General features: G+C 41.1%; 3 protein-coding genes and 1 long non-coding RNA gene across 4 annotated transcripts; 2 read left to right on the top strand and 2 right to left on the bottom strand.

The window, feature by feature from the left end:
• Positions 1–9,670: 9,670 nt before the first annotated feature.
• On the bottom strand, positions 9,671–19,722 carry LOC139642418 (inositol-trisphosphate 3-kinase B-like; the record flags this gene model as incomplete). Its single annotated transcript, XM_071517236.1, has 5 exons — positions 19,167–19,722; positions 13,345–13,522; positions 12,324–12,489; positions 11,501–11,815; positions 9,671–10,657 (listed from the first exon to the last, which is right to left on the bottom strand). Coding segments are annotated over exons 2-5 (1,515 nt in total), but the record flags the coding sequence as incomplete, so codon positions are not given.
• Positions 19,723–29,613: 9,891 nt separating this feature from the next.
• epb41l2 (erythrocyte membrane protein band 4.1 like 2) lies at positions 29,614–88,952 on the top strand. The gene is made up of 22 exons (XM_071517242.1): positions 29,614–29,744; positions 47,965–48,206; positions 50,450–50,650; positions 52,636–52,887; positions 57,448–57,552; positions 57,734–57,776; positions 63,257–63,332; positions 64,176–64,272; positions 64,445–64,569; positions 65,437–65,524; positions 68,979–69,131; positions 69,411–69,508; positions 70,036–70,211; positions 71,196–71,290; positions 76,091–76,141; positions 76,360–76,392; positions 79,811–79,978; positions 83,183–83,251; positions 83,722–84,399; positions 86,243–86,371; positions 87,008–87,106; positions 88,844–88,952. Exons 2-22 carry the CDS (start codon positions 47,979–47,981, stop codon positions 88,946–88,948), a joined length of 3,069 nt encoding a protein of 1,022 aa, XP_071373343.1. The 5' UTR covers positions 29,614–29,744; positions 47,965–47,978; the 3' UTR covers positions 88,949–88,952.
• A 17,710-nt stretch (positions 88,953–106,662) lies between these two features.
• LOC139642414 (uncharacterized) lies at positions 106,663–108,504 on the top strand. The gene is made up of 3 exons (XR_011695045.1): positions 106,663–106,724; positions 107,105–107,193; positions 108,318–108,504. It is a non-coding gene; the product is annotated as an uncharacterized lncRNA (long non-coding RNA).
• A 29,602-nt stretch (positions 108,505–138,106) lies between these two features.
• tmem200a (transmembrane protein 200A) lies at positions 138,107–142,141 on the bottom strand. The gene is made up of 4 exons (XM_071517243.1): positions 142,011–142,141; positions 141,191–141,525; positions 140,215–140,378; positions 138,107–139,234 (listed from the first exon to the last, which is right to left on the bottom strand). Exons 1-4 carry the CDS (start codon positions 142,139–142,141, stop codon positions 138,107–138,109), a joined length of 1,758 nt encoding a protein of 585 aa, XP_071373344.1.
• Between the last annotated feature and the right edge of the window lie 2,038 nt (positions 142,142–144,179).

Below are 144,179 nucleotides of genomic sequence, written 5' to 3'. Positions count from 1 at the left end.
CTAGTCAGAATGATGAATTACCCATAGAACATTTTGACTAGTCAGAACTGAATTGTGACTTGTCAAATTTATTACATTTACAGATTACAAATCTCTACTATTCCACTTTCAATCATCGAAAAAAGGTTGAAACTGACACGTTGAAATGTAATGTCATTTGACTATTGAACTGTAGATTTCTAGTAAACATTTTGACTAGTTAGAAATGAATTGTAGATGTCAGGAAACACCATTTTCACTAGACATAATTTCATTTTTTTTTCCCAATTTCTATTTTTGATTAGAATTACATCTCATCAAAATTACATTATGGATATGTTGATTCCAATTTCTCGCCAGTTCAAAACGAATAATAGATATCTATAATTTTAATTTCCTCAGTTGATTAATGTTAAAACAGCTTGCCATATTAGTCATACTTTTGTGCCAACAGCCATCAGACTGTACAGTGCTTCCTGCCCAAAAGCCTCAGCCAACTAGGAGGGAGCTGAAGCCGGGCGTCACACTGTCTACACAAACTGTCCTGGGCTTCCTTTGCATTCCTCTGCTTGAGTCAGCAAACACTTTTTCTGTACATACGATATCTCCGGCCACAAATTATGTTCCGACAATGACATGTGATAATGACAACAGACATCTAAGAACATATATGTTTCACATTGTCGGTTTTTCTGTACATACGGTAACTCCATCTGGGGTTTAAACATGGATAGCTAGTCATGCACATACCCAAATTTACACATTCTGAACATGTAATTTACATCTGTAAAGTGAATACATTGGAAGGTGTATAGTTTTTTACAATGCATGTCTACATGCCTAGACACATTTTGTATATAATGTATGTATGGCCCTCTGTGGACTTGTTAATGTGATTTTTCATTTTTATATATTTTTTTAATATTTTTTTCTTTTAATTCTCATATCCCTCTCATTTGTTATATATTGAATATATGTTGACACCTAGCAGCATGGTAATTTAAATGTTCTCCCCGTGTTCGTGTGGGGAAACTGGAGAGTGAGTACTCTGGTTTCCTCCCACAGGTGAAAGACATGTAAATCAGGTGAATGGGAGACTCTAACTCACCCATAGGCGTGAATGTGAGCGTGTTTCTCTATCTGTGTTTGTCTGTCTGTGTGTCAGCCTGTGATGGACTGGCAACCTGTATTGGGTCCCTGTCTTTCCCTATCTTCTGCCCAGTGCATGCTGGGATAGGCTCCAGCCCCCACCTTGACCCTGAACAGGCATAGGTGGGCAAAGAGAATGAATGTTGATACTTTTATAATTTTTCTCTTATTTCATACTATACACATTTCACTTTCTTTTGTCTTTTCACTATTTTTTACACCCTCTTAGTGCCATACTTTTTTCATACTTTCATCTGTCAGTTGCCCATTTGCTCTATTCTTAGTACTACTACTAATAATAAAAATAAACTATTTATATAGCCCTTTTCCAAATCACCATTAGAGAGTGCTTGACAAAACAAATAAATTAGATAAGTGAATAATTAAATGAATAAAAAAGTAAACAAGATGAAGGCACAGTATTCTTATTTACATTCTATTTTTCTTTGCTGGATCCTATTGCTATTTGCTGCATCGGCCAATTCCATGAATTTAAGAATAATATCAGTGTTTTTTTATTTAAGTTTGTGCCAATCCTTCTAGGTTGGACATACTCCTACCTTCAGAAGAAGCCATTGCCATTCATTCTTCTGCAGTATGAAAAACAACTTCAAACAGACTTGAAAATTGCCCGAGCTAAATAATCCACCAAAGTATCTGTTTTATTATGTCATTGCGCCTGAGTTGAGTGTTTTCATATCAGTGTCCACATTACGTTACGCTCTGCTTCCTGTCAAACAGCCGACTCCCACAGGGAGAAACACAAGTGTCCTCCAGGATATAATCCCTCAAAAACATGCCGCCTTACAAACTTTATTGTCACAGCCGTGTCCTTTTATCTAGGGTGCCTTTGTAAGCCAGGACAGCAGTTAAACTCAAGCTAGGTTTGACACTGTATTTTAAAAACGCTGAAGTAAATGTTAAAAAACATAATTACATACGGGATGCATTGCAAAATGCATTGGGGGAATGTAAACTAGACATAGACAGTAGCAAATGGCAAAACTCAAAATGACACCGGCATTCTTCTTTAAGTGTGTTTGCCAGGCACGTAGTCTATCACAGTGGGAAAAATAAAACCTGTCTTGACAAATGGGGTCAATAAGAATCACAAGACATCAGCAGCACACCACACTCTCTGTCTCTCCTATCTCTATCCCCAGACCAGCTGGATGACAAGAGGAGAGGAGAAAAAAAAGTAAAGTTTCCACTGAGAGAGACAGCGAAGGAGAGAGAGAGAGAGAGAGAGAGAGAGAGAGAGAGAGGGAGAGAGAGAGAGAGAGAGGGAGAGAGAGAGAGAGAGAGAGAGAGAGAGGAAATGGTAAGCGAAGGAACTTCTTGCAGACAGGAAGTGGGGGGGGGTTGCCGCTTGCCTCAGCGACAGTATTTTCCACATCCGCCGCTGACTACAAACAAAAGACAGAGAGAAAAAAAGGCCTTGCCCTCTGTAAACAACAGAAAGAGCAGAGAGGAAAAAAAATGTTTCTCATTGGTCCACTGATTACAATCTTTAAAAATGTGCATAATCTTAAACACGTTTTCAACACATATACATACGCCTGATGTGTTCATGTAACATACAGCACATGTTGCATCGAATAGTTACAAAGGTTGGGCGTTGTCCCAAACAACATTCATGGATGCATTGAAAAAGATTTTGACAGTTGTTTTTTACTGAACTGAATTTTCACCAGAAGAGGGTGGGTTACACAGTGCAACGAGATACCAGTCACTGCCTACAGGGAGGCGTGAAGAGGAGAGTGGTGAGTGGTGAGAAAAGTGAAAATCTAGGGCTAAGGGTAACCCTGGGTTACGAATGTGCAATGTGAAGAGACTCTAGCAGGGGAAACACTGATGCATTCTGATGTTTTCATCGGAGAAGTACTGAGGAAACAACAGCACTGATATCGCTCACCACAAGGTCCCCTGGCAGAAGCAAATACTGCAACTCTGAGTCTGCAAAGTTTAGACTGAGACACACGCACACACTCACACACACACTGCATGCAGTGATGAAAGCAAACAACACATGCTTGGCAGTTGCATCACAAATCTCTTAGCAACATCATCATGGAGGTCCAACGTACAATTGGCTGTGCACAAAAAATGGCTAAATATACAATAACCAGGCTAGAGAAAGAGAAATACCTGAAAAAGATAGCCATGATGTGGGTGCAGATCAGTTCAGTAATGTTATAAGTAGAAGTATAGTCCAAAAACAGCCCTGCTCCACTACAGCCATCGGGCGACAGGCATTGCCATCAGCCATCGAGGGAATGCTTCCATTGGAATCACTTTCCGCGTTGCGTTCATGTTGCATTCGATGGCAGGGTCCAAGCTCAAGAATCGCCAAGATTAAATTCTCGATGGCTCACGCCCGTGTTCGTCTTAATATAAATCAATGAATTAAAGTTGATACTGGATGTTTTGTGGTGTGTTTTGTGGTGTGTAGATGTTGGGAAGGCCTACATTTTTCAAAGTGACAACCCCCCTCAAAAAGACAGAGAATTATAACCTGTAATTACGAGAGCACGCTCCACTAGCAACACTTGAGTACTTGCAAAAAATACCACAGCTAGGCCTACCGTCATCCTTGAATATGGCACTCGTATCACTGTTGCCCTTTGCTCCCCTCCGCTGTCAAGTCCTAACAACACACTAAAGTTGAACATGCTCTGTGGATCCAGTAGGCAGGAGCGCCACAATGATACGACATCGGTGCCAACGCAACACAACTCAAGTAGTATAGTGGAGCTATAGGGAGATTTCTTTCCAAATTTAGATTACTGTAACAGAGTAAAATGTCTCCCAACACACTCTGAGTTGAGAAATGTTAGCTCAGTTTACCTAAACAAACAGCTGTCTTTTGGCTTTGTTTGCTAGCGAACTAGCCAGCAGGCAAATTTAGGAAATCATGTTCATGTTAAAGCTACACTGAGCAATTTTTTCTGACCACTAGAGGGTGACAGAAAACGCAACACATTTTGTAAGAACACAGCAAAGCTACTGGATGGAAACCCCTTAGGACAAACCGTGCATGAAGGTTAATGGCTAAAATAAACGTACCTATGGAGATATATCGCCGGTTACCAGTCTCACTTTGCCAGATTTTTCTCCCGCTGAAGGTTACATGTCCGACAATGACAAGTGAAGAGGTAGGTAGTAAGTTTACTAGTTGAAAACTTTTACTCGCTCGCTTCATCGATTCGCCATTACTCGGGCCGAATTTGACAACAAGCTTTAGGAAAGAGGTGAAAACAACAACACATCTGGTCCGTGAGTGTGCATGGAGCACACATTAGTTTCAGGATTGGTTACAGGGTCTGAAATCGCTTATTGCAGGTTTAACATGTGACTATTACTTGCCACTACTAATGCTAACGTTAGCTTCTACTAGATATGTCAGCTAGAGCACAAAGAGCACAAAAAAGATATTATTCTATTATTATATAATTTCCCCATCAAAAACAGCACAGAAATTAACCACGTCTATCCAATTTTGTTGAGATGGCCAAGTTGCATGTTTAGATGGGCAATCTGCTGTTCACAGCCACTGTTGCCAAGAGCTGTGGCCCTCCACTATGGCTGCCAGAGGGTGTTACGTCACCTGAAGCCCTCTGCACGCATTGCAAATACCCACATACATGTAGCCTATCACATGCACCAGGGTTTCCCCAATGAATATTTGTTGGTGGTGTGGTGATGTCTCTGAAACAGCTTTTAAACCATGTGACTAGTTCTACACTGAAACCAATACAAATTATATTTTAGGCAAAAAGGTGGGTGGGCCACCCTGACTCTTCCATGGCAGGGAAAACGCTGACATACACATGCATGCATGCTGACATGAGCGCAACCTTACACAGTAACACCAAATAAAGAGTTGACCGGTGTTTCCCTGTAGTATAGGCTGCCTGTAACACACACACACACAAACTCACACACTCTCGCTCTCTCTCACACACACATACAGCTGTGAGAGGGAAACTCAGTTTGACGTCACAGGGTTGCTAGGCAACTGGCCGCCGTGGTAGTGAAGATTTTCCACTGCAGTTCAAACACTTTGTGTGTGCGTGCGTGTGTGTATACTTGTGATGAGCTTGTGAGGACCCACTTCAGTGAGAGTTGTGGGCATAAAAATGACTTTTTGTCCAGTCCGCACTACAAAAATGCTTATTTCTTTGGTGTTACACATAGGATTAGAATCAGGGGTAGGTTTACAGTAAGTGTATAGGACAGGGTCAGTGTGTGAATCTAATGCAGTGGAGTGTCTAATAGCATGAGGATATGCGTCTATAACGTGTTTGTGTGTGTGTGTGTGTGTGTGTGTGTGTGTGTGTGTTGTGTGTGTATGTGTGAAAAATAGATTCTGTGCGTGCGTGCTTGTGTGTGTATGTGTTTATCTGTGTGCCACTAGCAAAAGTTGCAGTGCATTATAGTGTGTAGCCTGCATTCAAAGGGTGTGTCAGCGATAGTGTGTGAGTGGGGGTGTGTGTGTGTTTTACAGTTGAGCAGTTGAGCAGTGCAAATGAGTGGACCAACACAAGTTTTCATTCCAAAACACACCTCTGTTTATGTAATGGATGCATCTTTTCATGGATTTTTACATGAACTTTCAAAAACCCTTGAGAACAGTGCCAGAGATGTATCGCAATGTATCCAAAACTGTAATGCATTATATACAGATAGCGTGAGTAAAACTATCATATCTTCTGCATGCCTTTTATACAATAGGTAATTTCAGTCAAGCAATCTGATTGGTCTAGTCAAAGACGTATCCAACTGTTCTGATAATGTATTTACTGTATACTACTTTGAAGAAAACGTTTCAGACAGTACACATGCATTGGTAACAGTTGTATGAACATGTAACCTTGTTTTGTTCAAGGCTGTCTTTTGCAGAGTTTATACCAAAACTGAGTAAACTTAATCCTCTGGTAGAAATTTGAGCTCCTTCAGTGGTTAGATACTAACGAAGTAATTGGATGTAAAATGACACAATAGTGATGAGGTTTAAGTGCTGACTGTCAGCTTCAATTTGGATGTATTTTCAACCATACTGAATGAGCAGTTAAAGAACTACAGCCTTTTATGTATGATCATCCATATAATATTCAATGAAGTGGTCATTTTGTAGTCAAAAACCCTTATTGTCTTAAAGTCTGCAACTCAAAAAATCCCCAGAGTCTGGACATCTTATTGTGTAATTTACTTTCCAAGTGTCTATGAATCTCTGTGAGGTTTCAGCTGTGACTATGCTTGTCTTGAGATGACTCTGAGTTGACGGTTGAGGTAAATCGCTTCAAGAAAGCAAGGGTCTGAGCTGTCACCTCACCTCTAAGTCAATGTGCCCCTGCTAAAGAGCTTCACCACGAATGGCTAGTTTCTCTCTGTACTGTTTTTACCACAGAGTTCAACAGAAAATTAGTAGAGAAAAAAAAAACTGCAGAATTTTTCTATTATGGGTCCCCTGTTGCTGCCCCTTTGCTATTGCTGAGAAGCCTTGGCTGTGCATATGTGACTATACCTTTAATAGCATCAGCTTGGTGAGATGCCCAACTCTCAAAAGATCAGCTGCAATGACCAAACACTGTCTATATATGGCTCTGTTCAGATCTCAGCTTCTACCAGCTAAGCATGTGCACTCTTCATAAAAAACCGAGTCGATATAACCCAAAAAGTTTACGGCCATAACAACGCAGATGTGTTGGAAATATGTGACGCCTGTGTTTATACAAAAAAGGAAAACTTCTTGCACACTTGGGTGAAGAATACAAAGAAGCATTTATTAATTAAAGCTTGTGCGTTTTGGCAAATGCCTTCATCAGGGTTACAGATTTACAAGACAAAGAGCTCCTTTTACACATTTATACAAAATGTTATTTATACAAATGTTCTGTACAAAAGCAGCTCTTTGTCTTGTAAAGCTGTAATGCTGACGAAGTCATTCGTCAAAACGCACTGGTTTTAATTAATAAATACTTCTTTGTATTCTTCACCCAAGTGGGCGAGAACTTTTCCTTTTTTGTATATTTTTATCTCTCTTAGCACCTTGGTGTTTACAGCAAAGTAGCACCAGTTACATCATTTATAAGCCTGTGTTGATAGCAAATAGCAATACATCTTTCACGTTTGTTATAACATTTTTCAACGCATCTAAATTTGGTTCGTCAGGGACAACAGCGCCTGAATTATTTCAACACATGTATTTTAAGAGTGTAGGGCTGGACTTCCACAGGTACAAACAATGTGATTTCTCATTAAATCAAACGCCATGTGGTTTCTAGTAGCGAAGTAGCTAATATGCAATATACATACAGCCTTTCTTCTCAAGCTCTCCTTCCTTTGTCTCTCTGTCTGTCTTGGTCTCTCACTCGCTTACTTCACTATCTGTTTCTCACTCTCTTTTTCTTCCTCTCTCTCACAGTCTCTGTCTGTCTCTTCTTCTCTCCCACCTCCTCGCCATTTCTCCCTCTCATCTCTCCTGCAGCCTACATACCTCCCACACAGCCAAGCATGCTTTATGTGTTTCTGCATGTCTGCCTACTGCACACATATACAGTATAACCAGCGTTTCTTAAACTACGGGTCAGGACTCATTACGCCCTACGTGTGATACAATAACGTGAAGAACCTTAATGTTTCGCAACACACTACTTTATGATGGGAGAAACCTCATTAACCTCCAGTGAGAGCTTCTGTGTCTTTCTCGGTATGGATAAAGCAAACAAAGATGAAGGAAAATATGCAAACAGCAATACAAACCCCATTCAAATCCATCACCCAAATTCATTTAAACAAATAGTTACTAATCCATGCCGGCAGCTGGGACCTCAGTCCAGAGATGAGTCGGTCAATTAAATATGTAAGAAAAATGTGTGCATCGTTTTACAAAATGTAAACAAATTTGGAGAAATTGGAGACGTTCTCAACATTCAATAGCAATTTTAGAACTGTCACTTGTTAAAAATAATTCATTAATTTGCTTTCTAATACCATCACAACAAGAAAATGTTTTCTGTTATTGCCTTTAATAATAAAAAATTAAAAAATGAAATCTGGAAAATAAGGCTTTAATGATTTCTAGGTTAAAATAGAAATGGCATTCCCATTCAAACCAATATTCTTGAATGGTCATTTGTCTTGTACATTTTCAGGTTGATAAATACTCAATTTTGGAACTCAAATATGATTCATGACACTTCAGTTGATATTAAGTGAACATGAGCAATAATCTCCTAAAGCCAGAAACCCAAGAAAAAAAGAGTCTTGTGATGTGAGGACCAAGAAAACTGGGACATGTTTTGGGTACTGGCACAAACTTTAAGAAACACTGGTAAAAAAAAAAAAACTGTTATACAACTCTGTATTAAATCATATTTCAAAGCAAAAATGAACTGGCTTTTTGAACTAATATCCTAGCTCCAAATACAAACACACCCACCCACCCACCCACACACACACCTGCACACACACACACACAAATACCCAAACAGGCCTCAGCCTCCTCTTTGAACTGTGTCCAAGAGAAGGCAAAGCCTAAGTGTGTGTGACTGGCAATCTCTCTTACTTTTTCTTTCTCTCTCCCCCGCTCTCCCTCTCTCTCTTTCACACACACACACACATACATACATACACACACTAAAACACACTTACATACACACACACAGGTCGGGGCACAGAGCTAGCTTTGTTACTGTGAATGTCAACCGTTACTCAGGGAGAGAGCTCAGGCCAATTTGACACAGGAGCACCGGGCAACACGCACAGAAACATTCACACACACACACACACACTCACACACACACACACACACACACACGCACACTCACACACACACACACACAAAAACAAGCAGTCACACACAAATATACTGACACACACACATATTTTGAGGCAGGACTCGTGTAGAGGCAAAACCTTTCCAAGATTTGGCAATCGCAAGATTCGCTCAGTCGACAGTTCAACAGTTCCTAAAAAGTGAGGTAGATTTTGATACATCACCACACTTTTACCAATGAAAACCCCTCAAATTATTTAAATAAAAAATGTCAGGGAAACAGGGTTCCCACTATCGCCCTAATGTGAAATTCCATGGCTTTTCAAGGACTTTCCATGATTAATCTGAGTGCTTCCATGACGTAAAAACTGTATTCACGTCTGGATTCCACTACAGTTGCGCTTGCTGTGTAGAAGTGACCGTACAATGTATAAAGAAACAGCTGAAAACCACCATCTAATGCTATGAATGTGTGAAACAAGTGGTAAAACACATTCTGGTATATTCCTGTACGGTGATTCACCTGTAAAACCCGGTGATATCCCCTGACTTCCCCAGGGAATTTACCAAAATCTCTGACTATCCCTGTGTGGAATGCACCTCTCAAAATCCCACGATATTCCAGGAATATGGGAACCCTGGGGAATTTGAAAAAATAATTTCCATTTAAAACAAGAAAAGGTCTTTTGAACCACCTATTGACAGGCAGGCCGTTGCACGGTCTACATACAGGCACACACACTCACACATGGGTCTACTCACCGCTTTCTGTTGGGAACTGAGGAGCGCAGGGTTGAGAAGCTGCTCTCCTTTCTCCGTATCGCTGGAAATGTCCTCCTCCGACTCCTCCCAAGACGAGGAGAAACCAGCCGAGGAGGCAGAGGAGGACGACAGCTTCCTGAGGGAGCGGGCGGAGGAGTTTGGCCCAGGTATGGGGCTGGAACTGGGGCTGGGGCTGCAGGAGAGTCCCCGGTCCGAGTTGGGGCCTTCGGAACCTTGAGGCGAGCTTTCCAACCCGTGATCGGTTATTATGACCGAAGGGATGGAGGGAGGGATGGAGGGAGAGTGGTTGGAGGTATGGTCGGTGATCTCCAGCAAACCAGGGGAGCTCTCGCCGCTCTGTGCCCAAGGCGAAGCAGTGTCTTCTGGGTTAACCTCGGACCTAGCCCCTCTTTCTGTCTGGAGCACCATCTCATGGTCTTCTCTCTTACTCCCTTCTCTTTCTTCTCCCAGCATTTTGTTTTCCCTCTCCTCTCTCTCTCTTCCTCCCTCTCTCTCCTCTCTCTTTCTTCCTCCCTCTCTCTCCTCTCTCTCTCTTCCTTCCTCTCTCTTCTCTCTGTCTGTTGCTCCATCTGGCTCTGATGTCTCAAGGGAACCCTGAACGCCGACTGGTCCGTCCAAACAGGAAGACAGTTCTGTTCTCGTTTCTGACTGGCTCCTGTTTTGACCAATCGGCTGCTTGTCCCCTGCATTCATTCCATTAGGGCTTCTGTCCTTCTCGCCCTCTTTCCTTTCTCCTTCCGTCGTTGCTTCCTCCCTTTCTCTCCCATTTTGGAGGATGGAGCAGGCTTTACTCATTTGTGGATGGGGCGTCAGGCTGTCGAGGGCAGTGGTTGGCTGGCAGGGATGGGTGGGGGCGGGGCTAATTGGTCGTCTTGGAGACCGAGGGCTGCGTTGGAGCTCAGTGTTAAGCACCTGGGCGCGAATCCCTGAAATGTGGGCCTCGAACATGCCCACTTTTCCCCTCACCTGGAAGAGAAAGAGAGAATTAGGGTAAGGACACACCTACAGTTTGTTTTCTTTGGTCTGGACCACAGTGCAGAAGTTTACTTTGTTGCATTTTCGGATTTGGTTTGTTTAGGTTCACACTGCACAATTACTAGTGAACCAGGGCTTGTATACAAAAGTCACATGGACTCACAAGAAGCTTGTTTACTGGACAGTTTTGGTGACCTGTCATCCCGTGAGGTTAGAAATTTTACCGCCAAATCTGATTCTAGTCCCTGTAACTTTATCTAAGCATGATGGACTTGTCTGCGCTGTTTGCCATAATTTACCTTCTCTGATGTTCATGCCAGTTAAGAAAACATGAAAAAATAGCTGAATATGAGAATCAGTCCAGACTGCAGTTTGCCCTTGCTTCATTTTGTGGTCATGAATAACTGCTGGCTATCAGATGTCAACATCCGTCTCCTTATACCCATAAAACCTTGCATTTTGGGTGATATCCTGTACTTGGTTCAGATTACGTTCTCACTCCTAACAAACCGGACCGCAGTTCGCTTGGAAGAGGACAGAGACTCGCATTTTCAGGCAGTTTCGACGCGGCGGAGTTCGAACGGCATTGCTGTCGCCTGTCCAAACGAATCCAACTCAAGGAGTAAAAGCTCCGGAGTTTGCATAAACCCTTCCAAACATGCTTGGTGTGAATGCGCGCTTAGCTGGAGAGAGACAGAGAGGCAGAGGTAGTGAGCAAGACGGAGACGAGAAAAGAGGGAGGGAGACGCGGAGAGGGAGAGAGAGATACGGTGATATAGAGAGAGAAACAGGGAGACAGAGAGGGAGAGACAGTACAAGAACACGTAGGATCACCTCTACATTCTGCAGCTCTCTGTGGATTTGCAGCAGCTGTGCTTGGCGTCGCCTCTCCCCTCGCCGCTCTCCTCCTCCCGTCTCTCCTCCCCTCTCCTCCTCCCATCCTCCTCCTCCACCTCCGCCTCCTCTCTCCTCCAAACTGGGAGAGCTCAGCCGTCGAACCCGCTGGCCCACATTGACTCCCAAGAGCTCCGGGTTTCGTGGGGAGGGGGATCGAGCGCGCCGGGTGGGGGTGGGGCTGGGGGAGAGGGAGGGCGAGGGGGGGAAGACAAAGGTTCGGCCCGGGGCTCCCGACACGTGGCTGGGGCTGGTCTAGGAGCAGAAACACAAGGAGGGGACAGGGAATCTTCAGAATTGATTCACTCATACCAAGTGAGGTAAATATAAAGGTGTATACCATATAACCGCAACGTCCTGGGTGCAAATCTGGACCAGGACCTTTGTCGCATGTCATCCCACTCTCTCTCTCTCCTGATCTTTCCTGTCTCTCTTCACTATCAACTGTCTAATAAACACAAAAATATAATCTAAAAAATTTATAATAAAAACAATGATGATCTTTAATCAGTGATAATCATAAGGCAAAAAAAACACCAATATAAACAAAAATCTCTATAATATATGCTTTATTTTCCTTAAAATACCCTATCCTCATACAACTTACATCAGTTTGACACTGCTTACTATGATGTAGAGTATAATATGATTATCTCATAAGGATTTATCTCAAGGTGGTTAAACCGAGTTTAGGTGGGTTCACTCTCCACCACATCCTTGCCCAAAACCATTTCCTGCAATTCTAGCTATAGTTAGAAATTACCCTGGGGCTGGTCGGGCTGTAGAGGCCTCCGCCCAGTGCTCCCCCACCCAGGAGCTGGCAGAAGGTGCTCCGATCTGGGACTGGCAGCACAGGTCGGCCCCCTGAGTTGGCTCTAGCTCTGGAGGTCGTACTGGAGGAGCTGGGCTGGCTCTGACATTTATTACTGCTGTGGAGAAGAGAGGAGAGATATAACACTTCATGGTGTCTTTACAGATAAAAAACCTGTTCACCTGTTGCATCTTAGAAATCAATCTAAGTAAGAGACAGTATCTTGAAACATCATACAGGCTCACACCACAGTACACACAGCCTCATAGAGCATATATTAAAAAACATAAATAATATTAAGAATAGCACATAATATTAATAACAACATGGTGTCACTACTGTTGGCGATGGTGAATGGTCATTTTATATTCCTCTATGCTGTCTTAACATCAGGACTGGAGAGTATTAATCACATGTAACAGAATTAGAATAATCTGATTACAACAAACCAATAACTATAATCCATGGTGAAAAGTTCCAGACGCTCAGATTGCAGATAGTTTGGAAAGAGATGATGGCTTGTTGAATATCTCAGAAACGTTTTAAGTTTGACTAACAAATTAATTAGTTAATATAAAAACTAATTATTGCAATTAAAATTAGAACTAATATAATTTTACACACTTTGAAATGTCAATGTAACTGTCAATATAAATAAAATAATGGGCGACTATTGACTGGAGACAATGATGATAACATTATAAATTATTAATTTAAATTCATTCAAAGTCATTTTTTTGGAGACATTAGAAAAGTAACAGTAAGTAATCAGATTTACCATAATTACATTGTTGACTCTGTTTCAATGGAATACATTACAGATTGTGATCTTATATTGAAGTAATCAGTAATCTTAAATCTTAAAGTAACCGTACCAGCCTGTTTAACAGCTTGTCAGCTATCACATACTCCTGACTAAACAGGCTCCAATCATATCTCTCCTTTAAAAAACATAAAACAACAAACAACTCACCTGTTCATGACTCCAAGGCCGTTGAGGTTCAGGGCAGAGGCTGCCATCCCCGCGGCCAGGCCAGGGGCTTTGATGGCTGGGTACACATCTGACAATCTCCCCTACAGCTGCATGGAGGTCTGGAGAACGGCTCTCAGTGCTTCCTCTGCATTCATTCAGCAGCTGTAGCCCTCCACTGCTGAAAAAATAAAGGCAATTCAAGTTCATTATATCTGACCTTTTAAGTACCAAAAAAGGGTCAAGGGCCCTTTTTTAAAGGGAGGAAGGAAAAAAGAAAATGAGAGAAAGAAACGTATCCCTCATTCAAATAATTGGTCTTTTCTCACTGTACATGTTCCGTAAAAGCTTTGATTGAACGCTCATTTGAATAAAACTGCTGGTCTATTCTAAAGGACATAGTTTGGCCTTTTCAGTGGCAGCCTTGTTGCTCCCTGCCCAACTAAATAACTAGTAACTCTATGCCAGATGATTTTTAAATCTCCAGCATTTTTTTTGCATATTTAACTAACCTGTTCCTGCTCTTGTTACATATTTGCAGCCGACAGTCTTGGTAGTTCTAGAGAAGAAGCAGCAACATGGAGGCGACAGGACAAACCGGCCAAACTCTCCCTGTCTGTGGCTCTGCTCTGTCCTGCGGCACAGAGCCAGTGTTTTGGTTCAAACTGAGGTGGATTTCAGTCTAAAAATACAATAACATTAAGGTAGCATTCCTTCAGAGAGAGAGGGAGGGAGGCACATGGAAAGAGCAAGAGAGAGAGAGAGGGGGAGAAGGAGAGAGACAGATGCAGAGGGAGACAAGCAGAGAGAAGAGACAAAGAGAAGAACAGTGAGACATGCAGGGAGAGAGACAGCAAAGAGAGACAGAGAGTGGCAAAGGGATAAAAGGACACAGAAAGAGGAGAGAGAGAGAGAGAGAGAGAGAGAGTGAGAGAGAGGGAGAGGGAGAGAAAGCTAGAAAGGGGGAAAGAGAGGAAGAAAAAGACTAGAGCTTAGCCACGGGATCTCCTCGTTCTGTGACGCAGATAGAAAGCAGCCGGGACACCCAGAGTTGCTTTTTCATATCACTGAATAAGCACTTCTCTTTACACTGCAAAACATAACAAGCTTACTGTTTTGCAAGATATTCTGAGTCATTATCTTGCTGCACTGGCAATTTTGAAACGTAAAACTTGCTTTTCACATTTCATAAATGTCCTAAAACAGGTTTTAATATCATGAATCAAGACTGATTCAAACCTGGCAGCACCTTAGGGATCATTTGACTTAAATTCTATCTAAATAAACCTGATAAGTCTCAATTCAAGTATAATCGCTTCCTGAGCTTATTTAGTTTTTGCAGTGCCAGGCACTCAGACTCGCTAAAACACACTCATACTCTTGTCAGAAAGCCTGTGACACACTGCAGGAAGGAAAGCCGCTCTGGAATCTCCTTGCTGCAGAGTGATGCAGATAATAATAATAATAATAATAATAATAATAATAATAATAAAATGTATTTGTATAGCGCTTTTCGAAACAAGGTTACAAAGTGCTTTACAATACAGAATAATAGAAATACAGTACAAGGCAGGGTTAAAAGTGCTTTACAGTACCAAATAAGAGATACAGCATAGGCAAGAACCAATTAAACAAAGTAAAAATAAAGAGATCAAAACAATATTGTAAACAGACAAAAGAAAAGAGCAGGGGTAATGGAATAAAACATTATGAAAAGGCCTTAATATAGAGGAATGTTTTAAGCTGTGATTTAAAAGAAGACACAGACTTCACTTGCCTGAGACGCTCAGGCAGTGAGTTCCACAATTTAGGGGCCGGACCGCAAAAGCCCGGTCACCCTTAGTAGCGAAGCGTGTTTTAGGAACGGCGAGAAGGGCCTTATCAGATGATCTTAGGCTGCGCACCGGTTGATAGGGAACTAACATATCAAGAATATAGCTGGGAGCCTGACCATGAAAGGCTTTAAAGGTCAACAGCAGAATCTTAAAATCAATTTAAAAATGCAACAGCAGCCAGTGCAAAGAAGCTAGAATGGGTGTGATGTGATCTCGTCTGTTGGAGTTGGTTAAAAGCCTAGCCGCCGCTTTTTGAACCAACTGGAGGCGGGAGATGTTTTTTTGACTGCGCCCTGAGTACAAGGAGTTGCAGTAGTCTAACCGAGACAAGATAAAAGGCTTAATTTTGGCTATGTCCCTTAGCTGGATGAACCAGGATTGCACAACTCTTGTCACATGGTTGTCGAAGGAGAGGTCAGAATCGAAGATCACACCAAGATTAGGGGCCGCATGCTTGACATAGGGGGACAGGCTGCCAAGTTGGGACTGACAGAAGCTAAGGGAGTTTGGGGGTCCAAATAAGAGGATTTCCGATTTAGCTTCATTAAGGTGAAGGAAGTTCTGAGACATCCAGCACTTAATGTCAGAGAGGCAGGACGCCCAGAAGAGAAGTTTTACACACTGAAAAAGCAATGCTCTTAGATAAAAACAGCAGCTCTAAAGATACGCACAACTCCAGCTTCTTGTGTTTGATTCTGACAGAATAATTAATTATTCAATGTTTGTTGACTTTCATCAGTTTGCTTTGTATTACAGGTTAAATAGACATGAACATGGTGGTCATTATTAGTGTACAGAATTAAGTTTGCCCTACAGGCTAATCAACACATGAATAGCTTTTATTTTACTTTTGTCCCCAGAACATATTTGCTGAAAGGTCATCTAAGAGAAGAGTTTGAAGACAAATAGTAATAAAGGCTTCAAGAATGTGTACAACTCCTTAGGTAAACTGCATGGCAGCCAACAGCAGTGGAAAGTGGCTAATTACAACTGGTCCAACTGCTACACTTCAGTGGAATTGCTGTGTATTATTGTGTAGAAAGGTGTGCTTCTTCCTCCTTGAGTAAAATATTTCAGTACTCTGGTAATCATGGGATCTCTGTTGCTGAGTGACGTGGCTAAACATAGAAAGAAACATTTATTTTTTTTCACACTGTCACTTGTGTCTTGTGGATTGGTAAGAGAAGCTAAACTAAAACAAATCTAAACTACAATCTGCAAAACAAGAGCTTCTCTGACCCTTTTCAGACAAGGACTCAGGCTCATTAGCACATACCAGTATTCATGTCATGTGGGGAAGCACCAGGAACTGCCCTAGGACGTATTTCGATTCCCGATAAGTTAAGACATCGGGTCATGAACTGCGGGGTAAACATGGGATCTCCTTGTTGGCGAGTGACGCAGTTAGAGAGAGGCAGGAAGCAATCTGAATAGTAATGTCTCTCCGGTAGGTTACTAACCACCAGTGTAACTTTTTTTCACACTGAATAAAAACTTCCCTCTGCTAAGCGACTAACATCCACAGTGGCTTTCAGTGAAAACAACACAAGGGCCAACAAGAGAGAGAGAGAGAGAGAAAGAGAGAGAGAGAAACAGCAAGGGAGGGAGGGAGACAGAGGGAGACAGTGACAGAGAGAGGAGAGAGAGAAAGAAAGAAGAGTGAGAGACAAACAGAGACCTTTATAGGCTATTTTAGTTCAGTTTACTTCTCCAAGTCTTGTGTGCAGGCACAGCAAATTGAAATTCTGTGGAACTACTTAAGTCAATTATCCAATGAAGCAGCGGTGGGCTATAGGAACCATTTTCACACTGCATGTTGCACCGGTTTCCTGCATCCTAGAGCCTTTTTTTTATGCTGTTTTGTTTGACATGCTTTAAAGGGAAGCTCCCACTCAAAAGCCTCTGGAATCTTTTCTGTCCATATGACCTAATTTCCCTGCAGGGATCAGTTTCATCAAACCTAATGTTAAAAAACTGCACAAAAAAAATAAAAGTCTGAAAACTTTTTTTTTTTAACCCTTGGCTGACTGAACTCTTGGCCCTGGGCTATCTAGCATTTAACAGTGTTGCATTTTAAAGTGGTCAAACCCTGACTGTAGAGAGCTATGGAGAAGGGTTCAGCCAGACTAGTAGGACTGTCTGAGATTCACTGGAGCACATGAATCATTTCGTGCATCAATGTCCGCCTTTCATTACAGCGCAAACTATCTGCACTACAGTCAGATCGATTCATACCTTTATCATAGTGCAAAGAGTTTGTACTATAATGAAGTTATGAATTGATTTGTGTGCTCCAGTAATCATCCATGTCTATTCATGTCTACTGCCATTAAAAAGGTCATAATCTATGGGCAACATTTTGAGACGTCGTCGATGAGCAACTGTGCCAATACCAACAGCATTTTCCTATTTTACTTCTGTTTCTTAAAGCCTACTCTGTCCCATAATGTTTTTGTCCAGCTGGCTAATTTCCATCTCCCTTAAAGGTAATATTGCCCACACAGATAGCCAGAGTGACAGATGCTTCCTCTTCTTTATAACTAAGACGTGTTGGCTGCAAATATGTAAGACGACCCACCGTCACTATGGTGCCCAAAAGTTATTGTTACGATATCGTAGAATTAACAACAGCCATGAAGCAGGATAGTGAAGCTAACCATCACCAACACCATCATCATCATCTTATTATTCATATACAACATCTTCTTCATTATCATCACTGTTATCATCACTATCATCATAATCATCATCATCACTGCCTGCATGTATGTTTGACACTAAACTGACCTAATATTATTTAACAGTGAAAGAATAGTGGACAACTATTGTTTTCTGAAAGGTGAGCATCGCTGCTTTGGCATGAAATGACCACTGAAATACTTCAGTTTGTACTGTGGTACACATGGGCAACTTTTTGACGCAAAATACACAAGCGTTGCCCTCAGCAGGGATTGGGACTGGCAACTGCGACAAAAGCAATGTGCAGAATGAAGCGGGATAAAGGAAGAAAATGTGACAACATACTGTTGGTCATAATGCCGGTATAACCGCCCATGTAAACTACTAAAAAATGTCGCCAGTGTTTCAGCCTAAAATGTGCATTTGGGTGAAGTCTTTAACAGGCCTACAAGTGGGCAGTTCTGGTAAGCACTGAGCCAAAAACATCCCCAGACTGCCCACAAGGGTCTACAAAGGAAAATAAGTTAATATAAGTTAAGATGAAACACTCAATATATATATATATATATATATATATTCTAGTATTTTTTTATGTGTATTATTTTTAGCCTGTGTCTAATAACTCTAAATGAGTGGTCCTCAACCTCATGAGTGACACATACATAAAATTATATCTATCTATCTATCTATCTATCTATCTATCTATCTATCTATCTATCTATCTATCTCTAAACAGAGAGATAGCTGGCCAGACTTTAAGCTCAGTGATTCCCAAAGTGGGGTCCAGGGGCCTCCAAGCAAAATTGAGGAATAGAATGGTTTAGCGCAAGTGACATTTTGGCTGTGAGTATTACATATCACTGGAAAGCTCCTGTTGAGCTCCATCTGATGGTCGCAAGAACACATCTGTAATCATAAAAAAAATCAACTAAAGGGAAAAATCCAAAGACTCAAAAACACTCGAGAAAATCTTAGATTAAATTTGATTCAAAAGGATGTAAAACAACTTTTTTTTAAGGCTTTTTATAGAATAACAGTTTTCTCTGTTGAAGTAGCCTATATGGCACCTATGATGTGATTTGAATAGAAAAAGATGTATTTAAAAATCCCTCGAATAGTTAAGTTCACTATCTCACTCACTCAAAGGTTGCACGACTAGAGAATGTATAAGAATGGTAACAGCTTTCACTGTCTCCACTGTTAACCTCCTCATCTACGATAGGCTACAGACGGCTGTATGACTGTGTAATAAACTATATCAAACAACAATAATCCATATTTCACCATATGGGGGTCCCAGTCTTATCTTACCTCTCCTCACAGCGCTGTCCCGTCTTCTCCAAGGCTCCTCCAGGACACTTTTATTGGCCTGTAATATTACGGCCTGATATCCACAGCAATAAACCAACCGAGGATGAGTCTGTTCTGTGTCTGTGTGTGTGTGAGACGAGAAACACACACGCGCGCGCACACACACAAAAAAACCGCACACAAAGATAGGCACGCACAAACACCCTGTCTACGCCTCCTTGTGCACCAAAATAACTTATTCCCAGGTTTGCTGCTGTAAGAGATACTACAATCTACTCTCTTTGCTTTTGGGTTTCTTCCAAAAAGAACTTCTTCGACGAGGCTGATCCTTGCTTCTTCACCTTTTCACAAAACATCCTCTTCCACAAAAGAAGATTTCAAAATGTCTTTCTCTTCCACCAGCATACTTTTCCCTCTAATTAGCCTATCTCGGGAAGACTTCAAAACAGTTCTCACCGGCCCGTATCAAAATCCTCGCGTTGTTTGCTCTCGGGATAAGTAGTTTTTGGAGGTTTCTGTTCATCATGTGTGTGGCTCGGCACCTCGCGACTTGTAGTAAAGCGCTGTTTGCGTCTGGTTGTGTGTTTCAAGCCGGAAGCGACAAGACAGCCCCCCTCTCTCTCTCTCTCTCTCTCCCTCTCTCTCTCTCTCTCCCTCTCTCTCTCTCAGGGTTGGTTCACAGGAAGGGGAAAAAAATATAACTCCAATGCTGTGTGTGTGTGTGTGTGCGTTTGAGCACGCGCGTGTAAAGTGCTGGGGAAGCCCTCAGATAAGTGCGCGCGCGCGTGCAGTGTGTGTGTAGGCCAAGGTCTAATTAAAGGCAACAAACTATGAGCTAAGATCAGAGCTGGAACACAGTTAGCTGTCCCATTAACAATGAGATGGAATTTGTGGACACATATAATGTTTCTCCAAACTTTTACATCCAGTAGATCTTACACTGGTATTCACTGGCGTTCATCCAATAGATACTTATAGTTTTTATGACAGTGATATTATACTGATATTATGGTTGTGATATCACTGTCAAACCAGAAAATATACCCTGATCCCCAGGAAATCACACTGGGTATTGTCAAAGTGAATATTACCATTTCTCCAAGTTTATTCTTTATAGAGATGTACATTAACTATGGGACAAACTCTTCTATCTTGTACATAGGAGACTAATGAATGTTCACTAATACAGACCATGCTATCATAGTGAATAGTAATAACATGTTAAAAAGCTGGTATCTTTAAAGGGACACATATTAATGCTTACACAACTTCCCGAGGACACTGTAATAAGATAAATCAAAGCAGAAATTCAGTGGTATTCTCCTTTAACGCATTGATTAATTCATCCTGAGAGGTTGATGCACCATAAAACCTCTAATAAACACCAGTTATATTCCTCCAGGATGCTTTGGCAGGACACATAAGCGGCTGTGGGGATTGAACCCAGGACTCTCCAGTTAACCACAAGCCCCCCTCTGCTTTCCCTTCTTATAGCCTATGAAAACTTCAAGTGGAGTTATGTAGTTGTTTTTCAGAGGGATTCAGTTCTCATTTCTCCCAGGATAATTTCACTGCCATATGTTGGGCTGACTGGGGTCAGATGTTGTACATGTTCTTGAAATCTCTGGATTCTATACCTTGTAAGGCCCTGCTTGTGTATAGCTATGTAGACGATCTGGAAAGTCGTGTTCTCTCTAGCTTGCTTCCCCTGTGTGTGCTGTGTTTGTGTGTTTACATCAGGTCTTTGTCTGTGTGTGTCCTCTTACTGTATGTTTGCCTGCGAGTGTGAAGAGTGTTAAGTGAGAGTTCGGTGTTGATTTGAATGTGGCTTTGCTGCTGTTGGAACAGTAGTAAAATTATTTTTCCATCCATGGAGAAATACACCAGCCAGGGGTCATTACACTGAAAAGAATGATGACTAGCTTAGCAAGTGTTTTTATCATGGAAGCAGAGTTGTTCATCTGGGTGAAATTTTTGACTTCTTTGACTAAACTGTTTTCAAGAAATGATATACCAATTTCAAGGAATATCATTCATTTCATGGTAGTATGATTTATTTTGAGAAATTATCATGTAACTTAAGAAAAACTTGAAAATGTGGATAACAGTAAGTTAATTAGGACTCAGCTATATGACCTTGATACGTCTGAATACATTATGGAAATATCTTCCTATGCGTATGTGACATTCTTTACAGTGTGCTGAACTCAGAGAGGAAAACATTCCCTCAGGTTTACCTGAGATAAGTGGTAGACAGTCTGGACAGAAGGTTGTGGTTAGAGAAGTTTGGTGATCTGAATGGTTCAACAAGCACTTCAACAAGCACTGTTGACATGCTCTTGACCAAGGCACTTAACCCCTAACGAATCTAACCCTAACCCTACATTGGCAGACAGAGTACATCAGCAGTTTGGAGATGGGCCTGTAGTTTGCAGCAGAGAAGGGGTCAAGACTAGGTTTCTAGGGAAAAGGTTGAACCATTGCTTGTTGAAAGCTGGAAGAAAAAATACTGTTGGTCAGAGAGCTATTCATAATACCTCTTGGCTAACTTAGTTAGGGACAACATTTCAGGGACAGAGTTCACATGAGGCAGTCTTTTCTTGGAACAGTGGAGAAATGACTTCAAAACAGCTAATCAAAACAGAACTATCAACAGTGACAGACTGTCACAGGTTCTTGTTAGAGGGTGTAGCAACTGATAATGTAATAACTGTTGGATAATGTAATAGCTTGTCAAAATGTAATAAAAATTCGCTATAAATGGGTCAAAAATGTAATAAAATGTCAATGTGATGCATTGCCAGATAATGTAATAATGTAATGTAATAATGTAATAACATCACATTATTACATTATAAGCAATTATTACTTCATAAGGGCTGTAAACATATTTTTTAGCTGATAATGTAGTAATAAAACTCACTAATGATGTCATAATGTATTGCATTCTTCTTATTCTTACAATATATTGCATTATTAGTCAATGTTATTATTACATCATCAGTTGAATGTTACACCCCTTATGAGGTAATAATCACTAGGTAATGAATAATGTGATGTTATTACACTATCCAGTATTTATTTTTTTTACATTTACAGCCTTTATTGGGCATTTTATTACATGTGACAAGTTATCATTACATTATCAGATGGTTATTACATTATCAGATGCAATGGGTGAGAGTCTTCTCTCATCTTTTCTGGTAAAGAATACTCAGCATTTTTCTGGGGAGGCTTTCGGTACAACTGTGTAGAACAGAGCAGAACAGAAACCAAACTAAAACAGAACAGAGTAGAACAGCATTTCATTATCCTGTGGTCAGCCACTGCAGCAAAACATAGACTGCAGAATTACATGAGCACAACAGGACTCTTTATGAGAAATGTAATATCTCACCCTGGGACCCAGATTCATTAAAACTCTCACTCTGAGTAAAGTCAACTTCCCCCTTGGCGTTTATCAATATGTTTTCAAATTTGCCCTTCGACGTTGTGCTTTTATAATAGATGGTTTTATCATAGAACTGAAGCTGACATGTAGAATCAGGGTTTCTTACCTCTTCTGATTCAGATTCAGATGAGACTCTGGCGATGAGAAGAAGTGCTGCTGTCCTCTAGTGGTCGCTCCGGGTCATTGCATCAAATGCCACCAGTGGGGCATCACCACTGTTAATTATCACTAATAAAATACTAACATCATTACCACTGGACTGAGTATGTAGTTTATTTACCATGGGCCTGAATACCCCACTGATGGTTAAAATGGTTCTATGGATCTGTAATGTAATTTATAATGTTTTCTGATGCTGATTTAAATGGTTCTACAGGTTTCTAATGTTGGTTAATGTGGTTTGTTTTATTTCTAGTTAAAATGATTTCATTTGAAACTGTGATTTACTGGGCTCTCAAATGGGCTAAGTAAGTAAATATATACTCAACTACAGTACAGGAAACTTTACTCCACTACATTACTTACGGAGTTGATCAAACGTATTAGCAAAAGCTTTGGAAGATGCAATGTTTTCACGAGTGGAATCATGAAAACATACGGGTCATATGGGGTCACTCACCCTGGAAGTGGAACATGCTTGTCTTGTCATGTGGGGACCCACCAGAACAGGTAGGTTACACACACACACACACGCACACTCAGACAGAGGCCAGACAAATGTAACATAGCCCGTAGGCAGGTGGAGATGGAGTCACTCCTGTTTAAGCATTTCTTTATTCAGGACATACAGCACCTATGACTGTTACTCCTTCACACACACACACACACACACACACGCACACACACACACGCACACACACGTGTCGGAGTACACAAACATTTTGTTATCTAACTCTTTTCCTACTGTCAGTGATAAGGTAATATGGCGCCATAAGGTAATGGCACCACACCCTGCAATGCGCTCTCTCCCTCTCCCTCTTCCTCTCCCTCTCCCTCTCCCTCTCCCTCTCTCTCTCTCTCTCTCCCTCTCTCTCTCTCTCTCTCTCTCTCTCTCCCCCCTCTGGTATCTCTGTTTTCATTTCTCACTCTTTCTGTCTATCTGCCTCTCTTTGTATCTGTCTGTCTGTTAGCCCGGTTCTCTCTTCCTTGGTCTCTCTCTCTCTCTCTCTCTCTCATTCTCTCTCTATCTTTCACTCTCTCTCCCTTCCTTATCTGACACCTGATCCTCGAGTTTAGAATTACCGCACACACAAAGGTGTGTGAGCAAGAGCGAGAGAGAGAGAGAGCGAGAGAAAGAGAGAGAGAGAGAGAGATGAAAATTACTAAGAAAATAAACAGAGGTGTGAGTGGAGATAGAAGTGTTTGTTCAGTGTCTTGGTGTTTGTAACTGAAGGCAGAAAGATAGAGAGAGGAAGAGACGGAGAGAGAGCGACAGACACAAAGAGTCAGACAGGAAGAGAGAGAGGAGGAGACAAGTGTAACAGAGGGAGAGAGTGTAACAGTCGGACCAGTCAAGCCACTCGTTCCAGCTGACTGTCAACTGGTGCTCTGGTTGTCAGGTAAAATACTGCTGTGTGTGTGTAATGAAATAACTGAGACCACGGCAACTCTTCTTGAAAAAAGTTAGATGCCTTGTATATTAATTAGTGTGTGTATCACGTCTTTATTATAGCATAGAGGTTAAAAGATTTTATTCCTTTTAAGCTTTTATGTCCTCAGGATGCATGTGTATCACATGATGTTTTGATGAAGTATTTCTATATGATGTTCAGACAGTAGGACAAACACCGGCTTGTCAGAAAGATCATACTGCATACTATTTAGTAGTATTAATTCTTCAGAACATTTAAAAATTGTATGCAAAATTTCACTAAAATGAACAATCATTGCCATTGCTGACTATAGATGTTAGTGTTGCATCATATATTCAGAGTTATGTTGTGAAAGTTTCAATGTATTTCTAATGCATAGTATTAAGTGGAATGATATGTGTATTTCTCCAGCATACTTTTAGTATCATGTAGTGAACGGATGCAATATAGATGTTGTATTACTATTGTTTATATCCTGTGCCTACTAAACAATAGGCAATATTTGTAATCCCCCTGCATAATAAATTCACAAGTAGTAAATGTATTCTTTCTGCATACTTAGATACTATATATATTTCCACTGAACACAAAGTTGTAGATTAATATTATAGTATGCTAATAACACGACTGCAGCATGTACCCTTCAATAAATCCAAGTAAAACATGAAAATATCAGCACTGCAAAAAAACGTATTGAAAAAATACGGCAGTCTTACATGTTGTTTTTCGCCACCTCAGGCTAACATATTTCGGCATAAGCCTTGATCAGAGCATGACATATGTGATTCCTGGCCAAATGTTTATCATGCTTGTGAATAATTACAGATTGCCCACACATGAGTGCGGGTGGTGCTGTGCAATTAAAAACAATTACACCTATCAAAATATCAGCAATAACTTCCCCATCGACTTTTGGAAGCCAGCTTTTTTTTTTAAGAATATATAGAACCAAAATGTCACTTAGGCCCTCCTGCCTCCAAACCCTTGTAATTTGTTAAACATACCCGAGGCTTCACTCCAGTGAACTGGCTAATGGGTTGTGAGAATGTGATAGTATTTATGTAGAGTTGTGTAATTACACTTTCATTGAGTCATTGGTATATTAACTGTATACTTGTCTGTAGTATAGGGACATGATGGCTCGGTGGTTCACGCTGTCACCAAGCAAGAAGAACCTAGGATCAATTAACGGCCCTTTCTGTGTGGAGTTCGAGTGTTCATATGGTTTTCCTCCCACAGTGCAAAGACATGCAAGTCAGGCGGATTGAAGACTCTAAACTACCTCTAGATATGAATGTGATTATCTGTTTATCTGTGTTAGTCCTGTGATGGACTTGAAACCATGCTGGGATAGGCGGGTAGAGAAAGCAAATGAATGCTTCTCTAAGTTTTTGTCATTCTTTCTCTCTGACCAGTGTAGAGGGCTGACGATGTGATGGGTCAGGAGTTCCCATACTTTCTCTAGTGGTCTCCTCCGTTTTGAGTAGATATTTACTGTTAGATTTTATTTACTAGAGAGTTTATATTGTAGACTGGGAAGAGAACGGTGGGGAACATGAAACCTCGATGATTCTTGGACATTCTTATGTTTTGTTCTCCCACTTTGGAAGCTACTGGGATAGTTTATTGTGTTTCTATTTCTCTCTCAGGCCAGTGTACAGGGTTGACTGCTGGGTTTCAGACCTGGGTACAGGGTTGACTGGGCGCTAGTTTAGTGTTTTGCTGTCCAGATGGCTGTGTCAGTGTAATTCCCCTCAGAAAGTCTCTCTACTAATCCTCCAGGGAATCTGTACCGGCCTGATCTCATCCCTACATGGGAAACTGAAGGACTAGCCTACCCGCCCGCCTCTTGGACACAGTGTTTCTGATTGTGATTTGCTTAACGCCACACACCCGATCTGTTTGCTTAAAGCTCCACACTACCAGCCTAGTCAGTCAGTGAAATGCACAGTGACAGCTTTACTGTGGGCTAGTTAGCACACTTTCTGCAGGGCTAAGTGCAGAACAGGAGGGGAGGGGGGGTGAGAGACATCAAAGAGGAGGGAGAGAAAGGAGAGAGAGAGAGAGCAAGAGTAGATCAAGTCAGGCTGATTAGGTGTAGCGTCAAGACTTATGATTCTTTATCTCGGTGTGGTGTGGGAGCTGATTCTGCTGTATGGGACCTTTGACAATCAGGTACACTTTTCTGTCTTCCTTGACTTGCTCGTGTCTTACTAGAGATCAAGAGAAGCAGGAACCAGCTTATGGCAGAATTTATTTCAGAGCCGTCTTCAGTGTGACCTTAATGGTGATCTGATTATAAAATCTGAGAGAGAGAGAGCCAAGAGGATTTTTCGGAGGATAATGGCACATTTTCTAGAGCTGATAACAGTACTGGTCTAGAGTAAAGTCAAACAAACACAATAGTGCCACAAAAAATCAGTCTCTTGTTCATCGTCTGGAATATTTTCAACATTAATGGAGTGGTATTCCCCTTTAAACATGCTGTATTGTTGTTACTGTGATTTTAATTGAGGCCAGTAAAGATGAAGCTATGCTGTGCATCCTTTTCAGCAGGGAGCACTCAGGTATCCCTTCATTTGAAGGGTTGGCAAGCCAAAAGGGTCAAAGACTATACAGGGACAGGGAGGTAACTTAAATTTAGCTTTCTGGGTGTGTCTCTTTACACCCTCTTTACATGTGGATATTATGTCAATAAGCTGTGGCTACAAGAATATGTTTGCTCTTGTGCTAGAAAGGAGGTCTGTTGTGTTTAGTCTTTTTCACTTTACTGTCCTGGAAGCCTTTACATGTGACCTACTACAGCCAAACCTGAGACTGCAGCTGAAAACGAATTGTTAAGGCTGAAACCGCTACACTGCTCCTAACCAGAGTCTTGTACACCAATCAACTGTGTCGCTCCCACCGATGAGCAGACTTGATACCAACAGTGTTCAAATAATTTAACAACTTTCTTTTTTGGGGGGCATTTTTATGTTTATTATATAGTTCAAAGTAGATATAGATAGGAAATATTGGGAGAGAGAGGGAGATGACTGGCAACAAAGGTCCTGGGCCGGATTTGAACCCAGGACATTGCGTTTACATGGTACACGCCATGGACCACTGAGCCACCAGAGTGCCCCATATGTTCTTTTTTCTTTTTTTTTATCAGCATTTAATCTTTGTTTTCCCACTCTCAGCACCCATTGCACACCTGACCATCGAAGTGCTTCCCAAGGTTTCCTCCATTTTGTCTTGTTCTCATAGAGGGTCTCAGGTTGGAGGGTGTCCTTTTCATTTATTGTTTCATAAGGTTTCATAAGGCGTTGTGAAGCCCTTTGAGACTGTAACTGTGATACAGGGCTATACAAATAAACTTAACTAGACTTGACCAAACAAGTAGTCATGGAAATATATATTTATTTTTTCACCTGGGGGTAATAATAATAATTGGGCTAAATGATATTGTAATTCATCCTTACTTGACCTTGCTTTTAAAGTCTAAATAATGTATGTTTAATAAATGTAAGATATGTATATAAGATGTGTAAAAGAAACACATCTCATAAAATAAAGACAATTGGCAAAAATGTCTGCAGTGATGTGAAATAAGCTCCGACGTCCAATCCAGTGTCTGATTCTCTGCCTTTTTGTCTCTCCTTGCGTCCCTGCGTGTCTGTATGTGTGTGTGTGTGTGTGTGTGTGTGTGTGTGTGTGTGTGTGTGTGTGTGTGTGTGTGTGTGTGTGTGTGTGTGTGTGTGTATCTGTGTACACATGCACTCTGCTGGCCTGCTGGACCCCTCTTACTGATCCATGCTGCTCTTCTAATGGTGAGTCTCCTGAAAATCTACCTGATTTCCTCCAAGTTTCTCAAATGATGGCTTGGGACCCAAATCAGGCTGCACGTTGTGATGATTTCAGCTGTCATTCTATTCATGTCTGTTTTCAAACTGCTCTTTTCTGTTGCCATTTTTGTGTGATTGTCCTATCCTATAATCATATTTCTGTGGTTGTGTCCAATCTATCACGTTTCTTCTGTGACTCTACTGTGGTTGCCTCTCCAGTCATTCTATTGTGGCGGTTTCCAAGCCGACATGTTTCTACTGTCTCCAGCCAGCCTGCTGTCTTTCTTGCGTCTCCTACCTGACAGGCCTCTACCATATGGTGATTTCTGAAGAGAATTTCTAATATCATTCCACTAATTCTGTGGTTTTTACTGTCACTCTACTTCAGTTTCGGCTGTCATTCTTTTGTGGTTGTTTTCCTCTCCTCCTCTGCCGTAGCTGTCAAATCTCCATGCTGTGTTACTCTATAAGCCAATTAGTTGAGCTTCTGTAATCTGTGTGCGTGTGTGTGCGTGTGTGTGTGTGTGTGTGTGTGTGAGAGAGAGAGCGAGAGAGAGAGAGAGAGAGAGAGAGAGAGAGAGAGTACAATACAAGAGAGAGTGCATACCTTGTGGTATGCAGTACCAGGTGTGTGTGTGTGTGTGTGTGTGTGTGTGTGTGTGAGGGAGCTGAGGAGAGAAGGAAGGAGAAAAGAATGAGGAAGACGCAAGCGATGAGTCAAATAATTAAATGATAGATTTCAGGTGTGGGTTTCAACAGTGACCTTAAGGATCTATTGCAGCTCTTCTATTGTCACAAAACAATGATTACGCAGTAGCCTACTTACTGTATGTACTTATTACATGGTACAAGGGCTGAACACTCCTCAGATACAGTGCAAAAGACACATTAGACAGAAGACTGTAGATAGTCACTCCAGGTACACTCAATATCAGCAGGCATCCATGCCTTATCACGTTCTTGCAATGTAAGATAGGCTTAATTAAACACTGTAGGCTAATCAGTTATTTACTTAGTGTGAATTCTGTTAGATGATTTTGATTTCCTGAACTGGCAGGGAAAATATGGTTGGGGAAAGTGAATGAGTAACAATCTCTCCTCCCTTAACAGCTATCGTTGAGGTGCTCTTGAGCAAGGCACCCCCAAATACTTCTGTATAGCCGCTCAGTGGCCACCAGTAGAAGAGTGGTTGTACTGGGCAGCTCCAAAGTGAGGATGATGTTGATGGAGAAGAATATGCGTGGATAAATAACGGTTAAAACATTCAGATCAGATTTGAATCGTTAGAAAATATATTTTGGAAGGGTCCTTTAAAACTTTAAAACCATTGAAATACAGCAGCAACATAATGCAGTGACTCAATTCGTCCTCTAGAGGGAGCTAACTTACCACAGCAGCACTGCCACATCTGCAACTAACGTCCCTCCAATACGAAACTGACAGCTCAGCCGACCAATCACCTCTCAAAATTTGATACAGTAACCCCTCCGAGCCAATGAGAACCGTCTAAAAGATGTTTTTCACTGTATCGGGCGGGTCTTGAGTATGATGGACAGGTTTGCTTTGAGCCCTCGCCAGATTTTCGGTGTGGAGTGGAGTTGAGATTTTTGGAGGCTGAGAGAGAGTGGCACACATTTTTTGGAGAGGGATAGACTGGGAGGCCACGTTTGGAAAAGTTTGCTTTACACATCGTTGGAAATCACACCAGGTAACGTTTAATTTTACCCCTTTTAAACCACGTGATTACTACATCAGCGACTGCATCTGTTTCGATGCCTTTTGGACATTTTGCGAAGGAAATAGTCGATATCTAGCATTAAATGAATTTGTTCTCAGCCTACCTTACATGAGCTCACATTGTTAAAGAACAACCACAGTAGTAGCAGCTTTCTAAAATGGTCAAACAAGCAGCAAAGCTTCCCATTGAAATCCGCTATTCGTTGTTGCAGTCATACCTTCGATGCAAACATTTCATGGCGCCTATCTTCCATATTAACCCTATTATTGTGATCTAAACAACGTTATATCTCGCTATTTCTTGTCCCAATGTGTTTTATGTGCCTGGCATCAAAGATTCGTCGAAATGTTTAACTCTAAATCATTGTATGTGTTTAAAAATCCATAAAACTAATCTTTTTCCAAATGAAGAGACCGCGTTACTGATGTGGGCATTTCCTTGTGTAGTAACGCTAAGGTGAATTCTACCGCTAACGGTAACAGTTAACGTTTGGCGGTTGGTTCTTGTAACTAAACATGTTAACGTAAACGTTACGTTGGAAAACAATGATAACATCCGTCACCGTTCTGTAGGACAATAGTTTACATTTCCTGGAGTAGGGTCTCTGCTCTCTTCAGCTGAAGTTATAATACCAGATGGCTGTTTGAAAGCATCAGGCTGTTGAAAACAATGATATCATTTCAACTCGGTTTTTGCCTCTTGTGCAACGGTGTTACTCACATGGACCCCCTTGTGTAGTTGGGTCAGTGCCTCCTCCAACTGTAGCAAAGCCAGATGGTTGTTTCAACACGTTGTTTTATTATTTTGAAAGCACTGATATCGTTTCAGGTTGCAAAGTGTTTTGCAAAGATTCCTGGGAATCCTGCGTGGTTGTTTTTTAGTTGCTGAATTCAATTAAGTCAGAATAGTATTAAGGTTGGGCTGTGTCCAGTGATGCAAGTTAGTGGTAAAATTAGAGGTGGGCAAACCGTCATCTCCAATTGACAACCAAGATATTCAGAACACCCATATGAACTAGTAGCAATGATACTTGAGTAATAGTGTTTTGAAGATGATGTTTGCCATACTATGCTTTCACATATCTGGTATAATGTTTTATAAATGGCTTGAAAAGGGTAAACCCTCACCTAAGACAGGTAAGCTGCCCTCCACTGCACTCCTGTTTCTGTCAGAATTACAGTCTCATACTACTCACACTCTTGCTACTATTTGTCTACTTTGAGCTAGTGCTATGCAGGTGAGTAGTGCAGGGTCTAGGTACTGGAATGGATTTGCCTGTGTTACTACAAAATTGTTAGGTTGAATGAAAGGCTATTGAACGTAGCTGAGCCAGGACAACTGAATCAGGGATATGATATTAAGTGTTTCTCAGGATTTGGGGTTTTCACTACAGTATTTCCCCTCTTTTAATGTAGACAGCCAAACAGTGTCCCCTTGGCCAAAATAGGCCACGATGTAACCTATTTTGTTGACATACATTGGGAAATTACTAGTTTATTGCATCATGTACCAGAAATATGAGCTATAATTGTGAAATCTAGGTCTGTAGTGTGTGTGTGTGTACGTGTGTACGTGTGTGTGTGTTTGTGTGTACGTGTGTGTGTGTGTTTTCCACTCAAATCCATAGAAGCCATACATTGTTTGACAGATGGCAAGGGGCTCAACTAGTTCACAGACAGACAGATAGGCAGGCAGGCAAGCAAACAAATGGAGTGACAGGCAGGCCAACAAATCAACAGACAGATTGGACTGAGCTGAAGATTTTGCTGACGTGTAGAAAGTCAGTGGCAAACATACATATTACATTAACTTAAGTAAATTCTAACAATTCAATCCATGTACATACTTTCCCACCTTCAGTGCTAATGCAGTTTGCTTGTTGTCCAGCATCTCTTGATGCTATATTTGTGTCCTCTTGCAGGATCATACTAAGTGTTTACCAACAATCAACTGTTAGGTGTGTGTGCATAGGAATTCAGTGTTTCATGTGTGCTGCAGCATTCAAACGATGGAGAACAACTCAGACAGACAGACACCCTAATAGTAGGGTGGCTGGCAGTGTGCTAGTGCTATTAACAACCACCCTCTTAAATCTAACCCTAACTCTGTATGTGTGTGTGTGTGTGTGTGTGTGTGTCTAGCCAACTAGTCATCACCTTAATCAGCACTACCTAGCTTTAGTGTCAGCCGCCCTCTTCTCTCCTGTAAGGTGGGGTGGGAAGGAGAAATGGAGGATAGCTGGGCAGGCCAGGATAGAGTAAGACAGGAGGGTTGTCACTGGGGAAAGAGAAGAGAGAAGAAGCACTAGTTTTCCAACTCTATAGTTATAGTGGTGTATGTCTGTCTGTCTGTGGTTTTGTCAATTTGTTAGAATACGAAGGGCAAGACTGTGCTCTCTGCCACCAAAACCTTTCTAAAAGCCAAGAGGAAACACTGTGAAATTGATAAATTATATAACGAAATCATCCATCCTTCCATTCATTCATCCAGTTCCAGCTGGTTTAATGCTTGCAACATTAATGAGAGGGCGAGATTTGGAGCTAACCTCCCATTCATTTTCCTGGTCCTGTTATTCATCATTTCCAATTATTTCCTGCTTTTTATGTTGTACTGATTATTTCCCTGCTATTGTAGTAGAGTATTAACTAGGCCTGTATCATAAACATACACATGGCTGGCCCACAAGGCACTTATGGGGTATGACTGCTTAACTGTACAACTGCACTAATTCTCTAACTGCTATAAATGTTTTCTATGTTTTCTTATTTCAAAGTTGGCAGTTCTTGCCATTCTTCAGTTTGTTGGCAGCGGAGACAAGTATACAAATTAAAAAGGAGTTCTTGTAAAACAGACAGGAGTCTGGAAAGCTTCTTGGCTTCTAATGGTTAAGATAGTAGGGTTGGGTGCCCTATGGAAAATGGGTCTTCTAGTCTTGAGGAAAAGAAGATCCAAAGCCTTATGGCCTTCGTCAGGGTAAAAGACAAGATCATTTTAGTGAAGTTTCTTCTACTCTCTACTACTAAACTTCCCTATTGAACAATACAAATACTACTCTACTAAACTCCACATGTTCAGCACCTTTTTTAACTTATCATAATGAATAGCCAAAAGTCTTTTTAAACATATTTTGGATTATTTGTGCTCAATACAAAACAAATGTAAACAGACAGTAATGATTCCTGGTTTGGATGGGAAGCTATAAGGGGAAGCAAGCGGTGGATGTGTCTGCATCCCGCTGGCGTGTTTTTCCTGTGTAGCCGTCTCTGTGTATAGTGTATCTATAATCAGAGGAGCCATGTTCATTCTCAGACTCTCAGGATGTGTAGAACAGTGGGACTCTGTGGAGCTGGCTCTGTCATACCCACTAATGAGAAGCCTTAATTGGTTGTTCTGGTGGGAGAATCTCCTCATTAAAGATAGCTGGAACTAACACTAGGCTAGCCAGCATGAATGCATATATTTTGTCTTCTTAGTATTGCTGCTGTCATGCATAAACCTTGTATTTAAAAACTTTTCATGTCAATGTAGGCCCGATCTTATGACATGACAATTTGGAATGCAGTTTTTTCAAGTTAATTTTTTTCTTAGCTTTATTACCTTGGGACCAAGCATTCTCTAGATTTCGGCGATAATGTCAGCTGTACTATAATGGAAGTTAAAAGACAAAAGTTAAATTGGAGACACAGTTTCTGCGGGATGTCAGCAATAATAACTATTAAATGTTATCATGAAAGGGCATCGTCGGAAGAGATGTGTTGACGATAAAGAACAGATCCTCTCTTGAGTGTGTTTGAATGCGTGTGCTGTGATATAAGGACTAATTTGACATATTCACAATGGACTTACTTATTAGAGGGACAAGAAGACTGGATAGTGCATCTTTTATTGTCTTCATATCTTCCTAACAGTCCCTGGTATGTTGTCGCTGCTGATTAAATATAGGGAAAAATACTGTGACACTTACATACACGCACTGGGGAAGCTGGGGAGACACAAACAGCGAAAGAGAGACTAAGATGGGAAGTAGAGAGAGAAAGAGTGACAAAAAGAGAAAGGGAGATGGTGAGGAAAGAGAGAAACAGAGAGGAAGTGGGCGAGAGTGAGAGAGACAGAAGAGGAGAGAGAGGGAGAGAGAGAGAGAACAGAGAGACTGAGTGAGAGTGACACACAGAGAGAGAGAGAGAGAGAGATATTGCCTAACCATTCGGAAAGGCTATGGGAACATCCGTGTGTGTGTGTGTGTGTTTTCGTCCTGACCCTGTCTCTTCAGCAGGAACTGAACACATCACATCAGCTCTCACACACACATACACACACATAGATAACCCAATTGTCCCACATACACTGTCCAGACTGATGGGGTGGGGGGTTTTGTTTTCAATGCATAATGCTGACAATGCCATGTTGGAAAAGTAAAGAGCATATGAACAAAACTTCCCCCTCGCAGTGTTACAAATGCCAACTAAAAATCAAAAGGTATCCATTTAGTTGTGATATTGATTTTGTTGCCCGGCTGTCAGTCAAATGGCTATGACAGCAAATCATAATGCAAGTTTTCAGCTCGGCAATGCTTGTAGTGACACTGGGACAGTCACAGCTACTAAGATAGACATATTTTACAGTGTAGCAGTCAGCCGTGACCAATGAGTATTAGCCTCTAGCTTTCAGGGCTGCTCGGCGGGCCGGCACCGCAGGACTGGTATTCACACAGAGAAGATCAGAGAGGCACGGATGAATGGAAACTGTAATGCAATGTTCAGCTTATTACTGCTACAGAAAGAGTGAGGGAAGGAGGGGGGCGAGCGGGCGGGCGGGGGGTTGAAAGAGTGAAATGGGTTGAGAGAAGGAGGGATGGAGAGGATGTGTGTGAGAAGGGGACAGAAAGGGAGGGGGAGATAGGTAGCTGCTCTGGATAAGAGCGTCAGCTAAATGCCAAAAAATGTAAAATGAGAAAAGTAGAGTAGAATGTAATAGTACAAGATGGTAGCAATAATAGTACTCATGAGGTAGACTAGAGTACATTATATTAGTAGTGTCAAGCGGGTGAGTTTAATAGAGTTACATAGAATAGAGTAGAACTTATAAATATTGTTGAACCGTGGAGTTTAGTGGAGTAGTCTTGTTTTGTTGGAGAGTCAAGTAGAGAAGAATAGAATATCCTTGTGTTGAAGGGTAACATTTTGCAGCAGAGAAAGAGGACAAACCGCCTTCCCCCAGCAAGTGTCCTGTTCTGAAAGAAACGATAGAATGAAAGAGAGAGAGGGAGAGAGAGGGAGAGAGAGGGAGAGAGAGGGAGCGTGGGCCTGTGGCTTTGGCAGGGGGCCAAACATAGTTAAAAACAGATTAATCAGCATAGGGTGACATTCTCACAGAGAGGGACTGACCAGAGCAGAGCAGGGTAGGACCCGGCAGATCCCTCATCTGTTGAAAGCTATCTCTGAGGGAGCAATACAAGGACATCTTAACACACGTCTATATCAGCAGAGAAATGGATGATATTGTGCTTTAAATACGGATATCTGATTCAAAAATCCTTTATAGTGTGTTCTTCTCTGACATTTCCTCACATTGCTCACTCAAATTTAAAGAAAAACAGTGATGACGAGATCCTCTGATGGCTTATTTCTGTCCAATAAACTCACTGAGCACTTGTTCCTCATATATCACCAAGAACATAATAGAACAGCAAATGACACAATGTTGCGGAGTAATGGAACATAGGCTAATCTTTTTAAAGAGTAGAATATGATAGATCAGTGAAGGAAACAGATGTATTGGTAATTTAAGTGTATGGTTCTTTTCATTAGGATTTTTAGGGAGTCCATGTTCTGATTAGATCAAAAAGGGATCCTTAATTTTTTTTTTTTCCTCTTTTGTTCATTCATTCATGCATTCATTTATCCATTTAACCATTCATCCATTTTTATCCTCATTCATTAATTTGTTCATTCATTCAGAAAAAAGTCAATGAAGGGCTTGAGAGGAGAGGGAGGGGAGAGGGAGAGGAGAGGGAGGGGAGGGGGGTACCGGGAGAGACAAAGTGGAAGGGATGAGGGGAAGAAAAGGAAGTGAAAGGTGAGAGGCGGCAAGGAGTTTGAGAGAGAGAGCAAGCCAGTTAATTTTTTCTCATTAGTGGCCTTTGAGAAGCTCTCAAGGTTGTAAAAAGTTCTGGAGAGGGTGTAAAGAACCTAGTGAACTCTGTGTGTGAGGGAGAGAGAGAGGATTAACAAAGGTGTGTGTGTGAGGGAAATGGTAGAGCGAGCGGGGGTGTAACTGAGGGAGGGATAGAGGATGTTCTCTTCTGTCAGACAGTTTTCCATGGGCCCAATCAAAGAACACTAGTGTTCAGAGACGGAGGAAAAACATGACCATACGGATGTTTTGCATTTGGTCATTTCCTGTTTTTATTGTGAGAATACACAGGGACACGTTCCTAATGAATCTTGAGCAGAGAGAGAGAGATATGGGGGGCAGAAATGATAACCGATGGAGGGATGAACTGGGGAAAAGAGTAGGAGGGAAAGAAGTTGCTTCATTACTACACTTCCTGCTTCCTGATTAGAGGTCAGAGGTCACTGGCATGGGATTAGCTGATACTACAAGCCCAAAGAATCCAACTGGCCAAGTCATTGACCTAACACTACTGCCTGGGAAGAGCTGGTTGCTACATGTCACATAATGTGTGTGTGTGTGTGTTCTAATTTTGGGAACCACATGTCCTCACAATAATAGAAAGAAGAGTATAATCCTCAGAAAATGAGGACATTTTGATGGTCCTCACAAGAGGAAATGCTTATTTTAGAGTTAGGGGTAAGGGGTTAGGGTTAAGCAGTGGTCAGGAAATTAATGAAAGTCAGCTGTGTGTGTGTGTGTGTGCTGGAGTGTTATGCTTTCTCACTGCTTGATCAATAGAGAGGAGGTCCTAATAGTGCTACAGACAAATGTTTCTTGCATTATGTTTACTTCTGTTCTTGGATATTAACAGCAGTGCTGAATGAACTCATTTCTTCTTCTTCTTCTTCTTCTTTCAATAATACATGTATATACTGATGTTAGCACACCTTCAAATTCTAACAATTTGATCACACAATGTAAAACAGGAATAGCTTTGATTTTGTTTCATCAAAACATATTTTCAGCAGTGAGCCAGAAGTTTGATAAGAGCAAGCAAGGAAAAGATAAATCCATTCCAAAATGAGAGAGCTGATTTTGAGGCTCTCAACCCCTAATCAGTTATTCACACATCTAGCCTACTCTCTACTCTACACCAGAAGGATAGGATGTTTTTCAGTTCATGCTCATCAATTTTTTAAAATGTCTCTGCCATCTTAGCTAGTCGGCAATAATAACGAGCCTTGATGCCCATGAAGTAATTTGCTTTACTAAGACACCTGTTGTTTCCACCCTCTATGGGATGTCCATTACCATGGCAACACCACACCCACTGGTGTCAGGAGAGACTGTGTTGACTTGTGCTTTTTCTCTCTCTCTTTTTCTCTCACTCACTCACAATCACACACACACACTCACACTCACACATTCTCTCTCGCCAGCTCATGCTTGATTTCTTCCTCTCTTGTTTCCACCTTTCTCACTCCCTCTCACACACAGAGTAAACTGTATCGCCTCTCATGTCCATGTGCACTTGTGTGACCCACCCATACTCTCTCTCTTTTCTCTCACGCTCCCCTGCACACACACACACACACACGTATACACATTCACACAGACAGGGCACTTGCGGCTGACTGCCCTAATCGCTGAATAGGGGAGTTTAGCAGTTAACAATAGTAGTTATGAGCTGACCCATTATTCTCACAGAAAAACGGAGAGAGAGAAAGAGAAAGAGAAAGAGAGAGTGAGAGATGAATGAATAGAATATTGTAAGTTGCTCTGGATAAGAGCATCAAAAATGTGAAATGAGAAAAGTAGAGTAGAACGTAATCGTACAACATAGCATCAAAAATAGTACTCACGAAGTAGAATATAGTACATTATGTTGTGTTGAATAGAGTTGAATACAATAGAGTAGAACTTGTAGGCTTAGTATTGTTGGACAGTGTTTGTAGTGCTGAATAGGAGAGTTTAGCAGAGTAGAATAGAGTTGAATAGAATGTACTTGTGTTGTTGAAGAGAAGAGTTTTGCAGCGGACAATAGCAGTTGTTAGTTGTCAGTAATGATATAGTATTGGTCGTAAAAGCATCACTTGTGGGCTAACCTTTCATTTGCTAGGACACCAGCAGCTCAAACTTAAAACAGCAACGAGATAGAGAGATGTTGTGATTCTCAATGTTTTGCATAGCCTAGTCATTTATTCTATTTTCCACTTGTTTGGAAACTGGAATACAGTCAAAACCAGGTAGGCTATAGCCTAGCTAAGAGTAGAGGAAGAGACAGACAGAGATGGAGAGTAAGAGGAATAGATGGACAGATAGACAGGCAGGCAGGCAGACAGACAGACAGACAGACAAATATACACAAGGATAATCCTGTGTGTAATCCTCAGTTTGAGTGTCAGAGGGCAGTGTAAGGGACAGGGATGTTCAGAATTTTAACACCACCAGAGAGTGTGTGTGTGTGACTATGAGTCAGAATGTGACCGAAAACACAAGCCCATAACCGAGTGTGTGTGAGCATAGGGGTGTTTGTGATGGTGTTTTTGTCTGTGTGTCTGTGTGTCTGTCTGCATATGTTTTAGTGTGTGTGTCTATGTGTTTGTTATGCATGTGTTGGTCTGTCTGTGTGCATGTGTCATAGCATGACAGATGGACAGATAGTACAAGGGAACAGCATGGATTAGGATTCTGCACTGTGTGTGTGTGTGTGTGTGTGTGTGTGTGTGTATGTGTGTCTGGTCAGCCTCAAACTGGGGCTCAGTAACTGCCAGTTGTCAGATTGTGGTCAAATAGTTTGAAAAGCTGTTAGCTTGGTGAATCAGTTTTCAGTATTCACTAGTAAAAGTTAAATTTATGTTTGTCTTTTGTGTGTGTGTGTTGGGGGGATTGAGCTATGATATCATTCCATTACATCTTGGGTGTGGGCGGTGTCGTGTGTATGAGTGTGTGTGATGCCAAGAGGTAGAAAACAGCTGGTTTCTCCAGCTAATACACTGACTGGGTCCACCCTACACACACGCACACACATGTGTGTGCACGTGCACGCACACACACACACACACACACACACACACACACACACACACACACACACACACACACACATACAGAGCTCCCCACACCCTTGGATGTGGTTTGTAATGTTATGGCATAATAACAGCAGTTAATTGAACCCGAGTTGCCCCAGAGGACTCGACATGATGATGACTTCCTGTTCATTCTCTCTCTCTCTCTCTCTCTATCTATGTCTATGTCTTTCCTCACACAGAAACACATTTGATGCACATTTGATATTTTGATACACACACACACCAGCTGTGAGATGAGTAGCCTTTTCTAGTGGGTGTGGTGCATCAGTGTGGGGGTAAGAAGAGATGAGATGAGAGGAGGGAGGGAGGGAAAATTAGTTGTTGTAGTTATTGTAGGTCTACCATGTAACATCGGCTATAAATCTGTTGTAGTTTGACATGGTTTTAGGCACGGTAATAATCTCTATTGTCATCTCTGTGCTTGCCCAGTAATCTGTATTTTTGCTGCGGTAATCTCATGTCTCCATGGGGATTTATTGTTGTAGTCTATGAATGCCGTTGCTATGGCAACCAGCCCCTCCCCTGTCTGCTCCCACTCTGCCCCACAGACTGTGGCGGGTGTATGTGTGTGTTGGGGTGAGGGATGTCATTTCTGCTTTGCTAGATAATAAACAATGAAGAGAAATGTGAAAGCCATTTAAACCAGGGGTGGGCGAAATGACGATTTTACAATCTGCCATTACAGAGAGATTGTAAGTATTGTGTTACGTTCTATCTCAGTCCATGTAGCCTATAATTTGCAATGCATTCATTCATCATAGTCTTTACTTTCACAGTGTAACGGTCTCACTTTGCCCAGGTCAGTTTATTTGGACAAGCCATTACTAGCATCCCAAAGACTTATATATTACCAAGCCCTTCATGTTGTGGTGGCCCGTAGTGGCTCAAACTTTCACCCTTCCTCCTAGGCCTTAATATCCTGTTAGCAGTTCCACAAGGTCCCAATAAAGTTTTTTGTTTTCCCAAAATGCAGCTTTCGGGAGCTGGGAGCTAACACTGATACTAGCTTGCTGATGAGGTCGCCTTCACGCTCTTGCACGCACAGCACATGCAGCCCGTCACAATAAAGGTCTCCCAGCAAAATCTAAACTTTAGTGTCATCCAAAACTCGCTTCTTAGCCCACAAAGTATCATGTGCACCCCTTCTCTCATATGTTTTGGTAGATTGCTGAGTCTGTGATTGCTTGGACAAGCTAACAAATTGGCATAGGCTAGAATTTGCTGAATGTTGATAATTTACAAAATTGCACTCCTGTATCGTCAACCTTTTGAAACTGTGGTATTCATTCAAATATGTAGGAAAAAGTACTTGGCTGGTCTTAATGGTCTTTCAGTTATTCTTTTTGTGTTTTAAATGTTTGAATGTTCTAAGCAGTGTTTGTTTTCTTTTGAGGCTAATGGAGTATTGTATAGTTACCAGTTGGGTTGAACTTGCAAAATAGTCTTAGAAAAGCAACATGAAAGAAATCGTGATCCATATTGTGGCACTGCCTTAAAAGATTGTGATATGATATTTTGGCCATATCACCTGCCCCTAATTTAAGCCATAGTTTACCTCTGTTTATATTGTCTTTCTTACTCTTTTTTTTAAGTTGCACTCACTCCTGTCTCTCTCTGTCATAAAATTCTGCCTCTCAGCCACAGGCTGGGCCAGGAAGTTGTAGTTGCTATGACAACGACCTCTGAAACCTAGACAGGCAGCAATAAAGTTTTTAAGTGGAGGAGCTCTAGTGTGTGTGCATGTGCATGTGTTTGCGTGTGTCTGTGTGACCTGTGCAACCATCATGTGTCTTTGTTAAAAAGATTAAGTGTGAGGGGTTAAACAAAAAGTTATACTCTCTTTTATTCTTAGCCAGAATAAAAGTTATATCAGTGCTTTCTTTTAAGGAAGTAATACTCCTACAACTCATCTCTTCAAGAAGTACTTTGTGTTTCCCGTTCCCCACTGTATTATATCTAGTTGGCAGGATGGCCTAGTGGTTAGAGAGACCATGCTTCAACCAGATTGACCCAGGTCCAAGTCCTGTGTTGGCAAGCATCTTCCCTGCTGAAGTGTCCTCGAGCAAGACACTGAATCCCTACCAGCTCCAGAGCTGCCTGCTGCTAAGTCTAGTGTGTGGTTGGTGTTACTCTGTCTGCAACCACGCATCGCTATTTGTCACTTTGATCATGAAGGTGTGTCTTGGCAGAAATGCATTTAGATTAATAAAAAAACTACTGAATGTCTAAGAAGCTACTGAATGTTGATACACAGGTTCTGACAGACCTCAGTGCACAGCAGCTTAGCCTGCCAAGTGAGACCATTTCTGCCAAAAAAAAAACATTTTATAAATATTTTTAGCATGGTGGGTCATGATCTTACGGTGGCATCCCACCATAGTGTAATATACTGTATATTGGGGAAACACTGCTCTTATCTTGAAGATAATGCAAAGAAAAAGATCTCTTCTACCCGCTCTGTCATTTCCTAGCACTTTGCTCTTATATGACTTTTCTATGGTCACAGGAATGTTGTCATGGCAGTATGGCTCTGACCTTTGTGCTCCTTGCTATTGGTTGCCTATAATGTTGGTGATTTAGGAAGCAGCTTAGTCTATTGTACTCATTGCAAGTCGTTATGGAGCGACTTTGCATCAGCTGAATCCCAAAAATGAACAATATAAATTTAATTCCATCTAGCTATTGTATTGTTGTGTTTTGTACTTAGAGGTGTCTTGTACTTAGAGAGAACAATACAGTAGGCTTCATACTGACTTACTCTTGAGTTGCACTTAATATAAATCACTCCAGAAGTGTGTCGATGAAATGTAAAATGTAAATGCCACATATTTCAGGCCAAAGCCATGAAGTAATGGATCCTCTCTGTGTTGGATACAAAGGGATTCTGAATGTGAATACAAGAGTAATGTTGTCTGTAGAGCCGGCGCCCCCTATAGCCTGAATAGGCAAATGTCTAGGGCATCCCACATCCTTTAATTTATTTTTGTAACTTTTTTTTTTCTAATACATGTGGTGTACTAGTCTTTATTGCTTAATGGTGGGTAGGATTTGTCTCAAGAGGGGCCTCCTCAGAAAATTTTGCCTAGGGCCCCCAGCAGTTTAGAGCCGGCCCTCGTTGTCCAACATAATTAACTGATGTTTAATAAAGTTTAACTGGAATCATGTCATGAGGAGGGATAGAGAGAGAGAGAGAGAGATACTGCTGTTGCAATATAGTTTCTGATAAACAGTCATCCAATAAGCTAACTGAACACAGAGAGAGAAGGGAATGAAGTGAAGGATGGTTGGATAGATGGAACGAGTGTTTCCATACTAGTGGATGAATGGAGGACTGAATGGATATAGCGAGAATGAAGCATGCTAGTGTCCATGAGTAATCTCTCTTCTGGCACATATGCTCAGTGGGTGGGCTCTCTCTCTCTCTCTCTCTCTCTCTCTCTCTCTCTCTCTCTCTCTCTCTCTCTCTCTCTCTCTCTCTCTCTCTCTCTCTCTCTCTCTTCTCTCACTCTCTTCTTCCCCAGTAACCTTGTTTTCTCCCTCATCCACCTCACTTTCACCTCCCTCTTGCTCTCTCTCTCTCTTGCTCTCTCTTTCACTCACACACACTCTCTCTTTCTTTCTCTATCTGCATGTCGCTCTACCTTTCTCCATTTCCACCCCTCACCCCCCCTCTCATTTTCTGCCCTCGTTTCTCCAAGCGATGCTCCCGAGGGAAGCAGGCGCAGAGCACTGAGGGAGCGAAGAAAGGAGAGGATAGAGGAGTGAAAATGGCAATGACAGTTTGTAGGGCAGGCGTGAGCTAAGAGCTGGGAAACGAAGGAAGGAAAGAGAAAGTGGAAAAGAGAAATAAAGGAAGAGATAAAGCGGTATATAAATACAGAGGAGAGAGGAAAAAGAAAGTGAGACTGAAAGAAAACAGGAGGTGAGAAGAAAGAAAGGAAAGAGGCAAAAGGACAGGAGCTACAGGGGAATAGAGAGACAACGATAGGTAAGATGTCTGTCCATCAATTCATCCATCCATTTAATCCATTTATCCATTCATTCAGGCATTCGTAGGATAATATTGGGACTGGGGTTTCTTTGAATGGTTGAGAACAGATGAATGGATGGATGGATGGGTATACTGTCTTGTGGAGTCCAACAGTAAAACCTGAAGTAGGTTAAAGGGTTCAATCAGTGTTACTGAGCACTGTGTAAGTTAATTTTTCATTTCTGTTAGTAATCTATCACTGTCACAGTCATGCACCTGTCCAATTATTGAATACTTAGGCAAACTTGTTTTTTTGTTTTTTTTAAGATTTAAGATTTTCTACAATTAGTAGTTTCTGGCCAAGCAAATCATAATAATAATTCCCATGAAAAACAGAATTGGTTTCTGTTTTCCTGCCTTATATGTTAGCCAGGGAGCTAGTTAACCATCATCTATTTATGATGACTAAAACACAAGCTTCCTGAAACAGCACATAGCAAATACAAAAGTAAGTGTGTGTCTTAGAGAAGGAGACTGAGAGAGTGATCAGCTGAGTTGGGTTTAGTCACTCTCATTCTCGTTCTCACTCACACACACACACACACACACACACACACACACAGCAGAAACGCATAAATAAAGAACCATACCTCATCTAATTCAATTGGCAAGACTTGCTATGTATCTCACTGTGTGTTTATCATGAATCTGCAGGGTTTTCCCTTGCCTATTTGGACACAATTAATTGACTGTGAAATAGTTAGATAAAACACACGACAACATATGAGTAGTACTTGCCTCTAGGAAAAATGTGCTATTCTGTATAGGGAGATGCTTTCTTGGCGAAACACCAATACAAAAACACCAGTAAACACTCTAAAACATCGCTTCTGACGCTCAGATCCAAGGATGTAGCCGGTCCATACTGTCTAGCTGCTATCTGTTTTATCATGTTTAAGTTGTAGCTCATTTATATACTGGAAGACTTTGCTGAGATGGCTGCCAGCTCCCTTACACAGGGTTACATAAGATGTTATACATACAGATGCTGATACGGTCATAAACTATTCAGAGTGTATATGTATAGAGAGAGAGAGAGAGACTGACAGGAGAGAAAGAGAGAATAATGTCAGCTCTATTGTTCAAACAGACTGTGGGAAGAAGAGAGAAAGAGAGAGAGATAAACAGGAGGGGGGTTAGAGGGAGATGAAGCGAGTAGGAGATTGGAGGGGATTGAAAGGAGGCCCGGAAGAGAGGGATTGAGAGATGAGTGGAGAGAAGATTTAGTGAATGGTAAAAAGAGAAAGAGGCACCCTGGGCTGGAGAGTAGAAGAGAAAGATAGAGAGAGAGAGATGGAGAGAGAGAGAGAGAGAGAGAGAGAGAGCTGGAGAGAGAGTGAAGTTGAGAATTGTGAGAGATGGAAAGAGGTTCCCTGAGTTTAACAGTTGTAGAGAGAGAGGGGGAGAGTTTAAAACGGGCCTAAGCGGCCGTGACGAACATCTTGCAGAAACCTGCACTCTTCAGCCAACTCACGCACAAACACACACACACACACGCACACACACACACACACACACACACACACACACACACAGTGATAGTTAGCCAATTGAGAAGCACAATGTTCTGAGATGACTGAGAACAGCAGGAAGAGTATGTAGTAACAGACCTGTTTTGATGACTCTGCTTTAGGGTTGGGCAATTAGAGGAATACGTTGGGCATGAACTGAGTCCATTGCCTATAGAAATTCCCAAGCCAATTTTTTGCCAATTTAAAATACCTTGATCTTTGGTAATTTAAAGTATAACCTTGTGCAAGGCACTCAAATGGGGAAGCACATGCAGGGACACAAATTATGCTCAAGTTTAGGGCTGCAACTAACGATTATTTTCATTGTCGATTAATCTATCGATTATTTTCTCGATTAATGGATTAGTTGTTTGGTCTATAAAATGTCAGAAAATGGTGAAAAATGTGGATCAGTGTTTCCCAAAGCCCAAGATGACGTCCTCAAATGTCTTGTTTTGTCCACAACCCAAAGATATTCAGTTTACTGTCATAGAGGAGTAAAGAAACCAGAAAATATTCACATTTAAGAAGCTGGAATCAGAGAATTTTGACTTATTTTTCTTAAAAAATTACTCAAACCGATTAATCGATTATCAAAATAGTTGGCGATTAATTTAATAGTTGACAACTAATCGATTAATCGATTAATCGTTGCAGCTCTACTCAAGTTGATTTAAACTTTATTTAGACCCAGCACAGATGATAGCCTAAACACACCTGACATTTCAGTTTGTTTTCAGGGTATGCTGGTTTTGTCCCTGTGTGTACTTCCTCATTTGAGTGTCTTGTGTTACTGCTTCCAATTGGGAATGCACTGTGAAATGATCATGTTTGTCAGTTTTCTCTATAGACTGTGAGGATTTATAAATTAAAATGTAAAAATGCCCCTTCCTTGTGCATATAGAAGCTACCTTTCAGTTCAGGTCAACACGGCTACGTGGTGCACAGTCACACTTGGTCATGGGCAAGTTTTTTCAGCATAGACAAATGCATCAATGATAGGCTGTATGTGATGATGATTGGTTGATAAGAGAATGTACACTCTACTCTGCTTCAGCTACTACAGCTATTTTCTAATGAGAGTGTCCATGCCTGTTGTTTCCAGTGCTGCATCATATGCCCTGGCTAAATCTTGCCTCTTTCATTTTTTTGCTTAAACTTAAAGATTACATGGTCTTCTATATGCTGATTAATGCTAAGGATGCCAAGGATTATTCAAAACCCATTACATGTTTCAGTATTGCATGAGTTGCAATAACAAAACAACAACAAAGAGCATAAGGCCGTTCTTACTAACCTCTTACAGCTCACATATCTGGAGATGCGGTGTTTTTATCTGACATGTTCTGTTTGTTGTGCGCTGTAGTTGTGGTTCCCTTGCTGAAACTTTCAAATAAGTTTAAATGACAAATAACCTAAATGACATTGTTATTTCAGAATGTGTGCCACACATGTCTGATATGCTATGATGCTATAGTGTGAGGTGCCTCAAGGAGTGTGTTTGTGTGTATGTATTGGTGTGGAGTGAGTGTCACACACTCACACACTCTCTCTCTTTCTCTCTCTCTCTCTCACTGTGACTAACACACACACACACACAATAACGGCTATAGTATGGACTGAGAGGGAGAGAAAGAATGTAAAGGATCAAGAACAGAACAAACAATTAAGTCAGTTAGCTGACACTATTATCCAGAGTGATTTACAATTCAAGAGTAGATTAGGCTTAAATTAATCTGTTACCATAACAAGCAACTTGGGCCAAGGGACCATAACAAGGGCCAAACAGCAAATAGGCCTACATTTAAAAATCACAAAAAATACAGTAGAAGACAGAGAAACTTACTCCTGGGTCCTCGTAGGTACAGATAAAAGAGCCAAGTGAATTTTATTTGTCTTGTGTTTTGTCTCTTAATATACTCATCTCTTCTCCTCATTAGCCAATCATCTACACAAACACACAGTCTTTCTCTGACACACACACACATATACACACACACACACCTCTCTTTCTGTACCCCCTCTCTCTCACTTTCCTCTCTCTGCCTCGTTAGCCAATCATGCGTAAGGAGACCTGTTCTATTTTTACTCCCGCCCCCTCCCTACCCACGTACCCTATGACTGCTCCACTGTGTGTGTGTGTTTGCATGTGTCCTCTCTTATTGAAGGTGGCAGAGCAGAAAAGAGAGGGAGAGAGAATTAGTAAGATAGGCAAAGGTAAAATAGAGACATCATAAATAATGGAATCAGAGAGAGAGGGCAAGAAACACGGAGCATGATTTGTGTAGAATAATTGGCACCCATACACGTAAAGTGGTTGAATATAGGCTAAAGCAGGCTTGTTATGCAGGTAGACTCCATCATAAGGTAGCCTAGCGCATTCTGACCTCAACTTGCCCTCAAGACCGATGTCATGGTTATCTAGTGTCATCAACTTATTAGTGTCGTGGTGAATGAGTTTATCTGTCTGCCTGATAGGGTGTGTGTGGACAGCGCTGTCATGGATATTTGGGTTGAAGAGTGGTGTGCGTGCGTGTGTGGGCGGGTTGACCACAGCTGCAGGTTAAAAAGAATGACTCAGATGTTAAGATTGACATTCACTCGCTTTTGTTGTGTGTGTATGTATTTATGTATATATACTATATGTGTGTGTGTGCGCGTGACTGCATGTGAGAGAGAGAGGGAGAGAGAGAGAGAAAAACTGATACTACTGAGACTTTGGACAGCTACCACAAAATTCATGAGCTAACGTTTTAAACGTTTATGAGCTCATGCGCTAACAGCTGTGAGCCAAACAGCCGGTATCAGCTAACTAATTTAACTTTCATATATTTTCAATCTTTTTCCCAAGGGCTTCTATTTCCAAGATATTTTGTTTCTGAAACTAATTTTGCAGCCTTTTGTGCAGGTTTAACTAAACAAATCTACCCTGCTTTGGGCTACTATCCTAGAGTGTTTTATTCTTAGCTTATGTTTCCCCATATAGCAGGGGCTTAGGAAGGCTTTGGCCATGTAATATACCTGATAGCTTTAGATTTTCTCCAGGATAATTTTTTTTGTCTGCCTCTCTGCCATTCTCTCTTACTCTGAAACTTTGATCTCTCTCAAAGCCAGAAACCAGGGCACCAAGGGCCTCATTTATAAAAGATTCTTCTGACTAAAATCCAATCTAGAGTTATGCACCATGAAAAATTAATCTTGGTGCCAAAATCAGTGGGGCACTTGGATTTTCTGTGACATACCAAAAGCCAAAACAAATTACATTTGTTATTCAAGGTATCAACGCCATAATTTGAATTAGTATTTTTTCATATTCTGTGAGATGAGCGTACAATGGAATAAACAATCAAGTCAACATTTTGATAAATGTGACCCTGATCCTAATCTGTGATATTTATGCATTCATGTGACACTCTTCTATTGGTCTTCGCGTCTCTCTGCAGGTTGACGTGTCACCATGACAACAGAAGTGGGTTCTGAGACAGAGGTGAAGGAGAAAGCGGAGGAATCAGCTGCTCAGCCTGACCAATCAGAGAAGGCTACAGAGGAAACCCAGGAAGTAGCGAACGCTGAGAACGCAACGACAGAAGCAGAGGAGAAGAAGGAGAAAGAAAAAGATAAAGAGGGGAAGGGAATCTCTCGATTCCTGCCGCCATGGCTTAAGAAGCAGAAGTCTCAAGGCCAGGTGCGTGCTTGTCTGTCTGTGTGTGTGTGTGTGTGTGTGTGTGTGTGTGTGTGTGTGTGTGTGTATATGTGTATTTGCAGGGGTGAACAAATCATAAATTTAGGTGGTAGTCCACTGTGCTACCTGGTAGCTCACACCAGGTTTGTGGTAGTCTGTGTAATCTTACGTAATATGATCATAATAGATTATCAATCTTAATACAGTAACACCAGTAGGGAGTGGATAAGCACAGAGGGCTAAATCTGTCACTTAAATCTCTTATTCTGACTACTGCTCTCTTATTACACCAACACTCTCTTATTACACCAACACTTCTAACAACTTCAGGGTTGTTGTTGTAGGGGCGGCGGTGGCTCAGGAGGTAGAGCGGGTCGTCCACTAATCAAACGGTCGGTGGTTCGATCCCCGGCTCCTCCAGTCCGCATGTCGAAGTGTCCTTGGGCAAGACACTGAACCCCAAATTGCTCCCGATGGTTACGCCAGCACCCTGCGTGGTAGCTTGCCGCCATCGGTGTATGAATGTGAGTGTGAATGGGTGAATGTAGGCATATTGTAAAGCGCTTTGGATAAAAGCGCTATATAAATGCAGTCCATTTGCCATTTGTTTGTTGGTCCACATTTGGGCCACATGATTCTGCGGGAGAACTCGTCTATACAGCCAGATATCGCAATGCCAAACGGTTTTAATTTGTCATACCTGTCTACATGCCACAAGTAATTTGGACCCATAGAATAGTATGTGCGTCTAATAAACCTACGATGTGTCCGCGACAAGGTTCCGCGTGGGTTCACTTCACGAAGCATTCGCATTACCGTCTCCCTTTTAAAACAGAGGCCATGTTTCTGCTTTAAAGTCAACCACATAGTTCTGTGTGAAATGTCGTTGTGTTCTCTGAAATGTCATGTTTTGTGAAATGTCGTTGTGTTTTGTGAAATGTTGTGTTTTGTGAAATGTTGTGTTTTGTGAAATGTTGTGTTTTGTGAAATGTCGTGTTTTGTGAAATATTGTGTTTTGTGAAATGTCGTTTTTTGTGAAATGTCGTATTTTGTGAAATGTCGTTGTGTTTTGTGAAATGTTGTGTTTTGTGAGATGTTGTAGTGTTTTGTGAAATGTCATTGTGTTTTGTGAAATGTTGTAGTGTTTTGTGAAATGTCGTTGTCTTTTGTGAAATGTTGTTGTGTTTTGCCCCTCAGGGCCACCGTACTCTCCTGAGTGACGTGTAATTAACTGAGTGCTGAAAAATATTTTATACTGTCATATGTCACGTTTATTATTTAATAGCCTAACTTGAAGATAGAAGCTCTGAATATGTGCTTTTATTGTTTTTTTATTCCAAAATAACTGTGTTCCCGGTGTGGGGCTAATAAGACTCCAAGACCATATGCCACCGGGGACACCACCCTCCGTGACAACCTTACATACTGGCTCCAGCTCTACTCTCGTTGGCTAACGGTGTTGTAGCTGGGAAGTTATTGTAAAGTGTCCCTCATTCACGGTAGCAGTATTTGGTATTGACGTTATCAAGCTGTGGTGAAACGATAATAATCAGCCAGCGTTAAACTTTATTTTTGCTTTATGGCATTAAGCATACAAGATCAAACTTGCTGTCCAACTTCTGTCTTGTTATCAGTGTCCGTAGCTTCTCGCTACAGTGTGTGATCTGTGAGCAGAGGTGTAGTGCGTGCGATGCGAGGCTCGGCTGTGCCCCGTGGGAGTGACTGACATAAGGTTTCACTCTGTCAGAGCCAGTCAAAAATTACTTCATCTGCAGATTTGCAAATGTCTGCCAGGAGAACAAATCAAGACAGAGTTTTCCATTGTGCATCATTGTTGTTATGTGAAAGAATTTAGATGAGAGAATTTTTTGTGTGTATGCGTGAAAGATTTGATGAGATGAAATGCTGTTACCAGGGCTGGAAATATGTCCCTGCGTCCAGGCTACCGATTTGTTGACCCCTGGGTTTGTTTTTATGTACATGTGCATACACTGTTTCATCTAGATTCATCCAGTCATTAGCACATTAACACAACACTGACATGACAGAAAATGGGAAACTTAAAATACATAAAGATTTTCCTCCAAAACAGGGCACAATCTTCATATGTTAGAGAATCTTTGCTAATATAACAAAAGCTCCAGATCTAGCTTAAAATGGTTCCAAACTTACATTTTTATAGATTTATTCAGATTGGAATATGATTTCTTTCCTGTTTTTACCCAAAATGAAAACCGACTGACCAGGTTGTGCCCAAAGAGACCTCCCCCACCAAGGAAGGCCCACCCTCACAGGAAGCAGTTGCCCAGGTGACAGAGGAAGAGGAGGGGCCTGCACCAGAAGTGAACGGCCACGCAGAAGAAGTGGAAGAGAAGGAGGAAGTTAAGTCGGAGGAAGTCAGGGAAAAAGAGCCAGAATCTCACTCCAATGCCAGTGCTGACACCGAGGTACTGGTCACCTTATTGGCCTGCTTGGCTATCAATCACTCTCTGTCTGGTCAGCAACTGGTCAATTCAATTGTTGCACTGGAAAAAGTGTCACCCTGAAGCATTGCCTACCATAGTTAATCTAGTTTAGGTAGGCTATAACTGTACACATTCTCAGATTTCATGCATATATCATGTTGTTTACCCCAATGAAACAGCAACAGGAATCATGTATATACTGTATGTACATGGCTTTCTTGTGAGCTCTTTGGAAACAAGAATGTGAGTATGCCTGGTTGTGGCTGTGCCATTCTGGTTCTATGGTGAATGAACTACAGACTTCTTTCCAGTGTTTAATGTTATTCTATTAGTAGCCAAAGCACAATTTGCCCTCACATGGTGGTAATATTTGAATTATATCTATGACTCGGGGTTGGAAACACTATGCAGAGGACTGCAAAGCAGATGTAAACAATGTCAGACTCAACTGGTCCTTGGACAAAAAAATTAAATAAATATACACCAAAATCGACCTTTGACATTTTTGTGCTTGCTAATGCTTGAGCTTTGCATCATCTCAAGTGTCAACGATATGCCCTGTAGTTACTAGACAGAAGTGAAACTGCTACCAAACTTGTTGCACAACAATAATTTGTGGTAAAAATAGAGTTCCTATTCCAATTCCCTTTTCATGTAGTCCGTATTGTTGTTTACTGAAGCAATATGACAGACCAAAATGACCAAGATGTTGTCAGATAGTTTAAGACACGGTGCTTAATAAACAATCCAAAGCTACACTAGCAATTTAATGTCAGTTAGTACTACATGCAAACACATGTAGAATGTCACACAGGCACGCACGCACACACACGCACACATTCCCTGCTCAGGCCACTGATCAGGGAGAGAGACTCAAACAGTCATTCTCACTCTTTCTCTCTCTCACTCACACACACACACACACACACACACACACACACACACACACACACACACACACACACAGTTCCATCCAGTGATCACATTTATCCACCCAGGCCCGCCCAGTGACATCAACATGTCACTAATCGGGCCAAAAGAAACGCCTGAAGTTTCTAACATCAGATTCAAGCAAGTCTACACAGACTGTACTACAGAGAAAGAAGAGGAAATACCAAAGAACAGAGAGCCAGGATGAGGGACATGAGATGAGACGGATAGAGAGAAAGCAGTGTTTTCTGGCTTACCTACCTATGGATAGACAGACAGATATGACGCTCTTTTTTAATCCATGCTTCTGAGCAAACTTCACTTTTTATAGAGCCGGTAAGGATACGCTCATATCCAGACAGAATACGTGTCTGTGAGGGATTTATCAAACTGTTGCCACCACAAACCTCAACTACAATGATGGACTTCATCATATCCACAGGGAAGGACAGAGAAACAAACCGACTGGCTGAATAACTGAGGGACAAACAGCAATGAAAGACACAGAGACAGACTGAACAGATATGGAAGGAGCATTAGAATAATGGGACATCTGGAGAGGGCTGTTTACTGGGTTCCCACTGGTCATGGTATTTCTGGAATATCATGGAATTATAATATCCAGATGGGGAAAATCAGGGATTTCTGTGAGGAAGTTGGGGAATGTCAAGGAATTTTACAGGAATATACCTGAACTTTCTGAGCTGAAAAACAACATTACCAAACAGAAAGGAATATTTTTTTTAGAGAATGGAAGCAGATTTAGTTATGGAAAGTCATGGAAAGGTCTTGGGATTTTACATCAGGGCCACAGTGGGAACCCTGTGTTTAACGAGCTGTGTTTTTTTATTTTTTGGTCATTTTGGTGTATTCTCCCTACTTATCTCTCTCACCTATTGTTTTATTCTTCTCCCTCTTTGTCCCTGTCCTTTTCCTTTCTGTGTCTTTCTCTCTCTCCCTCCCTCTCTATTCTTCTGTCTCCCTTAACCCCGCTGTCTCTCTTCCTCCCCTTTCCTCCTCCCCGCCTCCTCTTTTAGCCTGCCAAGGAGGAGAAGGTAGAAGAGAGCGCAGAGAAAAGTCCCGAAGAGACCAAGCCGACGACAGAGGGGGAAGGAGGAGAGGAGCAGAAGAAGGAGCAGGGAGGAGAGGTGGCGAGTGAAAGAGAGGGAGGAGACAGCCATCCCTCCATCTTTCAGTCTCCTCTTCGTCTGGTGAGGAAGGCCAAGATGAAGCTGGTTGTGTGTCACGTGACCCTCCTGGATGGGACCGAGTTCCCCTGTGAGGTGGAGGTGAGAACAGAGACACAATGACACAATGCAGTAACACACACACACAGGAGGGCAAATGATGAATGTGTGTTTTTTTTTTTACATGCTACAAAAGTCCAGGGCCTTAAAGGGTCTTAGTTAAGCATTTAGCATTTTAAGTCTTATATTTCAGTTCAAGAGGTCTTTGAAATTTCTTTGTGAGGTTTCTTGGTGTGCTTTTTTTGTATCAGCAAGAAGCCCAGGCATGCAGACCTGTATTCTATTCTGATATATTCTGGAGTTATTTTCATTTTCACATTATTTACAAAATGACCTTCCCCACTTGTTTATGTAAGAAAAATAAGAAGGAAAAGATGATTTCTGTTGTGATCACATAGGGAATCAAACCATTCAGTAATTTTAGATGGGTACAAAGATGTAGAAATTGATAGAGCATAGAGAATGTTTCCAGCTTTCCACTTTACAACAAATGCAACATGGCAGTGTACTCTCTTTAACTATCAGCATTCCTCTATCCTCTGTCATGACTGTGGGAGAGATAAGTTAGATACAGAAACATTGCCATTATTTTGAGTGGGTTGATCTTTGTGTTTTGACGACGGACATGGTTTACAATTCACACAAAATTCTTGTGTTTACTTGTTGTTACTGCCAGGAGACATTGTCTCCCATGTGAGGAAAATATTTCATGACCCTTGGACCCACTCCAACCACTGAAAATGAATTGCAAAATGTCCAAAATACATGTGCGTCAGTGGGAAAATCAACCTGTTTATGTTGACTTTTTGGAAATGGGAAGTTTCCACTAGGCACTGATAGTAAGGATTAATAAGTTGTATTTGTCATATATAGCTCTGATTGTACTATGTTCTTATGCTAGTCAACTAGGCTACACGTGAGTGTCAGTGTGTCAATGATGTAATGCTCTAATAGGATCAGAACTGGTGTGTATGTGTGTGCATGCGTCTGTGGGTATTTAACCTTGTGACTCAAAGCGCAGTTAGGGAGGAAGCACCCGCTCGCATGATTTGGGCGTGGTTTGGGGGATAAAAGCAGAGCAAAGCAGAGCACGCTGCAGGGGCTTGTCTGGTGACCAGAAAACACACACACAGACACACACATACACACAAACAGGGCAGATTAAGGGGGTCCCACCAGATTAGTGTTCTGCATCTGCTCCTCCCTAACAGGCACGTGGCCCAGACCCCCTACATGCACACACACACACACTACATCTCATGCCTTCACACTGGTGTTTTTTGAAATTGTGAGTAGCTCTCTTGTAGCAGTTCGTTAGCAAGGCTACTGAAAGTCAATGGTAATTAAAAGCATTTCTCTTCTAATTAAGCCCATGTCCTTAAGCCCATATTTATTCCAATTCTTACTATTTCTTATAGAAGTAAAAGTTGTTAAACTGTCATTTGCAGACTCTCATAAGTCCTTAAAAGGGTAAGGAGGAAGCCCAGCAAAATGAGGAAGAGTTTCATTTTGATCTTATTTTGTTTACTAGAAGTTAGTGAGTTAGTGTGAGTGAATGTATAACAGTTGCTAATTTGATCAGAAGTGTCTGCCTCCACTGTTGTTATACTATCCGATGGTGTGTGTGTGTGTCTTTTTTAACCATAACATATCTGGTGAAGTCTTTTGAGAAGCATGCATGCCTTTTTCAGCAATACTCCATTTCACATACAGTCACTCATATTCACACACAGAAGCTGCCCAGTACAGCCACTGAGCAGCTGCACTGGAACAGTTGGGGATTAAGTGCCCTGCTCAAGGGCCGGTCTGGGGATTTGAACCAGCGACCTTCTGGTCTCAAACCCTGTTCTCTAATCTACAGTATGCCACCGCCCAACAACGTGCCTGTGTGTGTCCGTGTGTATCTGTGTTCGTTTAAACAGAAGCTGCTTTGTCTCTCAGCAGATAACGCTGATACTGCAACTAACCACTATTGTCCCGAAATACACACACACACACACACACACACACACACACACACACACACACACACACACCCTTCCCTCCATCCACACAGTGGCATAGTTAGGTTGTGAGAGGGAGAGATGCACAATGCATTCCAGAGATTAAATTTTGTGTTTTGCACAGCAGGCTCCAACACACACAATGCCACCCACACACCATTTTCTACTCTAGCTCCCCATCCGTCCTTCCATCATCCATCCATCAGTCCATTAAGTAATTAATGTCATCAAATTTATATCAATGTAATACTTTATAAACATTTTATTAGTGTTAAGTGCCATAAGTGAAACCTTTGCCCAGTCATCTTCATCTAAAACGACTTTCATCAGTAATGGCTTCAGTGGAGAGTCTTAGTGTCACATGGTCTAAATGCTGTTTCTAAGAATTTCATTAGTATTGGTTTCAGTAGGGAGTTTTAGTGTCACATGGACTAAATACTGTTTCATAGAATTTCATTAGTTCAATCAGACCTGGGGCAAATCATATATGAAAATATGACACCTAAGTTTTACTTAGGTACAGATGGGCTTTATTTCTCTCACTAGCTCTTCTCTCTTCCTTGGTCATTTTATGGTCACAGGAATATTGCCAGGGCATTATTGCTCTGATGCTCACAATCTTTATAGTCTGGTGCTTGTAATGTTGGTGATGTAGATATTAAAGCTTATTCCACTGTTGCAATCATTCTAAGTTGCTCTGGATATGAGCATCAGCTAAATGGTGAAAAATGGAAAAGTATTTTAAGGTCATTTTGGTATATCTATTTAATAATTTCACAAGTATCGGTTTCAATAGAGAGTTTTGGTGTCATCATCTAAATGCTGTGTTATATATGGAGCTTAAATTGGTGTTGCATCCGCTAGAGTCCCATTCTACTTTACTGTACAATGATAATGATTTTTCAGACTTCATAGTTTGGTTTTGAGAAAAAATTTGCTATGTCTCCTCATACCCTTATCCCTGGATGTAACACTGATGGGAATCTGCGCTAGTATAATTATTGACGATTTTTGATAATATACTAGATATATTTATATTGTTAATGTTAATATAGCAGATCTAGCCACCACTTTACCCCCTTATCAGTTTTAGTGTCACATGACCTAAATGCTATTTCTGAAGGTTTCCATCCTGCCAAGAAACATTTCGGGATGAAGGACTCAAGGGGACACAAATACTTTCTGGACACAAATACCGATGTACAGTCGCATGGGAGGCAGAATTTTCCAGAATGCTGGAACTGCCCGTAGGCACCAGGCCACTGTGCTGGGCGCTTGGAGCATTTGGGGTTAGGTAGTGCCTTGCTTGGAGGCACGCTGGCACAGACACACACACACACATGGAAACGGTGAAAGGTCACATTCTCACATTCTTTAGGCATTCAGAATGCAACTACGCTGCAAGTGTGTGTATGTGTATGTGTGTGACCAAGTATAGGAAAATACCACAGATGTTTTCAGCTGTCCCAGGACAAGGAGAAAAACGCGTTCTTTCATCCTTTCATTTTTCTTCTTTCCTTCCACTCTCACCACGCTCTCACCCCCGTCTGTCGGTCGGTCGGTCTGTCTGTCTGTGTAAATGCCACTGTTAGTGTGTGTGTGTGTGCATGTGTGCGTCTGCGTGTGCACGCCAGTGTCAGACAGAGTCTATGCTGACTAACTGAAAAGAAATGAACGAAAATGCATTATTTAATTTTTTCTTTCTCACTCCTCCTTTTTTCCCTTTACCACACTCCTTCTCAGTCTGGCATTCTGTCTGTCTAAAGGCCACTGTTGTTGTGTGTGTGTGTGTGTGTGTGTGTGTGTGGATGGATGTGTGCTAAATGTCATTGTCATAGTTGAGCATGGAGGATTTTATGGCTATTGCTCCCATCGGGCTCACTAAGGAATGTAGTGCCCAGAGTCAGAGAGAGGGACAGAAAGAGAGAGAGTGAAGAAGAGAAAAACACAAAGAAAGAAACAGAAATGCATTGATAGAGAGAGAGATGGAGAGAGAGGGAAGCAGACACATCTCTCCCTCCTCTTTCGATGATACAACAGAGGTTTTTACACTTTTTCACATGGTACCCACATTCACAATATTATTTTTAGACTGCTAATCATCTAGCCAACAGTATTTCATTCAGCCAACGTTACATTACAAATACATAGTAGCTTTTGGTATCATTTTTCCTACGATAATTTAAGGGAACATATTTTGTGTTTGTGATGGAATAGGGGCAGGTTCACCTTTGAGATGTCCTTTACAGAGTCACTAAAACTTACAACATATATGAGAACTTAATCTCTCCATTTGTGTTGCTGAAGTATCCTTGAGCAAGACACTGAATCCCTACCAGCTATGGAGGGGGGCAAGAGAAAAGAGACTTTTTTGCAGTCTAATTAGTTTAATGTGCTGGTAGCCCATTAGAGAAATTGATTTTTTTATGTGTGATACCATAAAACCCTTAACAGCCATTATCTGTTTCAACATCAGCATCCAGTGATCACTGTAAACAATTTCATAAAGGAACCGATAATCTGTCTGATTACATGGGCATCTATAACTTTGAAGGTTAATGTTCTCTTTCTCCCTCCTTCTCTCTCTCTCTCTCCCCAGAAACGTGCTAAGGGCCAGTACTTATTCTTTAAGGTGTGTGAGCACCTCAATCTAATGGAAAAAGACTACTTTGGCCTGACATACGTGGACAGCCATGAACAGAGGGTATGTATCCACACATACCTATATTCCCATACACTTACACAGACAAACACACACACACAGTAATACACACATATAAACTCTCTCATATAATCTGTGTGATTCTATTAATAGAGGTTAACTTCTATAAACTTTGTGTTTCCTTTTGCTCCATCTCTTTTCCTCTCTTGCTCGTTCACTCCAGTGTTGGTTGGATCCCACTAAGGAAATCAAGAGACAGATACGCAGTAAGTTCTACTTTTCAAGTCATCCTGTCGCTCACTTTCTGGACTCTGTCTTAAAGTCTTGCCTGTCTGTCTGTCTGTCCATCCATCCTTCCATCCATCCATCCATCCATCCATCCATCCATCCATCCATCCATCTCTCTCTCCGTCTCCTTCACTCTGCCTGAATACTCCACTACATGGTGTTTCACAAACTGTGAGGGCAACAGCTTCTAAGCCATTCTCTGCTGGTGTTTTTTCGTCTTGCACCTTTTAATATTTATGACAAAAAGGCCATGCATTAAATATAAACATAGAATTAAAGGAGGGCAAGTATTCCCCTGTCAAAGGAATACCAAATTGCAACATGATGAAATCAAACACAGCAAAGAGCTTAACTAAATTAGGAGCAAAATTCAGCAAATCAAACGTTTATTGTCATTTACATTGGGACTGGCTTTTGAGTTGCTTTTTAAAATGTTCCTTGCTTGGTGCCTGGGTTATGGAGTATGTTAGCTGATTCCAGTTTATTATTGCTTTGTACAAAATAGTTTTCTTCATAACATCTGTCCTTGCTTTTGGAATTGCTATATGACATCTTTTCACCTGGGTAACTACCCAGGTGAAAAGATGTAAGAATGTCTGTTGCCAGAATGTTAATTACGAATACAGACAACAACAATAGACCTTCATTTGTGATAAATGCTCAAATCAATAATGATGAGTATGTTGACAAAGAGGACATTGTATCTACAGTCATTATCAAATTGTTGTTTCTCCAGTTTACTCATCGCTTAATTTTTTTTTAATGAATTTTGGAGCTAATGCTTCGCATATAAATGCTTTGCTGAAGAAATTTTGTGCTATTCGGGATGAGGTTGAATAGTGAAATTGGCAGGATGTTTTCTTGGTTTGATTTAGAGTGATGGGCATGGTTATTATTTAGGAGGTTTTTGAAAAATCTACCTATAATTCTGCAGGATGATCTTTTTTTATAGCGCTTAATTTTTTCCCTTTCTCTTTATTTTTTCCTTTTCTTTTTTGCAGTTTAGTTTAAAACCAACTCTATACCTTTAAAATACAGCCTGAAACACTAAGCTGTAGTTTTAGGAGAAATTTTCAGTAAAAACATATAATTTTGGCCCCACCACTTTAGAATTAGTATGTGTGAAGTGTTTATGTCTGGGTGTGTGTGTGTGTCCATGTGTGTACATGCAGACCTGTGGTTTTGCGGCGGCGTTCCTATGTGCGTCTGTGGTTCATGTGTGAGTTGTATGCATGTTGTATGTTGTATGCATCCTGTATGTGTTCTTGTGTGTACACTATTTGTGTTTTTGTGTATTTGTGTGTGTATGAGAGAGACTGCATTTTACTGTGTGCCTGTGTCCATGTGCGAGTTGAATCCGTCTGTGTGTGTGTGTGTGTGTGTGTGTGTGTGTGTGTGTGTGTGTGTGTGTACATACCACACTAATGACAGGTTTGACACCATTTTTCTCTAACCTGCCATCTGTCCATTGTACAGGCCATCACAGCTCTGCATAGCTACACACTCTAGCGTAATGTTTTTCAGCTCTCTGGGTTGGGATCTAATGGTTGGTCACAAAAAGATTAACAACCCATGAAATTGCCCAACATGTGACTAAAAAGGACTGGTACAGGTTGAGCAAAACGTGAAATGAACAGAAATTTCATAAAACCCATAAAACAATGAAGGGATCGCCCAGTTTACATATTATATAATAAGATAGAAGCAAAAAACACATATCATAACATGTTCTGCACTCATCCTGCTGCCTGGGGATAATAGTGACACTTTGGCATTTTCTTATTAACTGCCAGTTCCTTACAGTGCACACAGCTGGCAGCTGACCACACTATACGCATTCACATGTCATGAAGAACTATGAGTGTCCTTGTGTTAAACTGTAAGTTTTTTAGACTCCAGTCAGCCTGCAGCTGACCACATCACAGGCATTCCCATGTCCTGAGGAACTGTGAGCACCCTGTGTACAGCTGTGCTTGTACTCCTTGATTGCAAAAGCAAGAAACATACGATTTAACACTCAAAGAGGCAGGGATGCTAAAATGTTTAATAACCCATCATTTTTAAATTTAACAAGTCCAAATACCTGCAGCTTACGTGTTTGACATTGTGTTTCATTAGGTACGCTTGAAATTTAATGCACATCATTTTCATATTAGTGAGTCTTTGGCTTCAGTCTTTATATTTTTTTCAACACAGGTGATGTCTCTTGTATTCCTTAACTAGAACTCTTTCTGAAACATTTGTGAAAAAATCAGCACAGACAACCATATTGCAAATCTCATTCCACTCTCACATCCTCATAAAAATTATTTCAAAGCTGTCATAGACAACCATGTGTCAGTATTTCTCATCTAGTACTGAACTGACACTTTGCCCTTTTGAACTGAAATGTTATGTCCATTCTGAGACAAACCATCTTTCTTTGAGACTGGTCTGGTAAATGTAAAATGCCAACATGGAGACAAGACTCTAGTTTATGACATAGTCCTCATCAACGTTGGCCACGACCCAAAGAGAGGAATCTTCTCTGCTCCAGTCAAAGGAGTGTTGTACTACTTCAGATTCACTGCTGCTAATAATTCAAGGTATGGGGACATGGTTATAAGAATGAGATGAACAGTTAAGAGATCTTTATACTCTTTATAATGATAGATCGTATAATGATGAGGACAGTGATGGAGAGTCAGGTCTACTTGGCTCTCCCATCTAGAGTGTGGCTCAGTGCCGACGCCTTCGGGAACACCTTCACTGGCCACCTGCTTTTCACTCTGTGACACCAGGGATAAGAAAAGAACTGTTCTCAGAACTGTAGGCAGACACTGTTTGGCTGTTGTTAATGTTTAACAGCAGCACCCATGTTTTCTCCACAATTCAACTGAGCTTTACTGTGTTGGACATCTCACCATGCTGATGTTGTGGAGTGCATCGTTACTTATTTGCAGCCAAGTCTTCTTAGTTTTAGATGAGGAGGAACAACTTTGCACCCACCTCACAACTTCTTTCTATGGCTCTTTTTGCGACCAAATTGCGATCAAATGACATCAGGTCAAATCACCACAACAATTTTTTTTTTCCTTTTTCCAATATCACATGGAAAACAACAATTAACCACCTGTATTATAGTGATGGGTAAATCAATTCTCAGCAGCCACTAGCATTATAGCAAGGCCACATTTGAAGGGTTTCACCTCAAAAATCTGTATATCCATGTATATGTATCCTGTATATCCATTTGAAACTAAATCTGTTGCCCTATATTCATTGCTCAATATTTAAACAAACGTCTCATTCTCATATAAAATGTGACTATTTCACAAGCCAAGGTTGTAACCTCAATAATACTATATTCCAACAGTAATACTGCAGTGTAAGCAATCATTATGTCAGAAGGCGTCATATATCATTTTATAGGGAAATTATTATTTAATCTTAAGCAGAGCTGGTGCCACTGGGTCTTGGACTGGGGAGAGAGCTGTGGGTGAGGGAGAAGAGGGAAGATGGTTTGGGGAGAGGAAGAGAAAGGGCTAATCTGGAGGAGGAGAAAGGAGAGTAACAAGAGGTAGAGGAGGGGAGAGAGCTGGTACTAGCATGGGGATGAGGCATAGGATGTGTGTGTGTCTGTGTATAATGGGGAGGATGGATGGGTGGGTAAGGTGGAAGAGTAAAATGGACACAGGAGACTCCCAAAGCACTTAGCACACTCTCTCTACACAAACACAAATGCATCCACACACTCACACACCCTCAGACATAGGCATTCACACACAGACCCAGTCTTACCATAATACAATCATTTGTATTTATGCAATATTGAGAAATAAGCATCAGGTCAAAATGCATATACAGCATTTTGAAATGAATCTCCCAATTTCATGCGGGGAAGGTTGTGCAAAATAGCCACTATTAGGCAACTGTAATCAGTGTTGCTATGGCAATTATTGGTGATATTTTGACTGGTGTGAAATTCCATGACAGCTGTGAGTTGTTGTAGAATAAGATAATAAACTCCATGTAATACACACACTGTGTATTGAATGCTGAGCCTCCAGTGGTACCATTATATGTGTCTGCTCTGATGGTGGTTCAGTGATGAAAAGCTCCACATTAAATATGCAGTGTGCTGCAATTTTCTCTCTTGTTTTCACTCAGTTGCAATGAGACTGTGTCACTGTAGAGTTTCCTCTTGGTCAAACTGAAGGTGTGGTCACTATGTGATCTCTCTCTTTCTCTCTCTCTGTCTCTCTCTCTCTGTCTGTCTTTCACCCACTTTCTGTCCCCCTTCCACTCCCTCTGGGATGCAGCTGGGGCTGGAATAGGGTCTGTGTATGTGCGTGTGTGTTTCTGTGTATGTGAGTGTTCATTGCAGGGTTTTTCTGCCTCCAAATGTGTGTCTGTGTGTCCTCCTTGGAGGAGGAAATGGTCTTAATGTGATGTCAACGTTTCCCAGATGGAATTTTCCAGATGATGTGATCTCCATCTTATGGTGTGTGTGTGTGTGTGTGTGTGTGTGTAAAACAGAAAGGGAGTAGATAGAAAGAGGGGCATGGTAATATTGCCTTCTGCAGGGATGGGAATAGGAAATTGGAACCAAATCAAGATTGATATGAAATAGTGGGATGCAAAAGAAAAAAGTATCATGGCATGATGATGACGATGATACAGATAATGTTAGTGGTGGTATTGATGATGATTATTTTGCTGATGATGAAGATGATGAAGATTACAGTATGGTATTTGTTTAAGCTAGAATGAGGTTATGCAACACCAGATCAGCTGTGTGTGAGTGTGTGTGATGTACCAGGCTTAGTGCTTTCTAAAAGCTGTCCTCCATTGCTTCTCATCTCTCACACCCTCTCTCTCTCTCTCTCTCTCTCTCTCTCTCTCTCTCTCTCTCTCTCTCTCTCTCTCTCTCTCTCTCTCTCTCTCTCTCTCTCTCTCTCTCTCTCTCTCTCTCTCTCTCTCTCTGTTTCTCTTTCTGTCTCTCTTGCTTTCGCTCTTGCTTTCGCTCTTGCTTTTTTCTGTGTACGTGTGTGTGGTGATACCCGCTGTAATACCATGGATGGTTCATGGCAACACTCATCCTTAGCATGGTACAAGAAGGGTCACACACAAACACAAACACACAGATGGATGAGATGGGTAGATGGAATTAAACAGAACGCTAGATGGAAAGAGGGAGCATAAGTCAATGTCATAACCTGGGTTATAACCATAATTCTCTAAACCAGCAGGCTCATGTATACATTTCCGTTCCACCAGAGATGCCCATTCTAAACTTTTTTATATTTTTATTTGTTTATATATAACTTGCACTTATTCTTCATTTGGCTTCTTGTGATTCAGGGATTCACACGTTCTGTCTTGTTACGCTACTGCAACATTTATTGTACTGCAAATCAAACAAGATAATGTATCATTTTTAAAATCTCTCTCTCTCTCTCTCTCTCTCTGTCTCCAGGTAACAACTGGCAGTTTGCATTCAACGTCAAGTTCTACCCTCCCGACCCCTCACTGCTTACTGAGGACATTACCAGGTACACACACACACACACACACACACACACACACACACACACACACACACACACAAGGGGTATCCAAATAATTAATTATTCAAATGACAATTTCATATTTGACTTTCAAATTTGGAAATTATTTTTCCCTTTTCAGATTTACTGTTTTCTGACTTGAAGAAGTCAATAATATTTTTTACTATAGAAAAATGTGATTGCTGGATTCAAATGAATTCAGTCCAAATAATTATAATGCACAGCAGACTGCTAAAAGTCAAAATAATTATAATGCACAGCAGACTACTAAAAAAAGACAACAGAATCAGGTGTTGTGCACATTGGTAATGCATACATGCACAAACATATGCATGCACACACACGCACACACACTCCTACGCACACAACCCTAGGGTGGAGTCTATGTCTAATGGAGCGGACAACTTCTCTGATGGTCGTAGCTAAGGGCTAATCTGAGACACACACACACTCAGACACACGTCCCAATAATTATGCTCAGCTTAATTTAGCTGGCTGGCTACAACAACTGCTCCAACACCTTTCACCAAATCACTATAGCTGACAGACTCATTTTGGTGAGGGGTGCAACCAAGTCCAATGCACCAGCATACAAGTAAACCACTGTACAAGCAAACATGCCACCAACGACGACATTGAATCCCCAGCAGCTGACCCTGCTGACCCTGTGCTTGGACCTCCTGGAGGGAGGCCAGTTTCTCTACTTGAATCACTTTATTATCTTGAAGCATAGAGCTGGCTCAGATCCATGAAAAGACCTAGAACCCTTTTTTATCTTGTTGTCAGTAGACATAGTCTCAACTGTTTCCACCTCTCTCTCTCTCGTAGGTACCTGTTATGTCTCCAGCTCCGTGAAGATGTGGCATCAGGTCGACTACCTTGCTCATTTGTCACTCACACTCTGCTGGGGTCATACACACTGCAGGTAGGTGTGTGTATGTGTATGCCTTTGTGTATGTGTGTGTGCATGTGTGTAGATGTGTGTGTGTGTGTGTGGGTGGTTAGGAAGTGCACGCCTCCCAGATCTGACTGTGTGTCTTTCTGCGATTTTGTGTGTATAAATATATGTAAATCTGCTGTCTCCTATTGGTTTACAGGCAGAGTTTGGCGACTATGAGCCCGACCAGCCTCGGCCTCTGGACTACATCGGTCAGCTGACCTTTGCGCCCAATCAGAACAAAGAGATGGAGGAGAAGATTCTTGAACTCCACAAGTCCCACAGGTCAGAGAGCACAGGGTCAGGTGGTCCGGGGCGGAAAAAGAGGGAAAAAGTATTTGACACATTTAAATAAACACAGCAATGAGAAATGTGGGACACATTTCCTGGGCAAGTGTGGTCTCGTGCTTAACCGGATTCAGCCACCTGAATTACTCATTTTTGTTTGCATTCATGTTTACTTGTAATACATGCCTACAGTTTTCAACTATGTGATTGTAGAGTCTGGCTCAATTTTATGGGGCTGTTTTCCTCACCCTTGGTTATTCCTGGCCAGTAAAGGATTTCAATCCAATGAATCTTCATGCCAACAAAGCCAGTAGTGGGGCAACAGTGTTTCCACCTTTAAACTACAATAAAAAGCTGAAATAATATCCTTTAGGGTGAAGTCCGAAAAAAAATACTGACTCGCTATTAACAAATGTTAAGTTGAAAACTATCACAAGATGTGTGTGTAAAAGCACCCATATATGTGCTGAAAATGACATTCTTTCAGTATCATGACCTTAAAGTCCCATTCTATAATCTTTAGGGGGCCCTTTGTTGAGACATTGTCGCTCCAATACTGAAACCAATTCACTGCTAAGTTGATTGAACTTTTATTACAACATCTGAGAGTATGGGACAGGTTAACATGAGTTTTACATGTAATTTAAGGCTATAAATAGATTTGTTTATATTAATGATTTTTGTAATCCCTGGAGTAAAACAAACGTTTATTTTGGGCAGTGATTTCTATTGGGGAAACTGTTTCATGTAGAAGTTATATAAATATGTCTAAAATCTCCCAAACTCTGGGCTTGAAGTTTAAACTATACTGTTGTTTGTCTGAGGATTTTTTTTATTGATTTAGGCATTTGTTTGTGTTTTTAGGGGAATGACACCAGCGCAGGCCGACGTCCAGTTTCTAGAAAATGCCAAGAAGCTGTCTATGTATGGGGTGGACCTGCACCATGCTAAGGTATGGATGGATCTACTTGCCTAGTCGGGTGTTTGTGTATGTGTGTTTATGCATTAACTGATAGTTGCCAGTTTTGGGCAGTAACTATCATAAATTAAATCAAAAAACATTCCTAGACAACGGAATAAAAAACAAACAAACAAAAAAACAAAACAATAGACTACAGTCGGATTTACAAATGATTGTAAATCATGGCACTCCTGTGTTTTTTGGTCCTGTAATCCTCTGTAGTTTGAAGAGTAGAGCATGGAAGTAACATTGCTAGGGCTGCAGGTTCGATTCCCTGTGGAACTCGATGGGTAGACTTTGACTCTCATCCTGGACTCTTTGTTATTGGGTGTCATTTTATTTTGATTCAAACTCAGTATGACTTTTCTGCTTCATTAGACAGTGTAAAATGTTGAGTGACAGTAAAGATAGGAGAGAGTGGAGGCCATGCAGTAAAGGTCATGAACCATATTGACATAATAGTTTGTCCAGCAAACTGAAATCCAGCCAGTACTTCACCGCACTAAAAAAAACTGTGTGAACTTAGCGTGACCTGTAGCTGTGTTTGAATATCTCTCCTCTCCTCTCCTCTCCTCTCTCTCCTCTCCTCTCCTCTCCTCTCCTCTCCTCTCCTCTCCCCTCTCTCCTCTCCCTCCTGTATTGTTGTTGATGTCTGGGAATTAGCACACTTTCCTTTGATGTGGGGAGAGTGTGTGTCTATGTGTGTGTGTGTCAGCTGTACAAACACATAGGGAGGCCATTACCATGGGAACGGCCTGTCTCTCTCCCTGGGATACCAGGTCAGCAAGAGAGTGCATGTGTGTGAGAGAGAGTGAGACAGACAGGAAAAAAACAGGGAAGTATGCATGAGAGAGAGAGAGAGAGAGTCTTTAAATAGGAAGAGTGGGTATGTGAGATTGAGGGTACAGGAGACAAAGAAACGAGGGACAGAAAGATGGAGAGAGAGGGATAGAGATAAGGTTAGAGTGAGATAGGGACAGAGTCTTGAAAAAGAGAGAGAGAGAAAGAGGTTATTCCCCTTTAAGGGCATGCTCCACTTGTTTAGCAACATAGAGGGAGAATTGGGGGGAAAAGATGAGGGCATTAGAGAGAGCATTTCAAATGTTTGATTTTTTTTTTTTTTGCATTCCAAAGTTGTGGAAATTTATAGAGCAAATCTATTTCTGTCCTCTGGCATTAATGTGCTGTGCAAGTTTCATAAGCTAATAGCCCATGATGGAACCCATTCAAAACACATCAAATTTCAAGAGCTCTTGATCATCAAAATCACGTTGAATAAACACAAATGCACTCTTCTCTGTTTCTCAGAAATAATATTCCTCAATTGGGCTTGCAGCAATGATATAAAAAAATTAGGCATGTTTCAGCCCTTCAGACTTCACCAGCATCACATGGTTGTCAGTGTGAAAATAAGGCTGTTTTAATTAAATCATTAAAAGTAAAATTAATCCTAAAACATTTGAACACTGTTAAAAACAGTTTTCTGTGATGCATCCTTGCATTTCTGGGTCATTTTGTATTTTTCTTATTCCTGTGAATAACTGGACAAATGTAGACAATCAAATGTAGACATCACGATGAGATACAATGGAGTTTGATAGAAGAAAACTTCTCTGCTATCTAAAACATCAACATTAAATGTCTGGTTTTTGTGTCAGTCTCTCAGAATCAAAGAGCAAGGGCTTCTTTCTAGACTCACAATTTTGCTCTGATATTCAACAATCATACAGGGAGAAATCCATCGTAGAAGAGGCAGAGATACCAATTTCTCCACTGACAGAAAGCAGCAAGTCATTCTGAGAAACAGGAAATCACTAACTGCAGTAGAAGTAGATGAGGCAGGTTGAAGAAAAGCAAATTGTAACACAAAATAACTCCTGGAATGCCAACAAATTGGTGATATCTAACAGTGTAAGAGTATCCAAGGGTGGATTTTTCCTTTTTAAAAGGTGGCTTTTTTTTTTTTTTAACATCTCTTTATTGAATTTTCAAAAGGTTCTGGTGTACATAATACAAGATCATCATATAATACACAAAATATAAACTGCCCTCCCCTTTCCAAACCCCCTGATCTCTCCTACTCATCCTCCCAATCCACCCCACCACAAAGGTGGCTTTTTTAAGATGGTTTTCAACTCATAGGAGTTTTTTGTGGACTGAACACTTCCTGGTGTATCACGATAATCTGCATTGGTACACCTCATCTGGCTGCAGTTTGTATTCTTGCAGTGTAAATGTTCCATAAATGGACAGTCTAGAATGAAGAATTGGAGGTTGTAAAAGAATTTCTTAGAACTACTAAATTCATTGGCATTATTTATTGTTATTAGAAGTTAGAATTACACTGTTTCTGCAACTTGAAACTGAAGCTTTTCAGCCTTCAGAGTGTGAGACGTACTGTTTCACAGTGATAGTGAGAAAACAGGACACCTAGCAATTGTTGTCATGCTTCAATCTAACACCCAGTTAAATTACAACCCGTCTCACCAAGTTTAACATCGGACACCACATGCTTCACACTGCAATCACCAAACAGTCATTGTTTACGCTCCATATAAAGCAATGGAAAATGGTATGCTACTACTTCCACTCAGTCAGTGTGATCACAGCCTGAGTGCTAAAATGTTTTCTGTGGTAGCGGCACACAGATAAGAGCATGACGCCCGACCAATCGATGGCTAGCTAATAGCATGGCAAGGCCATGTTTGCAAGTGTGTGTCACAGTAAAAGCATCCATTATCGACATATTGCATTCTCCATTAGCCCAACAGATTTTACCCATGTTATTTCCCGACTGTAATCAATATTTTCTCTCTCTCTCTCTCTCTCTCTCTCTCTCTCTCTCTCTCTCTCTCTCTCTTTCTTTCTCTCTCTCTCTCTCTCTCTCTCTCTCTCTCTCTCTCTCTCTCTCTCTCTCTAGCTGTCTCTCACCTTTTCCCTTCCTGTCTTTTTTTCTGTCTCTCTTACCAGAGGGCCTTGGTCTTAAAAGCTTTGTTAGTGAGTTAGTTGGCTAGCTAACCATGTTACAGTTGGATGTGTGTGTATATGTATGTATGTATATGTGCAGTAATTGAGTTTCTATTGACCTTAAACAGACTAAGTGAATATCCGGCCACTATAGCCAACTCAGTGGAATATATAATATTCCCTTATTACAAAATATATTTGTAATTATATGAATCACTGTATTTCTATGGAAGATGCTCTTTTAGAGCGTCAAAAATGAAGATCCCAAGTATTTGGGATGAATATCATTTTTAAGGCATTGAACAAAACCCTTGTCAAACCCTGTCAAAACCCTTCAGTAAGTTTGGTTCAATAGGATCTTTTCAACCATGGAAACTTTTATTGAGGAAATCATTTGACGCATGGTCTGATTCTATTTAGACAAGTATGACAGAAAATAATTTTGTAATTATTGCATAATGAAATGTGTGTGTCACAGGATTCCGAGGGTGTGGACATCATGCTAGGTGTGTGTGCCAACGGTCTCTTGGTCTACAAAGACAGACTTCGGATTAATCGTTTCGCCTGGCCCAAAATACTCAAGATTTCATACAAGAGGAACAACTTTTACATCAAGATCAGGCCAGGAGAAGTATGCACACACACACGCACACACACACACACACACACACACACACACGCATACACGCATACTGACCAACACACATACAGACATTCACATACTCATAGACAAACGCATGCAACACTTGCAAAATCATTCTCCGTGTTAACATTCATAGTACACACATAACATACATAATTTGTGATACAACACTGACTTTTTATTATTATTATTTTTTTTATTATTTATTCATTTTTCCTTCTGCTGTGGTATTTTGTTGTTGTTGTTTACTTGTTGTTTCTTTGATAGGCGGAGCAGTTTGAAAGCACGGTGGGATTCAAACTCCCAAATCATCGATCTGCCAAAAGGCTGTGGAAAGTTTGTGTGGAGAATCACAGTTTCTTCAGGTAGAAATACACTCACACACACTCTCACACACATATGTACATGCACATAGTTAAGAAATTATCTACCTGGAGTTTATAACATCAGAAGAATTTATTAAACACTATGTTGGGGTTCTTTCAGTGAAATAATATATGTGGTTGATCAGGCTCAACAGAAGGCTCGGTGCCAGGCAACAAGAGCAGAGTGTATCTTAAAGTTGTAGAGTGTATCTTAAAGTTGTTAAACTAGTCTGAAACCTGGGGCGACACACACTTGAATACACACACAAAGATGCAAACATATGCCCAACATTTCTACAGAGTGTGAGTGTGTCTTTGTCTGTGAGTGTGTGTGTGTGTGTGTGTGTGAGTGGGAGAGAGTGGGAGAGGAATAAGCTTTAATATCCTGTAGAGAGATGAGATGCCTGGAAAAACTTTTACTTCTCTTGTACATGCACATATAAATGTGACTCTCTCTCTCTCTCTCTCTCTCTCGCTCGCTCGCTCGCTCTCTCTTTCTGTCTGTCTCTCCTTCTGTCTGTCTCTAGGTTAAACACACCAGAACCTCCTACTACCAAGGCCCGCTTTTTGACTTTGGGCTCTAAGTTCCGCTACAGTGGACGAACCCAGACCCAGACCCGCTTGGCTAGTTCACTCATAGACCGACCTGCACCCAACTTCGAACGCACGTCGTCTAAACGCATCAGCCGTAGTCTGGATGGAGGTAACACACACAACACGCAGAAAGTTATTCAGAAACGGGATGTTCCAGCTACGAACAAGCTTGAATGGATGGATAGATTGAGGAAGGCAGGAGTGGAAGGAGGGATGGGCGGATGGAAGAAGGGAGGTGGGGTAATGAATGGAGGGATTACATGGGATGTTGTGTGTGTGTGTGTGTGTGTATTTGTGTGTGTGTGTGTGTGTGTGTGTGCGTGCGTGCGTGCGTGAGGCACGGTGTCTGACCAGATACAGGAAATAGCTGCAACATATGTTTCCTGTCACAGAGAGAGAGACAGAGAGGGAGAAAGAATGAGATGGAAAGGAAGAAGGATGTGTACGGTATCTCAGAGAAAGAGGCCCATACAATGGGGAAAAGAATATACACAGCATGACAGAGAACAGAACAGAAAACTATAGCAAGGATGCCCATACGTTTTGGCCAAAAAATAATCTGTGATCAGTGTTTTTTGCTTATTTAGAAATGTAACAAGTAAAAAAATATCTGCTTAGTTTCTACATAACCATGGTACTTATTAATGTTTTGAACTTTTCTCTGAATTAATGTTTTATTAAATCAACTGATCAAATACATAATATTTTATTCTCCTAGCAATACAGGTTTTTTTTTTTTTATTGTGATCCCACTTTGTGCAGCTGTGCAGTTGTGTGTCACTTCTGTTTCATCCCTGTCAAACATTGTAACGGGTTTTCCTACTGTGTAACATTGCCCCCTGCTGGACAGATTATTGCACTACAATTTAACATCCCTGTTTGTTTATTGTCACTGTCACACAAATACTTAATACCTTCAATTTTGCCTTTTTACTATTGATATTGACCCTCATGTAGAGGGTCCCTGGACTAAAGCCAGCCCATTGATAATGCATTCTAAAATGGCCAAAGTACATACTTTTTATGTCAATTTTATGTCAAAAAAAAGTTAAATCTGTGCTTTGCGTGTGTGTGTGTGTTTCTCTTTCCTTAGCACCAGTGATTAGCATAACCGAGGCCGGCAGGGACTCGATCCCAACCGCTGAGAATGGACGTGACACCAGCCTGGAGCTACACTCTGACTCTAAGGTGTGTGTGAGTGTGTGTTCAAGCGAGTGTGTGTATGTATTGAGAACAGCAGAAAGGAGAGGGAACAAGAGAACAAGAGAAAGGGAAGATGTGAGAACAGAGTGAGAATGTTTCTTTCTGTTTTTACTATCTTGTGGAGTCGGCATTTCCCCAGAGGAATTGTTTGTGTGTGTGTCAAAGAGAGAGGCAGTGTGTGTGTGTGGGTGTTAGAAAGATGAGTCAACTCCCTTCTAGCCGAGAGAGGCTTGTGGACTTTGGCCTGTCATCATGTCTAAGCTATAGAAGTATCTGATTTTTGCATCTTTTTCTCTTTGTGTGTATAACCACAAATCCATTAGAACTTCTGTTTCTGCATGGGTGTAGTCCATGTTAAAGTGTGATATACTGGTCTGCTGACTTGTGAGACTAACATAATTACAGGTGGATGTAGAAGATGAGAAGACTGTTGTTCTTTCTACTTTCTTTCTGTTTTTCACAGGTTCAGGTTGCTTTAGATACCTAACTTTCTCTACTAGGTGGACCACAACAACGAACAAGAGGCAGCCACACTCATGCTGGCTTTTTGTGTTCTTCAATCTGTGTGTGTGTGTGTGTGTGTGTGTGTGTGTGTGTGTGTGTGAGCGAGAGAGAGAGAGAGAGAGAGAGAGAGAGAGACAGCCCAACCGAGTGAGAGAGAAAGTGTTTCAGTAATGTCCTCACTTTATGCATACTTGATGACAGTGATGATGTTGATTATAATGATGATTACCATGGGTTGCTATGGGTTTTACCCTAGCCTTTGCAGCTACAACTAGCCACCATTAGCTCACATTACTGAGCAAGACCTTTACTAGAGCAGCTAGCAACAGGTAGCCAGGTAGTTCTATCTATTTTTGTACAGGATTTGAGATGGTGTGACTGTGTGTCCACTCTTCACCAAGCCCTTCTCTGTACCTGGCACTGGACTATGTATAATTAGAGTAATATGTTATGCATGCCTCCCTTACCCCTGCTCCCTCTCCTCACTCCTTACTCCCTGTGCTCCCCTCACTCAACCCCCCTAGCACTGTGGAGCTGGCCTCTGCCTTAGCCTTCTCTTCTTGCGATGGTGGCACCTTGTTGACCCTGATCTGCACACGCCTATGCATACTATATTCTGCACCGTGCTCTACCCTGCTATGTTCAATTTTAACCTATTGTGGTGTGCTGTTGTGTTTCACTGACTAACGTTGTGACTCTCTCCCTCTCTCTTTTTTCCGGCACTCTCCCTTTTTTGCTTTCTTTCTCTCACTCCTCTCCTGCACGGCCTCATTTTTCATCATTTCATGTAAATGAAAAATGAAATGATTGTTTTTTTGTTTGGTGCACATTGCTTGGGTTTGTTTGGGTTGGTGTTTGATTCGTTTCACTTCTTCACTGCTTGCTCGTACACGTGTGTGTGGGTGTGTGCGTATGTCTCCCTTTCTCTCTTTCCCTTCCCCTCCACTCTGTCTCACTCTCTGCTTGCTCTATCTTGCCCCCTCTCCTGCTGTGTTTTTCTCTCTTCCCCCTCTCTCTCTGGGTATACAACCCACTCCATATCTTTTTCTTTTTGTCTGTGCCTCCTCTGTTTTCTGCCCCCTTCTCCCTCTCCCTGGTTGTGTGTTCCTCTCCCCCTCTACTCTCCTCCATCAGTCTATCTTCATGTTTCCTCTCTCCTTCTCGTCCTCCTCCTCGCTTTCCTCCATCCCTCCCTCCCTTGACTCCATCTCGGAGCTTGACCATGGCCTGTCAGACATCTCGGAAGATGACGACCTTATCGACGACATGACCACCTCACACACACTATGGGGCCCTCCCTTAAGCACCTCAAGCTCTTCCCCTTTCTCCGATCTGCAGTTTGTAGATGTCGAATACCTCACACAAAACCCTCAAGCCACTCCCCCACTCACAAGCTATGCCCATGTGCTCCATACATACAGTTCAGAGCCATTGGGAGAGGAGCTGGACTGCCAGGCTGAAACCAGAGCAACAGCAGGAGCTGAAAATTGGCAGAGCTGGTTCTGTCTGAGGGCTGTGGTTAAATATGTGTCTCTCATCCTGTGTTTTCTGTCCCTCTTGGGCAAGAATGGAAATATGTGCCTGCCCACAAAGCTAGTTTCACGTGCAACTCTCACTGTGCCCAAGCTAGTTTCTAAATTAGCAGGGAAATTGAAGACTTTTACTGTCAATGCCCGCAAATTTGCCTTTTCCAACATCACCACCTCCAAATTAACAGATCAAATGTTTCATGGTTTGGCTGTGAAATTGACCACTTTAATGGCATTTTTTACCCGCTATCTGCCCACTAAATTCATCAGCTTGGTTCCTGCTTTTCCTTTTCACCCACATTTGCCCTCTCTTGCCAGTCTCTCCCCCCTTTCCTCCTTTATCTCTCTCTCCTCTCTCCCCTCTCGTTCCTCTTTCTCCTATCTCTTTTCTGTCCCATCTCGCTCTTCTCTCCCCCCTCTCTCCGCCCTCTCTCGCTCTCTCCTGACCTCATCTGTGCACCGCTACCTCCTAAACCCCTCCCCTTTGTTCCTGCCCTGCCTCTTAGTTCTCTTCCTATTGGTTGTGATGCTGACTGCGAGCCAGTCTTTGGCCTTGGCACTGATTTTAGCCACGCCCCTCGGCCTGACCCTCTGCTACCTAGAGTGCATGGCGTCCAGTCAACGAAAGACCGTTTTGCCAATGTTTGTTACTGAGATGCTAAATGATGAGTCTGTGGATCATTTGAGCTCTGGTTTCAGCGAGCAGACTTCTCCTCTCACACCCGAACACACACCTCCACGCATAAGACACTACACTCACACAAGTGCTGGTTGGACGCAAGAGATGTGTGATCCCGCTGCATAAAAACACACTCACACACACACAACCCAGTCTCCCAGCATACCAGCCCTCTTTTACTCCTCCCTCCTCCTTCCTAACTTATGTGTGTGTGTGACCTCCCTCCGTACCCCGTCTACCTCTTCCCTAATATTTTCTTTCTTCTTACCACCCCTGCACCTTGCCAAACCCACTGTATTGTTTGTATATAAGGAAGAGGGAGTAGAATAGTAAGATTAAACAGAATAGATAGAAAATCTAAAGGAGAGTTGAGAAAGTATCAACAAAGCTGAAATGGAGAAAAGATTACAGTTGTTAGCAAAGATAAAATAGAGTGCTAAAACCTAGAGAAAGGATTGTAAAGTGTTGTTAGATGAACATAAAGTTCTAAAACCTAGAGAGAGTTGCAGGGTTAAACTTATTTCTATAGCTGCCTTACAAAGGCGAGATGCAGTAACTCCTAGCGATGTGCAAAAGACACATTTTTGAGTCGCCTATTCAGCCATTTGTTGTGTTCCAAACGATAAAAGTTAGTCATTAACAGTTGCCTTGCTGGTAAAGAGCATGTGTCTGTGCATTGACTGTGTGTAAAACATACAGCTAGCACATTAACGTCACCCATATCAACTGAAGGGACTCAATAGCATTAAATTGATTATATGCAAGATGTATTGATTGATTTGACGTATTGATGCTCATATCAATCAATGACATTTTTGACCAAATTTTCAGTTACTGCACTTTGCCTTTGTAGTGCAGAGTAGATGAAGGATAGCATTGAATGCTTAGTTGTAGAGTAGAAGATATTATGACTGTACAGACAGATAGATGCATACTAGTTAAAGCCTATTGGATATATTATCGCTAATGTTTATCATTATAAGAATAAACAGTGTTACACTTACCCCGGATCCCTGAGGTTCAGTGGCCCTACTCCCCAGCCCCTTACCCTACCACATTCAGTTAGGTTTTAAGGAAAAATAGGATGATGGGAGGTCAGCTCTATTGTAGTGCTTTTACTTGACGTCACAACTCCCATCTGTGACCATTTTGTGGTGGCCATTTGGCATCCTTCTGGTAACAATTTGGGGATTCAATTGGGGATGCAAAATGGCATGAAATCGTGGCATAGAGAAGGTATTTTCTATCTCATCTGTGACACACTATAGACACCATGTTGTAAAGCATACTGGCATATTTTGCACTAGGAGAACTACTTATGCCTGTGTTCAATTTTACTAAAGTTAGAGTAATTGACTAGAAAACTACTTAAGTAAAAGTGAGAGTAGCTCGCTAAAACTTCTTAGTACTTAGTACTCAGATATTCCCATTTGGCTTGGTCCTTGCAAAAGACAAAAAATAAGCATTGCTCCAGTAAAAGTAGATACTTAAAGTAATAGAAGTAAAAGTACAGACTTAAAGAATTGCTTCTGTACTCTAAAAATCTACACAAGTACAGTAACTACAGTAGTTGTAACAACTTACTTGCCACCTCCATGTTGTGGGTACAGTGAATTTGACTTGATTTTGTTGTTCTACACACATCATCATAGACTAGTCAACAGTGGTGTAGTTATCGAGTCAAGTGAATAGACATTTCAATATATTTGTTTCTAGAAAGGGATGTTATACATAAAGTCGTTCAGGAAAAATGTAAATGCATTTGTACCAAAAAATACTATATTTGAAAATCATATGCTGTGACATAGACTGTGAATCTATATCTAAATATTTTAACAGAGCAGTCAGTAGCACCTGCTGTCTACCATCATTGACCATTACATCTCAGTTTCCCATCATGCTTCATTTTTCCTGTGGGTGGGGTGCAAAGGTCACCTGACCAACAGTACTTCCCTACCACCGTGGTTGCTGGGAAAAAATAGCATTTCCCATCATCCATTTCACCTTTTCTGTCTCCGTGCCCCTACCCCCCATATTATCACAACTGCCACCGCCATGACTACGGCCTTGAAGGTTAAGGAGGTGGAGTTAAGCCTCGGCGATGCAGAAGCCACGCCCACTCAGGTCTGTTGGGCCAACGCCTTTCTTTGCCCAGCATGCTTTTCAGATTCTAGGGAGAATAAAGTAGGAATAATCAAAGATGGCATTACTTTGCTAAGAAATGTGGGAACAGTAGTGTTGTGTGATTATTGACTAGAGCTAGTTTTGCGTAGTGTTGTGGAGCACACATGCAGTAAAGCTAACCTAACCTTACTCTCTCCCTGACTTTACGCCAACAACAGTCACACGGACCCACAGAGCCTGCTCTCTCCCAGGTTCACACCCTCTCTCATTGGTTATTTGATTGTGTATTGGTCTGTCAATCATTTGAGTTGCTCTGTTCTGGTTGGTTGGGTTGGTTCACTCACTTGTTTTGATTCTAGGGTGAAGTTGCCCTTAATATGATGATATGGAGTCAGTTTTGAAATTTCCCACCTAATAGTGAAAGACCCAATCTACACAACAAAATTTCTGAATATATACCAGTGAGGATTTTAAGTTAAAATTTAAATTAGCTGCCTCACCCTGAATTTCCCCAAGGGGATTAATAAAGTGATATCTTATCTTATCTCACACTGTCATTCTATCAAAAATCTCAGTCAATCAATTTGAGATTAAAAGATGTCTCCAGTCCCATGATTTGACTTATCTTGGTTTACATTTGGATTGCAGATTGGGCCTGTAACATTAGGTGTAGAAAAACTGATCCTGAATGGGCAATTTTACCCCAAATCTCCACTTGCTCTGCTCTGGCTTATGGTTTCATGGTGTCATGGTTTCAGTTTGGTTTTCTGGTTCATATTTGTGGTTCCTACCAGTGTTTTGGGGTTTTGCTGATAGCACTTTGGTGTTTGTTGGTTTGTGTGTTGGTGCTGTGTTTTTTTTTATGTGTGTTATCATGGGTACAAGCACTAGCACACTTGAACTGGCTTTAATGCGTATGATTCAAAATTTGGTATATTTGTGTGCGTTTGTGTTTATGCAGTGCAGTGTCTGTGGTTTGTGCTTGTACCCATCTTCCTGCCTCCATCACAGTTGCACATTTTGGCTCATTCACCACATGCCTGTTTGGTGTTTTTTTCATTGATTATTTGTTTTATTGTATCAGTTTGTTTATATTATGCATTATTCTTTTGATTTGTTTGTATTTTAGATTTTCCTGTTTTTTTAATTTTTATTTTAGTTGTTTTTTAGTTGTTGTTTTTTTTTCATTTTTGATTTAGTTTCCTTTTCTTCATTTATGATTTCTTTCCCATTTCATTATAGATGTTTGCTATTTTAGTTATGAATTTAGTTTTATTTGATTTGTAGTGCTTATATTTATTTTCTCCATTTTATTTTGTGCTGTGTGTCTGCCTTCCAGAGTCCATTGAGAGTGCATGGGGACAATATTTATGTGAGGCACAGTAATTTAATGTTGGAGGTTGGTACTGGCGTCGTCTGATGGTCGAAAATATGAACTACATCTTTCTATGTACTCTGACGCCATCAGAACTACAACTTCCTCTGTACTGTACTGTACAAGGCTGCTGCCCTCTCGCACTCTCAGGCTCTGTGTGCATGCCTGTGTGTGTGTGTGTGTGTTTTTGTGTGTGTCATGGCTAGATTCAATTCACTTCCAATTCAGTCAATTCCAGAAAAAGTTTTTTTTTTCTATTGAGAAACTTTTGGTATGAGATGGCTGCCATGTGAATTGACACCAGCCCTGATGGTGTGTGTGAGCGTGCATGTGGGCGGACTTTTTTGCATGCTCTGTGCATGTTGAATGCTGTTTTTGCAACCATTTTACCTTGTTGGTCCTCAATCGCTGATTGGTTAATGAGTTTGATTATTTGCCAGGCAGCTGCGTCTAACCTGACTAATACTGCCTCCCTAACACATAAAAGGAGCTTTCTTCCTGTTTTCTGGCTGGCTGTGATTGGCTGCCAGCATTGATGTGTGGTTTGATAACATACTAAAACAACAACAACAGATCCCTCGATGGAACATGGGACTGATAGTGAGTTAGTTGGCATCTGTATCAGCAGAGTACATGCCATGAATTATTGTAGGCTTGTGGGTTAGAAGACCAAAACCAGTGGCATTTTCTTCAAAGTGCGCACAATAACTTTGTAAATTCTCCTTAAAATGTGGTTCACCACCGGCAAAAAATTAAAACCACTGACAGTGCTATTTACATTGCACACACACATACACAGCCAACAAGCAGATAGACCCCATAGCAACTTGCAGTACTTTTCCAACTATGTCCTTTTAGGACTGTATGTGTGCTGTGAGATTTCTATATTTATCTCAATACACATTACACATTATCTGGTTATTTCTCAATATACATACTTGGTCTGAGAAATATCTTATTGTTAATGTCACTATTAACACATTTTCTGAGGAATATCTCATTGATCATGTTACTATCTCAACAACATATTAGCAGTCTCATTTATGTCATTGTCTATGCAGTATCCTTCTGAAATATCTTGCTCTGTGTAGAATGCACATGAATATTTGTAGTCAAGAGTAGGGAGGGTAGGAGAGAGATGGAGATGACATGGAGAGAGGCAGACACACTCATTGAGAAAGTGCCAATGAGAACAAGTAAATGAGAAATGAGAGTGAATGAGGGCGAATGAGAAAATGTCCGAGAGGAAACTGATAGAATGAAGGAGGGAGAAAAAGAGCAAAAGAGTGACAGTGAGCTGCAGACGGAGTGTAGGAGGGAGAAAGAGAGGGAAAGGGTTTCTGTTATCACCACTATCAGTCCCACGTTCTTTTTTCTGCCCTACTGTTCTGGCCCATTGTAATAAAAAGTCTTGAACAAGGTGGAGAAGCCTCACTGCAGCCTGCTTATACACACACACACACACACACACACACACACACACACACACACACACACACACACACACAATTTCTGGTGACAGTGTTGTCACTTCAGTGAAATTTAACAACAATATTAACTTAATTTGTAAGTAAAATTCATTTTTACAAAGCAAACGGCTCCAGTGAGGCTTGGCATCCATCTTGTCTTCCTCCTGATTGACAGACTAATGTTCCTGTGACCTGTTGAACCGAGTTTGTCCCCTCCCTCCATCCCTCTCTCCTTTTCTCTGTCCCTCCATCCCTCCTTCCCTCTCAACTTCTATCCCTTCCTCCTTCCCTTTCTCCGTTTTCCCCATCTCATTAACCTTGTTCTCACTCCCTCCCTTTCTCTATCTATCATCCATCTTTCCTAACCTTTTTCCTTCCCTTCCCTCATCCCTCTATCCATCCCTCCCTCTGTCCTCAACCCTTCTTTTTTTCCCTCCTTCCCAACCTTATTTCTTTCCTCTATCCCTCACTTTTTCTATTCTTTTCTCCCTCTTTGCTCTCCTTTCTATCTAGCCCTCCTCTTCCCCAACTCTTTCCTTTTCTTTTCTTTTCTTTTCTTTTCTTTTCTTTTCTTTTCTTTTCTCCTCTCCTCTCCTCTCCTCTCCCATCTTCCTCCCTCTCCCCTCATCCACCCCATATCCCTACTTTCTCCCTCCATTCCCCACCCACTTATGCTTTCCTCCCTTTTTTGTCCCGGCCCCCCTTATCCCTACCTCGCATCCTCCCTCATTCATCCCTACTCATCTCTTTCACTCTCTATCCCTCCCTCAACTCCCTTACCTCTCACCCCTCCCTCCCCCATTCCTCTTATCCCCCCCCCATTAGGACCATGATAAGACCCAAGAAGAGGTCCTGAAACACCAGGCTAGCATTAGCCAGCTAAAACGCTCCTTTATGGAGGCACCACCTCCCTCTCCTCCTCAGACCAACCAGTGGGAGAAACGTCTCACCTCCTCTCCCGCTACAACGCTACGTATTCAACAGCAACAAGTGGTATGTCTGTGTGGGTGTTTCGTCCGTCTGTCTTGGCGTCTAGAGACAAGAGAAAAGAAATGTGAATTTAAGGGGCATTTCACCAGAAAACGAATGTATTCGCACACAACCCACAACTGTAAACAACCTTGCATTCACTTGATTCAGGTGAAATGCCCTTATGCAGAGCGTTGTAGTGCTTCAACGCTGTATTTGTTTACAGTGTCCAAAAGGTGGTCTTTGCAGCAACAAGTGTTATTGCATCTGTCTGTCCCTTATACAAAACTCTATTGTGTATGGGAAGTGTGACAAGACATTCATACACTAATTCTTTGATAGTGTGCTATCTATGTAGGTATCTAGCTTTCTTCCTTCCATCCTCTCCTCTCCTCTCTTCTCTAAGCACCATACACTAAATCGGTCTTGTAGTTTTTCTCTCTCAGCCAATCAGTGATCTCCTCTCTCTGTTGTTAGCCATTGGTGGTTTCTTGCCCTGAACTGTCTATGGCTAACTGAGTTTGTTTACTTGTCTCTGTCGTGTTCTGATTGCCTGCCTCAGTTCTGATGTTCCCTTTGCGGTTTGAATTCAATCAATACGCCAACTGGGAATTAGGAAGTTTCTCATTTGACTTAGTTGTCAACAGAGGCTGAACTGGGGGGTGGAACCCACACACTTGGTGTGAGTTTTCAAATCTCCAGCTCAGGCTGTGTTGATGTCAGTGTCCTCTCCTTGTTAATCTTTTTATCTTGGATGTCTGAAAATTCCTAGTTCCCACTTGTCTTGGATGCTTTTTTAGAGACTGCAATCCTTCCTTCCTTTCACTCACTTCTTACTGGGAATTTCCATTTGCTTTTACTGCTCACACTTTCATTTGTTATCTTTGGTTTCACATTTGATCACATACACTTTATCAATTTCCACCGCTCATCACAATGTTCTTATCTAAATTCCAATACGTTGGGATCAGGCTTCTGTCCTACATCCTGAATGTGCAGGTTCTGATGATAGTGGCTCATGTTTCCTGTGTAGTGCCCTTCACAGTCCCTACTGCCTGATTGGAATTTTTTCTCTACACTACTGACCTAACTTTCTCTGGTGCACTGCTCTAACTGTTTCCTCCTCCTTTCAGCTGGACATGCATCACTTTTCAGTTCCAACATAGATTTTATTCTATCCTGTTCTGCAATGTTCAGTTCTGCTATGTTCCGTTGTTTTCCGCTCTGCTCTGCTCTCTTCTGTGCAGATCTGTTCTGGTATATTCTGTTTTAGGTCCCATTTCCTTGGTGCTCTGCTCACTGTCATGTTTTTTAATCAAACAGCAGGGGGTAGTCTCTCATTAACATTTTAAATATATGGTCATATATGTCAGATATAAAGCATGGCTGTTTTGTCATTGTTCTGTTGTGTGTTAAACTGCCTTCTGTGTGTGTGCGCATGTCATGTCTTTTGTTAATGCTATGTTTATCTGCTTAGAGTGATTTCTTCTGTTTTTTCTGTTTTCTCTCAAATGCCTGTGTGTGTGTTGCTGTAGAGCCTTGAAGAGGAGATAGCTTCCATTCTTTTCAGTAGACATTCTGGCATTGGCCTTTGTTCAGCTGCTGTGGCTGCCTGCAGTTCCCCTGAACCACCACTAGATGCTGTTATTTCCACATGTTCATCTACTACTTCTACTACTTCTGCTGCTGTCTGCAGCACTACTGAACCACTAGTGGCTGTTATTTCCCCAACAACCAAGCTCTCTGCCGCTGAGGTGCTACTGCTATTAGCAACACAATTTAGGAGTCAGTTTACTTTCTTCTCAGTCTATGCACAATTTAAGATTTGCACCTGCTAACTTATTGGTTAACAGATCACTTTCCCATTATTTCATTGGCTGGATATAGGAACCTTTTTGTGGAGAGGTTTTCCATATTTCCATTTTGAAGAAAATTCGCTCCATAATTTGGTCACATTGAAAGTAAACTGGCTTTATATAATGCTTCAACTATTTGTAATAATGCTTCCAAGATGCATTTTTACAAACTACTCTGTGAGAGATGCTAGCTTCCCATAATACTGCCTGCTGTGAATGCTGGATGAATGGTAGTATTTCTTATAAATCCATTTTGTATTCCTCTTAGGAAGCATTCGTGTCGAATGAATTGTGGATGCAAAATAGCCATAGTAAATCCAATCTGAAGCAACTAACAGCTGTGAATGCCATGAATGTTATCTATGTGGTTTGTTTGTCACAGTAAATGTAATGTGTGGATTGTATGCAAATTTAACGCCCTGCTCCATTCATTAATCTGTCCCTCACCTTCAAGTGAACACTCTAAAAAACAGCTCTGCTAAAAATATTGAGGCAGCAGTTTGCATCATGCTATACAAAATATCATCAAACTTATTTGATCATGTCTTTGTTCTTAAGATAATTTTTTGTGATAATATCTTAAAAGCAGATATAGTGTCCTTTTATTCAAGAAAATGTGACAACAATATGCCAAATCAGCACTTTTAGACCACAGATTTTTAGGCCACAGCCTGTTTTACACTCCTTGCACTGTCAGAAAACAGGGTACATAGTTGTTCCTTTTTTCAGTGGGGCTGTACCATTAAGGTTTTCTGAGAGCATGGAAGCGCAGGATTAAATCTAAATAATTTAACATGCATTTACATTGGAGAAAAAGGAGGAACCTATAACTTGTTTAACCAGTTTATATAGGATTTTAAAACTGAACTCAAGACTTTTTAAGATCTGGATTTTGCAGTGAACTAAATCCATTCAAATATATTTTGTGGTCATCAACACTCAAGATTTATTTGCATAGCAGATGGACACTGCTCGTCTCAATACCCCATTTCTTTGTTCAGTAAAGACAGACTGGTCATGAACATTGATGGGATGTTCTCTTTGCAATCCATCTGCCATCCATCTTCTCTTATCTTCTATTGCCCTCTCTTCTCTTTTATTCCTTCTCTCTTACTGCCTGCTGCTTTATACTATATGGAAACTAATTTGATTGTGCATGAAAAAGTCAGGGAGAGAGAGAGAGATTGAAAGATGGAGAAACAAAGAGAGGCAATAAGACTCTCTCCCTGCCCTTTGCCCAACCAAATACAACCCCCTTCCCCATGTTATGGTAACAGTAAACTATCGCTATGGTGACACTAGGTGCTGACAGTGATGATGTCACTACTGGTCTGTGATTGACAATTGTCATGGTAACTTCTTTGTCACACAGGTGAGTGAGCCACAAACAGAAGCAACTGACGCTGATAATTCGAACTCTGACACCAAAGAATCTGGAAAGGTGGTCCTAACTTACCTCTATTACTCCATCCATCCATCCATCTATCCATCCATCCATCCATTGCTCTTTTTATCCATCCTTTCCTTCATTTGTCCATTCATTCAACTGGCAACTTCAAATAATGTCTTTTTATGTTTTCATTCTAGCCATCCATACTCGCCAAGATCTGTCCATCTCTGACTTTCTTCACTGGCTCTGTCTCCTTCTTACTTCATTTTTCCTCTTTGTCCACAGTTGAACATCCAGTCATTTAAATTGGCTTTTCCATCCTTCTTATATTCTGTATTTTGGTCCTGTGTTAATTTCTTTTCAGTGAAGGTTGTTTAATTTTTTTACGTTATGTTCTGTGGTCATGTTACACTTTTGTTTTTTTCTCCACGCGTGTGTTGTGTATGTATGTGTACATCTTTGTTTGTGTGTGTGTGTGTGCACATATATGTGCGTGCGTGCATGTGTATGTGCGTGTATAGACAACCGAAGTTGAAATAGAAGAAACCGTTGTCATCCAAGAGGTTTCCAAGGCAACCAAACCTGGACTTGTCACGGTTACCGACAGCCCTCCTGCCGCCCCGCCTGCACAGCAGGAGGTGAGGGAACAGGAGGTGAAGGCTGCAGAGGAAGTCGTGGCAACGGAGGAAGCAAAGCCAGGCAAGCAAGAGAGCATTTCATCAGAGAGCGAGAGCGAGGAAGAAGCAGAGTACCATCCAAACGTCGCTGCGTCCATCTCTCACACACAAATACCAGAAGAGAAGGAGGAGGAGGAAGAGGAGGAGAAGAGAGAGGAAGAGGAGCAGATGGTGGAGAACTCCCTCTCAGTCCCAGATGCCCCTTCCCTTCCTGCTGAAGCCAGCCAGCCTGCAGAGGCAGCCTCTGGAGAAGGAGAGGAGTCCAGGAAAGAGGAGGTGGAGGAGGAGGGAGGGAAGAAGGAGGACACAGAGGAGCAGGAGAGAGGAGAAGAGAGGGAGATGGAGGAGAGCACAGAAGATCCCATGGTGACACCTGATGAAGCCCCCAATGGCCACGCCCTCCCTGAGGAGGGAACGACCGGGTTGGTTGCTTTGGCAGAGGAAGAGGAGGAGCCTAAAATGAACGGAGAAGCCTCATTGGCTGAGGCAGAACCGCGGCCACAGGTTATTTGTTGCTCTGAGGTAATTTCTTCTCTGGGCCAATCACGGAGCTTCGCTGGGCTTTGATCCCTCCTACCAACTGTAGACACACCCACTTTTCCTTCCTGCTTACCACAGTATCGGTTTCCTTCCTGCTTGCGTGAATATTTAGCCCCCATGTATATTTCATATCAGTCTACAATGTATTAGTCCCTCGCACTCATTTCTGTCATGTGAAAACTCGTAAGTCTAAAATGGAAACCTTTTAGGAACAGTTAAAACAGTTAAAAATTCCTCCTAAAACAGAATTTACATATGTTGTTATTAATATTATTATTATTACCTAGGACAGCTGGTTCTCCAAGGCTTTGATTTCTAGCTTTAGGGGAAAGTTGTCAATGTCCACAAATATTGAAGCAAGTTAAAAGTTTTTATTTCAGAAGATTTTGTCTGTGACTTTGTAAACTTTTAACTTTCAACTAGGAAATTTAAGAAAAAAATCCAAATAAGGTTTTCACACGACAGCATTGGTATCAAGCTACAATGTCAGAGCCCTTTACCCCTCCGCCTGATCAGCTAGTCCCCAAAGCTTTACCCATATATACTATATGTTATATATAAAACCCTACAGCAAAGAGAGAATAGTCCTTTGATGATACAATGTACCACCTTTTTGTTGGTGTGTTGGTGTTGGTGTCATGTTACCATGCCCTGCATAACTCGTCATTGATGTTGATTTTGTTTTTCATCATATGTGTATATTTTACTTTCACCATTATCAACATACCTAGTCCACTCCCGCCCCGCATAGTGTGGTGTGTCGTCGTTACTGCCTCCATTTTGATTCTACCTCCCATACATTATCAAACATACATCTTCTCCCTCTTGCTGCATTGTATTTTAGTACTGTACCTGTATTTGGAAGTTTAAATGGGACCTAAGTGGGAAATGCATGGTGCTTTTAGATGTATATTTGCTTTTTGCTCTGCATGCCACATTTCACCTTTGGTGTGTGTTTGTTTGCCCTCCTTGTGTTTGGCAGTGATGCTTCACCTTTGATTTTTAATTGGCTCATAACGGTCACCATGGTAACAATATTGTAGAAATCATCATTGCCAACCACTTGCCGAAATGCCTCCCGCTCATTTGAATGTCATCTTCTGCATGTTATTTACATTTCAATTGCCATTTTGTTTGCCAGTCATTTAAATATTGCTTGTTTCATCGGGTCATGGTTTATGCATGTTTGTGCTGTACTGTACTGTACTGTACTTTGATTTGCATGTTGACACCAAAGATATTTCTGTAGTTGTGTGTATATGTGCTGCTGTTTCAGTTGCTCTTGTTTTGCATTACATGCTGTTTTTGTGTAGATATTGTAATGTGGTTGCATTGTTGCATGTTGGGTTGCTCATTTAGTTGAACAGGCATTGCATTGTCATATTGTGTTTGTATTGTGTGTCAGTGCATGATGTTGACTTGCATGCGTTTGGGAGCTTGTTAATATAGGTTTTATTGTGTGCATGAATTTTGCTGCATTTCCTGGCATATACTGCATGTGTACATCTACAACTATCGCTGTGTGTATGGCAGCGTGTGTGTGGCTCAGCTGGGTCAGCTCCCTTTCAATACAATCAGTTCAAATGGAAATGTGAATAATTTGCTAATAATGAAGCACTCAGTGATTTCTGATATTGGTATTTTGATAGTTGGATTTTGAAAAAAATAATCCACTCCATGCATTGATTGAATTGGAAGTGACTTTGAACCCAAAGCAGGTGTGTATGTGTGCCGACGTGTGTCTGTTTCCCCATCTGTCTCAGGTTTGTGTTTAATATCTCAACCCTCTTCCCTCCCCCCCTCACTTCTCTCTCCCCCATCTCAGCCACCTGTGGTAAAGACGGAGATGGTGACCATATCAGACACGTTTGCAGCCCAGAAAACTGAGATAGCAACAAAAGAAGTGCCCATCGTACATACGGAAACCAAGACCATCACATACGAAGCTGCACAGGTGCACATTTAAAAAGGATGTCTTTGTTGCAAAAAGCCAAATAAGACATTTTTTGTCTGATGCATTCATTCTCTTGATATAAATGAGGGGTACAAGAGTTTTCCATGCATTTCCAAAATATGTAAGGTGTTTTGATTGTACTATTATTATAGGGCTTATTAATGTTAATATTAATTAATTAATATTAATGTGGTGTTTATAGTGTCTTTTCTGACAACAGGAGGAAGACTATTGTAAATATTAAAAGCTGTCCTCCATTGCTTCTCATCTCTCTCTCTCTCTCTCTCTCTCTCTCTCTCTCTCTCTCTCTCTCTCTCTCTCTCTCTCTCTCTCTCTCTCTCTCTCTCTCTCTCCCTCTCTGTCTATGTGTGTTATTAGTTGGATGGTACTGGGGATGGTGAACCTGGAGTTTTGATGACTGCTCAGACAATCACCTCTGAATCTCTGTGTACAACTACAACCACACACATTACCAAGGTATACACACAGACACACATACACAAACACACAATCACACACATTGACCTCTTGGCTGCTATTATTACACAAACACCCAGAGGGGCCTTGTGCATCCATAACAAACCAGAATCTGTTTATTCCAGACATTAAAGGGTCATTGTTGTTTATTTATTCCAGACATTAAAGGGCGGCCTATCAGAGACAAGGATTGAGAAACGCATCGTCATTACCGGAGACTCTGACATCGACACGACCAGGTCAGCTGCCCATCACACAGCAGATCCCACTCCTTACAGGGCGTTCACACTGCGAGCAACTTGGTTGAAGGATCGCTCTATTCTGACCAGTTATGGCCAGTGCACAGGCATCAGTGTAGTGCTCTGCAGCGTCGAAGATTTGAACAGGCAAACCATGTATTTTTGCTGCTCTGGTATTGTCTGTCATAGCGTTACACCGTTTTAACGAGTTAACATAGCTAGCTGGCAAGCGCCAATAAGGTAGCATTAATTTAAAATAAACAGAAAAAAAATACTTTCAAGCTTACCATCTACCCTGACGATGGATGCAACCATTCTCCAAGCATCATTTTTGAGACATTTATTTCTGTAGTCAGGGAATAACAGGGAAGCTTTGAATGGATCAAATTAAATTCTCACCCATTTTACACTTGCCAGGCAGATTTTTTGTTCACAGAACGAAATAACTTCGGTCGGGAAACCGCTGTTGATGTTGATGACTGCATAAAGTTCAGTTGTGGCCAACTATTCTTGGCCGAAAAAACTGACCATCCACTCATCGGCTGGTCGCTCAGCTCCATAGGAAATGAATGGACTTGCAGTGACCTGTTGATCGTGTTGCTCACAGTCTGAACGCACGGTTAATTTATTCATACCTCAGTAGACATGCCCTTGAGCTATCAATCACACAGTAGATCCCACCCCTTGGCTGTCATCTACTCCATCTCAAATCACTGATTTCATCCATCCTTTTTACCATGCTATTTCTGTCTGTTTTCATAACTCTTCCACCATTGGTTAGTTTGAGTTGCTGTCTTTCTCTTGGATTGTCTGGATTTCCACAGAAACAGAAAATCTAATTTTTAACTTTTGGTGTCCCAGATCTGATGTATTCTACATGCTAAACCAGCACTGAGAAGATCATATCTGAGTCACATACAGTTGAAAATTTGATTTGTTTGTTTATAAATTCTGCATTTGTGAATTTGTTTGCAGACCTGGCAAAATGACACTCAAATACATTTCAGATATTTGAAAGAATGTGATGGCCGCTTGATATATTATTTATTTCTCAAGTGATGCTCCATCTTCTGAAGCTGTTTAATGACTTTCACTTCAGCCAATTCAGATTAAACTGAATACTTGTCAGTAGGGATGCAAAATGGCTGCCGCAAAGTCATCACAGATGGCAGCTGTGACAACAAGTGAAAGCAGAGGATTGTAATGTCAAGATACATAGCGCTCAAGTAGCTCAAATATTTGAAAAAGTTAAAATGTATTTTGCTGAGGTCTGGATCTTTGTTTGTGCACAACTCCTCTACCATTGTTGTTTAATTTGCCTGTCTGTTCTGATTGGCTGGATTTACATTTACAAGGATAAAAGTAAGCAGTCAGATGTTCAACCCTTTATGACTCATATTTGATGGCTTGCCCATGTTAAAACAGCTGTGAAAAGAACAGATTTGAGTCACATAGAGTTGGAAATGTGATTTACTTTGCCTTTTTTCCACTTGATGTCACAGCTTCATCTGAAGCCACTTTGCTTCATCCAATTTACATCTCTCCCATTAAACATTCAGTTTTTCAATGAAGATGTAAATTGGTACAAGTGGAAAAGCCCCAGTGATAGTAAATCCAGCATTCTGTTCATTTATTTATTCATGCTTCTTATTTTATTTTTCGTTTAACTCCATCGTTTCCCCCCTCCTTCTCCCTCCTCCTCCACTGCCTGCTCTGCTTGGTGCTGCCACTGTGTGGTTGCCCTGTGGTACTGCAGGCATTGGCCCAGGCCATTAAGGAGGCCAAAGAGCAACATCCTGACATGTCTGTTACCAGAGTGGTGGTTCATAAAGAAACTGAACTGGCTGAGGAGGAGGATTGACTGAACTCAGGTAATAATAATAATGATAGTAACGGTCATTATTATTATTATTATTATTATTATTATTATTATTATTATTAATGGTGAAAGTACTAGTGGAGGTCTGTTCAGTAACAACAGTGGTGATGTATATAGAAATATAGCTTGCCGAGGAAGAAGACTGAACATAGATGAGGTGAAACAAGCACTTACACACATACAAACAGGGAAACCACCTGCCATCGTCACACAGGTATTTAGGGAGAAAGTTTGATGCAAAGAGTATAAGAAAGGGGAGGGAAGGGGTGATTAAATTTGAGAGAATAGCCAGCAACTGATGGCATTACAACAGTGGAGAGTAGGTCGGTGTGTGTTTTGAGTAAGAAAGTGGGTTTGTGTGTGAAAACTGAGTGCCAATATACTGCGGGTGGTATAAAGAGAAATCTCCACACCATCGCGTCTCACTGCCCTTGTCTCTTTTTCCCCATATCCAGAGTTGAAGGGCCCATCGTGACGGTTTTCCTTGATGACATCTAACAACCTTCATCACCCCACAACAACCAACCTTGACTGATTGAGGAGGAGGAGGAGGAGAAGAGCGAGGGAAGGAGGATCCGAAGAGAAGAGGAGGAAAAGAACTGGAGGGGGGGGGCGGATGGAGAGAAATCATCAGTCTCTTCCCAGTCAGTCTTCCTTATGTGTCTGTGGTGCATCTAAATCCCTCACTCCAAAACAAAGAAAAAGAAAAAAAATATCCTCACTCTTTCTGAAGGAAAAAAAGAACCACTTTGTTAGCTTAACATTTGTAGCGTGTTTTTATTTTTTACTAGTGCTTTTTTCTTTTATTGTTTTGTTTTGCAAAAAGAGAAGATAGTGTGTCTGTCATTTATTGCTATGATTAAACCTGTAGGGATGCACTGATACCAATATGAGATGAGATGGGGTCAGTAACCCTATTGTTGTATTATTGTATTGATTATTTCTCCAATACTAAAATCCGATACCAAGAACCTTCTCTAACACTTAGAAATCAATTTTTTTTCATCACATTTTTCTGCCATTTTCACACATAGAAGGATGTCCGTGCTTTCAAATGGAGAAAAAGTTTTGTCCAGTGACAAACTAATGTTCTTCTATTCTATACTGTCTGGTATACGTAATGAATCACATTGGTATTTGATATTGGTCAATACTTGAAGTTTAGTACTTGGAATCTGTATCAGCAGTGAAAAAATGGTATCGGTGCATCCCTAAAAAAAACAGTAATCCTTTAAATTACAGCTCCCTCCCTCAAGTAGTAGATGTAACAAAATATAATATGGTACCGTTTTATAGAAACAACTATTCCTGCAAGAAATGGGTCGACTTTTCGGTATTTGGAATGGCCTCCTTTTTCCAAGGTGTAACCAAATCCAACAATCTCACTGACAGTTCAGTCACGGTCAGGTGAACGACAGGTGTAGTGGTAGCAACAGAACCAGCTGTGTCAAACATTATTACATTTTGTTACTTTGTAATTACACTGTAATTACAGAAACTAGGGAGCTGTAGTTTAAACATTGCCGTAAAACCAATCAACCAGGTTTTTGAGGATTTATGATTTTTTTTTATTTTTTGAGGTATAGTTCTTATTCATCCACATTCCTTGTGTGTTGACTAGCAGCTGATGTGAATTCATTTTCAGTTCAGTTCACTTTTTATCTCTAAAAAGAGAAAACATTTTACCTTTTAAAAAAAAAAAAAAAAAAAGTCCTTGAATTTGATATTAATTTAACTTGGGAATCCAAATGGTGCAGGTGAAATTAATTCATTGTCATATATTTGTGACTGCTCCATCACTGGTGACAGCATTAATATGTTTTAATGTACTTTTAGAAATCATTTTCGAACTGAACATGAATTGACTTCAAAGCTGGTGTATACAACTTTATGTACAGTAAAACTAAAGGTTAATGGGAGCAGTAAGAAAGCATTTAATTGGTCAAGCGCTCTCCCTGGGCCTGCCCACTGTATGACACTAACCATTCCTATTGGGCCGCAGGGAAGCGAGGGAGCAGTAAACAGATTTTTTTAATTGGGAGAGAGGACCAGATTGGGAGATAGAGGTGACGCTGTTGCTAGTTTGATCTGCAGTGCCAACTTATGCTCTCTACTCAGGAGTGCAAAAAAGAAACTGAACAATGATGCAAGTATAGGCCTCAGTATGGCAACGGATCGCTTCACTCAACGTTATCTAGACAATTTCCGCTACTGCTAAAAGAAATGCTGCTAAATGAAAGTGACAGCACTGGAATTTAGTCAGCTTACCCTAACAACCAAGAAATAAGTGTAATTCGTCCCTTGAACCGATCCAAGAACAGTTTTGTACCACAACCTGCACTGGAGCCAGAACTGGGACCAAAATGGAGACATCAGACCCAAAATCTAATGCCCGCATTGTGATGAATTAAATTTGTCACTTCTGCCTATTTGCCGTACCTCTGCGTCAGAGCTTGTCTGTCATCATAGTTCACTACTTCATTTCACTCCTAGCTTCATACCAGACCAGAAAATATCAGACCCACAAACCCTGCTAGATGCAAGACTATATGGGATTGAATCTTAACACGTCTTCACACCGAGCGATCTGAGCGTTCAGTCTGTCATATCTACAGTATATATACATCGCTATCTTGCAAGAGTATCTTGAGCAAGTCTAGATAGAAGGCTACTGTGTTGATTGGTTTGAGTGTGTGTAGATGAAAGACTATCTGGGCTCATCTTAGTACAGTATGTCAAGATATTTAAGACTTATCTTTGACCTGACACTGGCTGTGTTGTAACTGTTCCACTGCAACCAAATATTCTGCAACGGTTGTGTCATTTTGTATGTTTTTGGCCTGTTTAAATGTCAAAAGCTACACGGTAATCTGCCTTTTACTCTCCCCAGCAAAGGCATAGCGCTCTGAAACTGTTCAATGGAACTACGACAGTAAGAAGTATTTTCCTAACGATGAAACTAAAATGAACTTTGCAATAGTTACAACATGACAGTAAAATGCAACCTAAAGGGAAGTGTATCTAAGAGGGTTTGAAGTGCTCTTGAAAGCCCCAAATGGAATCTGTTGATGTTTTATTCATTTTCTGTGTCTCCTTTTACTGAAAATGGTACGTTTAAAAAACAAATGTGGTTTTGTGCCAATAAATGCGGCATTAAATGTGTTAGAACAAGGCGAGTTTTCCTTGGTCTAATGCATTTATTTGATGCAGATTTTAAATGTTAGGAGCAAAAACACATTCCACAGAATTCAACTGATTCTTGGTGAAAAGTGCCACAGAGAAATGTGTAAACTTTCCACTTGGGCCTGCCTAAATTTGTCCACACCCTCATGTCTGGCTGGACCATGGAAGAAAGTAGAGAGAATGGCATTTTGAATTGGAGCAAACAAAGAATGTTTACTTTTTTTTGGAAGAAATATTGACACACATTTCCCAGGTGTTAGACTGCTATTCACTGTCAGGATACTATTGACAATTAATACTTACATTTAAAATCACAAAATAAAAATTCAATAACATAAATAGTAATATTTTTTAATAATAACCTGATATGTGTAACACCTGGAGAGTGTTGGTATATACTTCTTAAATTTTCTCCAGTTTGAAATGTTATTGTCTGGACTGAGGCTTGTCCAGCCAAGTAAGGGGTTATGACAGTCTTCGGCTTCTATTGGGAAACACTGGTCTGACCTCGACTATGCAGTTATGTGACATTCCAGAGGGGGGAAGCAGTAACCTGCACCCCCCTTACAAAGAGACAAAACACATGAAAAACAAACAAACAAACCGTGCAACACTAGGCAGCTTGGAAGCTTTCGCTGTTCCAAAAAAATCTTTCCAAAAGCATCGGTTATATCACAAAAACTATATTTGTAGAAATATTTTTCTTTTGTTTTTCAATCTTATAAACTTTATTTTTTGTCTTTTCTCTGTGAAACTGATCTAGTTGTTGAAAGGTGGGATTTGTTGTGCCCCCTCTTGGATATTTTTAATATATTTCAGAGTGTTTTTTGACATTTTAAGAAAAGGAACACCACTATAAATCAAATTTCTGCCACCATTTCCTGTTTGTACTTGTAGCCTCAGCAGTTTCCTCTGTTGGTGGGCTTGAGCTCTGTTTTAACCAATCACAGGAGCTTTGGGGCTCTGAGGGCCGGTATTCCAAAATGTTTGTAGCTTTTTTTTCACTAATATGTCTTGATGAGTCTTTCACAACCCCAAAAAAAAGCCCTGTCGTAAAATTCATGTTTTGCAATCAGTTACTTTTTATGAATATAAAGAAACAACTTTTAAGAAATGAGAGCCATACATAGACAGAGTTTGCATTTCCATTGGTTGCCAAGTCAGCTCCACAATGTTGCTCCATGGAGTAGTAACTGATGATTCTATGCCAGCTGATTTAAAAAATGTCAGGGATCTCAACGTGATGACATGGAGGGCACTGATGCGTATTTGTAGCCAACATGGCAACCTTAGGTATTCAGCTGATGCTCCTATTACAACCTTTTCAATTTCTCTCTATATATGGCTCTGGCTTTGGAGGAAGAAGTAGAAGAAGTTTTAAAAGATAAGTGTTAATTGGATTAGTTATGTTTGTTCAGTTATATCTTAGGCTTTGTACTGCAGTACGCCTGGATGAACCCATTTTGTAATTTCAACAAATTCAGCGCACCTCTGTGCCCTAAAAAAAAAAAAATGTAAAGTGCAAAAGATTTTTTTGGAAAAACACAACCTGCATTGGCTGATATGGGAAGTTTTGGCCAACAGGCTCTGTTGCGGCCCGGTAGCTGACCGCCCCAGGGTTTCCTCTTAGCCAGCCAGTGATCACCAGTAGGTGTTTTCTATCTAGCAGCTTAATTGTCTTGTGTGCCCCACCCCCACTCCCCCACACACAGCCACTCCTTCCCTGTGTAACACTGTTTAAATAAAGGATTGTTATACTCTGAAATGAATACGATTGTGTTTTGTTTATTCATTTCTTTTATTCATTGTCTCATTTACCGATAAAAACTGAAGTCCTGTGTTAAAAGTAGAAACATTGTAGGACTCCACTTAATTACTTGCTGTCCAGGGAATAGTGGCCTTTGATGAGATTTCAGTGTTTGATGAAGAGTTTCTGGATGTCTTTTGTCCCAGGAAAACAGTAAAACACAAGACAGACATGAAGATGCACTTCCACCTCACTGAAAAATGTGAAAGCTTTTATTTAATAACGGCAAAAAATTAAAAACATGCCCAGTGTGTCCATTGTGAAAATCTGTCCTCAGAGAAGATTAGAGCCGTGCAGCTGTCTTCATTACTTCAGGCTTTTCCCCTTTGAAGAGGCCCAGCGGATAACAGTGGTTTTCATTAAAGGGATCCTGTGTCATTTTTTAATTTTAGCTGGTTAATTTCCACACTAGACACTTGGGTAAAAGCTTTCAACATTCACTCTTTTGAAAGCACCCCTCAGTCTCATGTCTCATCTTGCAGTGAGGAGTCCTTCAGGTCCCTGCTGAATTGAATCAGGGTCACTGAGTTCCCTGTACAGACAGTCTGAATTCATACTGGCACTGGAAGGACTTATTGAAACACTGTGAGGCAGGAGAGAGTTCATTTCAGCAGTGTGCGTGTGCGTGTGTGTGTGAGTGTGTGTGTGTGTGTGCAGTGGTGGAAGAAGTGTTCAGATCTTTGACTTAAGTAAAAGTAGAAATACCACAGTGTAAAAATACTTGTTACAAGTAAAAGTCCTGCATTCAAAATCTTACTTAAGTCAAAGTATTAGCATCAAAATATACTTAAAGTAGCAAATGTAAAAATAGTCATTATGCAGAATGGCCCATTTCAGAATCATATATATCATGTTATTGGACTATAATTATTGATGCATTAATGTGTTCATCACTTTAATGTTGCAGCTGGTAAAGGTGGAGCTAATTTTAATTACTTTATATACTATAAAAATATATCATAATTTATTAGTTGATTTATAATTTGTATTAATAATCTAAATCTGCAAAGTAACTAGTAACTAAAGCTGTCAAATAAAGGTAGTGGAGCAAAAAGTACAATATTTCTCTCTGAAATGTAGTGGAGTAGAAGTATAAAGAAGCATGAAATGGAAATACTCAAGTAAAGTACAAGTACCTAAAAATTGTACTTAAGTACAGTACTTGAGTAAATGTACTTAGTTACATTCCACCACTGTGTGTGTGTGTGTGTGTGTGTGTGTGTTCCCAGGTCTGACTTTGTCTTGTGAGGTGTGTGTCCTTGACCGCCCGTCTGTGTGTGTGTGTGTGTGTGTGTGTGTGTGTGTGTGTGTGTGTGTGTGTGTGTGTGTGTGTGTGTGTGTGTGTGTGTGTGTGTGTGTGTGTGTGTGTGTGTCCTGTCAGGTGTATGAGTGTGACCCGAAGCTCCTTCTCCGTCTTGGGGGTGCACTTCCATAAACTGGCCTGTAGATGGCGCCTCTGTCCTGCGGAAACTCCGACAGCTCAGCCTCAACTGGGGGGAAGAAACAAAGTAAAGGAATTACCAAACGAGCTTAACATGAAGAACAGAATAAAAGGGTGAAAACAAAATAACATGCCCTGAATCTTGAGGGTAGTAGACATATCCAGAGCGACACGCAAATGCTGTAGAAACAAAAAGTCCTAGCAATGCACTTGTTCCTCATTATGTATTTATGTGCCATACAAGTATAGAAGCTTTACTGTGGGGCATCCAGCCAAGCAGTAGCTCTAAACCTGTCCCACCTAGCTTTCCCATGGCTGCTTATACTTTTGACTTGTGAAACTTTGAGACATTTTAGATATTAAAGTCGTCAAAACACACAACATGCTAACAGGTAACCATATGCGCATTATCCCTGCTCTGTAACACACAAAAATATACTTACGGAATATTATCCTACTCGAACAAAAAGCTGTAAACTGCACTATTTGCACACTCAGTCAAGATGGAGCAAAATAACGGTCAAACCACGAGCATCACAGAAAATGAGAAGAAAAAACCTCCTGCATCACGAAGAGGTCAAAGGCTTCAGGTGTACAGTTAAGAAAACAAAGAAAAGAAGTTTTATAGAGGTATGTCACCATGAGTAATTTGTATTCTATGTTTAGCTAGCTAACGGTTACGATCTTGAAGTGTAAGTTAAATAAGCTGTTCACTGATCGCTTGCAAGCTAACCTGTACCTAGCTCAATGTATGGATGCTCTAGTCTTAGCTAGCTTAATAGCACCCAGCTGATAATATTCTAAAAATGTAAAACATAGCAGTTTTATTGTTTCACCTTAGTAAATTCATGAAATGGAAATTGTTTCACTTTGAAAGGCATTATACCATAGCTAAGCTTACTGATGTTTATCAGATAATGAGGCATCCTTTTTGCTAGCACTCATGAACTTTTGGTTCAACATACGGCTCTGAATTGTACTCTTAATGCTGAATGTATTACTTCTTTGACATTTCCCAATACATTATTTTTCACGTTTGTAATGAGGCTGCATTGTTTACTATCACTGATGCTCTTCATCTCAATAGTTGCTGGGAAAAATAGTGGGTTTTTTTTAATGTTATTTCACAAGATATAGGCTAGCTAAAGATCCCAGGCTAATGAATGATAGCCAGGGATGGGTCAAGGGATTTTAGGCATGTAGTGCCATTATAATTGGGCAATTTCATCTGTCATTTATATACTTGTGATGTTGTGTCCTTTTTTACAATCAGAAGACTATGTTAACATGTTTAACACAAATGGAAAGGAGTGACTTTGGATGTTCTCCAAGCAGTTGGCTACTCATTGTGTGCTTTATTCGTAAGAAAACCTACATGAGGAAGAAATCTTCACAGTCCTGCAGAAACTTAGGTCTTACAGCGTACATTTTAGGTACATTTTTAGGTCTTAGGTCTTAGGTCGTACATTTTGGCAACGGGGGCAGAAAATGGTTTGATTTTTCCCGTGGATGCCCATGTAGCCTATTTTGGACCTATCCATTATTTATGGTCTAGGTTTGTTCCAGGATCCAGAAACATTTTTGCTACATGGGAGAGACTTCAGCTGTCAGGTATAGTTAGCAAAACAGTGTGAACATGATGCCTCCACAGGACACTGTTGATAGTCTATATGCGGATGGGATGGTGCACTTTGAGTCCACTTCTTCTTGTCTAATTTTGTTATGCAAGTCAGTATGAGATGAGAATATTTTCTTGCAGCCCCAACCCTTTGAAAAGGACATGACCCCTTGTGTCGGTCAGTGTTACAAACAGTTGGACATGGCAGAGACAGCATGAGTTGTAGTGGTAAATAGCAATTGATAATGTAAAACCTGCCACTTGGAGGACATTTTTATGCAAAGTGCCTCACAATATGGCGAGTGGCTATATTTATAGTATGGATGGCCCTGGCAGGATGTACATCCCTACTCCCTGGCACGGTCTATCCATTTAGCTACACAGCAGCATAGTAAATATGATGTAGCACGAGGTCTGGACACGGGCTAGACATGAAAAGTTAATAATATGCCTACCCTCTCTGAGTTTCCAGCTGAGGTAGACAGCCAGTTGCAGCAGCAGAAGACAGACAGACAGGAACAGCACCAAGCCTAGCAGACAGAGAGGCAGGAAGCTGTCTGTCTCCTTGTCTGTCTGTATGACTGTCTGTCTCAGCAGCAGAGCCAGATCAGCCCAGGGACCAGTTAGCACCTCCATACTGCTCCTGCATGGGAGAGAACGAGTAGGAGGGGAGAGGAAGTCAGATGGATCAATGTGATATCATGATACCTGGGACATGATTAGGCAATATTGCAATTTCAAATATTTTCTGAAGCACTAATTATTGCAATTTGTTATATTTGATACTATGGTACACCACTCTTCATTTCACTGACAGTAAAAAGATCAAATTATATCCCTTGAGGCAAGAAAATGTAAGGAAGGGGAGAAAGACGGACGAGCAGGAAGGAGAGGAAAGAAAAGTTGAAGAGTAGTTGAAGAGGGAACAAAGGGAGAGGAACAGGAGGTGAAAGAGAGAGATCAGAGTTTGAAGAGAAGAGGGTGATCGTTGCTGCAGAGGGAGTTGAGGTGCATGGGGGAAAAATGGAGAGGAGCAGAAGAAGAGGAGGTCAGAAAGAGAGGAGAAAGGAAGCAGCTGTGTTTGTGGTCAAGGAGGTGATGACAATGGTTAGAAAGAGGAGCGAGACAGAGATAGGATGGAGAATAGATATGAGCAGGGGCAGAACAAGAAGAGGAGAGAAGGTGAGAAAGTCCTGAAAAGTAAGTCCTAAAAGTTACTCCAGTAAAACTAAAAGTACTGACTTTTGAAAGTAGATTTCAATAGTGGTCCTCAAAAACTGAAGTATTTGTAAGAAGCTATTGTAGCAAGAGGTGGATCAAGTAGCGTAATTAGCGTACTGTAACAATTGATACCCACCTCTGATTTTGAGCGTTACCAGAGACAGAGGAATGAGCAAACTTTGGCTTTGGAGGAATGAGTCTAAGATGGATGGAAAGATGGATAAATGAATGGGAGAAGTGGGACTGAAAATTTGGTTGGAGAGATTAGGTAGGGAAAGGAGCCAAGCAGTCAGAGATTGGCCCAGATGGCCATGATCCCATTGATCCCATTGATCCCATTGAAAACTGCCAATTGATTGAGATTTCTTGTTCATAGAAGCAGTTAATCCAAATTGAGATAGGGAAGATAATGTAGTTGTAACTTGTCTATTATTCCTAACTGTGGTGAATAAACTGTAGTACTGCATTGTCGAGGAAGTCAAAAATAACGACGACACAGCACTGTAGTGGTTATCATAGTTTTGGTGACATCATGTTCACCTCATGTGTCATCCTTTCTTTCTTTTGTGTTGCTTTTATGTTTGAATGATACCAGTTGTGAAAAGGTATCCTGCTAGCCCACAGGCCTTCCTTTTCAGTCTGAGTTAGGGCAAAATTATGCTCACTAGCCAGTATTTGGATGGGGTCCTGTGGGGATATGGCAATCAAGTAGAAAAAGGAGCGATTTTACATACACATCCAAAATCTATGCACAAAATCTATGCTAAAGCTAAAGTCGGTGGAGAAATAGAGGGGTGTCTACTTACTGTTTTGAGGCTTCCAAATATGCAGAATTTGAATGGAGGTCCGTGGAGATGGTCTGCAGATGGCTGCCAAATATTGACACTGGGTTAGTGCATAACTGTCCTTACTGATGCAAAATTGTCTTCAGTAGCCAGAATTTGAATGGAGGTCAATGGAGATGTGGAGATGGCAGCCACATAACCTCGCTAAGTTAGATGCACAAAGCCTTTATGTTCCATCGCTGATCATCATCAGCTTTGAAATTCAGACTTAACTTTTGGTTCAGTTAGTGTGAGTCCATAACATTAGGTTTCAGTGCTGAAGCTAGTGAGATAATCCAGCGAACAGCCAATAGATTATAATTCCACAGGCAGAAAAGACAGTCCAAATCCAATCAAGAGGGTAGCAGTTTTTGGTCTCCAATTTCAGCGGTACAGGTTCTGGTAAAAGTTCAGACTCTCTCTAATGTTCTTTCTGTCTCTCTTGGGTGTTTTAAGTCTGTCAACCTCTTTATCTCTTTCTCTTTTTCTCTCTCCCTCTCTCCGTCACTCCTAGAAATACCACTACTGTTGTTGTTGACGAGGTGAACTTTGTTCTGTTCAAACAGTCGAACCTTGTGATTGCTAAGAAGATTAGCTATACTGGCTGGGCCTGTGTGTACATGTGTGTCTTTGTATGTGTGTGTGAGAGATAGTGTGTTGGAAGGGGCTCTCCTAAGGTTCAATGTCCCTCAGTAGAATGAAAAACCTGGGAAAAAAAAAAGAAATGGACATTTGTGCGGGTCGTTTTATTTATTTTTTGGTTTTCTGTGAATGTGTGTGTGTGTGTGTGTGTGTGTGTGTGTTGGGGCAGGGAGTAGCGTTTGGATTGTTGAACCTTAACCCTATGTGCTCTCCATGTCATAAAATACACACACACGTGCGCGCATGCACTCACACACACACACACACATACACACACACAGATCCTGCAGCTATCATGTGTCCGCCTTTATCAGCTGCTCCCTCTCCGATTGGAAAGACGTCTCTCATTTCTTTTATCCCTCTCCCTCTTTTGTCTGTGCTGTCTGCTCTGTCTGCTTCTTTCTCTTTCTCTGTCTCTCCTTTTCTCACTCTCTCTCTCTCTGTCTGTCTGTCTGTCTCTGTCCTTTGTCTCTTTTTCTTCACCAACACACACACTTAAACAATACGTGTTTGATCTGTGGCGGTATTGATTAAATTCCCGTTCAGTTGTTGTGATGACAGCGATTGGATTGTCGTAATCTTGAAAAGGAATTGATTGCATCGACCTTGACCGCATTGTCACAGCAAAATAAAGACAAGGGAAGGGAAAAGGAGGAATTCTAATTAGGGATGGGACGACATGCTTATCTCACAATACGATTCGATACGCGATATGGGGTTCACGATTCAATACAACCAGGATACGATCTAATAAATAAAAGTTCAATGACAACAAAGTATGATTGTGCAGAATTATGTTCACTTCTGAGCCACAAATCTTTCTAGCAATGGCACTGGCTTGCTAGAACGTGAACAATTTTAAAATCCCATTACAAAGTGCAAATAATATAATTTGGATTGAGAGCTTGTGAAACCGTGATGGGCACGCCTTCTCATTTGTGATTACTACAGCAGAATAAAATGGAGCTAATAATGCGATACATTTTTCTGTCCCACAATACGTATTGTCACATTATTACATGTCACACAGTCCCATCCCTAATTCTAATGGTTGAATCCAAATTGCAGTGTGGCGCCCCCTGTTGGAACACCATCAACCCACTCCTGAAATTGAGTTAAAGACGTATTTTCACTCCCAAGTTGGATGACAATATTTTTGATAGAATAACTGATATGACGTGACTTTAAATGTGAGTTTTAAGCACAGTTTGAGGTTATTCACTTTGGTAATGTTTCTTAGCAGTGATGCAAAGCTGTAGTTTAAGTTCTAGCTCGTTGTTGAAAAAAGTTCTAAACGTAAAAAAAAAAAAAAGTCTGACTTTTCAAGTGCTCATTCCATTTCAATGTTGAGGCAGGTTGTTAAAGTTTTTTGTCATTGCACTTTTCATGGCAGCCATGTTGCACAAAGTAAAATGACAAGGAAAGGACAGCGGTAGGCCTTCCTCATTTGAGAAACAGTAATATAGAGCACAGATTCTCAACCTTTTCCACCTTTTTTTCCAGTAAGTGCTAACACTGATTTGAATATTCTGGTCAGGCCAAGCAGTAATGTCCAGATTCCTCCATTTAAATTTAATTATACAAAAATAACATATGAAATTATATTCAGAATAAACAAAAATGGATATTCCTTGTATAAAAAGAAAAAAGCCAATTCCATTAGGGTCAGTTGTTACTTAAAACAGAAGGACAGTCTTTGATATAAAAATAAAATATTCCATGGGAAATACTCCATGAATTTCTCAGGCAGCTGGGACTGATGATGGTGACTAAATTGGTCATGTTTATGCATGGAGAGTTCTCCAGAATTTCACTCAAAAGCGGAAACATGTCCGTCCTTTCCTCCTTCACCCACTTGTTCCACAGAGCCAGTTTCCTCTTGAATCCTTCAATTTTATCTGAGACCAAAAAGATGCTGCCCTTGGATTGACAGGTTTAATTGATTCTGTTGTACAAATATCTCAGATAGGTAAGATAGTTTGTCCATCAGCATGGGAGTGTTCCAGTGGGGATTTTAGATCAGAAAACTGTGGACAGAGCAGAAAAACACCAGGAATTCACAGCATTCTTCTTCACACATTTAACAGTTTTAACGGCCACATCCATCCATCCATCCATCATGAAGCTTTGTGAAGGTGACATTTTTTAAAGCCTAGCAATCTAGGAAACAGTGTGTCCATTTCACATCAGGTGCCCTATCCAGGATTTGCTGAACAACCCCACTGAGCCTCCCAGTCATTGATGTCTGTACATACCCCAGCACAGTTTTTCTATTCAAGTCTGTCGTCTCTGAAATAATCATCAAGACAACGAAAACACCCCTCAGCTGTTGTTCTGGTGGGCAGCTCACCACAAAACAGCAAGTCTGAGTGAAAACTACTCTCCCACCAGTACCTCACAAAAATGAAGCAGTATTGCTATGGACTCATCCAGCTGTATGGCAAAATGTGGACTTTTTTTTACTCTTTCCAATAGCTGGTTCTCTATACAAAGCTATTTTACCTGGGCACTTCATATAGGCAACCTGAAGACAACCCTGGCTCTCTATGTCTCTCTAAATGAGAAGAACCCATCTCTACACTCCATCTATGGCAGCAGTTCTCATGCTTTTTGGCTTGTGACCCCTTAAAACGAGGCGATGCCTGCTCACAACCCCCCATCACAGGCGTGTACATGCAGAGCGGTGAACAGTTCAACCAAAGAATGATTTTCCTTCAGGTTGTTTCTTTTGATTATTCATCAGAGGAGACCTAGAGGCTGAGAACTAGTCTGCATTTCACAAGAAAAATCTGAAAAAATAGATACGATAACAAATTTGTATGCTAAAAATATATTTTTTCCTATCCCATAAATCATCTCTCAACCCCCCAAAATTATCTTGCAACCCCCTGGAGGGTCCCGACCCCCAGGTTGAGAACTACTGACTGACGGTGTGTCATTTGAGAGCAGTATAGTCAGTTTTTTTGGCAGCTGCTGTCCCGATCATCTCTCAGCACATATCAGCTGCAGCTGGCAGCACTAATTCCCCAGTGATCATGAAGGCGTTCTTGCTCCGAGCTACGTGCCCCACTAAGAGGTAGCTCGCTTTTAGGGCGCTCTTTGACTGATGTTAGGGAGACAGTTGTCCCCTTGTGGACATGCAGTCCATCATGTGTTTGTTTGAAGTTCTCCACTGGCCTCCCTACTAGTCTAGTGTGCTTGGTAGGGTTGGGGCCATTCGTGAATTGAATTAAGAATGCATAGAAAATTCCAGTTCAGTTCCTGGAGTTGGTATTGGAGTTCTAAGAGAGGTTGTCTTGACTTGCTAAACATTATAAATCAAACAGTATGAATCAAATCAAAGACAGTTAAACAAATCAGATGCATTCAATATGTATGTAGTACGATTACATGTTTTGCATCAAATACCACCTGAAAGGTACCTTTAACATTTTGATATTCAGTATTGAAAATATATAACACTACATAATCTCAGAGATGTGGGGGGAAAAAAACAAGAAAACATGGAATTTCACTGAATTAAATTCAACTTTCTGAAATTCCAATTCGGTTCCGCTTCTGTTTCCTGTAGGTTTTTTCGTATTACAATTACATTTTCCTCAGTCAAATTAGAATTGATGAGTTCATTCATGAATTGACCCCAGCCCTGGTGCTTGAGTTGAGTTTTGAAGGTTTAAACAAAGTCGAGCCTCACTCAACACATTGGGATCCAGGCTCATTTAAACATACTGGCGCCCTTATCTTGATCCACCAGAAGGTCTGCAACCTGTTTGGGGTCTTCAGGTGATAAAGTCAGCCAAGTAATTTGGCTGGGGCCGGTGAGACGTGCTGGCTAATTGAGTGATGATGTCATCAAGATCAATAGAATTGATTGGCTCTGTTGTTTGTCTGACTGATTAGGAGATAATGGGCCTAATTTTGGAGGGGTGTGTGTGTGCGTGTTGTACTCTTTTTGTGTGTTTCTGTGTTTATGAGTCTGAGTGCATGTTTTCTGATTGATCGGCATAAAATGGAGCTATTTCTGGAGAATTCACACACCACTATGTGTGTGCTGTATGTTGTGTGCATGTATGTGTATGTGTGTGCATATGTGTGTGAAAGAGTGATACAGAGTAAGTGTATGCATGTGTGTTTGTGTATGTAAATCTATCTTGTGGGTGGGGTGTTTGTGTGTGTGTCTTTATGTTCTTTGATCAGAGAAATGAGGGGGCTATTTCACTCAACTCTGTGTGTGTGTGTATGTCTGTGTGTCCACTCTGATTGATCAGTAGATGGATTTGATTCTATTTCTGTAGATGTTTATGAGAGAGAGACAGAGAAAGACAAAGAGCAACAGAGACTTGTTTGAAGTTAATGTCAAATATCCTAGTTTGTATCACTAATCATAATTATTGTATGCGCTAACAAAATAAATTCTCTTATGGTGTTTATGTATTGTGTTCATACAAATTTCTACATTTTACTCCACACCAATTTGGCAGTACGGTTAATTTTTTGACATTCATGCCAGAAAAGCCTCTTTGTATTTGAATTTGAGAGAGAGGGACAGAGAGAGAAATACAGGATAAGACAGAGCGACAAAATGTGCAGCTGTTCATTATTTATGATACATGACTGGTGAAACATTTAAGTGCCTCTTGTGGAAAAAGGAAGTGAACCGCTACTTCAGGATCTCTTGGAAAATCTCCTCGTAGCAGCCATAACTCCGGCTAAATGTTTCCTCCAGATCAGATTAGACCGCTCCCTTGATGCTTGGGGGGGGATGTTAGATAATTTTGCAAGCTTTCTCTGGTCTGGAACAAATGACAAAATTGAAATGAAAGACTGGTTTTTTTTGGTTCTTTACTGCTTCAGCGTTTCTGTCAAGCTAACAAGGCATGCAGTTACATCAGTTACATCTTTCTGTCTGTCTATCTCTCTCTCTCTCTCTCTCTCTCTCGTGTACTTGTGTCACCAAAGCACTCATGGATATTAATAAGAATGAAGAGAAAATGTACACAAGCAAGAACAAGCTCATATACGTATACAATATTTACAGATTAACTCTAACAGAACAAAATGAATCAAAATAGCAATAGACAATCATACACAGAAACAAATCACAGAATTGCATCATTTTTTTAAGCAGTGTTCTGTTTGACTGGTCAATATTCATGTTTGTATCTGGAAATTGTGCCGTAAATATACAAAACATGCAGCAATACTACAGCATATTGTGCTCATCTAGGCCTAATACATTTTTCATCTTTTCATTATCTAATACATTTTTCATCTTTTCATTATCTGTTTGGGCAACAACGCCCTTGATTCTATCACAAAAATGGGAAATACACATCTCTGATAGGGGGATATTAACGGAAATGCATCTCATCTTCAATCTCATTTTGTTTTCAGTGTGAACAGAGATATTCATATCTTTCTTGAATTAATTGACCTTTTTCAATGGCCAAGTTGTGGTATACTGGCGTCTTTCCATTTGTTTGTGGTAAGAAGGCTTAAAACTGTGGTTGAATGTGTTGTATTTAACAAGTTAGTCTGATTTTGTCAAATAGAGTTATAGGATGGTGATTTCCTTCTGAGAAAGAGGAAATCACTAACTGAAGTAGAAGTACAAGACAAGGCAGGTTCAGGGAAAGTGGCTACACCAAAAAGTAAATTACAATACACTGTAAAAACGAATTTGGGCTTTTAGTTACCTCAATTCTTTTTCCTTAGTCAGTTCAACTAAAAATGACTAAAACATTGGGCCTACTTGAAATTTTAAGTTTTAATGTGGTCAACTCATCAGTCAAATCAGAACTGTCCAGGTAACTTAAATTGCTGAGTTGACTCAATTAAGTGTGAGTAGTAGCCCCTGCAAAACTGCCTTGGACAACCCACACACGCCCACACGGACATACCCTCCTGCTCCACATGCATCATCCAGAAAAAAGGATCATTGCAGTTTGAGAGGACAGCGAGACAGAGCAAATCATTTCAGGTAAATATTTTTGTAAGTTACAACATGCAATGCCATCCTACCTAATGTTAAAACTGTTGCCAAATCCTCATATTATTTATAGCTAGCTAGCTAACTACAGAATTCTTTCCTCATTGATTTGTGTTCAGAACATTTTCCTCCTTGCCCCTCACTGATTAAGTTACCGATTTTTTACTGACCGGTAACCAGCTGGGGAACATTAACCAGTCCGGGGCAACGAGGAAAACATCTGCTGCGATTTTATTAATTTTCTAGAAACAACTGACTGCACTACAGTGAAGAATATGAATTCTTCCCCCAGGGTCGCAATATTTTATGGGACATCAGAGTTGCTAAAGGAACCATGGCATGCTTCCCTCAAAATTGGCTAAAATTAGGTCCCTTGAAAGGATGCTTTCTATGGATCCTATACATTTGAGACAACCTAAAACGTGAAAAGTTTCACTTCCTACCAAGAAATGCTACCAAAAATGTTTTCTTCCATTTGGGACAGAGCTACTGTTTATCTAGCAAGCTTATCAACAGATAGCTTAACATGGATATAATATAAAACAATGTGTTTACTGCTGCATTACAAAGCTTCACTCTTTGTCAGTGCATTGATGTTTAAATTAATCTATGATGATATTAAGATAAAATGCTCTCACTTATTGTCTATCCCTGCATGATATTAGTCAGTGATGGTTTATTTGTTAAAAGGCCGAATTTAGTTTAGTAACAGTAATTCTGTATTTGCTGTGGATGACATTGTGGATTTGACTGAAATTACACAAGATATGGAGATATCAATCTGACATTGACTTGTTTTCTTTACAGGGCTGGAGGTCATATTGAGTGGTCTGGAGCAGCCTGTCCTGTCCCCTGTTGGATGAAGTTTCTTGTTCTCTTTGCAGATTGCTGCAGAGTTCTGGTTTCTGTTGATCTCCACCAGTCTTTCTTAGATGGACTTGACAAGTATTTTCCAACACTGCTGGACTTGTACAGAGTGTGAGCCAGCAGCAGGACCAAGCTTCACAGTCTGCTTCAGTCCCTTGATGTTCAAGTAAGGATAGTCTGATCTTAATCAAATTCTTTCTCACCACTGAACAAAGATTGAAGTTGTGACATCACTTGTAAGCGTGGGGCGATGTTACCTTGTGATTATCAGAAACTAACAAATGTCTGCTGGCTCAGTTGCGTGTGCGTTCTCAATCGGTGCTCAAATCACGTTCTGGTTGCGGATGCTTAGGTCCACCAGCTGTGTTTACAGCGCGGCTAGAGCAGTGACAGACAGACTTTAGTTTGTTTGAGGTGTTTTTCTCCTGTGTATTTTGTTATTTACCTTCTTGTTACTTATCCTGTCAAAAATAACCTACACAAGCATGCTTACATTCCATCTTCAGGTCTTGATTTGACTTCCTTTACTGTTCTTCTGTGTTATAGACTTCCAACCAGAAGAGCAGAGCTGCAGTGTTGCTTGGACTGCCTCACTACCTGAGAAAGGATCCCTCCAACTTCACAAAGTCTGAGAGGTGCGTTACACATAACACTTTTGAAGGGCACACTAAGAAATGCATATGGAATTTATTTTTTCTTAAAGGTAAAATGTTAATATTTCTGGTTTACTGAAGCATAATATGACTAGAAAATAAAATCAGCAGGTTCCTGAATGGTAGTGAGTAAAACACAGTGAACAGCCACGGCACACGCACTGTGGAGATTAACTACACACGGTCATTTTGGTACTCTATTGGTTGATATTTTCACCCTGCTCCACAATCTGCCCCACCCCAATCTGTGATGTCAGTATACTTCTGTCTAGAAAAAAAAGGTACTCTGACATCACAGACTGGTGTGGGGCAATATATCAACCACTAGAGCACCGAAATGACCATGTGTGTAGTCACTCTTTAAAACTGAGTTTCAAGGACCACAAAAACCCTCTCCAGTTTCTATTTTCTCTGTTGGCTAATCAGGCGATTAGGATAACTTATCATTGACTATACAGAATTAATATTTTTAACTCAGTAAATGTTGCTAACATTACATAGAACAGTAACTAAGTCAGCCATTGTTTATATAGTTACAGCGCTAGCTTTTATACCCTAATCAGGCAGCTTTACAGCAAATATGTTTTACATGACATCTACATGACATTTACCTATAACTTGATGGTACATGTGATAAACTTTCTAGAAATTGAAAATATTTTATTTACCTACAAATTCAGTCATTCATTCATTCACACTCCATGTTAAGATGAGGGATGTTTTAGACCATGGAGCGGCACCAGTCGACTTTTGTTTTTTTACAGTCTTGTGGTGGACTTTGTTTTTTGCGCTGTCACCCAATGGATGTAACGGCCATTACACAATACAATGAGGGACAGTGATAAAAAAAGACATATAGACTCTGTGTCTTACAACTATTTATTTTCTCATGAAAAAGGGACATGTGTTTTCTCTCCTCGTTAAAGGGTTTTAACTCTAGTCTCTGTGTTAATATAAAAATGTATCATATTGCTCTCCTTCGGAGTAGTCATTTGGTGTTAATTTGAGGATATATCATAATGCTGTCCTGGTTGTGCCAGAGTCTTTACATGATGAAGTTTGGAAAATGGTACACACACAATAATTTAATACATAATGATCTTTAGGCTACTGATTCGGAGGAGGAAGCTGTGAAGGGAGTGGACGTTGGCCTACTCTTCATCACTAAAGAGCCTGGAGGTGAACAAGACCTGCTCGCCAAGGACGCCGTTAACTTTGCTGTGATCCTGGAGGAGAGGATTCTCAATTTGAAAAAATCTTTTAAGATTTGGCATTTTTCTGCATGTTGTTAAGAATCTTATAATGCCTGAACTCTGATTTTGAAAAAAAAAAAAAACATTTGTTATGAACTTGAATCAAAATAAATACTATTTTTTTTTTTTTAAGTGATTTCTTGTTTATGAATGCATTCCACTCAGTCCTGTTAGAAAATAAGTGATTTAGTTGACTTGGCAAATAATGCTATTCAAGGTATTGATCAAACTTAAGATTGCCAGTTAGGCCAACTTATACTGGAAAAAGTAACCTGGCTGCCTTAAAATATTATGTTGATTAAACTAAGGTGCTTAGTTGAAATAACTTATGTTTCCTTGTTTGTGCAACAAAAGATAGAAATGCATGTTTGTTGGTTTGACTCATAATGTAATGTCACCTAAACTAGGCATTTAGTTCCTACAACTTGAATTTCCTTGTTAGTAGTACTAAAAATGTTATTGATTGAACTTTAAATATCAAGTTGATCTAACTGTTTATCAGTTTCAGATTAGTCACTTTAACTTATTATTGTGAGTGGTAGGAACTTACATGGAAGTGGAAAGAACTAGACATCCTTAGCTCTCTCAAATCAAGATTTTAAGGCAGCCGGGTTACTTATTTTTTTAAGTTGAGCCAACGTGTTCGTTTTTACAGTGTACTTCATCACAAAATAACTCCTGGAATGTTTTGAATAGAACAAATTGATGATTGATGATTGATTATATCTAACAGTGTAAGGATATCCAAAGGTTGATTTTTCCATGAACTCCCGCCAGCTCCTGCTGTAGCTCCTGGTTGGACTCCTCCAGCTGCGTGGCAGCAGAGCGGAGCTGTTGGAGTAATCCATAATAGGATTGCTGGGCTGTCTGTAAAACCAGCTGAGACTGCTGATGGTATCTTCTTTAAAGAGGACACACAGTTTCTTTCCAGCTCAGCTAGACTGTCCTTTAGGAAGCTGCTGTATCAGGGGTGAGGCATCCTGGGAGGGTGATGGAGCAGGGTCCTGGGACAGTGATGGGGAGGAGAGTGGTGGGACAGGACCTCTGTGTTGGCCTTCACACCTGCTTCTTTTTTTAGCTTCTGGGCTTCTGATTTCAAAAGGAGGAATTTGCTCTAGAAGTCATTGTGGCTCGAGTCTTTCCTCTAGTATCGTCACCGTTCTATTATGGTCGACAGTTATCGTCATCTTGAAATCCTCTTCTCCTTCCAGAGTCAGTTGCCCTCCTTTACTAATGCCTGATTATTTATTTATTTGTTTATTTATTTAGTTGTTTGTACATGTCATAGCAGCAGACATGGCAGTATGATGACACTGACACTAGGGCTGAATGATATTGAGAAAAAATCCAATTGTGATTTGACAGAATATTGCAATTTTTATTCAAACTGTGATTCATATCACCACCAAGTTTTTCTTGTCATAAATTTTTTAGAACTTTGAAATTGTTCAAGAACTAGAAAGAAAGTAGAACAAAAAAAATAGATGTCAGTGTGTAGGAGTTACTGAGTTTGAGTATGATGAAAGGTTTTCACCAATATTGTACTTGATTCATGGAGCATTAAAAAGAAATAAAATAGCTTGTTTAGAAGTCAATTCTGAACACCCCTCTCTCTTAAACAATTCACTGCAGCCTCTGCGATTTGAAAATTGCAGAGGCTTCATGTTCATATTGCGGTTTCGATTTTTTTTCAATTAATTGTTCAGCTTTAACTGACACACTGGGTGTTGTGTAAGAATGAGGTTGGTTGCACCTGACTCTTTCCTGATGGCTGTAGTCGGGGAGAAGAGTCTCTGGATTGTCTTGCAAGATCTTCTCCTTTATCACTTGCCTGGCCTTCATGGATATTACGTGTTTAAGATTGATTATCTCCACTTTCTAATGTTAGTTGGCAACTCTTTCTTTTTTTGATATTTCTTAGCACTTCTCAAGAAATTTCAGAAGTCTTTCCTCTGTATTTGTAGTTTGATTCACCTTGAATGAAAAAGCAAAAGTTGATGCCTCAGGAGTTTGTGTTTTGTTTTTTTTGCTGTTTATGTAGTTTGATGTGTGTGTGTGTGTGTGTGTGTGTGGGTGGGTGGGTGGGTGATTGCATGTGTGTGTCGTCAGGACTGTGGGAACGGGTCTTGTGTTTCATCGATCGTACAGTGAGATGAAAAACAACTTAACCTCTGTCTCTCCTCTCTCTCTCTCTCTTTCTCTCACTCACTCACACTCACTCCATCATTTCATTGCTGTCTAAACGGGGAGAAACCACGTGGAATCTGGTTTAACCCTGATTTGATCTGACTTCATCCACTGACAGTGCTACTGATCTATGTATTGACTGACAGCTGAGGGTGAATTTCAAATATATGTATTTTTGGCTGGACCACAACAGCGGGGCCAGCCCTACAAACGCGAATGTCTGTCACTGACTGAGTGACTGACTGACTGACTGAGTGATCAAGTTACACCATTGGTCGGCCGTGGCACGTGGCACATCATAGGATCACAGAGCCAGAAATTTAAGTTTCGCTTTCTCTGCCATCTTGTATCTCCGCTGAGATCAGGAGCCCGTTTCTCCCACACAGTAAGCAGGCTGACCAATATCATGCATGTAAGCTGAAGCTAAAGTAGAATCTATACAGTTATATCATATCACCGTTTATGTTGATGCATATGCGCGAGCTCAGTCCACCTGAGGTCCTCTGTTCTGTCGGCGGAGAGAGAGAGACACAGACAAGCATGGAGGTTTCATCGAGCCGAGGGCTTATTTCCGACCTTCCCGAAGTTTCCCGGGGCCATGGTTGGTGCCGATAGCTGGGCGCCGATTTGTTCCCAGTGATCCGGCCGAGATTTCGGCGGGGGTCCCGACGGACCCAACAGCACCGATGGGTACTAGAACTCCTGCCGCTTGGATCGGGAGGATCGATGCGGGCCGTGGGCGCGGTGGAGACGACAGCAGCGGAGAGAGGAGACAGGACGCGCTGGAACGGAGATCAGTATGGATGTATGGACTATTATGCGGTGGAAAAGCCTGGAAAAGACTGGATCAATTTTATTTACATCTCTTAATTCAATATCATATCACCCTCTGGTGCATGAGTGTTGGTGTGGGTTTGGTTTGTTTGTGTCCTCTTCAAATCAGCAAATTAGTTTTTCCTTTTGATATTTGTATGCATTGCATGTGTTTGAAATCTTGGACCTCACTACATTTTTCAGCTGAGTAACTAAAGTTTCTACTGTAAAGTGTTTTTTTTTTGTTTCATTGAGTATGTCTAGTAATTAATGATCTGTCTGGCTGTACAATTGAATGTCTTGCTCCGTCTCAGTCCATGATTAAAAGATGGTGGGAGACACTTCTCTTGCCACTTCATTTTCTAATTAGCACACACAGGTGGCAGGAGCCTGTCATGTTCCAGACACAGACGGGCCGCAGGGTCCACACAGGGTCCTGGATAGCTTCTCCTTTTCCTGTGATACATTAAATTCCCAAAACACAGGCTTAGAGAGAGCGCAGGTGAACTCAGGTCTTGCGGTGCATTTGTTCTCTCTAAAACCTCAACCTTGAAGATACTCTTAAAGATGTAGAGAAAAGGGAAGAGTGATAGAAAGACAGATAGAAAAAAGATAGGGAAAGAGAGCAAGATAGAGGTATGCAGGAAATGAAAAATCCACTTTTTGAATAGACAAAATGGAATAGGTTTATTGTAACAGGTTCTACTGTGGAAGAACAAAATGTTCAGATAGTATTCCTGATCAACATTCACATGCATTTGCTCTACCAAGCTGTGATCAGGCTGTCACTACAGTCTCACTGTGTGTGTGTGTGTGTGTGTGTGTGTGTGTGAGAGAGAGAGTGAGAGAGAGAGAGGTTTTGCTTTTTTTTGTTTGTGGTGGGATGGACTTGGAGCACCAAATGATTGTAATAGAAAGAGAACAGAAATGAAAAACTACTACTGTTGATGCTCATTTTTCTTTTTATTACAAAATGTGTTTGTGTGTGTCTGTCGGTTGTTCTCCTTACGTGTGTGTGTGTGTGGATGTGTGTGTATGTGTGTCATAAAACCGGCTCCAACTTTCTCTCTCCTTGTTTTCCTTCCAGTTGTCATAGCAACCTCTTGGCCTTTTTAGCATAACTTGCATCGAGGGTCGTTGATGATGCTCGTTGCCATAGTTACCGGGGTCTTGCTAATGAGAATCTGTGCTTACAGCGTTATGTAAGACGTGTGACATTTACCTACAATCGCAAACACACTGGTGGAGCGTGGATTCCATCAAAGGCAAATGGTTATTGATACACACAGCGAGGAACACCGGAAAAACAAATCTACCTCTGAAATCCACTGACTCTAGCGACCCAGGCATTATCAATAAATGCCTCATAAAGACATAAAGTGCTGCATGTGACAAATGTATTGCAGCTGAATGAAAACAAAGCAGAAGTAGCATAATTTGGCCACTCAGACACCTTTGATCTGATTCATAATGATATAGGCGCTCTGCCAGCCAATATGAAGCCAACTGCTATAAATTTGGAAGTAATTTTTTAATGCTGACTAAAGCTTTGATGAACAGGGTTAAAGGGAAAAGTAGGATTTTTACTGCCCCATAGCACAAAATGACCATAAAATACCGGTGGGAGGTTGATAGGGTTGTTGAGGCTAAAAAACCTTGTTCTCTAGCCAAAAAAACAAATGACAAAGCAGTATTATTTTTACAGTATTTTGTATTGTGATATATTCACTACACATTTTTAGTTACTCACCTCTGTTGTGGAAAATGTGACTTTGTTGTTTGTGGCAATGACAAGCGACTGAAGGTCAAGGGGACGGGGAGGGGAGGGGGGTGGGGTGGCATCATGTGTCAGAGATTTATGGAGGAGTCAAGGAGGAGTCGTTGAGGATGTTGTTGGTGTTCCTACTGATCATTATCCCTTTAAGAGAGTAGTGCAGACTTGCTTTTTTCAGTTGGGAACAACAACTTGGAGATGCTTTCATCTCCCCACATTTAGACTATACTGTAACTTTCTTTATTCTGGCATCAATCAAAAGTCTCTTCCAATAACAGCTTGTTCAAAATGCAGCAGCTATGGGTTTTAACTGATACAAACAGATGAAATCACATCACTCATTGTAGCATCTCTTCATTGGTGAAGATTGAGATTTGACTGTTCACCTTTAAAACATGGTTCAGTTTGGCCCAAGTTATATCGCAGCCCTTTTAACTTCATGAAATTCTAATTATTGTCTTTAACAACAGCAGGGTACACACTCATCCCAATCCTGAATATTCCAATCCAAAAACAACATATTTCTAGAAAGATGGTGAATCAAATTGAAACATTTTGTTATTTTGTTGGCCCATCCTGATGTTGACTATGTCGACTCTTACACAGTACTGAGGCATTTTTCATTGTCAAAGGATTGTAAAATGTTTTGAATTGATAACTTTGTAATTCTAATAAGCACAAAGAGAAAGTGGTAGGAACATCAGCTATCTAGCTGTACCCACAATTCCTGGGATGGCTGTGTGGATCTAAGGTGATTTGTCCCTGTAACATCGCCCCTTGGCTAATATAAGGCATGATCAGAGATATTGCATTACATCCTTAAATCTGACTGACTATGAATTTTTTTCTGTTGTGTTCAAGGTCTGTAGTTTGACGCATAGCCTCATTCCCTTTCTTCTTTTTTCACACCACACACATGTGGTTTGGCCTTGACTCTGGTTATTTCTGAGGCTGATTTTCTGTAGAGTGTAATGAAGGGAAGAGCAGAGACAAGAGGAGTAAATAATTTTCAAGTTTGAGAAGAATAAAATGAGGTGGAAAGAGGAGAGCGGGACTGAATGAGGAAAGCGAGCGGCCGGACAAAGAGAAGTGGTGAGGGCAGAGGAAGAGAAAGGGGAAATTGGTTTATTCTTACATGCACACACACACACACTCACACACACAACTACTCTCTCTTTCTCTCCCACACACACACACACATGCACGTGCACACATTGTGATGCATGATGAAGGCAAAGCTGCCATGAAGGAGAAAGAAAAAATGAGATAATGAGAGATTAATTTGTTGTTAATTACTGTGCCGTTAATTAGTCTGGAGTCGTTGGAAAAAGATGGATTGACAGGTTTGAGGGAGATGGAAAGAGAAATACAGAATAAGCGATGGGCAGAAGGGACAGAGATGAATCTGTCAGTGATTAATCTATTGGTAATCTGTTGTTTGGAAAGAGATAGACCAAAAGGGAGAAGGGGAGAGAGGGAAAGAGAGATCCACAACAGACAACCGCAGAAAGAATTAGAGATTAATGTGTTCAGAGAGGTGTTGAGAGATTGATAGGGAGACACAAAGAGAGCGAGGATGGTGGGTGGAAGTGTGAGACAGAGGGAGAGAGAGAGAGCGAGAGAGAGAAAGAGAGAGAGAAGGGTGAAGAAAGAGAGAATAGGACCAGACAGAGATTTGCTAGTTAATCTTCAGTTAATTTAATATATGTTACTCTGTCATTCAAAGAGATTGACACATGATACATCAATTGCATATTTATTGTTCGTTAGTTTGATTACTGTCATTTGAATTTGTTAACTTTGCTTTGGCAATAAGTACTTTCGTATTCCATGCCAATAAAGCACCTTGAATTGAACTGAATTGAGATTGAGAGAGGGAATGACAGGGGTGAGAGGAAGAGAGCGGCAGAGAGAGGGAGCGGGACAGAGAGACGTACTGGTGATCAATCCATCGTTAATCTGCTTTCATTCAAAGATGGGTTGACAGAGATGAGGGACAGAATGACAGAGGGAGGTGGAAAAAGAGAGAGGAGGAAAGAGAAAAAGACAACAGGCAGAAATAATTAAATAATCTGTTAATTAATCTGTTGTTCAAAGAGAGATGGATTGACAGGGGATGAGAGAGAGGAATGGGGAGAGAGAAGGCCAGACAGAGAGTGAGAGAGAGAGAGACGGAGAGAGAGAGATGAGCAGTAGAGAAACCTGGTGGGCGGAAGTGAGTGAAAAGATGTGATGAAAGAGACCTGAGGGAATGAGAGATTGAGCTAAGGGGGGGGGGGGGGCAGAGAGGAAGTGGCTGGAAGTTAGAGAAGTAGATGAGAGAGGACTGGAGGGAAGGAGAGAGGAAGAGAGCGCAGTTGCATATTTCATTTCAATGAAGCCCATTTAATTGGATTAAACCTAAGAGAGAAGGAGGAGAGAGATAGGAACAAAGGTGAGGACAGAGAGGAATAAAGGAGAGAGAGGGAGAGCGAAAGACATACAGAGACAGTCACAGAGGGAGCTAATTCTGTTGCTATGGTAACGAGTTAGCATCAGGGCCGACAAGGTTGTTACATAAGAGTAGCCAATCACGTCTTTTTTCGTTTGTGGAGCACACAGCAAGGGTCTCCTCAGCCAGTCACCATTTTCCAATCACCATTGTGTGTGTGTGTGTGTGTGTGTGTGTGTGTGTGTGTGTGTGTGTGTACTAGTTGAATACGTTCACTGTAGAGGCATTTAAGCATGCGTGCGCACACACACACACAGAGAGACAAGCATCAGAGATGAAGATAAAATTTCATAACACTGTTTTGTCCTTTATTATCCAGTTCCTGGTCATTGATCTACTGCCATAATCCCTTTGATGAATTGCAGTCCTAGAGGAGATGAACAGTAATAGGTTTCCAACTGGAAATGTGTTTGACAAAATGTCATCATTAAGGCAATGATAAATGGGCAACATTTTGAAACGTTTGAAATACACAATATTGCCATCAGCAAAGATAAAGAACCTTTGGCCTGCATCTTAAGTGCATGATGCATGGTGTGATATGAGGAACAACAATGTAATGACAGATTACTGCTGGTAAAAGCCTGTGTTAAGGCCGTGGCACATGACATATAGCATTTATTACATGGAAATTCACCAGCGTATTTGCCCCATGTCTCACTTCGATACTGTTGGCAGGAACATAGTCCTGTGATGTTGCCCCAAAAAAACCCTCCAGTCTATAACGGCCTTAATTGTTGGCTAAATTATCCATTTACAATGCTTGTATATTGCTCATAAATTGTCAGTATATGATTTGATCCAAGTACAGAGAGCATGAAACATTTTTTTTTACATGTGAGGGAGACAATGTATTCTGTCAATTAAAAAGGTCAACATTGAAGATACAAGATTTCTGTAAAACCTATCAGTCTACACATAAATGTCTGTATGTACGCATGTCTGTCTGTCTGTCTGTCTATCTATCTATCTATCTGTGAAAACACACTCCAAAGACAAATACAAGGCTTGCATTATTGGAGTATTTTTAGCCCTAATTTAAGCAGGCAGGTTAATTTTTTAATGCATTCTTATTTATAGCAGCAGCCTGGGGGAGTGGCTGCAGGGGAAGGGGGTGGGGGGTTATGTACAGTGTATACACACACTCACGCCAGGGAGCTGACCCGCAGTCCGGCAGTACAACCACAATCTTGTGCCGCTGCCCAGAAATGAGGAGATGATGAGTTCCAATAAGGGAGCGCAATAACTCAAAAATGTTTCTGACACAAGCACTTTCCTCAGCCATCTCACACCTGCGTGACCAGAGATTATAATCACTTCCTGGAGGGGAGAGAGAGAGACGAGAGGGAGAGGAGGTGATGAAAACAATGTTTTACTTATACTTTTAATGTAATATTCATACACATTAATTTGTCTCAGAGAGGGAGAGAGGAGGTGTGGAAGGGTTGCTTATAATTGAAATCTCTTCTAGTTACATTGGAATTGGAACCTGCTGCACACATGCAAACATTCACACACACATGCGTGCACACACACACACGCACACACACACACGCACACAGGCAGATACTGGAGAGACTGACAGAAAGGGCGAAAAGAGGGATAGAAGGAGACACTGAGATGCAAAGAGAGAGAGTCTGTGAGAGAGATTAAAAGGATGGAATAAAAGGTTATCTCATCCCCCTGATGATGCTCTTATACTGAGTGGGGTCATTTAACCTCAGAGAGAGAGGGGTGGGACGAGGGGGTGTGGGGTACTAAGAGAGGGAAGAGGAGACATGAAGAGGAAGGAAGGGGTTTTGGCAGTGGGGCTAAGGAGGTTACAATAAAAGAGCAGAGATAAAGAGAGCGAGGAGGAGGAAGATGGGAAAAGGGATTAGTTCTCGCCTGTCTCTCCCTCATTTCACCCTTTCATTCATTGGTCTGTCTTTTCTCCTCTCCTCTTATCCAATTTCTGAGTCCTGTCCATTTCTGTCCTTTCATCCCTAACCTGCATGATGCTTATCTTAATTTTTAAATTCAGAAGCACAGTGAAAATGAAAAACTGCACCGTATGCTTACTAGATGGATTGTAAATGGCCATTGTAAAATGACTGCTGATGGGAGCCACTGTTACTACTACTACTACTACTACTACTACTGCTACTACTACTACTACTACTACTACTGCTACTGCTACTACTACTACTACTGCTACTATTGCTATTATTTCTATTACTACTGCTGCTACTACTGCTGCTACTACTACTACTGCTATTGCTACTGCTACTACTGCTAGTACTACTGCTACTTTTACTACCATTACTGCTATTGCTCCTACTGCTACTGCTATTACTACTGCTCCTACTATTGCTACTACTACTACTGCTACTACTACTGCTACCCAGCAAACAAGCCCCAGCGGGGTCACTGTGGGGTTTTTGTGGGCAGTGTGGCCTGGGGCCCACAAGGGCCCACTGTGGCTTTGCCCATGCAGGGCCCATGTCGTTTTCCCACCTATGGGCCTGTGTGGGTTTTCTGTGGGCTGCCCACACTTGGGCCAGTCCACAGAAAGCACATGTGGGCCCTGTGTGGGTGTGCCCATGCAAGGCACATGCCATTTTCCCACCTATGGGCCTGCGTGGGTTTTCTGTGGGCTTTCCCAGGTGTGCTACTGCTACTACTACTATTACTACTGCTCCTACTACTGCTCCTACTACTGCTACAACTACTGCTACAACTACTGCTACAACTACTGCTGCTACTACTACTACTGCTGCTACTACTGTTACTAATACTACTTTTACTGCTACTACTACTGCTACTACTACTGCTACTACTACTACTGCTACTGCTACTACCACTAGCCTACTATTACTTCTGCGACTGCAACTAGTACTACTGTTACTACTACTACTACTACTGCTACTACTACTACTACTACTACTACTGCTACTACTGCTACTATTATTACTACTACTATTACAATGCTACTTACACTGCTACTACTATTACTAATACTGCTACTACTTATACTGCTACTACTACTATTACCACTACTATTACCGCTACTGCTGCTTCTATTGCTACTACTACTGCTACGGCTCTTGCTGCCATTTGTAGCTGCGAACAAAGGAGCTGCTGTCTGGCAAAGAAAAATAAGTATAATTTCAACAGCCAATGTATTCGATTGACGAAGGTATCCTGTGTAAAGGGTATTTTAAATTTGAGATTTTTATTTTCCCCTCACCATACACTTGTCACCTTGTGCAAAAAAGCATTTACACTTCCCTAACAGCTTGTTAGCATTGTTAGCGTTTCTTATTGAAACCTCGGGGCATTAGATGCAAGTGAGGACAAAATGTGAAGGTATCCTTTTAATGAAGGTATCCCTTTAAGGATACATGGTGGATTAAAAAGAGGATCGCATTGTCTCTAATCCTCTCTATTTCATTTATTACTAATTTGAGAGGGGATTTACAGAGGAGAGATAGAGGATTTTAGGAAGGAAAGAGAAGAGAGAAAAGGAGAGACAGATAAAGGGAGAGAGGACAGAGGGAGGAGGAGTGATATGGAAAGAGGCAGACAGAGAGTGGGAAGGAGAGTGTGAAAATGGGAGAGGCAAAAAGAGGAAAGAAATTTTGTGGAGAGAGAAGCTGCAGGAAGACGAGGACAGAAAATGAAGGTTTTGGTAGGAGAGAACAAGGCAGAGAGAGATGAGATGGAGGGATGAAGAGGACAACAGGGTGGAGAGATAGAGCAAGAGAGGGGATAAGGAAGAGAAAAAAGGATATAAGGGTGCAGAAAATAAAATAGACATGAGCAGGGCAAAAACATTATTTTATGCTTTTCTTCCTCAAGAAACTATGTTCATATAGCTTACATCAGTTTGTTACTAGGCTACTTACCATGATGTATACTATTCATTAAGGTCATAAATATTAATGTCAGCCTATAAAAAGATATGTGAACTCTATTCCGCAAATTAAAAAGTGGGTAAACCGACTTTAGGTGGGTTTATGTCACTGCTAACAGTATTTGTATTTAAGAGTTGTGTTTTTGTTGCAGCCGGCTGTTGTCCTCATTAATTAAGTCCCACTTGCATATCCCCATCCATCCAGAAGGCAATATTGCCTTCTTTATTATAGCCGTCTGTCTTTACTGCCTAAAAACGCTACCCATGCTTCATTATGTTACGAAGAGCACTCTGGCGGATAATAATATCCTGCAGAAACCTCATATGTACACAGAGTCAGGAAAACTGTGATTTCCCAACGCTCAATTTTCTGACATTTTCCAACACATTATCAGTGGTTTCGGCTGGTTTCAGGGCCATGAAACATTTTCTACGAGTAGGAGACAATTCTAGCTGTCATTTCCAGAAAAATAACATATAGACATGCGGTTTCTGCATGACACGGATGATATATCTGCAAGAATACTTTTGTTCATGAGATAGTCACCATTTGTAAAAAGCGACAACTCCCACAAAATGATTGATAGTCCAAAATTCAAACAAATTATGGTGCTTATAAGGGATAGTAGGTAACTTCTATCATTGTAGATAGATAACAAGTCCTAACACTTTTACAGACTGCACTTTCTATACTTTAGATATGTTGAATGATAACAAACTTAAAGGCAAAGATTTGTTTTGTTTTTTGTTTTTTTGCCCATTGATATACTGCGTTTTGTAATAGTAAATAGTAATACTCTTCTTCATTTCTGGGATATTAGGATGATTGGGAGACAATTATCTGCTATGTTTTTAATATGTTGTGCTCTATGTCCATTAGCTTGCTCAGCGGTCAGATAAACAATTTTCATTATGACACTGAGCGTTCTACGTTTTAGCACAACACCCGTTTTAAATAATTAAAGGGATTTTCTACTCCATGGGTGGTCCAAAGCCACACTGGAGCAGAACCAATACAACATACTCATAGACACAATACGACGGTACAAAGGCACAGTGTAGGAATATTGTTTTTTGTTTTAATTTGAGGAGATATGTGTCTACACACACACATACACACACACGCACACACACACACACACACACACACACAGTAGCTACTCTGTAAAGTAAACCTACATTCCATCCGATTGCACTTCACTTATAGAATGCGTGTGAGTGAGTGATTGTGTAAACTCCAAAATTCATCTCTTTTTTGAAGTTGATTTAGACATTCATGCCTTATTGGATAGCTTACAGTGAAGAGAGACAGGAAAGGGGGAGAGAGAGAAGGGAATGACATGTGACCGGATTCAGACCCAGGACAAAGCAGTGACATGGTTTGCATTTTAGCCAATTGATCCACCAGGATGCTCCCCGCCCCCCCAAAATTCAACTCTTGTTTCTGACAAAAGTGTTGCTGGCCTGCTATGTCTATATGTTAATCTCTCTGTCTCCCTTTACCTCTCCCTCAGACACACACACACACACACATACACACACGCACACACAGACATAGCTTTTAAGTCCTGTGTAGGCTGCTCCATCTGTATAATTCATAACTCTGTGACTTCAGATCAAATATGCATTATTATACCAGTGAAAGTGGAACTGTGCTCGTTTGTGTGTGTGTGTGTGTGTGTGTGTGTGTGTGTGCTTGAGAGAGAGGATGTGAGGAAGAGAAGAGAAAGAGAGGGATTGTGTGTGTGTGTGTGTGTGTGTGTAATATTGTATGCCATAATATATTCATTGAATGCCCATTCTTTTCCCCTCCATTTTGTAATGATCTTGTTGAAATTCACATTACCATGTTATCAAACCACATTATTAAAGCGACATGTAAAGAAATTGACCAGTTGGAAGTCAAATATGTCAGTTATTGTCATGTCAGTTTATTAACCGTGTTTGGTTTTAATATAGCTGACTCTGTGCAGACAGAATACTCTGATTCTGGTTGGCTGAACATACGCTGCTGTCAGACCTCTGATGCAGCGGGTCACTTGTAGTTTTAAATTCACATCCTTGCAAGATTTATCTTTCCTTTTTAGCCATACAATAAAACTGAACATTTGCTTCAATAAATGAGGTTTGAAGTAGCTTCCAAAATGGCCAAGTTAGCAATCAGGGCTCACATGGGTGTTATTTGTTGATGCCAAGTCATGGCACTGGACTTAAAGCTTGAACCTTGAACCTTATTTCAACTGAGTCCAACTTTGAACTATTCATCCATTCGTTATAATGTTGAAAATAAATTGCCTTCCAAGTAAAACAAGGAGGAGGGAGAGGAGGAGGAGGAGGAAGACAAGGAGGAGGAGGAGGAAGAGAAAAAGATTTTTTAGATTTAGAGAGACATATAGTGACATCAAGAAGTTCAAACTAGTTCCTCCTGTTTCCATCCTAAACAGAGGGAATACTGGGATGAGGAGGAGGAGCAAGACCAAAGCAATCAATCAATTATAATCAGCTGATTACAGTTCATTTCATTAAATAATTGATCATCCAAGCATGACATTTATTTGGTCACATCATGACTAGGTCACAACATTTACTTGGTTGGCATACCTTGACATTCATGCTTCTTGTGCTGTTCATGACGACCCCAGACCTGAAAACACCAGTACCTGAGTGGTACTGTAGGAAAAAAAACACTGTAATCGTCCAGTGGCTCCGGCTCCTCTTTGCTCAGCCAATCCTGGACAGAGGAATATTTATGTAACTTGTTTCCAGTTTCAGGTGGTGCGTCACTCCCAAATGCGGTCAGTGCGCCCATTTGTTTTGGCTGCAATTATATTATTTTGACCAAGCACACTTGCATTTCCACATGAAGCATGAGCCAGTGGTAAGCTGTTTGCTTCACTGCTGGACAGCTTGGTGAGCTACATCTACTAATTTATCACACAGCAGCAGGCCTAATAATAATTTCCCCAAATCAAGGCATTGCTCCAAGTTTTGTTGATATATGCAGGTTTTGAATTTTTAATGGCAAGTGACAGTGCTGGGCTGTTGCCATACCTTAGGGTTTTTTGAGTTGATACCTCAAAGCTCGAGAAAACAAAACAAAAAAAACTTGTTTGGAAAATAACATCACTCTGTGTTGACGTTGCAATGTAACCATGAAACCATGATCCTCCCACACACAGACTGTGACACCATGGCTCTACCTGCTTCAAAAACTCACAGTGAAATTTATGATTCCGCTAGCTAAATTTATGTATGGAAAATTATTTATTTTTTCAGCGAGTATCTTGTTTACAACAAGATAGCGCTAGCAAACAAAATCTTTTCTTCAGGAGTGTTATCTCTTTGAGCAGACCTGGTGGCCTGCTGATTTGACATCGTACCTGGTCTTGTCATAAGGAAATGAGAAATTTTGTCTGCAATAGTTATCAAATTGCAATTCAGTTTGCAGCTGATAAATAATCACAATATGTTCCCATATCCCATATTGTGTGTGTAGCCTAACTGTTTTCCCATATATCGTTTGGTTTTGGTTCCACATCTGTTTTGGTTTAGTTCTACTGCAGATTTAAGTGCTAAACCTGTTGTTATTTGTATAGTTATCATGATTAAATGAATCTAGACAGTAGGAGTATACATATAATTGTACTCTATACTCGTGTCTGTGTGTGCGTGCTTGCGCCCATTTGTACATACGTATATGTGTCTGAGTATCACGTCTATGTGTTATATTTGTGCTGGCATGTTCCTGTTTGTGTGTGACTGTGTGTGTGGTTGTGTGTGTGTGTGTGTGTGTGTGTGTGTGCGCAGATGCGCGCGCGTGTGTGTGTGTGTGTGTGTGTGAGGCGTGTCTCAGAAAGCTAATCGTTGCTTTCAACCCAAGGACACTTCTGTTAACATTTAGAAGCACTTAGGGTTATTGTAATGTGTGTGTGGCTTGGGGTGAACAGTCTTTCTCCCAAGCGAACCAATTATTGCAAGCAGCTAGAGGTATTACTGAGATCTCTCTCTCTCTCCAACTCTCTCTCTCTCTGTCTCTCCCTCCCACACGCTTTTTTTCTTGTGCTCTCTCTCTCTCTCTCTCTCTCCTCTCCCTCTCTCCCTCTCTCTCTCTTTCTCTCTCTCACACACGCACACACACTCTCCCTTTGGTCTGTTTGACTAATTGAGTCTAATTCAATCCAATCTCATCCTCTAAATCTCCATGCCTTTTTCTGTCAGTGCAAAGGAAAACTTGGCTTAGGATTTATATAGCCATGCTAAATCATACCAAATATAAATTATTTACATTTCCACATAGAACAGAGTCATTATCGTCATGCTGTAATCAAGTTAAATTGAATTCCCTCTGATCTTTTCAAGAATAGAAGTATTTCACATATTTGGGACAAAGCTCGCTAGCCACTCAGATGCTAACTTAATTCTTGTGGTGAAGGCAGTGACACACTCTCAAATCTGAAAAGTTTTCTATTTCTCCAAACTTTTGTAAGTATTGCAAAATCCCACAAGCCATGGCTTCCTCATTTTCTTTTCTCCAATCTAAGTGCATTGTGAAGGTATAGCATTTTGTAGATCTGATTTTGTATTATTTGTACATTATGTTTTGGGTCATGATCATATTATGGGTGATAAGATAATTTATAATTTATGGATAATTTAGGAAATACAATCATTTATGAATTCAGAGGAGAAAAAAGCCAGAGGCAGAGGAGATAAGACCATATAGTGACACCACATGACCTTTGTTAGGTATGATAGTGTTATGATATGAATCCCAGTGTACATAATTTTTATATATATAATTTAATATCAGGAGCAGGAAATTTAAATCTGGATGACTGATAACTGACAAAATCAGTGCCATTTGGCTTCTTCCCACTTAGCGATCTGGGACAAAATGAACACAGCAGATATTTTCTTGTGTGCAGAAGCCTTAATTTATTGGCAAAATGCTATCAACACATAGAAAATGTTTTACAAAACCCATTATACAACAGGTAGTTCCGACCAAGCTGATCTGATTTGGTCAACTAGACATTTAGAACGTGCTCAAATCAGCATGACAGCACACCTCGCCGTGCTCATCACTAAATATTTACTCCGCCATATTATCATACAATATATTTAAATATAACGCTAACGTTACGGCTAACTGTGTTCAGCCATGATGTTACCAGACGCTCTGGCATCCTCCATCAGCTGTGCCGGTGAGTCGGTGACACGGCGCTATGTCCGCGAACTTCACATGTATTTTTAAGCTAGTCTTAAAAATACATGTGAAGTTCGCGGACATAGTAGCTAAATCTGTCCATGGAAAAATTATTTTTTTCAGCAGATATCTTAGTTACAACAAGATTGAGCTAGCAAGGCGCGTTTTGTGTTTATATGTGTGGTATTTATTCAGTTTGGGAAATCCCGCGATCTCTAGAAAGCATTAGCTCAAGTTGGCTGGCTGACTCAACAGGGACTAGAAATCGTCTCTGTTGCTAGGTCGTTACTAAGGCTCCGCCTACTTGCTGGAGTAGTAAACTAGGTTCCATTACATAGGAGTCTACTGACGTGACTGATTGTTTTCCAGTTATTAGTCAGACCCCATGTATTTCCAGGGAAACGGAGATAACAGTAGCAAAAAGTTTTTTATTTTGAGAGCGAATTGCCCCACAATATGAATACATTTGTTTATATATTTTATTTTGTTGGTAACTGTTGTATAATCGCAATATTACACTCGAGGGTGAGCTTTACCGTCATTATTGGCACTTCAGTGATGCTTACGGACCTCGGCGCAAGCGCCTCGGTCCTGACGCGCATCACTGTCGTGCCAATAATGACGGTAACGCACACCCTCTCGTGTAATATTGCTTAATTAAAGCATACATAAACCAAGTAGAAGATACACTCAGTGCCACTTTATTAGGTAGGAACCAGGTAGGACCCCCTCCTTTTGCCTCCAGGACAGCCTAAATTCTTCGAGGCATTCATGCAGCGGATATCCTATTCCACTAAATGTTCCTGCATGGTCAGCAACATGCTTAGGTGCACTGTGGCATTCTAATGATGCCCCATTGGCACTAAGAGTGTGTCAAGAAAACATTCCCCTCACACCATTAACACCGCCACTACCAGCCTGCACTGTTGACACCAGGCAGGATGGATTCAAGGACTCATCTTGTTTACGCCAAATTGTCACCCTGCAATCAACATGTTGCAGCAAAAACCGAGATGCGTCAGACAAGGCAGCATATTTCCACTCTTTAGTCATCCATTTTGGTAATCGTGTGCTCACTGTTGCCTCATCTTCTTGTTCTTAGCTGACAGGAGTGAGTTGAACCCGGCGTGGTCTTCTGCTGTTGTCGCCCATCTGCTTCAAGGTCGATGAGCTGTGTGTTCTGTGATGACTTTCTGCACGTCACTGTTGTACTAAGATGTTTTTTGCATACTTGTGTCCGCCTGTCGGCATTCTCCTCTGACTCTGTCATCAACAAGGCAATTTCACCCTCTGGATTGCATCTGACTGGATGTTTTTGCACCATTTTTAGAAAACAGTAGACACTGTCGTGGGTGAAAATTCCAGGAGGTCAGACGTTTCTGAGATGCTGGAACTGGTGCGTCTGGTACCAACAATATACCGCGTTCAAAGCCACTTACGTAAATATGAACCTCTCTACCGTGTCTGCATGCTTTATATACTGAGTCACAGCCACATGACTCATTGTCTGGCAGAGGAGAGGTGCACTAAAGTAATAAAGTGGCCACTTAGTGTACGTACATACAGAGATTAGAATACATTAAAATCATGAATCGTTAAAAAAAGATACAAACAATCCACAAGGACATTTACTGTTGACATGGCCATTTTGTTATTTTTTTTTATAGACTAGAATAGATATTTTATTTTTATTAGATTTTTACAACCATTTTATCATTAATTGTTGTCTTTGATAGCTATGTCAGAAAAAAATCAAGCATACTATTGACTGTATGATGATAATACAATAATAAAAATAATTCAAACATCAATCATACAACAATAACATGATGACACATCATTATAGATTATGATAACGAGAGGTCAGCGTGTCCTTTTTCTCCAGTCATGTTAACATCTGTTGTAAATTGTGTGTGTGTGTGTGTGTGTGTGTGTGTGTGTGTGTCCTGCTGCCCATGTATCATGTCTATAACAGCTCTGTAACAAGGAGGAAAAAGGAGGACTTCAGATAGATGACAGATCACAAGCACAATAAAGCCTGTTAGACCAAGAGTGGGTGAGGGACAGAAGGAGAGAGAAAAGAGAGAGAAAGAAGAGGACTTGCAGATAGATGATTGCTAACAAGCATCTGGTGAGAGAGAGAGAGAGAGAGAGAGAGAGAGAGAGAGAGAGAGAGAGAGAGAGAGAGAGAGAGAGAGGGATGATACAGAGGAGCATGGGGAGACAATGAGGTGAAGGAGAGAGACAGTAAGAGGAGGAGGATTAAGAGGTGGTGAATAGCAAAATAATAGAGTTAGGAGGCAGACAGGGCAAAGGAGATAAAGAAGGGAGGATGGGAGGAAGGGGGAAAGGGTTATTGAAGAGAGAGAGAGAATGAGATAAGGACAGAGGACAAGAGAAGGAAAACAAATTGACAAAGGGTGCAAGGAGAGAAGGATGGAGTGGAGAAGGAGAGGATAGGGAAGGAATGAAGAGAGGAAAGGAATGGAGGGAAGGAAGAGAGGAAAGGAGAGGAGACTAGTGCCCTGAGGTCATTCCTTTCAGCAACTCTAGTTTAATTGGCTCGTTAAGAGAGATGTGGGATGCTCCCGCTTGATTGGTTGAGTAGGCAGATGATGCCAGCAGAGACAGGAAATACAGGAGGGGGCGTTTAAACTTTTAACACACAAACACACACACAGATGGACAGGCACAGGCGTGCATACACACACATTTTCCACGCACATGGACACAAGCACTTGCATTCAGATGCACACACACATGGGCAAGCACATACAAATTCACATTCACATGTACACACAGAAGGACACACAAATGTGTGTATGTGTACAGTACCACATGTGCGGGTACAAACGTGCCTAAGGACACAATGAAATGCAATCATACACACACACACACACACACACACACACACACTTCGCTACAACAAATTCACTCATATGGATGCAAGCACATGTACAGTGAACACACACACACACACACTTTTGCTCTCTTATTCATGCATGCAATGTAGTTTATTAATGAGGACAGAGACCAAACATCTTAGCAACTACAACATTAGGCTTGTACGTGTGTGTGTGTGTGTGTGTGTGTGTGTGTGTGTGTGTGTGTGTGTGTGTGTGTGTGTGTGTGTGCGTGTGTGCGCTTGTGTGTGCACACTTCTGAATGTACATGTGTACGTACATTGTGTGTGAGAGGGAGGAGAGGAGAAGAGCGTGTGTTTGTGTGTGTGTGTGTGTGTGTGTGTGTGTGTGTGTGAGTGAATGAGTGACAAAGTGTGTATGTGTGTGTTTGTGCGTGTTGTTAAAAAAGCTTTCAGTTTGCTGACTCTTAAGAGTCCCACTTGGAGACCACATGCACACACACACACGCACACACACGCACACACACACACTGCTTGTTGTGTGACCTCTCTGTCAATCTACCCACGCTTCCCCTCTCTCTGCCCATGGATGCATCAATCCAAAAACCTTCAGAATGTCTTAATTTCCCACGAGTCTCTCTCTCTCTTCTCTCTCTCTCTTCCCTCTCTCTCTCTCTCTCTCTCTCTCTCTCTCCCTCTTTGCTTATGCATCTTTTTTTGTCTCTTTCCTCTTCCTCTTTCCTCCTCTTGTCACCTCCTACACACACTTTAACATCAAACGATGAATCAAATACTTAAAATACTTTGCTGAAGAATCTAACACCTTTATTAAATGCATTACTGAATTACCTTACCAAATAGGCCATTTAATAAAGAATATCAATCTTCTATCAAACACTTGTTTTTTACTAAAATACTTGACAATGTGCTTACTCAAACATCTTATGAAGGAACATAGAAGAAATAACAACAAAGTAATACTATTTCTAGAACTTACCTCTCATATAAATGAGTGAAAACGAGAGAAAGGGAGGGAGGGAGTAAATTCTTTCCTGTGTGTGCTTGACTGCGTGTTCTAACAGAAAATGTGTTTGGGTGATTCTAGTGTGTGTGTGTTTGTATCAAAGTGTGTGACAAAGTGAGAGAGAGCGAGAAGCCAAGAGGAAGTGTGAGTATGTGTCTGTTTATCAGTCTATCTGTATGTATCAGTCACTTTATCAGTTTGTCCTGTTTGATTTTAAGACCTAATTGGCACGATAATATTGTCTTCCACTGCCAGGACAGATATTGCAGCAGAAACAAGGACAGCACTAACATCAAAAACAAACACCTGAGGCAATACTATACATGCCAGCTCTGTCTGTTGCTCTCGGTTTTGCCATCTCTATCATTATAAACCCATAATCCTACAATAAAATGGGGAAAACTCTGTCTGTCTGCATCCATTTTGCTCCTCAATGGGTTGGCCAATCAATCTGAAACTGCACATGGGCATTGAGCATTGGCATAGGCAGAGACTGAAACCTGATTTTTCCATTTTCCTAAATTTACGCTGTTTATGCGCATTTTTGGCAAGTCTGCGCGTAGTTGTGGCGCGCGCATCCCCGGGTATGGACTATGGGTTCTATCATTAGCAGCTCCCATTTAGCCCCCACCTCTGTGTCTGTATATATTCAGCTGCATGTGAAATATTAAGAAAGTCGGCCCATGTTGGAGCGCTCAGCTAGTTTCTATCATCACTTCTTAACAAGAGAGAGAGAGCACAGAGAGAAAGGAGGATAAGAGTGGAGGAGAGAGAGAGCGAGGGGATCAGAGACATACAGTAAAAGGAAAAGAGAAATTGGAAAAAGACAGGAGCATAAATGAACAGAGGAGAGAGAAGGGGCGGGCAATCGAGGGAGAGGGGAAATAATTGAAAGCCAGGGAGGAAGAGAGGAGGAGAAAGGAGACGAAAGAGTGTGGGGAAAAGCGAGAGGGAAAGAAAGAGGAAAACACGAGGAAGAAGAAACAGAGGGGCGGAGGAAGAAAGAGAACGAGACTGTATTTAGAAAGAATTTGAAGCGGATGCAAACCCCACTGGTGACTCACCTGGCACTGGTGTGTGTATTTGTGTGTGTGTGTGTGTGTGTGTCTAATGAGCATCACTGTTAGTACCATCAAAGGTGATACAGGTAGTATTTTTAGACATCAATATATCAATGTCAAATTAATTTGATACACTTGCATAATTACTATAAACAACTGAGACCATGGTCAAGATGATCATATAATATTATAGCTTCTATATCACACCAGCTGTTGCTAGTGCTAGTGTTTCTCAAAATTAAGACCACATTTCCCATAAACCCTGTTGCAAAGAGGATCTTTGCTTCTTTAATCAAAGGTTTTCTCTTTTGCTTTACTGAAGAAGGACAAACATGTTGGATGAGATTTTTTCCACCGGCCTTTCACTTGTTCCACCATCTGCCGTTGTGAGAAACTCTGAAAGCTTTAGCTCTGTTTGCTCTGGAAGAACAGCACCCTCTTCGTGTTTTGTGCTGTAAAGTAATCACTCTTTGTGCCATAAAGCAACACAGCAGGTTCCCTGTAAATCTGACCCGGTGGCACACAATGTAAAATGAAGTGTAGAGTATGCCAATCTTCTCTGCTACGGTCTTGTTTGTATCATTCCCATAGCATCTTGAAGATTAACAGTGACCATGCAGCTACACACACAGCCACTCTCACAATACACTCAGAGAGAGAACGAGAGAGAGAGAGCGCAGTAGAGGTCAGGGTCACAGTTAAAATGAAATAAACTACTATTGAAATTGCAGACTTTGAGATTCCAAAGATGATTCAAAATAGTAAATTCAAAGGCATTCTGAAAAACTCTGTGTGCTCTATTTTATGTTTTTTCTTACATATAAACCATTGCCACAAATCCACACCATGGCTACAGTGGAAGCCGTGGTAGACGTCTTCTCCTCCATTAGCAGTGTAGGAGTTTCCAAACAATTTCTCTAGAGACTGATGAAATACCAAAGCAGTAGTGCAGCAGGCTTGGAAGAGAGGGACCTCTGCCTTGTCTATATTTAGAACAGAATATATTTTCTATTTTCACAGTGCATCATTTGTTCCTAACTAGCGGAAACCCGACAAAGTCAAGTTGAGGACATCGGATACATTGTGTTGACCTGATCTGTCCATTATCACTGCGGGACAGAGCAACAGCCAATTGGATTAAACTAAGGATTACTGTTCTATTTTACTTTTAATAGCTGTGGCTGTTAGTGCTTGTATTGTTTTCAAAGCTCTCTCTCTCTCTCTCTCTCTCTCTCTCTCTCTCTCTGTGTGTGTGTGTGTGCGTGTGTGTGTGTGTGTGTGTGTGTGTGTGTGTGTGTGTGTGTGTACGGACTCCTCAGGCAGGGGTCCAGAACACATCTCAGGCTGCTATGGCAACGAGGCTGGCACCCCCACTGCTGCCTCATGTCAGCACACAAACACACACACACACACACACACACACACACACATTCATACACAGGAACTATCGCTTCAAGGCTTTTCAATGACACGCTCTGTGATTAGACTTTTCTGCTTAATTACACAGGATTCGGTGGAAAAAGACAGGAAAGATGGGAGAAGGGTCAACATGATCGAGTGATGACATGACAGTGACTGTGAGTTGATTTTAAAGCCACAGTATTATGAGTTGATGACATGCGCCTCTAGCCCACTGAGCCTCTGGGATGGCTGCATTTAGGACGTCTCAACTTGAGGGAAATGGCCTTTGACAGCAGGGTTTCCCATCTAGTTTTTATGTAGCAGTGATTGCAGACACACTTCTAAAGCACTTGTCAGACTAACTCTCTTCCTTCCCCACTTCAAACATCTGTTAGTTATATGGAGGAAATTAAGACTAATCTACCTGTCAGTAATCAAGACTTACACTGTCTTCAACCTAACGTTTAGGACGGTAATAGAAAATCTGTTTTGATATAAATATCGATTGTTTTTCATTATTGGAAAATATTATAAATAATAGAGTATTCGCTGCGCTGGAGACCAATATGTTACCGTCTGCCTGACTCACTTCCATTACTAATTCAACACTGCTCTTCCCAAGCCACGATGCTTTGTTATTATCTGTGGCAGCCTCGCTAATGCACATCACCCGCTTGGCAACCACTCTGCTCAGCTAATCTGCAAACCATTCAATTTACCCTCCAGATGTGTTGCAGTAATTAGTGTGTTTATTAACTGATTATATCAGTGAACTGCCCACTCTCTGCTGTTGTTGTTGGCTCAATCACAGGGGCGTAACGCACACATGCAGTCACTCCCTCCCTCCCTCTCTCTCTCTCTCTCTCTCTCTCTCTCTCTCTCTCTCTCTCTCTCTCTATCTTTCACAAGAAACAGACACATGCACAAAATCAAGAAAGATGCACAAAACTAATGAAAACGAATCCCGCTTATTACTGGGAGAAAAGGAAGAAATGAGACTAAGAAAAGAAACATCAGCTCTCTCTCTCTCTCTCTCTCTCTCTCTCTCTCTCTCCAGGGAGAGCTTACCTGTGCGTCAGGTCTTCAAAGTCATTCTTTTCTATTGATGCGGGCGATATAAATAGGTAATCGACTGGGATTTAGTGATGGTCGTTGTATTGATGTTTTTTTTTATTATTCCAGTCTCATTCCTTCCTTCTCTCCCAGCAATAAAAGGGTGTCATTGTAAAAAAAAAAAAAAGGTCACTTTTTCTGTAAAATTTTGTAACCAAAAGCTTAGATAGCTATTGCACTGCAAACATTTTCTAAGGCTTCACACACACTCGCAGATTTTTAAGGGTTTCATTATGAAAACATTTTATTAATTTATTATTATTATTTAGTTATTTTCACGACGTTCCAGTGCCTGTACATATTCTTAAGATTCCAAAATTATAGAGTGCTTATCACCAGAATGGCATATCAATGGCATATCATGTGTCAGTAATACAAATGTGAAAGTGGTAATCCACAAGTTCCTAGTGTTTTTGACATCTTTGTTGCTAGGCGCTTAATTGCTGTGGTGTTTCTGCACTGCATTTCCCAGAGATCACCTGTCAATCAAACAGTGTGGGCGGGACTGTGACGTCTTTTTCCATGTATTCTCTGTTGATGAAGTTTGAGTTTCTGTAGGTGTTGCTCTTTGTCGCTCTATCGCTGCTCATGCTAACTGAGTTTTTCTTCTATTTATTCCACACCAACAGCTGTTGCTGTTGCCTGCTGAAGCGTAAAAAGCATCACTTTCTGTGTGCTAGAGGATTTGGAAAGACCTAGCCGACACTAGGCGTTTAGAACAGCAAATGCTTTGAACTGGGTATAGGTTGAATCCCTGTTGTGTTATAACAACTGGCAATAGAGAGTAGCAAAACATTAATTCAACTGAAAATGTCAAAGATTACTCTTGAGTTTTACAAGTGAAGTGATAGACCTTACCATGCATCATTTCACTCAGCCTAGCTAAGCTCCAAAGGTGGAAGTCTTAAGCTGTGTTTACCTGTAGCTTAATACACTTGTAATGTGTAATAAGCAGAATATTGCAAGACTGCGAGTCTCCAAAACACTCACATTCCCTTATTTTGGCGAAGTGTGCAACACAGCAGAGGAGGTGAGGAGGCACAAGCTGTCTCTCCGTAACACATTGGCTCCAGACTGAATAGATACCCAGATGATGCAGAGAGCGATGAAGTACATGTGAACTGCTCTATTTAGGTATGGAGTGTCCCTGAGAAAGAAAAAATTTAGATTTGGATGCACCACCTGTCGTCGTATAAATACAAGGATTACTGAGCACTTCCATTTGGATTCATTGGATTGATTTCAGTGCAGAAAACGGAACATTTGGAAAAAAAAAAATTCAGTTGTCTTAATTATTCAGCCATCTGTCTTACCTTCTAGGAACATGGGGTAAGCCAGGAGACGTGCCTAGCAACCAAAATCTAGTTACATGTAAAATCAGAATCATTGGTTTTTTGCTAGTTTTGCTTTGCTAGTTTTAGACCCCTTGAAACAACTTTCAGAGAAACAATTATCTGGGTTTTTCTGATAGAAACCTCTCTGGAAGGTCTGGGAAATGTTTTTTGGTGAAATTGGATGGGTTGTGTTCCCAGCAAAAGGCAAAAAATGAGATACACGGTCAATAATGTATCCTAATGTTTCCTGGCAACAAGATGCTCCTACAGTATGTGATTAAAACAACAATGTTGAGTCAACTGCTGAAGGCAATACAATTATCTAACTGCATTGTTTCAAAGAGGTTGCCAGTGCATCATGGCCTTTAATAATGTATTCAGGCTTGAAATCTTCTGCTAGAACAAAAAATGAGGAAATCTCACAATGGGGCGAGATAATTTTAGTTGTTACTTGCTTAATGTTAACTGTAGGCGACATCATCCATCTCTGCTGCCTAAAAATGTTGCCCGTGTATCACTGCCTTCAGAAAGGGTTAGGATTATGATCCGTTCCCACGGTAACACCACCGAGGATGAGACAGCATCATCAGCCTTCTGCTTTTGAATTGTGTGTGTGTGTGCATGCTTTTGTGTGTATGTATGCTTTTGTGTGTGTATATTTGCATATGAGGAGGAATATGTATGCATGCTTTCGTGTAAGTGGAATCTTGGGTCTTTGTGTGTGTGAGAGTGCATGTTTGTTTGTGTGTGTGTGTGTGTGTGTGTGTGTGTGTATGCTACAGAGCTGCAGAGCATAAGATAATTGATGATGACTCATCCAGACCCTTGCTTATTATTTCATATGGGAGACTGAGAGAGATGGAGGGAAAGAAAGAGAGAGAGAGAGACAGAAGATACACAACAGTTAATACATATTAATGTGGGAATATCACTAGATTTCTGCTTACAGAGAGGTGAGGTTGAAAGGGAGTTGATTTCTTCTGTTTGTTTCTAGTTCTCAGTCTTGCATTGTTTTTCCCTCACACTTCTTTGCTCAGCTGCTTGGGTTTATAAGATTCACAAAATGACGACTACTCTGCCGACTACTATTGCACATCATATAAAGCTTATAATATTCCCAATTATTCCCTAATTGGATAGATGGATATGACAACCTCTCCCTGAATTATTTGGAAAATTGTGTGTTTATGTGTGTGTGCGTGTGTGTGTGTGTGTGTGTGTGTGTGTGTGTGGAGGGGGCCTTGACCTCGTTTGAATGCATGCGCGTTAAATTGAGGTTTTTGTTGATTAAAGACAGAAAAAGGCGGGATGTGAAACAGGAAAACTGTCTTCAGGTGTTAGAGGTCAAATACACAGATTAGGACAAAACACCTTTCAGTGAAAATATTCAGTTTATTCTGAGAGAAAGGATAAAATTGGACACAGACTCATAAACTCCTGTTCTTCCTTTTCAAAAATAGCTCGCTGTCTTGGGAACCAATGAATGAAGCTCTGTAGCAAAATACCTTCACTGTTGAAAGGGCTCTTGTCTTTTTGTTAAAGATGTGTTACTGTTAACATGTATTGTATTAAAAGTAGCACAGGATATTGTCCTTAACTGCATTTACAGATCTGTTCAAAAATTACAGCATGTTTATGGCAGCTGACTAACCAAAAGAAAGAGACTTAGTACCTGGTACAGCAATACTGAGCAATAGGGAGACATCATACCGGCTGGTACAGAGAGACAGAGCAACGGCTGTAAAGACAGTTGAGCAATTATATGGTTAAAAACAATGAACCAGTTCCAACATAAATACAACACGAGTCTAGTTTGGGACGACACGCTTCTTCAACATGTGATAAAAATCTGTTTATAGCGACATATGTTGCCACGTTATGTGTTGCTATTAACTATCAAACTTGTAATCCACAGCCTAGAATTTTACTCCTTTCTCATTTTTTGGGTCACATAGTAAATATTTTCGAACAAAAAAAAAGTGAAATAAGATGTGTTGTCCCTAACTAGATGCATGGATCCATTGAAGATGACATGGTCTTTTTGTAGGACTGCAGGACAAAACAACATGGCTCACATTTTATTATTACAGCTACCTGGATTTCTAAAGGTGACACACGATTGTAAATATGTTTTCATACCGATTTGTTGCTGGCTCATGTGCAATGTCAGTAGATCACTCAGGTGACTCTTTTATACTGATTTTTATCTTGTATTAGTGCTCACCAAACTCATTTCAAGATATTTCTAATGATCTATATTGTATCGTTCATGGGACCAGCCCAGAGACCAGACTTGTTTATCAGAACTCTTTCTTCGAACGTCAAGGAAAAAGAAAAAAAGTACAACTGAGCACAGATTTGTCTCTTCACTTTAGAGAAAACTAAGCTAACTGCTTTATTCTGAGTGCTGGTCTCATTTTAGCCCCTTTGAGTGTAGCTGACTTCCTAAAACTTGATTCAGCCTTGTAATCCTCAGCCCAGCGCTTTGCTTCTGTCTTGTTGATTGTTCACATCGTAAATATTAAATTCAATTCCGTATCCACCCTGTCTCACAAAAGCCAATAAAAATTCCAATAACAGGGCTTTCTTTAATATTTAATGGCAAGCAATTAAGTATAAATAATAGACTGCGGATCCTGAGTGATGTCTAATCGAGGTCTAATAAGTACATAGCCTATAGCAGAGCCAGAGACAGAATCTGTTCATTCTAGTTTTCAGTAGCGGCCATGTTTGCTCCCAGGACAAACTCTTGTCTATGGCTCAGTCTACATTAGACCACTCTCTAGCATCTTGACATCATGACTCTTATACCTCTTGGTTGTAGTTTATTGACATTGTAGATAACTGTCTGGCTTAGTTTGATTTCGCTCTTTGTGTGGACCCATCACAAAATCTACTACTACCTGAGAATCAGACAAACACATACACGCATAAACCACCTTCAGAACAAATATGCAGTAATATCTATATCCTTTGGTGTTTTGAGCCTTGTCCTTGAGCTTCCTCTCTTCAGCATGCCGTTATCTGACTCATCGAGTCACAACTCTGCCTATTACCCCAAGGAGTGTTTTTCACACTGCTTATTCTTACACAGGATTACGCTTGGCCATAGGCTAAGAGCTGAACCTGGATTCATTCTTAAATTATTGAATTCTATTATTTACCCTACAAAACTGGGGCTAACCCATCTTGCTCTTGAGCAAGATAAGGTTAGCTAGACTAGGGCTAAGACAGAGTTTGCCAAACCTAGAATATGCCAGTGTGAAATCTTAGTTAGTCCTCCTGCCCTAAAGGCTTAATGCAGTGTGAAAAGGGCTTCAGAACCGCATCAGGATGAACAGTATCTGCAATTCAAGAGTACCTGTTTTAAAAAAAAAAAATTAAATCAATGAGACTCAGTCTCAGTCCTTCTCATCTCTTCAGCGTACTGCTGTTGAAGTCATATTTGAAACTCTTGTTGTAACCCTGTCAGAACTGTCTAAAATACCATATAAGGAACAATATTTTTTCTAAAACCATATTTGGAGCGTAAAGGCCTAAAACAGCCTTTAGAAGCTGGTCTCAAAGTAGCCACTCTGCTTTTGAAATCTAAAACCACATCCGTCTTTATTATGCTGTCAAGACCATAGATCTGTAGAACAATATCATTTCAGTCTTTTGTCAGAGAGCTTGTTCTCTTCAGCGCACAGCTATTAAACTCATAACACTCCAATCTCAGGCTGTGATAAGACCTCATTATTGTCATGTAAGAACTGACTATTAGAACTGTCTGTGAGCTTCTATTAAAACTAGCAGGACCACATACAGAACAGCATAGAGACCCTTCAGTCTTAAGAAGTGCGTTTCTCAGCTTCCTCTCTTCAGGGTGCAGAAGAAACCCACTGTAGGCTCCAGCTGCAGTGTGACTTTGATTTCATCAGCAGCGGCTGGAATGAAACCTTGTTGCAACACTGTAAAAACAGCATCAGTGATTTTTAAAAACCAGTTGTTATGAAAAAGTATCAATCCTAAAGCCTCATCCAGAGCCATGTCTCAGAGTTGAAAACCTGTTAAAGCCTTATTAGAACCGTCTTTGTATAGAATAGTAATGTAATGTGATATTTTTTTATTGATCCCCGTCGGGAAATTCTCTCTTCGCTTGCCTCCCTCCACATGGAGGTCAGAGGTCAGGGTCGGCTACAGAGCAGCACCTCCTGGAGCTGGTAGAGATTCAGTGTCTTGCTCAAGGACACTTCAGCAGGGCAGATGCTCGCTGACATGGGGGCTTGAACCCAGGCCCTCCGGGTGAAGGACCGTCTCCTACTCACTATGCCACCCTGCCACCCTCAAAAACGTCTTTAAAACCAAGAGTTTCCACTTTTCAGGGTGCAGTTGTTAAACTCATCACGCTTAATCCTGTTATACCCCAGTAGGAACCCTTTGTACAACCGTAGTTATACTGTCTTGAGAACTATGTATGGAACAGTATCCAGAACAGTCTTCAGAATCGAGTCTCGGAGCTGCCCCTCTTCAGCGTGCTGCTGTTGAACTCATCATGCTCAAAGCTCAGGTTATTATGCGACCTCGATATCATTAGCAACTTCTCTCTCTTGCTGTAGTCACGCCTCATCGACGCAGGTGACGCCCCGTCCAGCAACCTTTCCCCTTGCTCTTCCCTGTCCTCCAGCCGCACATAGCCCTTACTGCTACCCCGACTGCCGCTGTTACTACGGCTGCTGTTGCTACGGTCGAGGCGGGGCCAGCTGGGGTGCTTCCGCTGCTCCGGATGCACGCTGAGCATGCTCGGTCTGCGCTCCAGGTCCAGAGACTTGGAGTGGCTACTGAGCATGTGGAGAGAGGAGTTGGAGCCAAAGTCGCTCCTTGCCGCTCCCGGGGAAAGCCAGCAGCCTGAGGTAGAGGAGGGAGCGGGGGAGAGGGAGCAAGAGGAGACGGAGGAGCAGTGGGAGGAAGAGGAGGCAGAGTTACTGCGGTGTAAGCCCGGCGGTTTGGACGCCTTGGCGACAGACGCTACGGGAACAGCCAAGGATTCCATGGAGCCCAGCGGTCGTGACCTCTCCCGGTCTCTTCTCTCCCCTCCTCTCTCCTCTTCAGTGATTGCCTCCATCTCCGGCTCGTCGATAACGCAGTTATTTAGTTTGATAACGGGGAGAGTAAACGCAGAGAGAGAGGAGGAGACGATGGAGCGGGCGTGGTGTCCTCCCTTCTCCCTCTCTCTCTCCACGGACCACTGGTGGCGGACCGAATCCGAGTAGGCCAACCCGAGACCCGAACCGCAGAAGGGTCGATCCTTGTAGAGCGGCGCCAGGAGTCCCGCCAAGCCGCAGTCCAGCCGAGCCTGCTCCCCGTGTCTGTGAAAGTCCTCGTCTCCTAAGAGCACCTCCTCCTCTTCTGTAGACCCTCCTACAGTGCTGCCCCCGGCGCGGGCGGAGAAGGCTAGCAGGGTGTTACCGGCCAGCCGCGCTGCGCTGGCATTCTCGGCGCTGAGGGTGCCAAGATCCCCGGGTTCCCCTGCATAGGAGCCGTTGTGGTGATGGTGTTGTTTTCGCTCTTTCTGCCTGAGGCGATGGATGTCAATGACTGTGGAGTACATGTCTCTCATATGGATTACCTAGTGGAGAGGAGAATTATTATTAGAGGTAGTTGTAGTGGCAGTATTAGTCATAGTAGTAGAGTACATGTCCTTCGATTACCTGAGAAAAGAAATATGATTATTAGTATCACTATTGTACCTTTCTGAATGTGTGTATGTGTGTGTGTTTGGATGTTTGTGACCTTGGAGAAAATACCTGGAAAGCAGGAAGGGAGCAGGAGAGGATTAATCGGATCAAGAGAGGGAAGGAGAGGGGAAAAAAACAGAGGAAATGTGATAAAAGGAAAATTGGAGAGATAAGGATGGGAGGAAAGGAGAGGAGGGTGGAAGAGAAATATGATCCATATTTTTGTTATATATAGATGATGGATATTGATGACTGTGGTGTACATGTCAATCATTACCTAGAGAGTGGAGGAAGAAACGAGAGGAGAATATAGGAGATAGGAGACGAGAGGAGAAATTTGAATTCTCACCATGTCATTGTTGCCATTCTAATAATTGATAATAATAATAATCATAATAATACTAATAGACTAATAAGAATAGATTGCTCTCAAATCTGATCTTAGTGTGTCCCCCTCACCCTCCCTTCAAGAATTCTATTTGTTGGGATGGACAGACCTGTGTGTGTGTGTGTGTGTGTGTGTGTGTGTGCACTTGCATCTGTTTGCACAACATGTTTGTGCATGTGTGCATTCTATGTTGGTAGAGCAGATTCAACAAGACAAATCACAGTGAATTAACACTTGAAAGGTAGAGCCGTGGTCAGTTGACTTTTTGTAGACACAAGTTCTGTACTAACCAGGGTTTAACGATTTACCTTTCATTAGGTCTAATTATCTTTCCACTTTCTATTAATGGCTTGTTGGCTTTCTCTCTTTTCTATTGGCACAGATCAAGATACTATGTATATCACTATTTTCTGAAACGTCTGCCATGTGAATTCCGTGTGTGTGTGTGTGTCTGTGTGGAAGTGTGTATCTTCTGATTTATACCTTAGTTTCTCTGTCTCTGTTTTCATGAAGTATGGCATTAGCGCAGATGAAGATGAAAATCCCGATGCCCATGGTGAAGGGCCCGAGCATCTTCATCCTCTCTGAATGACGATGCTGTTCCAGGAACCGGGTCAGAGCGCCCCCTGCCGGCACGGGGGGCTTACCTGGAGGCACAAAACAAGGAGGGGACAAGCCACGTCATAATACTAGGAGTAAACAAAAAACAAGGATGGATGGAGTTACATCATAACCCGTGGAGCAGAAAACAAGAAGCCGTCAGAGACATCGAGTGAGTTTTCTAAGCTGTCCCTTTTCCAGAGCTAATATATGCTGGCTGCAAATATGTAACAAAACCCTCCATAACACCGCCATGATGAGATACCCAGCATTCTTCACCTGGCATATAAGTACCAGTAACAGCTAGTACTAGTAACAGCCATGGAGCAGGATTGTGGAACCTGGCATGAAAAAAATAAAATAAAATGCAAATACATTTTCTAATATAGGAGATTAACATTCAGAATTTAAGCAGCTGACTTATAATCGTCAGTGGCTGGAGTTTTTTTACACCACTTCTTTTAATAGAATAGCAGTGAAATAGTCACATAATACTTGCTAGATTTCTACCAGATGTTCACCACAGATGTTGACATTTTACATATGAGATTTTCTATGTCAACCTCAATGATTCCAGATACGATTCTGCATAAACTTTTGCATAAAGTGCAAAGAATTAATGCAGCAGTGGTGAAAACAGAGTTGGGGTCGATTCACTTTCAGTGCAGTCAGTTCAGAATGTGAATGGAAGCTGCAATGCATTTGCTGATGATTGATGCATTCAGTCTCATTTATGGATATAACTATTACTGTAATGCCAGGTTTTTCAGTAATTGAATTTGTAATAAAAAAAAAATTACTTTCTGAACCAATTTAATGAAAACATCCTGGTTAACAGTTCCTTCCTCAATTCAGTTACCTTGCACATTATGGCTCGTACTGGAGTTAGCCACCACCTCCACATCTCCCTCTGTGACAGCCATCTTGACTCCATTCGCTTCACTTGAAGTGGTCATTTTGGCTCCTGTGGCAGACATTTTGGTTCCTCCAACAGTTGCTCTCTTGGATCCTCCTGCAGCGCCAGTGGGTATTTTGTTTGAGGGCCTGGTCTCGCTCTGTGGCCAGTAACCCAGTGTTGCCATGCCGATCCCCATGGCCAGGATGACCAATCCCAGGAGAAGGAAAAACCCAGAGGCGGAATAGAGGCGGAGCCTGCCGCGCACCACCACAACGTCAGCACGACGCTTCCTCTTTCTAAATAAAAAGGAAATATAACATTAATCACTAGTTTTGTTTAGTGTCATGGATCTTACTTGATAATATGACAGGATAAAGGCAAAGCCTCGCCCACACCACATCAGCTCAATACTTACTCTTTCTGATGAAAATTATAAATTTCTCAAGTAATCAATACAAAATTTAAGCAATACATTAATTTACCACTGTGCATCAATGACACTGATGGCAGTTTCACCTCTGTGTGTTGATGTTGATGATGCAAAGCTGGCTTGCACCATCCACTAAGGTACACAGGTTGCTAAAGCATTTGCATGCACCGTATAGCACACAGTGCATGTTTACAGTCCAAGCTAGCTTTGCATCATATCAAAAGCAACATAGCTAATGAATCACACAGAAATGAAACTGATATCAGCTTGTTGTTGCACAGTAGTAAAGTATTTGTTAAATTGTTAAATGGTTGGTTTATAGAGTATAAAAAAGAAGTGAAATATGAGCACCTGGGAGCAGCTTCTGGAGCAGCGTTTCCCAGGCCCGAGGCAGCGGCTTGTAGGGGGCGGTGCTGAGAGCGAGCCGAGTCTTGGCGTTTTAGCTTAGCCAAGCCTGTTAGCACACCTGCTGCCGCAGTCATACTTAACCTGCAGAACACACACACATGCAGACACACAAGTTATGATGATGAGTCTTTAACATCTGCTGTGTGTCTAACATAATGTTCTATGAATGTGTGTGTGTGTGTGTGTGTGTGTGTGTGTGTGTGCGTGCCATATGGCCAGATCACTAATGACAACTGACATGGAGCAGTTTCCTGCAAGCATATTGGGGGAAAAAACATTAACAGCCATATTCAAGGTCTCCTGCATGCTCTGACTACATGCTCTGCAATCAACCATACAATCTTGGGCCAATCCCAAAAATTACAGCTCTATCTGTCTGAGCCGATGTTTTATGCAGGTATAATGCCTCATACAGTTTCCTGCAGCAAAAACTATTGCAGTGTGTCAAAGTTTCACAGTCTTTCAACAGAGAGTGAGAGAAAGTCCAAGTCAAACTGATGTATTCAGATATAAACACACACAAACCTACTGAACACACTCACTGAACAACAATCTCTTGTGTTTACTGATGATGTTCTCGTGTTGGCTGTCAGCCTTCAGGGCAACAGTGGGCAGGGGTGTGTGTGTGTGTGTGTGTCTGTGCATACATAGCCACACATTTACCCCTACAGGATGTTTGTCTATTGCGTTCTTCCTGTGTGCGTGAGAGAGAGAGAGGGAGAGAGAAAGAGAGAGAGCGAGAAACAAACAAAGTCCAATACCGAGAAATGGAGATTATCAGAGAGAGAGAGATGGAGAGGAAAAAAGAGAGAGAAAGGGACCTTGAACCATATACCGGCTTGCCTTTTGTATTCTTATGTACAGGTTATTGTTTTTTATTCTAATGCAATTACTTTATTTTATTTAAATTTTGCTTTTTACTATTACAGTATTTGCTGTTATCGTGGTGTTTTTGTAAACTCTATAATCTATAACATTTTGTCACCGTCATCATCATCTTATCATCATCTTATCATTATTATTATTATTATTATTATTATTATTATTATTATTATTATTATTATTATTATTATCATTATCATTATTATTATTATTATTGTTGTTGTTTTTTGTTATAATGGGAACACAAAGCTGCAATTCATATTTACATGAATCACAGTGTCTCTTCTCGCCAGATGCTCAGCTTTCTATTAATAGTTATTAAAACAAAGAGGGTTTAAAACACTCACAGGCTTATTTCCGGAACCTTCATTTGGGTTTAAATGGCCGTTAATCTGGGCTCAGATGAACATTAACATTGTCCTGTTTAACAGTAAGAGGATTTAGCAGACTGTCTTTGCTGTTGAATAATCCAGCTACCGAACTTGAATGGATACCACAGGTATTCCGATTCAAATCAAATTTGAATTTTGATAATGTTATGGAACGTGAGTTTTACTTTGGTGCATAAGACTCAGAAAAGTGGTGTGTTTCACTCACTGTATATTGGCAAAAGTTTATCAAGGATGTAAGTATATTTTAAGTGGTTAAAAGTTGCTATTACTACAGGCATAAGGGTTATTTGAAGACAGGGTGAAGGATCCCCAAGTTCCCAAGAATGGTCCAACACTGGCAGAAACTGCTGCCTATGAACGCCTTATTTGCAAAATAAATAATAAAATGGACGTCTTCCTGGAAATCTGGGAACCATTCCTAACAGCCCAAGAAACCAGAACACCTCATCATACCTAGACACCAGCAGCCCAACTGGTGACAGCACTGTGAGCACTGTTCTGACGGGTGGGGGGTGGGATTAATGTTTCCTGGAATTGTTAATGTTAAATTGGTGCTCAATATTTTGGTTATATCTTGTTATACTTTATTTTTATTAATAAGTATCTATTCTACTGTAACCGATTTTATTCTACCTCTTTATTTTTGTATTCCCCTTTTGCATATGCAGATGTTTAAACGCGGTACGCATTTAGGACTTTTTGTTCAACACCTTCATACACAGTGTAGCTGCATGTAAGTATTTAAGTCTATGAGTGTATGTATATATGTATGTGTGTATAAGTGCATATGTATATTCCATTTTTGGTGAAGTTCTTGCAACATGGGCTTATGACAAAA

The sequence above is a fragment of the Centroberyx affinis genome, unplaced genomic scaffold (assembly GCF_046629955.1).
Source record: "Centroberyx affinis isolate AG114_WGS23_722 - 3 ecotype Tasmania unplaced genomic scaffold, CSIRO-AGI_Caff_v1 ptg000478l_1, whole genome shotgun sequence".
Lineage (NCBI taxonomy): Eukaryota > Metazoa > Chordata > Actinopteri > Beryciformes > Berycidae > Centroberyx > Centroberyx affinis.
The sequence above is the reverse complement of the archived record's forward strand: the minus strand, read 5'-3'. Positions and strand labels throughout refer to the sequence as shown.

Coding starts and splice junctions, on each gene's coding strand:
- epb41l2 (XM_071517242.1), top strand. CDS start 47,979: ATGACAACAGAAGTGGGTTCTGAGACAGAGGTGAAGGAGAAAGCGGAG. Junction 86,372..87,007: donor TCACATACGAAGCTGCACAG/GTGCACATTTAA, acceptor TATTTATTCCAG/ACATTAAAGGGCGGCCTATC. Junction 87,107..88,843: donor GGTCAGCTGCCCATCACACA/GCAGATCCCACT, acceptor GTGGTACTGCAG/GCATTGGCCCAGGCCATTAA.
- tmem200a (XM_071517243.1), bottom strand. CDS start 142,141: ATGACTGCGGCAGCAGGTGTGCTAACAGGCTTGGCTAAGCTAAAACGC. Junction 141,526..142,010: donor GCTCCAGAAGCTGCTCCCAG/GTGCTCATATTT, acceptor CTTTTTATTTAG/AAAGAGGAAGCGTCGTGCTG. Junction 139,235..140,214: donor ACAGAGACAGAGAAACTAAG/GTATAAATCAGA, acceptor CCTCTCCACTAG/GTAATCCATATGAGAGACAT.